We start from the raw sequence: 121,395 nt of genomic DNA, 5'->3' as shown, positions 1-121,395 counted from the left end.
CACATTTACAATGTGCTTGGGGTAGGATCCACACATGGGGCCAAATAGGAGGGCATACTCTAGAACCCAGGTCTGGAACTTTGAACAAGCCAAGAGCAATCCAATAACTTCAAAGAGTGTCTGGGTCACCCCAGAACCCCAAACACAGAGGGGAGGATAATGATATCTAAGAACAGACCTAATGCAGTACATAAGAAACCTAAGTCAGGAGACATAATCTAGACATAATCTAGAACTCAGAACCTACCAGGGATGAAGGTATAAAGGTATATTTTATCTTTACAGAATAAAGCAGAGATCGCATGCTTGGTTTTTTCATGCATCTAGATAATGTTAGAACTCAGAGGGCAGAATATATGCTCTAGAATTCAGAACATGCCCTGGAGGCAAAGGAAAACCTAGAAAATAGCAAGGAGTTTGCCTGGAACTTAGAATCGCCTGGGGGAAGATGCAGAAAGATGCATTCTGGCAATTGAGAATTTCCTGGCATAAGGACTGAGCTGGCAAAGGGGGTGGGGATGGGGGTGGTGTGTTCTAGAAATGAGGACATTTCTAGGCTGAAGACTCCAGAAGAGGAGAGAGCCTAGAGCATGTTTAGAATGCTGAAGTGGCAGATGGAGGAAGCCCCCAATCCACCAGGGGACAAGTTCTAAGCCAAGGTCACACCAGGGAAAAGATGGACAGAGAAGGTGGGAATGGATGAGCCGAGAACATAGAACCTGAGGAAGGAAGATGCAATGTACAACACTTCAGTGGGAATCCTCGAGATTTAAGACTGTAGAATTGGATGGAATCTAAAATAGGGAAGTGCAGGGACTTCCCTGGCAGTCCAGTGGTTAAGACTCGGCGCTTCCACTGCAGGGGATGTGGGTTCGATCCCTGATCACGGAACTAAGATCCTGCATGCCACACAGTGCAGCCAAAATAAATAAATAAAAATTTAAAATATAATAAAATAAAATAGGAAGCGCATTCTAGAATGGATAGCACAGTTTGGAGAAAGGCTAGAGCACATAAAGGAAACACACATATTCTAGCACTTAGAATGCCCCTGGGAACGGAATGGAATCTAGAACAATGCCAAGGATGTGGCTAGAACCTAGAACACACCCAAAATGAAATTTTAGAAGAAAATAAGCAAGGACTGGCTTCTTAAAAATTGGAACATGTAGGGAATTCTCTGGTGGTCCAGGGATTAGGACTCCGTGCTTTCACTGCTGAGGGCCCGGGTTCAACCCCAGGTCGGGGATCCAGCAAGCAGCATGGTGCAGCAAAAAAAAAAAAAAAAAAAAAAAGGAACTTGTCAAAGGGGAGGAGGGTAAGATCAGAATTTGGCTTGGGAGCATTAGCTAGATATTTGAATTTACCTGGGGAAAGTCGTGCCTTGAATTTAGCATCTAGCCTAGACTTTAGAACAGTACCTTGGGTGAAAAAGGAACAAAGATGTTGACTGGGAGTGTTCTAGGATTTAGGAAGAATCTAGAACACGAAGCATTGCCAGGGCTTATGTTTAGGTGGAAATGTGGAAGACAATTCTAGATCACAGAATGAACCTATGCCATAGAACACATCTGGAGGAAGGCATGTATGTTTGGCTCACCAGTCTGACAGTGTACTCGAAGGATGTGACATCACGATATGAAAAAATCGTGATGGAGTGCTGGAAACATCTCAAGAAGCTGGGTCTCAGGGGAGAACGTTGGAAACCCCAGGGAGCCCAGAAACTGAGATGATATGGAGATGAAGCAGGGTATTTCAAGGCCACCAGAGATGTCAAATTGATGGGAAATTGTGAGGCTGTAGGGACTTGGGTTCAAAAGAGTAACAGCTGAGTGGCTAGATACTTGGGGTGGTGGGTGGCAGAGTTGGGGAACTGGACTCCTGAATCGTTGTGGAGGCCAAAGCCAGGAGATGGAAGTTTGGAGCCTGAGTCCTTGTTGGATGGAGGGTAGGGGTAGATGGCTTTCGTGGGCAGAATAGAAGGTGGGGTCTGAACTCCTGGGTCCCTGAGGGGAGGCAGGATCAGGGACAAGGCATCTAGGTCTCCAGGGGGCAGCGTGGGTAGAAGCCAGAGAATTGCATTAAGAATTGCATTCTGAGTCCCTAAAAGGGAGAGAGTCATGGCGCCTGAATCCCTAAGGGGGCAGATGCTGGGGTGCCAGGTGGATGGGTATATTTTTCTGAGGGGCACAGGGGCTGTTGAACTGCCTCTGAAGGGAGCAAAAGCTGGAAAACTGGATTCCTAGATCCTGAGGGGGTGAGGGCTACCAGCTGGGGCCTTTAGCCAGAGGAAGTGAGGACTGACAGGGCTCCCAGAGCCCGGTGGGATCTGAGTCCTCAGATGCCAAGATCCCTAAGGTGCACCAGGCAGGAACATTCAGAAGCCCTGACTCCTCAAGTAGAAGCTGGGGTCTCCGAAACCTGGGTTGTTGAGGGTGGAGCTGAGAGCCTGACCAGCGGAACCCTGAGGCCCGGGCGCCCAGGTCGGGGAGGGCCTGGGTATCCCCAGGTCAAAGGCGCGGCGGGGGAGATCCCCGCGCCGCCGGCGCCGCCTCCCCGGCGGCAGCAGCAGGAGATGGGGGACGCGAGGCTGCCGAGAACGGTGACCATGGACAGCTCCAGAACGGGCCTGTGTCCAGGGCGGCCGCCGAGCCGGCTGGGACTGAGGGACTCGGCCGGCTGTTCAAGCCGGAGGACCAGAGATGGGCAGACTGGGTGCGCGAATGGGGGACTATGCGGACGCGACGGGGGGGCGGCCGGCCCTAGCTGGGGGAGTCTGACACAGCCGCGGCCGGTGTCTGGAGCTCCCAGGACTGGGCCGAGGAGGAGGATCTAGGTCCAGAGGGGCTTCCTGGGGCTGACCTGGGAAATCCAGCCTCCTGGGCCCCGGAGGAGGCGCAGGCGGCAGTACGCCTGGGATTTCAGGGTTCGGTTGGGGACTCAGAGCCGGGAGGGGCACGCCTGAGTCTCTGGGGTCTGGCTGTGAAATCTGGGCTCTGAGGTCCCAGGGGATGAAGAAGGGAATCCAGGATCTCAGGGAGGCGGGGGAAGCTCGGCGACGGGTCCCCGGGATGGGCGCTGCCAGGCGGGCCGGGCTGGGCTCTTACCTACCTGGTCCGCGGCGGCTGCGGGCGGAGCTGGGCTGCAGGAGGGACGTGGGGTGGGGTGGGGGGACCGGGCGGGGCCCCTGGCGGCGGCCGGGGCCCGGATCTGTGGCTCCGGAGCCCTGTCTCCGCCGCTCGCGCGGGCTCCGCGTCTCTTGCTCCGGCTTGGTCGCTGGGGACCCCCCCCCCCTTGACGGTCTCACAGCCCTCTACCCCCTAAAATAGCCCCCTGCCCCTTTCACCGTTCAGCCTCCCCCCGCGAGGCCGCAGCCGTCAGATCCAGGGGTGCTCACCAGCGCCCCCCAAATCCCACCTTCCCCCGCCAAAAAATTCCTCCTCCCTCCTCCCCCCACCCCCCGCAAACCAGCTCCGGGGCGGTCGTGGCCCCTTTAACAGAAGACTGACAGACGGGGCCGCATGGCCAATGGGAGGCGGTGTCTGCGCCGGCCGGCGGCTAAGCCCCGCCTCCGCACTGCCTGGGAGGGGTCTCGCGGGCGGAGAGCGGGAGGCGGGGCTCAAGGTGGGACTGCCAATAGGCAAGCGGCGTGCGGCGGCTGGGGTGGGAGGCGGAGCCCGGCAGGGGGATGATGTCACCTGGAGCGAGTGGCGCGCGGCGTGGAACGCGAGTCGCGACCCCGGATTCCGGCGGTGGCGCGCGCCGGCCCTCGCGCCGCACGGGACAGGAGGGTGGGAGTAAAGGATGGATTTTAAGGCGGGGGCAGTTCCCGGAGACACGCGCTCGGGTTGGAAGGTGGGGTGAATGCCGGGTCGGCTAGCGCACCTTATTCTGCACCCCTTGCGCCCGCCTCGGGAACTGCACGTGGCACCTCCACCCCCGCCTCCCACTCAGACGATTACGCGGCCGGGAGGGCTCCCCCGGCGGGCTAGGCTAATGGTTCGCTCCGCCCCGCCCACACAGAGGCTGCCCACTGACTTTTGCGCGTTTCAGGCCTCCTCTGTGAGACCAGATACAGAGGAAGGGGGCTTGGCCTCCGCCCTCAGGATCTCTGAAGGGTAGGGGGAGTTGTCTTCAGTTATGACCCAGCGCTCAGACCCAGACCGGGTCCCAGCCTCCAACCTGGACTTGCCGCTAGGAAGCCGGCCAGCCTCTGCCTTCGAACCTGGGGAAAAGCCTCAAGCTCCGCTCTCAGACTCTGAAAAGGGTCTGGTCGTGACCTCAGCTTCTCTCCTTCCCCCACATCTCCAGACATTCTAACCCCCGGATGCAGAACAGACACAGACACTCAATGAGGGTCAAAGATCTTTAAATAAGGAGCTGGTGACAATAAATACTGTACAGGGGAGGGGGTGAGGGTCCAGATCTGTGGTTTCAGCCTCGAGACTCCAAGGACCTAAAAGGAGGGTGGAGAGAGGGGAGCCAAGCTCAGGGGAGGGGACCGGGGGAGGCATGGGAGAGAGCCAGGACTGGGGTTCCAGAGCCAAGAGCCCAGGGAAGTGGGCTGAGGGTTCCAGAGGGAGTAGGTTCCCGATCTTGGGATGGGAGTGAGCTAGGAGTCCCTAAGGTATTTAGTCAGAACGGCTTGGAGTGAGAGCCTGGGTCAAGGGTCAGAATCCCAGGGAAAGGAGCCAGGGCTGGAGGTGGCAATCAGGGCCTCAGAAATCATTGGCCTGGTTTGGGAGTCTGGGGACACCGGAGGCAGTGGAGGCCCCAGGGGTGTGGTGGCAAGGGGCTCACGAGTAGCTCTGATGTTGCTGGCGCCGCCGGGCAGAGCGCATCTTCTCAAAGCGGGCCTCCATCTCCTCCAGCACTCGAGGTGTATAGCGCACCACCAGCTTCACCGAGCCCTGGGCAGCCTTCAGCAACTCCACTGCCTTCTCATGCTGCTCACCCTCAACGCTCTGCAGGGGCGGTGCAGACAGCTGGGCCTGGGGCCCACCACCCTCACCCCGCCCCCACCCTGGTACCAACCCCAAGATGCCAAGGCCTCATGTCCTCACGAGAGAGTCACTCTTGGCTCAGAGTCCTCCCCCCAAACCTTCCAAGTTCCCCATGTCAGGGACAAGCCCCATATGCCCTCAGTCAGTCACCGAGCTAGACCTCCAGACTCGTCTTTATCCCCTCCCTCCCGGCAGCCCGATGATCCCCAGCCCCATCCCTCCTGCCCTGACTCCCTCTTCTTTGTCCCCACCACCAGGCCCCAGCTCAGACCTTATCCTCTCCCCACTGGACCTCACCCTAGCCTCCTCCTTGGCCTTCTGGCCTCCAGTCTCTTCCCTCAGTCTATCCCCCACAGAGTCCCAAAGGGGTCTTTCTATGCCTCCAGGCTGAGCCTATCCTTCCCCTACTCACAGCCCTCCCATGGATCCCCAGGAGGCTTGAGACAAAGTCCCAGCTTCTCAGGATGGCACTTAGTCCCTGCATGACTGACCCCAACCACCTACCTAGTCGTGCCTCCATCTACTCTAAGCCCAGTGATTTTAATCACCGGCACGCCCCAGTCCTTCATCAGAACCAAGCCCTTTCTCTTCACCTCGTAGGAGTGCAGAGTCACAGCCCCTACCCACAACACCCTCCGCCAGTAACACTCTTCTCCACCAGCTCCTACTCATCCTTCAAAACCCAACTCAAATATTCCTTCATCTGCAAAAACTCCCCTCATCTACACTGGTCTGGTGCCACATCTGGGCTCTCACAGTGCTTTGTGCTTCTTCATTATCTCCTTGGTTTAGGACTGTTTCAGTCAGGGTCTATCTCCCTCACCAGAGAGGGACTCCTCGAATGTAGAAGCAGTGGCCAATTACTCTCAGGGTCTGCAGCAAAGCCCAGCACAGGGCCAGACACAGAGGCAGTGCTCAGTGTGTGTTGACTGAATGTGAAAAACAGCGACTGTGCTACCTTGGGCAGGCTGTGACCCCAGCCAGCCCTGCCTCAGCTCCCCACTCACCACACCATTCACTGACAGCAGCTGGTCCCCACGCTTGAGGCCTCCGTGGCGGTCAGCCACGCCTCCAGGGATGACACGGGAGATGTAGATGGGCGAATTCTGCTCCTTGCCCCCCATGATGTTGAAGCCCAGGCCCTCATCCGTCTTGGGCAGTTCCACTACCCTGGGATGTGCGTGGCCCTCACTGGCTGTGAAGGCGGCCACCGTGGCCTGGGAGAGAGAAAGCCTCAGGAGGTGAGGGCCCCTCCACGATGTGTATGCGGACTAGGGTGGAGGATCTGCGCCAGGGAGAGGGATTTAGGCCAGAGAGCTTCCCTCAAGCACGGGGCGTCTGCCACACAACTCAACACAAGATCACTCCGTAGTGACAGTACATCCCTTTTAGTCACTTTGGACACTTCAGACTGTCAAAGAGAAAGTCTCCATTTGGTGTGCATGCGTCTTGAATACTCAACACTTGTCAATACCGCTTTTTAACAGAGAGAAACAAGGCCTGGACAGAGCTAAGAGCCTCCAGCATGCAGCAAGAAATAGCATCTAACTGTAGTTTAATAAGATTACAGTGTTTAACGCTAGTTCACTGTTTTCATTGGTTATCTTCTAGTCAGGCATTCGGTACTAGTTTCCATTTGTAGTTGCTAAAAATGTCTTTTTTGCTAAAGATGTCTTTATACGACACAAACTAAAAATGTGAGATTATTTAAAATACATTATAAATAAATCATAGCAAGGGTGGTACACAGATATGGCAAAAATCATGAAGGAGGAAACAGGAATGAATGACTGACATTTAGGTAGATATTGAGCTAGACCATGTGATTCAGTGGATACCATGGGCAATGGGGTGGGGGGGCGCCTACCTTGGCTGTGGCGTGGGCCCGGATCTCAGCACTGCCGGTGATGTCCAGCGTGTCGTAGAGTTGCTCATACACCTGGCGAGGACACAGCAGCATCAGGGAGCCGCCAGACCCCTCCTCCCTTCAACTCAGGAGTCCAGGCCCCCAGACCCTCCCACCCAAGGATCCGCCCCGCCCCCGCAACCCGGAGGCCGCGGAAACTACAGCTCCCAAAGAACCCCTGAGCTGAAGCGCGGGCACCCCAAGGAGGGCCGCCCCGGTAGCTGCTGGGAGGCGTAGTCCCCGGGCTCGGGGCGACCAGGAGGAGGACCACGGCCGCCCGCTTGTGCTCGGCGCCGCGTTGCTCTCACCTCCCGGATGGCAGAGCAGAAGCGGCTCTGCAGGACTCGCTGGAGGGCCTGCAACTTCTGCGGGGGCAGCTCCCCGCTGCGCTGGAGCCGCTCGAGGAGCTCCACCGCCCGGGACACGTCTGCGGGGCGGGGGCGGGGCACACAGACACACAAGAGTCAGAGGCGTGAAGACGCAGAGAAAGACGGAGAGATGCGGCCAGAGACCAAGTAAGGGCGAGCGCAGACCCCGGGAAGGACAGCAGAGTCCCAGTCGGACACCCGCAGAGTCGCCCGTGGCAGAGACTGCGGCCAATCGGGCGCCCTGCGTCCCCAGGATGCCCATACACACCCAGGCAGGGGTGTGCAGCGGGCGCCCCCTCTCTGGCCGGCTCGCCCACGGACCCTCCCACACCCACCGACTGCTCGACTCTCGGCGCCCCGCCCCGCCCACCCCCGCCGGGCCCGCCCACCCGCCCGGGCCTTGCCGGAGGAGGGGCAGGGGACCGGGCTCCGGGACGCAGGCCGGGGCGGGGTGGGCAGGGGCCCCTGGCGCGCTTACCCCGCTCCAGCCCCAGCGGCTCCACCAGCGCAGCCATGTCAGCGCCGCCGCTGCGAGGCACCCGCCTGGCGGTCGCCGGCGAGGAGGGCGGGGCTGCGCGAGGCCACGCCCCGGAGACGAGCGCCCCCTGCGGAGGCGAGGCCCAGTGAGCGCACCGTCCCACCTGCTACCGCTCGGGTCTCGCTGCCCTGCCCTCAGACCCCATCGGTCTGTTGGTTGGGTTTGTGACCCCTCCTACTGCAGCCTCTGTCTGTCTGCACCGCCTGCCATCTCATCTGTCCTGCCCGCCACACCTGTCTCCTGTCCCTTTTTCCCACATTCATTGGACAAACTTATGTTAAACATCTGGGCCCAAGATCATGGACACGATGGTGAGCAGGGCAGATAAGCCCACTGCCCTCCCGGAGCTTAGTCTATGGGTGGGCGGGGGGGCAGGGTAGACAACCAACTATGGCTGTGATCAGAACTGGGAGTGGGGAGGTGATGATCTACGAAGGACACTGACATGGAGCCCTTGGAGGTAAGATCATCAAGAGGTGGGCCGTGGGTCACTTTCCAGGCAGAAGGAGCCCACGTGGCTGGATAACAGCGTAAGGATTGGAGTGGTTTATGATGAAGGTGAAAAGTTGGCAGGATACAGCTGATGCACAGCCTTGTGTGTTGGCATACTCACTGAGGATTTTGGACTCCACGGTAACTCTTAAGAGTAAAATGTGATATTCAAATGTGTATTTTAAGATTACTGTGGACACTGTGTGGAGACTGGATTGGATGCGAGCAAGAGCGGAAGCAGGGGGACAGAGCAGGAGGCTATCCCAGTAATCCCGTGATGGCTGAGACCAGGGCAGAGGCATGGAGGATAAGTGGACAGATTTGGAAATGTTTGGACGTGTCTTAACTGCATATGAGGACTGGGAGGTGGAGGAGAAGGGGATATTAAGGTGCTTGTGAGGCCTTTTGCTATGATGGTCTATGCTGGTGGAGGGATAGTGGATATTTTGACTTTGAAGAGCCTGTGCAGTATCCAAGGCCTGCAAGCAGTTTTGAGAATTCGGGCGAAGGTGGTAAATAAAGCCATAAGCATGGACAAGAAAGCTGGAGGCAAGAGAATATAGAATGAAGAGGACCTAGAACTGAGTCCTCAAAACTCGTAACATTTAAAATTCAGGAAGAAGACAAAGAATGGCCAGAAATGTAGGAGGAAACCCCAGGTGGGAGAAACCATAAGAATTTTTTAAAATATTTTATTTATTTTATTTATTTATTCATTTTTGGCTGCCTCGGGTCTTAGTTGCTGCACGCGGGCTCTTCGTTGCGGTGCGCAGGCTTCTCTCTAGTTGTGGCGTGCGGGTTTTCTCTCTCTATTTGTGGCGTGGGGGCTCCAGAGTGCGTGGGCTCTGTAGTTTGGGGCGCACAGGCTCTCTAGTTGAGGTGCACGAGCTCAGTAGTTGACGCGTGTGGGCTTAGTTGCCCCGTGGCATGCGGGATCTTAGTTCCCTGACCAGGGATCGAACCCACGTCCCCTGCACTGGAAGGTGGATTCTTTACCACTGGACCACCAGGGAAGTCCTGAGAAGAGAGTGTTTCTGAAAAAAGAAGTAGGCAGTGGTATCAGATGCTCTAAAGAAATGTAGATGTAGACAAGGCTGGAGAAGTCTGGTTGTTGCTTTACCATCAGCTGGATGGGTAAAGTATATCCTCAGTTAACTTCACCATTAGTGGGATGGAGTCCAGAAAAGGGCTTTTGCAAAGTGAGAGGACTAGAGTAGGTTTGTCTGTCCCTCTCCTTCCTAGTATATTTCTCTTATTTTAACAAAAAAAATAACGTAGTTACAGAGTTAAAAACAAAATCAGGGCTCCCCTGGTGGCGCAGTGGTTAAGAATCCGCCTGCCAATGCAGGGGACATGGGTTCGAGCCCTGGTCCGGGAAGATCCCACATGCCGCGGAGCAACTAAGCCCATGCGCCACAACTACTGAGCCTGCGCTCTAGAGCCCACGTGCCACAACTACTGAAGCCTGCGCGCCTAGAGCCCGTGCTCCGCAACAAGAGAAGCCACCGCAATGAGAAGACGGCGCACCGCAAGGAAGAGTAGCCCACGCTCGCCGCAACTAGAGAAAGCCCACATGCAGCAACAAAGACCCAATGCAGCCAAAAATAAATAAATTTATTTAAAAAAAAACACAAAATCAAATAATACAGAAGGACGAATAATGAAAAGCACCAGCCCCTGTCCCTGTCCTAACTCTCCCCACTGCAAGAGGCAACAAGGTGTAGATGTTTCATCAGCTAGTTGCTTCTGCAGCTAAGTAACATACCGTTTCTCAATTTTTCAATTTTAGATGTTAGCAATATATTACACATTGATTTTCTGCTCTTACAACCTTTCCCCTCTCTTCCCATGGTAGCTTTATGGTACCAGTTTTTAGGTCAATCAATAAAGCGCTCACCTTATGTCTAAGTACTTACTGTTTGCTGTAGAGCTCAAATGTTATCCTGTGATTACATTTCCTTTCTTGAACAGCTTCTGTTTTTTTCTGTAATGTCTATCTACTTTTGTTTCCTTCATCACATTCTTTTTTTTTAATTAATTTATTTAATTTATTTATTTTTGGCTGTGTTGAGTCTTGTTGCTGCGCGCAGGCTTTCTCTAGTTGCGGCGAGCGGGAGCTACTCTTCGTTGAGGTGCGCAGGCTTCTCATTGCAGTGGCTTCTCTTGTTGTGGAGCACGGGCTCTAGAGCGCAGGCTCAGTAGTTGTGGCACACGGGCTTAGTTGCTCCGCGGCATGTGGGATCTTCCCGGACCAGGGCTCGAACCCGTGTCCCCTGCATTGGCAGGCAGATTCTTAACCACTGTGCCACCAGGGAAGCGCCTTCGTCACATTCTTAATTTCTTTCAAACTCTCCATCACAAGATACATTACTGAATCTTTTTGTCCTGAAGCTCCTTGGAAACTTCAATCCTCTGACCCCAATCTGGACCAAATGCTCTCTAGAAACTGCCATCCTGGGATTTCCCTCCACTGCTCTGCTGAACTGGAACCTCTCTTTTAAGTCTCTCATTTTGGTAAAGTATATCCTCAGTTAACTTCCTAAAAAGATTGTGGAGGGAATTCCCTGGCCATCCAGTGGTTAGGGCTCCATGCTTCCATTGCAGGTGGCACGGGTTCAATCCCTGGTCAGGGAACTGACATCCCACAAGCCGTGCGGTGCAGGCAAAGAAAAAAACAAGATTGTGAGATTTCTCCTTCAAGAAAGTTCCTCTTTTTTTCCCTTAGCACTTCTAGTATCTAATCAACTACCAAATGCATCTACTAGTTAATTTCAGCTGCTGTTTTCCAGTTCTAAAATTTCCATTCGATTATTTTTTTAAAGATTCCTGTTGAACTTTAAAATTTTTAATTTACAGATCTCTTTTAAAAATTTTTTTGAAAATATTGATTGATTGATTGATTCTGGCTTTGCCAGGTCTTAGTTGCAGCACGTGGGATCTTTGTTGACTTCTTAGTTGTGGCATGCGGACTCTTAGTAGCGGCACGCGGGTTTCAGTTCCCTGACCAGGGATCGAACCTGGGCCCCCTGCACTGGGAGTGTGGAGTCTTACCCAGTGGACCACCAGGGAAGTCCCCTAAAGATCTCTTCAAATTCTCCATCTTTTCCTTTGGGAACATAGTTATTTCAGTCTCTGGTAATTCCAACATTGGAATCAAGTCTAGGTCTGTTTCTTTTTTTTTTTAAATTAATTAATTAATTTATTTATTTTTGGCTGCGTTGGGTCTTCATTGCTGCGCGTGGGCTTTCTCTAGTTGCGGCGAGCCGGGGCTGCTCTTCCTTGTGGTGCGCGGGCTTCTCACTGCGGTGGCTTCTCTTGTTGCCAGAGCTCAGGTTCTAGGCGCACGGGCTTCAGTAGTTGTGGCACATGGGCTCAGTAGTTGTGGCTCGCGGGCTCTAGAGCGCAGGCTCAGTAGTTGTGGCGCACGGGCTTAGTTGCTCCGTGGCATGTGGGATCTTCCCGGACCAGGGCTCGAACCCGTGTCCCCTGCATTGGCAGGTGGCTTCTTAACCACTGCGCCACCAGGGAAGCCCTGGGTCTGTTTCTGTTGTCTACTGTTTTTCTCTTTGAATAGATGCTAATAAGCATTGGTACTAAAAACCATAGAGGCTTTGAACCTCAACCTGTCTCCCCTAGGACCGTGTGGCTGCTCAGCTCTCTCCTCAGTAACTTAGCCTCCATTATTGCTTTCCGATGAGACCCTTGGGGGTCTCGCCACAACGAGCAGCTTAGGAGTTGGCAGATGCCTAGAGGGAAGTTTGCATGTGCATTCTGGGGCTCAATGCCCCACCTGGGAATTTCACCCTCAAGTCCCAAGTGTCTGGTCCAACCTCTGTGAACTCAGCCCAGTCGAAGACTGCCACTTTCTGAGTTTATTCCACCACTGAGAGTTTTCCACCACTTTCTGAGTCTATTCTGCCACACTAAACTGGCAAATGTCCTGAAAGAAAAAGCAAGAGTAAATATGAAGTTCACCTCTGTATGCTTTCCTTTCCCCTCAAGTCTGGCCTACATTTGTTGTTCCCCAAAGCCTTTCACAAGTTACTTGTATGTGTTTTGTCAAGTCTTTATATAACTGGCCTGTGCCAGGCTCGTCCAAAATGGGTTGTTCTGCATAGCCAAGCCCAGAAGTCTGGCTTCAACATCTGGGATATCTATGAAAATACACTAGAAGTATTAAGTTCTTTTATTCCCTAAATTGTTTCCTCTCGGACCAGTTTCTCTACTTATCTTGTGGTCCCTTTTGGCAGAATTTTTTCAAATGTCTGGGATCTTTGGTTATATGCTTATAAAAACTGAGGCAGTTAAGCATGCTAGAGGACTTCCCTGGTGGCACAGTGGTTAAGAATCCACCTGCCAATGTGGGGGACACGGGTTCGAGCCCTAGTCCGGGAGGATCCCACATGCCGCGGAACAACTGGGCCCGTGGGCCACAACTACTGAGCCTGCGCTCTAGAGCCCGCGAGCCATGGTTGCTGAAACCCGCGCAGCTAGAGCCCGTGCTCCGCAGCAAGAGAAGCCACCGCAGTGAGAAGCCTGCGCACCGCAGCGAAGCGTGGCCCCCGCTCTCCGCAACTTGAGAAAGCCCGCGTGCAGCAACGAAGACCCAACGCAGCCAAAAATAAATTTAAAAAAAATTTTTTTAAAGCGTGCTAGAATCTTGCTGTATGTCAGTCAGATCACATGACAGACTGCCTCTGGTTTATCAGACCAAGTTTGCCTTGAGGCTGAGAAACTTATAAAAGACAAAAAAGTAAGTCTTATATTTGCCTAGGCAGCAAATGCCTGGCTCCTAGGCATCCCGACTGCTGAAACAGAGGGCGATTTTTCTGTGTACAAATCCTACTCGAGTCGTCTACCCTTGTTATACCTGGAGTCGTAATCTTGAGCATCTGTAGGGTTCTGCAAGGCTGATGGATGGCTTCCTTCTCAAGTGGTCAGCAGACTGAAGTGTTCTCACCATCGTCCTGTTTCATCTGTAGTCCAGAAGTGTGTTGACATCTCCACTGCTCATGGAATCTCTCGTTTTGTTACTCCTCTACTATCATTACGAAGCATGGAGTAAAAACGCAGACGGTGAACCTGCCATCATGAGCCGTATGCTGTTTTCTGTCCTGACACTGCGAGGACTTTCTGCTCTACCCAAATCTTCTTGCATCTTTTCTTTAAATTGAAGTATAGTTGATTACAATGTTTCAGATGTGCAGCAAAGTGATTCAGTTGTACATGTATATATGTACATATATATATGTATTCTTTTTCAGATTCTTTTCCATTATAGGCTTTTTTCTTTTTTTGGCTGCGTTGGGTCTTCGTTGCTGCGCGTGGGCTTTCTCTAGTTGTGGCGAGCAGGGGCTACTCTTCGTTGTGGTGCGTGGGCTTCTCGTTGCGGTGGCCTCTCTTGCTGCGGAGCACAGGCTCTAGGCACGCGGGCTTCGGTAGTTGTGGCACGCCGGCTCAGTAGTTGTGGCTCGTGGGCTCTAGAGCACAGGCTCAGTAGTTGTGGCGCACAGGCTTAGTTGCTCCGCGGCATGTGGGATCTTCCCGGACCAGGGCTCGAACCCGTGTCCCCTGCATTGGCACGCGGATTCTTAACCACTGCGCCACCGGGGAAGTCCCTCCACTATAGGTTATTACAAGATACTGAGTATAGTTCCCTGAGTTATGCAGTAGGTCCTTGTTGTTTATTTTCTGTATAGGAGTGTGTATCTGTTAATCCCAAATTCCTAATTTATCCCTCCCCCTTTCCCCGTTGATAACTGTAAGTTTGTTCTCTATGTCTGTGAGTCTATTTCTGTTTTGTACATAAGTTCATTTGTATCATTTTTAAAAATCCCACATATAAGCATTATCATAATGCTATCTATCTTCCTCTTTCTGATTTACTTCACTTAGTATGATAATCTCTAGGTCCATCCATGTTGCTGCAAACGACATTATTTCATTCTTTTTTTATGGCTGAGTAATATTCCATGGAATATATAGGCCACATCTTTTTTTTTTTTTTTTGACATGGACCATTTTTAAAGTCTTTACTGGTTTTTTGGCCCCAAGGCTTGTGTGATCTTAGCTCCCCGCCACGCAGCAAGCAGGATCTCCCCAGCCAGGGATCAAACCCATGCTCCCTGCAGTGGAAGCGCAGAGTCCTAACCACTGGACCGCCAAGGAATTCCCTCAGCTATTGTAAATAGTCCTGCTATGAACATTGGGGTACATGTGTCTTTTCAAGTTAGAGTTTTCTCCAGATATATGCCCAGGGATTGCTGGATCATGTGGTGACTCTATTTTTAGTTTTTTAAGGAACCTCCATACTGTTCTCCATAGTGGCTTCACCAATTTACATTCCCACCAACAGTGTGGGAGGGTTCCCCTTGCTCCACACCCTCTCCAGCATTTATTTGTAGACTTTTGGTGATGGCCATTCTGACTGGTGTGAGGTGATCTCTCATTGTGGTTGATTTGCATTTCTCTAAATTAGCAATGTGATGTTGAGCATCTTTACCTGTGCCTGTTGGCCATCTCCGTCTTCTTTGGAGAAATGTCTATTTTGATCTTCTGCCCATTTTTGACTGGGTTGTTTGTATTTGTTATATTGAGCTGTATGAGCTGTTTGTATATTTTGGAAATTAATCCCTTGTCGGTCACATCATTTGCAAATATTTTCTCCCATTCCATAGGTTGTCTTTTCATTTTGTTTCTTTCCTTTGCTGTGTAAAAGCTTTTAATTAGGTTCCAATTGTTTATTTTTGCTTTTGTTTCTATTACTCTAGGAGTCAGAACCAAAAAAATTTCAATGCGATTTATGGCAAAGTCTGTTCTGCCTATGTTTTCCTCTAGGAGTTTTTTAGTATCCGGTCTTACCTTTAGGTCTTTTAAGCCATTGAGTTTATTTCTGTCTATGGTGTTAGAGAATGTTTTGTCTTTTATATGTTGCTCTCATGTCTCATTTCCTCACCCTTCTTCCTGCTCTCCAACTCAGACTAACAGCTTCCCTTTCACACAAAGCTGTAGCTTCCACTGAGTATTCTAATGCCTAAGCCCCATCCCCGCACCAAGATAGGGGTATGAACAGACGCATAAGGGATGTGTGGGAGAGATGTAAAAAAGGAAAGAAAGATACAAAGGGATCAAGGACCCTTAGGGAGGGCTTCCTTATCCCATCTGAAACAGCTCTGGCGTACTGGGGCTAGCCCCAGCCTTAGGTCATAAAGCTGAAGTCAAAACCAACCAAAGTAGGGCTATCAAAAGGCAGAAGGTGACACTCTTCTAGGGAAGGAAGGGCAGTAAAAAAACCAAATGCCCATTATCAACAAGAAATTTATTTTTAAATCCAAGAGACCAGAACAAATAAGGAGACTCCTACCCTTGGCTGGCAAACTTAGGTGGTAACCAAGAAGGTTTGGGGAGAGGATGACAGCAACTGGGAGGGTAGGAACACGTCCAAGCCACCGGTGGGAGGCCCTCTTCACTCCGGCGCAGCCTCCATCAAATACCCGTTCTCTGGAGCCAGGTACCCGTCACCTCCCTCGGACTCCATGTACATGTCTCGGCCGTCGCTGCCCAGGCCCTCCAGCCCATTGTCCTGGCCACCGCCACCCGCCCCACCTCGAGCCTCATCCCTGCCCCGTTCACCACCCCGCTCCCCCCGCTTGTGCTCCCGATCGCGCTCGCGATCGCGGTCCCGGCGCCGCTCCCGCTCGCTCCGGTGGCTCCGACGCCGCTCCCGATCCCGATCCCGGCCCTTCTCCTCCGGGCCGTCGGGGCCGTCAGGACCCAGCTCCCCGGGAGGCCCATCATCAGGGGGCGCGTCGCCGGCCTCGGAGGGCTCTGCCATGTCGCCGCCACCGCCGCCGCCTCGCAGCTCCTCCTTGCGTTCCCGCTCCCGCCGCGCCCGCTCACGGCTCCGGCTGCTTCGCCGCTTCCGATCCCGGTCCTTGTCCTTGCTCCGCTCCCTGGAGCGCCGCCGCTCCTCCTTGTCACGACTCCGCGAGCGCCGCCGCCGGTCCCGAGAGCGGGAGCGTCGTCGTTCTCGCTCCTTGTCTCGCTCGCGGCTCCGCTCCCTGCGCTCCCGCTCGCGGTCCCGGTCCCGGTCCCTGTGGGGAAGCGGGGAGGGGCCGGGCCTGGAGAAGGTGGGCAGAGGTTTGCGGCAGGGCTCCCCCGCTGACCGCCCCCGTCCCAGGACACCGGCTGCCCAATCTCACCTCTCATCATAGCGGGAGGTGTCGTCCCGGCCGGAGTGCCGGATGTTGACGTCAGCGCCCCCTCTCCGGGTTCCGCCTAGGCCACCTCCTGGGGGCGGGGGCAGACCACAGCGGGTCAGTCCGGGCGGGGCCCACAGCAGGGCGAGCGAGGGGCGGCAAAGAGCGCGGCGAAGGCCACCAAGCACCTCTGCCGGCGCCTACGGGGCCGGGTGCTGTGAGGACCTTCTGCCGCACTTCTCTAACATGACACGCACGCTCTGCAGAAATCAGAGGACTTCCGCAGCGCGAGCTGGGAGCACCTGTAATCGACTCCAAAGCCCACCATCTTCACCACTACAGACGCCACACAGCCTCCTGGCCAAATCCTCTCTTCCAGCCATCCTCACCCTCACCCGAAGGCACGGCAATGGCCTAACAGAAAACGTGATCTGCTCCAAAGCCATCAATGGCTCCCCACAGCCTAAAGGCAAGCAACGTCAGGCAGATGGCTGGTTCCTTCCCGTCTCTAGAGCAAGGCGCCCTGGCTCTTCATGTCCTAGGCATTTCCCAATCTCCTCATGGTCTCCATTTCCTTCCTGCCCCAGTTTTTGGGATCATTCACCTCTTTCCCTAGAATCTCATTTCCCTTGTCTAGTTAACTGCTACTTACCCTTCACACATTAACCCAAACAATGCTTCCTCAGTAAGCCTGCCCTGACCTACCAGATGAAGCCGTTCTCCACGACTCACATACATTTCCTTCTCAGAACTTCACGCGAAGTTTCCGATTTTACATGTACTTGTGTGAGTTAACAGCTGCCTCTCCCACCAGCCTGTAACGCACCATCAAAGTCAGGACGATGTCTGGCTCTGCTCGCTGTAACTGTACGTGGTACAGCATCCAGGACATAAAATCGTATGTGCAGCAAGCAGTCAAATGACTGAACAACTATAAGGAGTAGCGGATGGTCTCCTTCTTCAGATGGGGAAACATTCTCAGATAAAGCCACCTGCCCGGGGTGACTCTGCAAGGAAGGGCAGAGCTGAGACCCAGGAAGCTGCCCTCTCACGCACGCTTCTGCCCCACACTGCCTGGAAGGAAGCTTCGGCGAGGTGGGCTGGGGTTCCATATAAGGAATGACTTTCAGCAACGAGGGTGAAAAAGGAAAAGAGGCGGCCTGGACATCAAAGACATTCAAATAGGGACAAGCAACCGACCAGGCTTCTGGAATATCACAGGTATAGGGCAGAAGAGACTAGTGTTTTCAATTTTCAGGTCACAACCCAGCAATGGATCACACATCATTAAATGTGATTGGTTGCAACCAATATATTAAAAATAATAATAATAATAAAGCAACAGAATATAAAATACTAGTACATACTGCCTGTAGAAAAGATAATTACTGTTTCATAAAACTTCTGTTTGGGTTAAATGTATTTTTTTGCATGTAGCAATGCACTGGGTCAAGATGCACCAGGTATCAGCATCAGAAAGTCGGAAACAGCAGACTCTGAAGGACTCGCTCCAACCCAGAGAAACCAGAGTGAGATAAGAACCCGTCTGTTAAGTTCAGAGACTCAGCAGACTGAGTGTGTGGTCTACTCAGCAAAGGCAAGTCAAGCATCACAACAGCGGGCTGGGAGGCAGAAATAAGAGCAGAGGGTACTGGACCCACCTGGGGTGTCTGCACAGGGAAGATCATTTTCTCTGACAACTGTGTCACTCACCCTCATAGGAGTTGGTCCTCAATAGCCATGTTTGGATGGCAGGACCTCAGCCCCAGGTCCACGTCCAATGCTGAGCCACTTAGATACACCCGCCCCGTAACGTAGAGAGACTCATCCAGGACTGGGCTGTGGAATGCCACACTGGGCCAGTGCGGAGAGACACAGTAGAGACCAGTCCACACGAACAGCAAACAAGGCAGAAGCAAGCTGCAGAAATGCCAAAGGTGGCTCTTGACCGTTCAGGTTTGGCTACCAGGTCCTCTTGAGGCCCACAGGCATCGCCTGTCTCTGGGCTCCAAGACACTGGGATTCTGTATCAACAAGGCCCCTTTATGCTTTAAGAAGCTCAAATGTATTTCTGGTGCTTGCTACCAAACTGACCTTGACTGAGATGGCTACTTACAAATTAGAGACAGAGAGTGGGGGTGCTGAATGCAGGAGTCTCTGAGGGCAGAGGCTATCTATGTATGTCTTGCTCTTGACTAGAAGCCTGGTACACAGCTGGTGATCAAACTGGCGTTTGCTGAATCAATGAATGAATGAACAAATGAGCAGGAGCAAAGTGTAAGTGAATGAGAGAGTGACTTTCACAAGCCCAACCGTAGGCCACTTGCCAAGCTGGCTAACTGAGATGCTGAGCTCACTGAACTCTTGCCGTTATTCCCACTTTCCAGGATGAGGAAAATGAGGCAGGAAGAAGGGAAAATCCACCAGCCAGGAATTACGTAAGCTGGAATCTGACCCCAGACTGGCTTCTCAACGTCAGTACTCTTGCTCCTAACTAGTAACCCAGAGTAAGAAACTAGACCAGGAGAAAGATGGTGACGAGAAAGGCTGAGCTAGACAGGGAGAGAGCATGTGAGCAGCTAGGAGAGGAAGAGAAGACAGAAAGCAGCAGAGGGTACAGAAAAGAGAGGTGAGAAAGCAGCCGGCAGGACCCCGAGCCCAGCCTGAGCAGGATGTGCTCACCTAGCCGCCGGGGCCTCCAGCCCTTCACGGTGCGGCCCCTCTCCACGTCCACGAGGACTCTCCTGCCATCAATCTTCTTGCCGTCTGCGTGCTTGTAAGCGGCTGCAACAGATGTGGGGAGGGGGAGGGGGAGGGGGGAGGAGTCCCCAGAGGGTCCTCTAGTCAGGCTAAGGCCCAGCTCTGTGGCATCCCCACCCCCCGGCCGTGTCCCCATCCACACACTTACACACGCGCACACACAGACACACACGCCCACCAGCCAGCCAGGCAACTGACAGCCAGACCAACCCTCTCCCAAACCAGGAGGGGCCTGCTCCGTCTCAGCACCTGCTTCCTTACCAACCCCCAATCACTATTGGGGGGCGAGACCACTCCCAGGCACCATCCTGACCCTAACCACCCCCCTGGGCTCCCAGGCCACTCCTACTCCCACTCGACAGAGCAGCCCCCTCCCGCCAAGGTGGCCAAAGTCGCTGCAAAGAAACTGGAGGTTAACTCAAGGCTGGACTCTGCTGTGGGGGAGGGTTCCTCCACAACCCCAGGCATGCACCCTAAAACATCATGCTGGGGGAGGAGGCCCGGCCGGGCCGCTCTGCACCCCAGTTCACACCGGTTTCCTTTTTCTGTGGTTTTTTTTGGGGGGAGGGTGAGCGTGGGGGGAACAGACATCAGAACAGAAAATGAACCAGAAGGGGGTGGGAGAAATCTTTAGGAGATGGCAGGGAGCAGAAGGGCGGGTTATGGTGCTCCCGGGGGCCTGGAGGGGCCCCCTACAGCAGGCGGGGGAGAGGGCAAGTGGAGGGAGGCACGGGAGATGTGCGGTGCTACTGAACATTCCTGCCTTACCTGAGATGACTGCCACCCAACCCCGGCCCCTGTCCCATCTCACTCCACACCCCCAGCTCAACGCATGCCGGGAGGCCAAGCCCAGCCTGAGCCTCTCGGGAAGGGTGAGGAGTAGAGGGGGAGATGCGGGGAGAGGCACGTCCTGCTCTCGGGCAGGGCACAGCAAAGGACAGGCCTGATCCCCGGCCTGTCTCACGTGGGGCTGTCGGGAAGGCCAAAAAAGTCCCTATTTCCCACCCCCAGCCCTGGCCTAGGGGGTTGTCCTCAACCAGCCACAATACCCGGCCCCGCCCCAGCCCTCTTCCCCCCAAATAACAACCAGAGGAAGAGAAAAAGGTGCCATTTACCGATGCCGGCCTTGCGGGTGTCCAAACCGAGCGGGATGGGGGGGGCTCGGCAACTCCTGGGGGCCTGGCGAGGAGGCGGGCTTCCCGGGGGGGGGACACGGGACCGCTTACCTGGAGCCCCCAAGCTTACCTGAGCACGCGCACAGACCCCACACCCACCATCACGGGGTCAGCTAAAGCTACAGGGAAGGGATTCTAGGGAGCCATGGAAGGGGAGAGGAACCACATCTCCTGCACCACCTGGAGACAGGCAGAGGAAGTGGTGGACCCCAAAGAAACCTTACGGAGGCCTTGAAAGAGGGGGAGACAAGGGTTAACACCAAGTCTGGGAGCTGGAAAGCCGTGGGACTATCTAGTTTGATTTTAAAAAGAAGGCTAGGGAGGCCTTAGCAAACCTGTCCACCTTCACCTTTCCCCAATAAAGTCCATGCTGAACTAGGCACACGCCCACCCCCTCTCAGCACGTGGAATGACTTCTCCACCTCGAACTCCACACTCCCTCCCACCACCTGCTTCAGCCCAAAGGCTGGCACCCAAGGGGACAGCCTTGGGGGTCCAGGAGATGGAGTGCTGCCCATGATCTGAGGCGGAGGGGCCGCTTGGCCCCTGAACCCAGAGGAGGGTGGTAGGGAAAGGAAGTTAAGGACTGGGAACACCGTCAAGCAAAGGAACCCTGCTCTGGTTGTGTCCCAAACCCCAGAAGAGGCCCAACCCGGGAGTAACAGCAGAGAAAACATGTGACGTGTGTATTTCTAGGCTTCACTCTCTCTCCCTCTCTTAGGTCTCTAGACAGTGGAAGGGTCTTCAGGAAAATCGACACCACCTTCTGCTGTTTGCGGCCTGTCACTCGAACCCTCCCGCACCCCAGTCCCCAATCCCATGCACTCTGGAGAGCAGCTGGGCCGCTGGGCTCCACGGCCTCTCGGGAGGCCTCAACCATGATAAGGCAGACAGGAAGGGGGCAGAGCACCCCAAATCTAGCAAGCAAAACGATTCTCCAGGGCCACCACAGTGACAGCCCCGCGAAGGTGCAGGGGCAGGGAGCGGAGGGCTGAAGGGTTCCATATGGAGCCCTGGTCCCCGTGCATCCCGTCTTCAGTATTCCCGCCACCTTGCCACTGACGTCATGAGGCCAGGTAAGTCAGGGGGCTGGGTCGAGCCCAGCTGGAGAGGCCGGCTGCCTTTCCCGTCGGGGTTCATCTTTCCCCTCCTGGGATCAGCAGGATTACTGGAGAGCAGATGGATGGGGGGCAGATGGGACCAAGGGCACCCAAACGAGGAAAGGGCTCTGGGTGCGGGGAGGCTGAGGGGGCGGCTGGGGATGGGAGGAGGGGTGCCTCGCTGCTCCTGAGCTGCCTGGCTAAGCTGGGCTGGTGTGCGGTGCTGAATGATCTTACCCATGATACAAACCCTTATACCAACCATACACTGAGGTGTTGTAAGGGGAGCGTAAGCATCAGCTGCAAGCCAGCTGCGTGGTGGCTGCAGTGACAATAAGAACAGTCAATTAATACGGCGGCCCCTGGACACGCCGCAGCCCTGCCCGCCCCCACCCACCCATCCCTGCCCACGTGGATGCCGCCGCGGCCTCAAAGGGGGCTCTGGAGACGTGGGGGCAGGCGCTGAACACGCCAACCAGCCCACTGCCCGCTGAGGAGCAGGGCGGGGGCCGGGGTGGGGAGGCGGAGGGTCAGGTGGCCCAGCCCCAGTTCAGCTGGGGGAAGAGAGGGCAGGTTCAAAGGCCAGTCCTCATTCTAACCTGGCCGCCCCCAACTCCGGGGGGAGGGGGGGACGGGGAGAGGCTCCCCGAAACTCCGACCCCTCCCCCCACCTCCCGCTAGCCCCAGCCGCTGCCCGGCTCCCTCCTTGCCCCTGAGGTTCAACGTGTGACACTTACCTCCCCGGGTTCACACACACACACACGTTGTGGGGGATTTTGGTTTTTGTTTTTAAAAAAAACACGTATATAAAAAAAAAAAGATAAATCAGAAACAGAGGGAGGAGGAGAGAGACATTGCTAATGTCAGGTTTGGCAGGGAGGGGGGTGGGGACAGACGACGGGAAGGGGCTGGGGCAGCAGAGAAGAGAGAGGGTCAGAGGGCAGGGTGCAGGCGGGAGGTACTCACAATGCATGTCTCGCTCGTGTTCATACTCGATGAAGGCATAGCCCCGGGGCTTTCCTGACCGCTTACTGTAGACCATGTGTATCTGGGGGGCAGAGGTCAGCTCTGACACAGGGAAATCCCACCCTGTCAATCACACAGCCCGTATGCCAGGCCCTGGGCTGGGTGATGCCAGCGACAGACACCTCAGACCCTCTCTCCGTCCCTTCAAGGACCCAGAGTGACTGCTGCTCTAATGGCCCTGGGCTTTGCAGTTTATGTGCACGATGACCTCAAGCCCTTGCTACAGCCCAGAGCATTTAAGTGACTTTTAAATTAAATGAAGAAATGTCAGTTAAACATGAAGCCTTGCTCTAAAACTAGAATCAACATACATTTTCTATAAAGGTATAGAGAAGACAGCAGATATTTCCAGCTCTGAGGGCCATACAGTCTCTTTCGCAACTGCCCCGACCGACTCTGCCTTACGGCAATAGCAGCCGCAAACAACAGTAAACAAATGGGCCTGGCTGGATACCAACAAAACTTTATTTACAAAAACCAACTTTGTAGTTTGCCGACCTGTGCTCTAAATCAGCAGCAAGTAGTCACTACCTCTTTGCTGTCCTTCTGCTGTCCCAAGTCTACCGCATGGAAGTGCAGTCAGGATAGCAACCCAGGCCATGGACTCCGAAGCCAGAAACGAGGCAATGCATCCTCAGGGCTGGGAGCCAGCCTCCTCCCTCCCTCCACACACGTCCAACTCAAACTCCCCGTGCCCCAGTCCACTCACTCTTTTGATGGGTCCGTACACCTCAAACTCTCTCCGGAGCTTGGATTCTGTCGTGTCATAGTTCTACAAGGAGACAGAAATGAAGTTAAGTGGGAGAAGCCCTCAGAACATTCCCGGGACCTAGTCTACTGCCCACACCCAAGCTCTCAGCAGTCGAGGGTTCCAAGACTCCTCTGGGGCTCCAGGGATTGGGAGCTGGGGACTCACCACTCTAGCCACAAAGAGAGTCTTGAAGGCATCACCCTGAGCATTGGGATCATTGTGAGGGTCCCCTGTGCAGGAAAAAAAGAATTTCTAAGTAGAAGGTGCCAACAGTATCGTAGAGCGAGACAGAAACAGACCGACGGGCAGAGACCCAGAACTTTTGGTCACCTGGCCACCTTGGGCATGCCCCTCCGAGCCCTGGTTTCCCCGAAGCACAGCAGCCTTCATCTAAGTGGCTGATTTAGGCTGACGAAGGGAGGGCGTAAGACTGACTTCAAGCTGACAGGACGGGGGCCAGCCGAACTGCCATTTCAGACGTATGTGTATCCTGAGGCCCAGGTCCCTCGCAGGTGTAACTAAGTGCAAAGGGGCATCTCTGGAGAAGCAGCCTGATCCCTCCAGGCGCTGAGCTTCCTCTCTCACCTGCACGGCCACAGTGCCACCCACAGGCAGGGCCTGCAACTGCAGCCCCAGGGGAAACCTGAGATCAGGCAACCCTAAGACTGGGAGTGGAAGCCTAGCAGAGGCCAAGCCCTGCTTTCTGCCCTATGCCCTGTGGCCTCAGGGAGGAACCCACGGCTGGCGCTGGAGCCCACAAGAGGCGGGTCAGATTCTTACTCCCAGCCTTACTACCCCCAGACCACTGAGGAATAATCATCTCCGCAGACAGAAACCAGACTCTTATTACAAAACCAACTCCATAGGTGATTCTGATGGGTCAGGCCTGGGAAGAAAGAAGTCTCTTTGACCAAGTATGGTGGCCCCAGCACACACAATGGCTCTTGACTCCTGCCAGGGCCCCAAAGGCACCCTGCCCATTGCCAGTGGAGGCGGTTCTTCTACAATACAGTGCTACTTTCTGAAGAACTTGCCATATTCTATGAGAATGTGAGAAAAAGAATAACATTAATAATTTATTGAACACATAATTAGGCTCAGACACTGCTGGAGACTGAGACTTATTTACCATCATTTTGCAAATGGAAACACAACCAACCCCTGAGGCATGGAAGAGGAGAAGTGTCAGGCAGCAGAGAGGCCAAGCTCAGCTTTACATCCCAGCTTGACCTCACAGCCCAGGCCCCAGGCTGAACCCCCGCGTGTTAGCTTCTCAGAGAAGCCAGAGAATTAAAGGTCACAAATCTGTTTCCCATGAAAGAGGATGGCTGCAGACATAAACTAAGTTCAGGACGACTTTAGAGAATTTCTTGGAAAACAGAAGACTGAACCCAAATTTAAGGGAATGACTACCTGGAAACTGATGGTAGCCTTTGAAAACAACTCCATCTTTGTGCCTGCCCCTCACTTCCTCACCAAACCTCATCCCTTTGGGTTGTGATTTTCTGTGCCCAAATGTCTCAATCTGCATCCATTCACCCAACAGATATTAAGCACTTTGTGCCTGAAACTCCCATAGGTGCTGGGGATTCAACAAAGACAAAAAAGATGCCTGCCTTCTTGGAGCTCATCTGTTACTGGAGGGAGGCTGAAGGTAAACAAGGTAAATAAGGCAACCATCTAGTTCTATCCGGTAATAGCAGAGAGATGGGGAGACGAATTTTAATGGGAAGGTCAGGAAAGGCCTCACTGAGATAACATTTGACCTGAAGTTGTATTTAACAGGAAATAAACCTCACACCACCGGGCAGCAGGTGGTCTAACAGGTACAGCAGGAGCAGTAGAGTGGGACCCCGATCACTGCCTGGCGGAGTGGACGGAGGCCAGACAGCAGAGCGCTGAGCTTCCTGGTGGGCAGCCCGGAGGTGCCCGGCAGACAAAAGGGGAAACCACCCCAGGCACACCACACGAGTCTCTATAGTTTTTGCTTAACCAAGAGGCTCAGGAGTGTGACCACAGGTAAAAGCTCGTGCAGCTGAGCCAACAGGACGCACGTATCTGAGCTACAAGAGGGTGACAATGAACTGAAGTTGAAGAGGAGCTCACCAGTCACCATGCACACACCCTCACTCCACTCCGCTCCGCTGGCAACTCTGCCCTTGGGAAATCCTTGGTTAAAGGGATTATGTAGGTAGCAGCCCAGAGCAGGGGCTCAAAGGACTGGACTGGGGAGCTGAGAAAATTCACTAGGCTTTTAGATGGCGAAGAAAGTATCTCAGAACTCTTGCTCTTGCTAAACATACCCAGCCTCCACAAACCTCCATCTTCTGTCTTAAAAGCGGGAGCAATAACCCCTGCTGCACTTGGAAGCTGTAAGTCAAAATCATGACGTATTCAATACATCAAGTGTTCAGCAAGGAGCAAGGTCCCCTTGAATGGTAGCTGTTAACTGTGACAAGGCACAGCAAGTTTCTGTACTTGGGGATGGAGGCTCTCAGGGGCAGAGAAACCCTACTATACTTGACCCATCCTTTTCTTTTCCTTTTCTTTCACAGGGAAGTTCAAACACTTAAGGAAACAGAGAACAGTGTAACGAACCCCTCCGAACCAGCTTCAACTATCACCACATGGCTACACTTGTTACATCTCTAACCCCACCAGGATTTTAAGTCAAACCCCAGATATACCACTGTAGTTGCTAATAAAGACTAAAAAAAAAAAAAAAAAAAAAAAGTAACAACAGTACTGCTATTACGACTTAAAAAGTTAACATTAATTCCTTAACTTCACTAAGACCCAGTGTTCAAATGTCCTTGACTGTTTCAAAACTAGATTTTTACAGCTGGCTCATTTAAATCAGGATCCAAACAAGCTCCACACTTACCGTTTGGCTGAGGTGCCTTTTGACTGTTTAATCCATTTGGTTCACTCCCGGCCCCCTGCCACCCTTTTAACATTTGTTAAAGAAACTGGATCACATGTTTGTCCTATACAATTTCCCACATTCTAAATTTGATTGACTGCATCCTCAGTATTGTTTAACATGCCAGGATCCCATTTTTAAAATGTGGAAAACAATTTCCAACAGGAGAAGTGACTTATCCAAGGCCACACAGCTGTAAGTGGCAGAGGTGGGGTTAAAACTCAGGTGGGTCAGAGATGAATGGATAAAGAAGATGTGGCACATATATACAATGGAATATCACTCAGCCATAAAAAGGAACAAAATTGAGTTATTTGTAACGAGGTGGATGGACCTAGAGCCTGTCATACAAAGTGAAGTAAGTCAGAAAGAGAAAAACAAACAGCGTATGCTAACGCACATATATGGAATCTAAAAAAAACCGGTACTGATGAACCTAGTGGCAGGGCAGGAATAAAGATGCAGACGTAGAGAACGGACTTGAGGACACGGGCCGGGGGGGCGGGGAAGGGGCAGCTGGAACAAAGTGAGAGAGTAGCACTGACATATATACACTACCAAATGTAAAATGGATGGCTAGTGGGAAGCAGCCGCATAGCACAGGGAGATCAGCTCGATGCTCTGTGACCACCTAGAAGGGTGGGACAGGGAGGATGGGAGGGAGGCTCAAGAGGGAGAGGATATGGGGATATATGTATACTTATAATTGATTCACCTTGTTCTACAACAGAAACTAACGCAACATTGTAAAGCAATTATACTCCGATAAGATTAAAACAAACAACTCATGTGGGACAGACTACAAGGTCTGTGCCCCAGCAGCAGAGCTGAAAGGTTTCCCAAGTTACCTGCTGCCAACAGTTCTGTGAGCCAGGTCCTACAGGAGCTGGGGCCACAATGGTGAGCAAATTCCATCCAAACCCTGCCTTCCTGGAGCAACTATGAACCAATGTAAGATAGATATTCACCAATGAATCCTTCCTGCAGACTGAAGTGACCAACCTGCAGCAGGACTCAGGGCTTTCAATGTACATGGGGACTCGGGACCAGAGCAAGCAAGTCACGAAAGGCTTCCTTGAGGAGAGACGCTGAGAGATACGAAGGGCAGCTCCATATAAACCAAATGTCATGTGAGACCAAGGGAACAGCCCAGGCAAAGACCCAGTGACTGGAGACCATCTGGGAAGGAAGAGGCATGAGAAGAGGCCAGTGTTGGCTGGAGCAGGAGGGGAGGGGAGCATGGGCAGAATGCATCCTCAGTGGGCAGGGAAGGGACTCTGGTCTTTTTGCTGAAAGCAAAAGGAGGCTGTGTGGGAATTCCCTGGCGGTCCAGTGGTTAGGACTCTGCGCTTTCACTGCCGAGGGCCCCGGTTCAATCCCTGGTTAGGGAACTAGGATTCTGCAGGCCGTGTGGCGCGCCCTCCCCCGCCAAAAGGGTGTTAGCAGAGAAAGGTACAATCAGAGTTGTATTTTAAAAAGCCCCACAGAGGGAACTTCCCTGGCAGTCCAGTGGTTAAGACTTTGCACTTCCAATGCAGAGGGTGAGAGTTCAATCCCTGGTCAGGGAACTAAGATCCCACAGGCTGTGCAGCACAGATTAAAAAAAAAAAAAAAAAAAAAAGCCCTCCAGAACCTGGCGGGGACAGAGATGCAAACCCCGTTAGACATTAGACTGCGTGTCCAGGCTAGAGGGGCCCTGGGTGGTGGACACAGAGAGAAGGCTCAGATTTGTGACAGGGATACGTTTTGGTGACAAGCTGGGGAAATAGCAAGAAAAAGCTGTTAAAAGCAAACTGGGTGGCCATGACTGAGGTCATGATTGGCAAAGCTGGATGACCATGTTCCAGCAAAGGAAACATCCAAAGACCAGGTTGCTGGGGAGAGGAAATCCTGATTGTGGTTTGGACACTGAGTTTGAGATGCCTTTGAGGCATCCAAGAAAAGACAGGAAGGCAGTGAGAGTCAGGGCTCAGACAGCTCTCATTTAGATGCCCAGCTTGCAGTTGTGAGGCATTTGCATAAGCTCCCTGAGGAATGGGCCACTCCAGGGAATAGGTTCTGAGTGAAGTGATTCACCATAGACGCACAAGTATAGGAGGAAAACCCAAGCCCTAACTAAAAAGGCCTCGCCCTAACAAGAAAGGGCCATTGGAGGTTGATATGCGACCCTCTTGTGAAGTCTGGTCAATGGCTACAAGGTCCCTATCCCAAACTCTAATTCCTCCTGTACCTGGAAGAGATGAAACATCCGCAGTCCAAGGATCAGGGAGCTAAGGTGGAGCCAGAACTGCCTCACTAGCCGGGACCTCACTGCCTCGCCCTGTGAGACCTGGCTGGGCTGTGGGAGCCCCTCCAAGTCCAGGCCCCTACAGGAGGCAGCCCAAGGTACCGGGCTCCTTTCCTGCTCACCCTTACTCCACACTCCCCTGCTTAAATGCCTAAACCAAATACAGTGCGTGGCAAATGGTGGGGTTAAAAGAGTGAACTGACAACCTGTTTTCCCAAATTAAAGTCTTGGGGTGGACTGGCGGAGAGAAACACAGGAGTGCTTGAACGAGAGATGAAACGAGGAAGGAGAGACTTACACATTTTTAGCTCTGTCTCGACTTCCTGCTGTCGCCGCTCAATCTTTTCCCGTCTCTGTCAGGAGAAAGGTAGACAACTGAATACAGACAGAAGTGCCCTGATGTCAGGGAACATCCTGAAGAAAGAGGCAAAAAAGGATGTGGGGCCAGAAGGCAGACACTACATACCTTCCTCTCCATGCGCTCCTCCCGAGTTTCTGCTCGAGTTGGAGGAGGGGCATCTCGAGGGTCCTGGGAACAATAAGACGTGACAGGGTGGGAGGGACAGGGGACAACAGCATGAGACACCCAGCCAGGAAATAATAAATATCTTGGCCACGCTCCCCTGCGTGTTTACACACACGCACGCACAAACAAACATGGACAGTTCCCAGGCGCAGATCAAAGCACGGTCCATGGACCAATGCTATCTGTGAACTGTTACTGGTCTGCGACAAGAGAAGTAGAGAAGCCAGAAATTGGTATTCAGAAACTTCTACAGCAATCTGACAGAGGAGTTTTATGCCCGTTGAACTTAATAAAAAAATTTTGCGTTTTTACTTTGTAGTCTTTCTCTAAAAATACTAGAAAAATGAAAGAAACTCTCTTGTATTTATCAAGAACATCAACCTGCAACATATTTGTCCTCTGTCATAAACAGGAATCGGGACCAGGCCTGAAGCAAAAGGAGCTGACAGTGCAGTGCTCAGAGGTAAACAACTGGACACCTTCTGAGGGCCAGAGCAGTTCCTGAAGGCCTCAGCAAGCTCTCATCAAATAGTAACTGGCACATAACCCATGTCTGCCACTGGCCTGTGGCGATTAAATTAGTGTAACTGGCGAACAACATTTTCCAAGTACCAGTTCAATGAGGGTGGCAAATCCCACTAAAGAGCCAATCTTCTGTCATCTCGCTACTAACTTCTGCTCTGCAACTTCCTCCATCTCCCCTTTCCCACTCGATGCCAGAACTTTCTTCTTCTGACTTCTGGCAGCATTTCTCAGACGTTCTCTGATACACCTTAAGAGGTGGAAGTTGTTATCTCAATTTCACAAATGAAAAAACTAAGGCCCAAGAGCCCAAGACATTTATTCAAGTTTATCCTGAAAATCTCAAGCCCACGGTCTTAAGCAGCCCATCACCTGGTGCTAACCCTTTACAAATATCACCCTGTTAGTGACAAAAATGGTAAATATAATAATAAATATTGACACTTGCTGACTGCTTAGTATCAAACCCCGTGACATAAAACTTCCAGTTATTTCTCCATCAATATTACAGCAAAGATACTAATATCCCCTTGCTGTAGATGAAGCGATCAAAGCACTACGAGGATGCACCACTTGCCCAAGGTCACACAGCTGATAAATGGTGTGCCAAGGTCTACCTAACTCGAGAGCTTGAATCCTCAACTGGTAGTTACGGAACTTCCACAAAAACCAACAAGGGATGCATTATCAACCCCAAGCAAGACTGGGAAACTGAGCATAAAAGTCACCTGCCTAAATCGCCCAGCTGGAAAATTGGCCAGGGACTGGACTCCCCAGTCCAGCCCCACGGCCTCCAGAACCCAACCCGGTCCAAGTCTGCTCAGTGAACTCACCTCAAACTCTCGGATGTATGGCGCAATGCCACAGTAAGGTTGATTGTGGTGTTTTTCATGTGGCAGTTTCTCCAGGGGTGGCAGGTACGGGATGGGGTCACGGGGAGCAAAGAGAGCCAGAAGGTTGGGTGGCAGGAACTGGGTCATCTTGCCAAATCTAAGAGCAGAAGCAGGACCACATTATATGAGGGTGGGCTGGGAGAGATGAGGCCCCTATAACCCCTTGACTTCCAAGGAAAAAGAGAAATAGAAGCAAAATCTCAGTATCAGAACAAGTTCTGTAGGGGCACAGAGTGCTAAGCCACAGGGGAAAGGAATAAATCTGAATGAGAAAGCAGGTTTTGGAGGGAAGGCTGTGCGAAGGTGGGGCGAAGCCGGTAAGGGAAACAAAGACTGAAAAAGGGTTTCTGAGTAGTGAAGTCTCAAAGTCCTGAGCGAGGAACTGCGGGGCTGAGGGTCCCTGGGGGCTTGTGGGGGCATCAAGGATCCTGAGAAAGGAGGTCCAAGGCAGTGGCGGCTGGTGGTCCCATTCCTTGGATAACAGGTTATGGGGCGAGGGTCGCAGAAAGTCTCCGATCAAGGAAGGGGATCAAAAGTAGCAAACCTCAAGCCTGGGAGTTGTGGGTAACAGATCTGGGCCCCACAGGCGAAACGAATTATGGGTAAGGGTCGGTGGAGGCGAGAAAAAAAGGCAACACACCGCAAAGGCCTGTGGGTAAGTGGCCGCTGAGGAGGAGGGGGACTATGGGAAGAGGGCCTAAGTGACCAGAGAACTCTGGATAAGGGGTGCAAAAAGGTGCTGTGGCAGTGGCGCGGGAAGGGGACCCAACCGCGGGGAAGGGACTGGGGCACACCGCAGGGGCTTGTGGGTAGCGGCCCCACACCCGGTAAGGCCACTAAGTCGCACTCACCCGCCGCGCGGCGCCCTCCTCGGCCTAGCGACGGTCCGGGGGCTCGCGGCGGCTGCGGCGGCCCCTCAGCAGCAGATAATCCTGCTCTGGCTTCGACTCTGGCGGCGTCCGCGTCCCTCAGTCTCTGTCGCTCGCCTACCGCGCGTACCAGGCCGCTGCTCACGAGCCCGCGCGGCTTCGGCTCGCGACAGGGCAAGGGGTGGAACCAGCATCAAATCCCTCCGCCGTTTGCACTGCGCACGCGCTGCGCGAGTCCATCACAACTCACACACGGGGAGCCTGGGGCCGCCGTGGGCACTGCGCACGCGCAAGACCACTACCCCGCCTTCCGGCACCTTAAACGCCTTTGCCGCGGCATGCTGGTGGTCACAGTGCGCACGCGCGCTTCGCCCCAAGCCGTCTTCTTCCCCCTCGCGCTCTGGGATCCAACCGCCTCTGTCCGCGAGACTCCTCTCTATGCTCCACCCCTTTCCCTAACACACTTCCCGGATCTTGCGCGCATGCGTGTATCGTCATGTAGGGCGCTTTACCCTTCCGCCGTTTGGCAAAGAATCCCTCTGTGAACGGTGTGATTGCCTAACCTATTAAATCAGTAAACTATTCATCGAGCGCTCAATGTGTCCTCGGCCTTGTTTGGACTCTGGGATATAGCACGTGACTAAAGCAAAGTCTTTTCCTTTTTGGACCTTGCATTGTACTGAGGGAGACAATAAAGGCGTTTTAAAAAATAAATTTAATTTCATATAGTGGCCAGCACAATAAAGAAAAATAGGGGAGAGTAGGGTGTTGGCAGTGAAAGAGGAGCTATGTTAAAAGGATAATGGAAGGCTCTTCTGAAGAGGTGACATTTGAACAAAGGCCCGATGGAAAGGAGATCGGGGCGGGATTAACAGCAAGTGCAAAGGCCCTGACTTAGGAATGATGGCAGGAATCCCAGGTGGTTGGCCAAGAGAGCAGAGAACTGGTGGCCGTGTTATTTAGGGCCCTGTAGACCTGTAAGAAGTAAATATTTTAAGTTTTTTTGATAGATGCAATTGGCTGTTTAATAATACAGAAATTATTACAACATTTAAATGACTAATATGTTAAAAATATTTTGACATATTTGCTTTATGTATGTATATGGGAACTCTGAACTATTTTTTTTTTGGAGCTTTTCCATAATTCTAAAATTATTTCAAAATAAAAAGTCTAAAGAAAATAAAGCTAAACCTGCCTTAATAATGTTTTTTTTTTTTTCTGTACCACTGGAAAGTAAATTGCTGTGGCACTGCACCTCTAATTACTTCACCATGCATCTCCTAAGAAAAAGGCATTCTTCTACATAACCACAGAACTAGTTTCACCTCTTAGAAAGTTTATCCAGTCCCTATTCAGATTTTCCCAATTGACCCACTAGTATTTTGTTTTAATCTGAACCAGGAGCCAATCAAGTTTCATGCATTGTATTTGGTTGTCATGTCTCTTTATTCTCTTTTAATATAGAATACAGACACACACACACATGCACACCCACACACACTTTTTTTCCCATATTTTGTTGGTTTTTCCCCAGAGTTCAGACCAGTTTCCAGTAGAATGTCCCACATTCTGGATTTGTCTGATTGTTTCCTCATGGTGTTTAGTGTGTTCCACAACCTCTGTTTTGCCTATAAAATGGAAATTGAGTCTGAGGTTTGAATAGACTAATGTTGAGCATTTTTGGCAAGAATGTTTCCCTGGTGATACTGCGGACTTCATATTGCATCACCTCTGGAGGTGCAATAATGTCAGAGAGCCCCACTATTATGATGCTGAGTTTGACCACCTGATCAAGGGGCTAACTGATAGGTCTCTCCTTGTAAAAGTACATTTTCTCCTTGGTAATCTAAGCAGAGAGACTTTGCCACTGTTCCCCAACCACCTCATCTCTCACCTCATGGTTGTAGCAGCCATTGCTGATCTTTGACTGAATAAAGTGTTACATGGGGGAGAGGGCAGATTTTTTTTGAAAAGAAATAGGAAGTCACTAAAGGGTTTTGATCAGGAGATGGATAGAACATAATTTGCATTCTTAAAAGATCACGTCAATGGTTGGGGACAGAAAAATTGAAGGGAAGAGGCTGAAGGGGAACAGGCAGATGTTTAGGAGGCTACAATTCCCAGGGAAGAGATGATGGCTTGGACTAAGATGGTAGTGTTACCAAACTCAGGTTCAGCTACTTGCTGCTGGAAAGTCAATACTCCAGGGACAAGTGTTGGTAGGAAAGGAAAGGTTGCTTTATTCAGGAGGCCAACAACCTGAGGAGAAGGTGGACTCCTGTCCCAAAGAACCAACTCACCACTGCCTATCAGGGCACAAGAGATTTTATTTTATTCTATTTTATTTTATTTTATTATTTTATTTTATTTTATTTATTTTAGCTGCACCGCATGGCATGCAGGATCTTAGTTTCCCGACCAAGGATCGAACCCATGCCCCCTGCAGTGGAAGAGCAGAGCCTTAACCACTGGACCACAAGGGTAGTCCCACAAGAGCTTTTTTTTTTTTAAATTAATTTATTTATTTTTGGCTGCGTTGGGTCTTCATTGCTGTGTACGGGCTTTCTTTAATTGTGGAGAGTGGGGGCTACTCTTCATTGCGGTGCGCAGGCTTCTCATTGCGGTGTCTTCTCTTGTTGCGGAGCACGGGCTCTAGGCGCGCAAGCTCAGCAGTTGTGGCGCATGGGCTTAGTTGCTCCGCGGCATGTGGGATCTTCCTGGACCAGAGCTCGAACCCGTGTCCCCTGCATTGGCAGGCAGATTCTTAACCACTGCGCCACCAGGGAAGCCCCACAAGAGCTTTTAAAGGGGAGTTTCAGGGATGTATAGGCGGAGGGAGGGGGTTACATGCAGAACACCACAGTCAGCTTTGACAATTATCTTGAAATTGGTCATGCAGTGGTCTGACCAGCATCATCTTGATTGTTTTAAGTACAGTTAATCTTCAGTTCCAGAGTCAGTTTGTTCCCATTTCTTTGAGGCCAGTTCTCGGAATTGTGGAGGATGAAGCAGCTTATGTCATGGCTACAGTCTGGTTATCATGTAGTTAACTTCTTCCACCTGGTGGGGGTTTTGGTATCTGCAAAACATCTCAAAGGAGATGACTCAGAATATTATCAAGAGCCCTTGAGGAGGAACTAAAGGTCCTTAACTTTGTTTAATGACTAAACAATTATTATTTTGTCCTGTTTGACTGCTTTTCTTTGCTTCTGCATTTTTTTTCATTTTTCTGATGAAATTTATTCTTTGGCTAAAGTTTTTTACAGACAGGAGGCAGGCGGAGGACATGGAGAGGGGGTCTGTTCTGGGAAGACCCCATAGGGTCCCGCCCCGTTACAGTAACAGTGAGGTGGAAAGGAGTGGTAAGATTCAGGATCTATTGTGAAGGTAGATCTCACTCAGTTACTATAGAAGTGGAATTAGAGTGTATGGGAAAGAGGGACGTTAAAAATAATTCCTAGAGGAAATTAAGGAGACAGCTAAATGCAATGTGGGATCCTGGATTAGATTCTAAACCGGAAAAAGAACATTAGTGGAAAATTGTTGAGATTCAAATGAGGTCTGTACCATTGTTAATGGTATTATACCCTTGTTAATTTCCTGACAAATAATTGTACTATGGTTATGTAAGTTGGCATTGGTGAAAACTGGGTGAAGGATATATGGGAACTCTGTACTATTCTTTGCACCTTTTCTGTAAGTCTGAAATGATTTTAAAATTACAAGTTTAAAGAAAAAATTTTAATGAAGCTAATCTTCCCTTAATAATAATAAGGGGTTAGATTTTCATACTAAGCGAAGTAAGCCAGACAGAGAAAGACAAATATCATATGATATCACTTATATGTGGAATCTAAAAAAAATGATACAAATGAACCTATTTACAAAACAGGAATAGACCCACAGGTATAGAAAACAAATGTACAGTTACCGAAGGGGAAAGGGGGGAGGGTTAAATTAGGAGTTGGGATTAACATATACACATTACTATATATAATAGATAACCAGCAAGGACCGACTGTATAGCATAGGGAGGTATACTCAATATTTTGTAATAACCTGTAAGGAAAAAGAATCTGAAAAAGAATCTCTCTGTATATGTATACATGTATAACTGAATCACCTTGCTGTACACTGAAACTAACACAAGATTGTAAGTCAACTATACCTAAATAAAAAATAATAATAATCCTCACTCCTAGATTTGTAGACTAAGCAACTGGGTAATTGGTGGTGCCTCTGATTTACAGAGGGAAGATGTGGGGAAGAGTGGGATTGTTGAGGAGGACTTCTGGGTTTGGACACGTCAAAGATGTCTGTTTGACACTCAAGTGGAGCTATGGAGTTGAAAGTTGGAAGATATGGCAATCATGGAAGAGTTTGGGCCTGGAAACCTAGATTTGGGAGTCATTGGAATAGACATAGTATTTGAAGCCATGTGACTGAATGAACTCAGTTAGGAGAGGAGAGAAGATGGAGAAGGGAAGACATCTGAGGACCAAGTCCCAAGGCCCTCCATCAGAATTCAGATAAAGCAAGAAGACCCAGCAAAGGAGACTGAGTAGGAATGATCACAAATGTAGGAGAAAAAACCAGGAGAGTTGGGTGTCCAGGAAGCCAAGAAGGAAAGTGCTTCAAGAAGGAGGCAGTGTTGGGCTTCCCTGGTGGTGCAGTGGTTAAGGATCCCCCTGCCAATGCAGGGGACACGGGTTCAATCCTTGGTCCTGGAAGATCCCACATGCCGCGGAGCAACTAAGCCCGTGAGCCACAGATACTGAGCCTGTGCTCTAGGGCCCGTAAGCCACAACTACTGAGCCCGCGTGCTGCAACTACTGAAGCACACGCGCCTAGAGCCAGTGCTCCGCAACAAGAGAAGCCACAACAATAAGAAACCCACGCACTGCAACGAAGATCCAACGCAGCCAAAAAAAATCATTAAATAAAAAAAAAAAAAAGTAAAAGAAAGAAGGAGGCAGTGTCAAGATATGGAAGCAATCTACGTGTCCATCAACAGATGAATGGATAAAGAAGACGTGGTGTATATATACAACAGAATACTACTCAGCCATAAAAAGGAATGAAATTTTGCCATTTGCTGCAACCTGGATGGACTTGGAGGGCATTATGCTAAGTGAAATAAGTCAGACAAAGACAAATATTGTATGATATCACTTATATGTGGAGTCTGAAAAATACAACAAACTAGCGAACATAATAAAAAAGAAGCAGATTCACAGATATAGAGAACAAACTAGTGGCTACCAGTGGGGAGAGGGAAGGGGGCAGGGGCATGATAGGGGTAGGGGGAAAAAAGGGTTATTATGGGACTATATGAAATCACTTGTGTGAAACTTTTGAAAATTGTAAAGCACTATAGAATTTAAAGAATCTTTCATTCAATAAAAAAAAGAAAGAAGGAGGAGGATGGACCTAGAGATTATCAATACTAAGTGAAGCAAGTCAGACAGAGAAAGACAAATATCATATGATACCACTCATATGTGGAATCGAATTTTTAAAAAAATTATACAAATGAACTTACTTACAAAACAGAAACAGACTCACAGATTTCGAAAACAAATTTATGGTTACCAAAGGGGAAACACGGAGGGGAGGGATAAATTAGGAGCTTGGGGTTAACATACACACACTACTATATATAAAATAGATAACCAACAAGGACCTACGGTATAGCACAGGGAACTCTACTCAATATTCTGTAATAAACTATATGGGAAAAGAATCTGAAAAAGAATGAATATATGTGTATGTATAACTGAATCACTAAGCTGTATACCTGAAACTAACACATTGTAAATCAACTATACTCCAATAAAAATTTTTTAAAAAAGAACACAGGAAAAAAAAAAGGAGGAAGAAGAGGCAGTGTTCAGAGTGTCTAATGCTGCTGAGAAATGCAGAAACATAAGGACTGAGGTTTGGCTACCATAGATGACCTTGACTAAACAATGGGAGATGAAGAAGAGACCTCAGGTAGGGAAAAATCTTTAGAGAAGTTTTGCTACAAAGGGAGCAAAGAGAGGTGATAATAGCAGGAGAGGGAAGTGGAGTCAAGGAAAGTTGGGTTTTGGGTTTTGGGGTTTTTTTGGCCATGCCACACAGCTTGTGGGATCTTGGTTCCCTGACCAGGGATCGAACCCATGCCCCCTGCATTGGAAGCGCGGAGTCCTAACCACTGGACCTCCAGGGAATTCCTTTTTTTTTTTTTTTTTTCTTTAGGATAGAAAAGATGTTAAGATAGAAGGTCTTATAGCAGAATTGTCTGCTGATGGCAAAAAAAAAAAAAAAAAAAAAAAATTAAGCATATACTTATCGTATAACCCAGCAAGCTCACTCTTAGCTACTTATTCAGGAGACCTGAAAACTTACGTTCACAAAAAAACATGTACATGATTTTTATAGCAGCTTTCTCCATAATTGCCAAAAACTAAATGAAACTCAAACGTCCTTCATATAGGGAATGGATAAATACATGGGCACACATGCCTTGGACCAGTACTGAATGTTAAGTAGGAAAAAGAGTCGACTCTACTTCAATAAACAATAGAACGTAGGGACTTCCCTGGTGGCACAGTGGTTAAGAATCCGCCTGCCAGTGCAGGGGACACGGGTTCAAGCCCTGGTCCGGGAAGATTCCACATGCTGCGGAGCAACTAAGCCCGTGCGCCACAACTACTGAGCCTGCACACCTAGAGCCCGTGCTCTGCAACAAGAGAAGCCACTGCAATGAGAAGCCTGCGCACCACAACGAAGAGTAGACCCCGCTCTCCACAACTAGAGAAAGCCCGCGCGCAGCAACGAAGACCCAACGCAGCCAAAAAATTAATTAATTTTTAAAAAACCCTAAAGGATAGAGCTACTGATACAAACAACAGGAATGAATCTTCCATGCATTATGCTAAGTGTAAGAAGCCATATTGAAAAGGCTACATACCCTATGATTTCATTTACACTTGACCCTTGAACAACACGGGTTTGAACTGCGCAGGTCCACTCATACGTGGATTTTTTTCAGTAGTCAATACTGCAGCACTAAACGATCCGGTTGGTTGAATTCCTGGATGCAGAACCGTGGATATGGAGGAACCACAGTACTCAGATTTTTCAGTTGCATGGACTGTCAACACCCCTATCCGACCTGGAGCATTGCTCAAGGGTCAACTATATTTGACATTCTGGAAAAGGCAAAACTACAAGAGCAGAGGGAGAGAAAACAGAGCAGTTGTTTCCAAGAGCTGGAAGTGGGGGAGGCAGCTGACTACAAAGGGAAGGAGGGAACTTGGGGGGAGGGATGGAAGGTTCTATATCTTCACTATAGTGGCAGTTACATAACTATCCGTTTGCCAAAACTCATAGAAGTGTACACTATAAAGGGTCACTTTTATTGTATGAGAATTAAATCTCAATAAACTCGACCAAACAAAAAAACTGGCTTCCCCAAATTAATTCATTAATGGCAAAGGGAAAAAAATAATAACTTTATAATGGAGAAACCCAGCAGACACTAGCCTAACCAAGTGATCAAAATTAATGTCACCGGTGACAAGATATAGCAACATCATGTGCCCCCAGTATGATGTGATGAGAAGGGAACTTCAACTGTGTGGCATCCTCCCTCCCCGCAAAAAACTATAATCTCAATCTTATCAAGACAAGACACCAGATAAATGCAAATTGAGGGACAGTCTGCAAAGTAACTGACCAGTATTCTTCAAAAGTGTTGAGGTCATTAAAGACAAGGAAAAAGTAAGAAACGTTTGCAGAATTGCAGGAGACTAAGGGGACATGACAGCTAAATGCAACGTGGTACCCTGGGTTGGATCCTAGGAGAGAGAGAGGAAATTAGTGGGGAAATGGAGACAATTGGAACGTCATTCAGTCAACAGCATTGTACCAGTGTCAATTTCTCCGTTTTAACAAATGAACCTTGGCAATGTAAGACGCTAACATTAGGGGAAACTGGGTGAAAGATATCACGAATTCTCTGTGCTATCTTTGCCACACTTTTGTAAGTCTGAAAATATTTCAAAATTAAAAGTAAAGCAAACAAAAAAGATCGTATTATAACACAGGAATGACAACATGATACCGAGGAATAGGAGAAACTGACATTGAAATTGACATAACACGTCGGTGTTAGTTTCCTGTTGGCTGCTGTAAAAAATTACGACAGACTTAGTGGCTTAAAACAATACACATTTATTACCCTACAGTTCTGGAGGTTGGAATTCTAATATGGGTCCACAGGGCTGTGTTCCTTCTGGAGGCTCTAGGACAGAAGTCATTTCCTTGTTTGCTTTCTCCAGCTTCTACAGGCCACCTATATTCCCTGGCTCGTGGCCCTTCCCTCCATCTTCACAGTCAGCAAAGTAGCATCTCTCTCCTCTCTGACCTCTACTTTTTTTTTTTTCATTTTTCATTTTTCATTTTTTCTTCTTTTGTTTTTTCATTTTTAATTATTATTATTTTTTTGTCTTTTATCTTCTTTTCCCCGTGGCACCATGCACAGCATGCAGGATCTTAGTTCCCTGACCAGGGATCAGACTCGTGCCCCCTGCAGTGGTAGCGTGGAGTCTTAACCACCTGGCCACCAGGGAAGTCCCCATTTTTAAGTATTTTCTATTTTATTTTAATGTCTTACCTGTACGTCCAGCCTCACATCATCTAGGAATCTGACCTTCCTACCTCCTTCTTGTAAAGACCCTTGTGATTACCTTGGTGCCACCGAGGTCATCTGGGATAATCTCCCCAACTCAAGAGCCTTAATTTAATCACACCCACAAAGCTCCTTTTGCCATATAATATTGGGTTGGCCAAAAGGTTCACTCGTTTTTTTCCCGTAAGATGGCTCTAGTAGCACTTAGTTGTCTTTAACTTCATTTGAAACAATTTTGTTAGATTGCGTGTGACAGCTGTCATGTCAGCGTGCATTTAAAAAAAGACGTATCAAAACTGGTGAATTTTTGTATAGCCATTTTAATATTGAAGATGGAAGAAAAAAAGCAGCATTTTCGACATTTTATGCTTTATTATTTCAAGAAAGGTAAAAACGCAACTGAAAGGCAAAAAAGGGTTTGTGCAGCGTATGGAGAAGGTGCTGTGACTGACGGAACATGTCAGAAGTGGTTTGTGAAGTTTCGTCCAGGAGATTTCTCGCTGGACGGTGCTCCACGGTCCGTTAGACCAGAAGTAGTTGATAGCAATCAAATCGAGAAATTAATTGAGAACCATCAACATTATACCACGCAGGGCTTCCCTGGTGGCACAGTGGTTAAGAATCCACCTGCCAATGCAGGGGACACGGGTTTGAGCCCTGGTCCGGGAAGATCCCACATGCTGCGGAGCAACTAAGCCCGTGTGCCACAACTACTGAGCCTACACTCTAGAGCCCGCAAGCCACAAGTACTGAGCCCACATGCCACAACTACTGAAGCCCGTTTGCCTAGAGCCCCCCTGCTCTGCAACAAGAGAAGCCACCGCCGTGAAAAGCCCACGCACCGCAACGAAGAGTAGCTCCCACTCCCCACAACTAGAGAAAGCCCGTGCTCAGCAACGAAGACCCGACGGAGCCAACACAAACAAACAAATAAATAAATACAATTTAAAAAATAAAACAAAACAAAACATTACACCACGCGGGAGATAGCTGACACTCAAAATATCCAAATCAAGCGTTGAAAATCATTTGCACCAGCTTGGTTATGTTCATCCCTTTGATGTTTGGGTTCCACATAAGTTAAGCGAAAAAAACTTTCTTGACTGTATTTCTGCATGTGATTCTCTACTTAAACGTAACGGAAACGTTCCGTTTCTAAAACAAATTGTGACGGGCAATGAAAAGTGGATACTGTACAATCATGGGGAACGGAAGAGATCATGGAGCAAGTGAAATGAACCACCGCCAACCACACCAGGGGCTGGTTTTCATCCAAAGAAGGTGATGTTGTGTATATGGCGGGATTGGAAGGGAGTCCTCTATTATGACCTCCTTCTGGAAAACCAAATGATTAATTCCAACAAGTACTGCTCCCAATCAGACCAAATGAAAGCAGCAGCACTAGATGAAAAGTGTCCAGAATTAGTCAACAGAAAACGCATAATCGTCCATCAGGATAACGCAAGACTGAATGTTTCTTTGATGACCAGGCAAAAACTGTTACAGCTCGGCTGGGAAGTTCTGATTCATCCACCATATTCATATTCACCAGTCATTGCACCTTCGGATTTCCATTTATTTCGGTCTTTACAAAATTCTCTTAATGGAAAAAATTTCAGTTCCCTGGAAGACTGTAAAAGGCACCTGGAACAGTTCTTTGCTCAAAAAGGTTAAAAATTTTGGGAATATGGAATTATGAAGTTGCCTGAAAAATGGCAGAAGGGCGTGGAACAAAAAGGTGAATACGTTGTTCAATAAAGTTCTTGGCGAAAATGAAAAATGTGTCTTTAAAAACCAAAGGCACTTTTTGGCTAACCCAACATATTCAAAGGTTCTGGGAATTAGGACATGGACATCTTCCGGGGTGGGGGGGGGGGACATCATTCTGCCTCACATATTAATGATACAAGAGAATTAGGAGTGATGACAGGAGCTGAGTCCGCAGGTGGGACAGAGAGATGGGACCCAGGACACAAGGCAAGATGTTGGTCTTGGATCAGGAGGGACAGATGAAAAGCAGACCATCTGGGCAGCTGATAGAATGGGCTGTGGGAAGATGAAGTGTCTGGTAGCCTCTATGCTTTCAGAAGAATGAGGAGAGAGGGAATCAGCTGACTGAAGGAGGAGAATGAAGATTGCTCCAGGAGGCGATTCCTCCTGGTGAGGAGGACCAGGGTGAGCTGGGGATTTGAGGAGAATGAAGATGGGGCATTGCCATCTTGTGTGTGTGGCGGGTGCTGAGTGTACGTTGATGAAGGACACAGAGCAGGGTCACAGGAGGGCTGGGATTTGGGGTCCAGCCCCCCTCAGAGCCCCCTGGGAAGGCACAGAGTGGGTGAGAGGATTTACTAGGGTTAGGGTTTCACCCCAACAGTGCCCTGGAGGGGATCATAGGCAAAGAAGGGAAAGACATCCGAAGGAGAGTGACTTTATGGGGGACCGTGGAACGGTGGAAGCAGAGGGAAGAGGGAAGGGAGGACAAGATGGGGGTAGTCAAAGATAATGAGAATCTAATGGGGTCCGTGCATTGTACATGCTGGTGGGCTTGAAAGTTGGCTTTATTTTTATTTATTTATTTTTTTGCTGCACCCCCCGCAGCTTGCAGAATCTCAGTTCCCCGACCAGGGATTGAACCCCAGGCCATGGCAGTGAAAGCCAAGAATCCTAACCACTAAAGCCACCAGGGAACTCCCTTGAAAGTTTTTTTTTTATTTGGTTGGTGGGAAAAGGGAGCGCATGGACAGAGAATGGGGTGATAAAAATAGAGTTTGCCTACTGTGTAGCACAGGGAACTATATTCAGGATCCTGCGCTGAACCATAACGGAAAAGAAGAGGAAAAAGTATATTTATGTATAACTGAATCACTGTGCCGTGCAGCAGAAATTGACGTTGTAAATCAACTATACTTGAATAAAATAATTTTTTTAAAAGAAGAAGAGGAAATCAACTAAACTCCCATAAAAAACAAAAACAAACAAAAAAGAGGAAGAAAAAAATAGTTTGGGGAGTTCCCTGGCGGTCCAGTGGTTAGGACTTGGCACTTTCGTTGCTGTGGCCCACGTTCAGTCCTTAGTCAGGGAACTAAGATCCCGCAAGCCGCGCCGTGTGGCCACAAAAAAAAAAAAAAAAAAAAGTTTTAAGGGGGTGTAGTTACTGATAATGACAAGGACAAGGGTATGACCGAGAAAGTGGGTGGCACAATCAAGGGGGGGACAGATAGATACAGGTGTAGAGTTTCTTTGGGGGGAAAACAAAAATTGCCTAAAATTGATTGCAGTGATGCATGCAAAACTCTTATGAATATAGGAAGAACCATTGGGTTATATACTTTATTTTTTAAAATTATTTTATTTTATTTTATTTTACATTTATTTATTTTTAAAAATTTTGGGCTGCATTGGGTCTTCATTGCTGCGCGTGGGCTTTCTCTAGTTGTGGCAAGTGGGGGCTGCTCTTCCCTGTGGTGCACGGGCTTCTCATTGTAGTGGCGTCTAAGCGCATGGGCTTCAGTAGTTGCAGCATGCAGGCTCAGTAGTTGTGGCACGCAGGCTCAGTAGTTGTGGCTCGAGGGCTCAGTCGCTCTGAGGCATGTGAGATCTTCCCAGACCAGGGATCGAACCCGTGTCCCCTGCATCGGCAGGTGGATTCTTAACCACTGCGCCACCAGGGAAGTCCCATGTCGTATACTTTAAACGAGTAAATTGTATGGTATGTGAATTGTAGCTCAATAAGACTGTAAAAAAGGAAGGATGGGGGCTGGGGTAGATCAGAGGGCAAGATGGATGGAAATGATGGGTTCAGAGTACCAAGAGGCCACGTGTAGATTATCTAGTATCATGGTGTGTGTTAACGAACCACCCAAAGACTGTATGACTGAAAACAATAAAGATCATTTATCTCACTCACAAGTCTGCAAGCTGGGCAGGGCCTCAGGGAGAAGGCTTATCTCTCCTCCAGGGGATAGCCTGGCTGGGGCAGGAGGACTTCTAAGATGGCTCACTCACGTGGCTGCAGGCTGGTGCTGGGGATCAGCTGTGAGTTTAGTAGCCTAGGGTCCTCTCCACATGGGCCTTGTCATCTAGCCTGCACAAGTGTCCCAAGGAAAAGAGTGGGGTGGAAGGTTGCCTGTTATGATCCAACCTCGGAAATCACACTGCGTCCCTTCCAAGGTGGTCTGTTAGTTGAGAGTCTCACCAAAAGCTGGAGAATGGACTCCACAAGATAGGGTGTGACATGGCTCGGACAAAAAATATGGTCCTTTTTGGAAAAGACAACCGGGTACAGGCCAGGTTTTAGCAGAATCATCTATATGGGGATATTGAAATTATTAAGAATTATGACAGTCGTTTTAGAGTGATGGATATAGAGCCAGGGTTGAAAATCTTCCATGAAAGAGTGGGAGTGGGCAGAAGGGAAAGGGATGAGTTCTTTAGGGAAGGCTGGGAAGAGGTGTCCATGGATAACTTGAGCTTCAAAGGAGCTGAGGGAGGGAGAATTGTCTGGAAGTGGCAAGAAGGAGTGCCCACCTCCAGGCTCAGTGGTAGGAGGGTGTTAAGAGATAGGGCTGCAGGGAGGAGGCGAGATCGGTGCACACAGAGCATTCAGAAACCCACAAAGAGGGATCTCTGTGGGCTCTGAGAATGAGAAAAAAAAGAGAAGAAAGGAGACCAGAAAGAAGGGAAAAGGCCAGAGAGATGGGGAGACAGAGACCCAGACACGGGTAGGGCCAAAGACCATGAAAAAAAGGGACATAGACACAGAGAGAGGGAAACAGAAATCCAGATGGATGGTGACATAGCATCCCAGAAAGAAATTGTAGACAGGAAGAGAAAGCGTGCCAGAATTCCTAGGGGGTTAAAACCTTTAGTGTCTCTCTCTACTCCCCCAGCAGAGGGCGCCCGGGGCCTCATTCCCTGGAGTCCGGGTGTCCAATCCCCACGACTTCCCGCCAAGCACATCGGATGGGGCTATTTTTACCCCGTGTCATAGGACACCGGTGGCTGGAAGGCCATCGTCTGTCTGTCCTTTGGTCCCTTCGAGTGACCCTGCGGCATTTCCCCAGCCCACCCCTGACCTGTTCCTGGCAGGCCTGGCCTCCTTTTGCACTATTCAGGGCTGCAGCTCAGGCCTTGCTGGGTCTAAGAAAGTCTGGCAGAGAATCCAGGTGGAGACCCGGGGGGTGGGGGTAGGGGCAACCCGAGCGAGGGGACCCCGTGTGGGGGACACATGCTCAGGGTTTAGAGCTGCTGGAACATCCCCAGGATGGGGAAACCACCAGGACAATGGCAGAGACAACCTAGGGTGAATGTCAGAGAGAGATTCAGAGATATGACTCGGGAGAGGCTCGGTCCTCCAGAGGCCCTGAGACAGAGACTCGCAGTAATTCAGAGAAACAGGGAAAGAAAGATACCCAAAGGGGAGACCCAGAGAATCCCAGGGACAGAGACACAGCGGGCTGAGAGGTAATGAGAGAGAAGAGACCCAGAGAGACAAGAAGCAGAGAGACCCAGACAGAGGGGAAAGACAGAGACCAAGAGAGACAAGAAATAAACAGAGATAGAGATACAAGAATCAAAAGGAAGACGGAGATTCGGAGAGACCAAGACACAGAGACTGACGGGAATCCCCAGACACAGATGACCCTAGAACGGCAAAGCTCAGAGATAAATGACCCATAGAGATACTCAGAGATACAACCCCGAGACCAGAGATACAGAGACCCAAAGTGAAGACATAGCCAGACACAGAGACATACAAAAGAACGAGAGAGAGAGACAAAGAGATGGAAATTTGTGACTCCAACAGAGCGGCTCAGATACTCATAAAAACATAGACGAGAGACATACACGGAAACCCGGAGAGACGCAGGACAGAGATCTCAGGCGATGGAGAGACAGAGGGAAAGGAACCCGGAAGGCCAGGTGGACCCCGAGAAAGCGCAGCGCCGCGTCGCCTGAGGGTAAAGGGCGGGCGCCCCGGCAGAGGGCGCCCGAACGCCCTCTGCCCCGCCGGGGTCATGGCGACCCCTCCCCCGCGCCCTGGCCGCATGGCCGGGCTATTTTTACGCGTGGACACCGGACACCAGGCTGGGGCGGCTGGGGCGGCTGGGGCGGCTGGGGCGGCTGGGGCGGCGGCGGCCGAGGCGGGGCCGGGCCGGGTCGGGCGTCGGGGGCCACACGTCCGTCCGCGGGTCGCCGGGGCTGCGCGCGCCATGGAACCCGGGTGCCCGCCGCCGTGCGGCTGCTGCGAGCGAGTGGTGCTCAACGTAGCTGGGCTGCGCTTCGAGACCCGGGCGCGCACGCTGGGCCGCTTCCCGGACACGCTGCTCGGGGACCCGGTGCGCCGCAGCCGTTTCTACGACGGCGCGCGCCGCGAGTACTTCTTCGACCGGCACCGGCCCAGCTTCGACGCGGTGCTCTATTACTACCAGTCCGGCGGGCGCCTGCGGCGGCCGGCGCACGTGCCGCTCGACGTCTTCCTGGAGGAGGTGGCCTTCTATGGGCTGGGCGCCGCGGCGCTAGCGCGCCTGCGCGAGGATGAGGGCTGCCCCTTGCCATCGGAGCGCCCCCTGCCCCGCCGCGCCTTCGCGCGCCAGCTCTGGCTGCTCTTCGAGTTCCCCGAGAGCTCGCAGGCCGCGCGCGTGCTCGCCGTTGTCTCAGTGCTCGTTATCCTCGTCTCTATCGTCGTCTTCTGCCTCGAGACGCTGCCCGACTTCCGCGACGACCGCGACAACTCGGGGCTCGCCGCGGTGGCTGCAGCTGGCCCGGTGAGGGGGCGGGGCCTGCGTGTGGAGAGGCGGGGTTTGGGAGGAGCTGGACGAGGTCCACGGGGTCCTGGCCAATCATAAGGTGGGGTAAGGGGCAATGGGAGGTGGGGCCTCTCAGGAAGGTGGGGCCTGGCTGTGGCTGGGCAAGGCATTGGGGGCCTGGTTGGAAGGCCTGACCAATCAAAGGTGGGCAAAGGCCTGTGAGAGGTGGGCAAAGGCCTGTGAGAGGTGGGCAAGCCAGGGACGGCACCAGACCAGGGGACTCTACATTAAATCCTGGGCTGGGGGCGGGAAAGGTATAGCTTAATGGGGCGGGGCCTGAGGATCTGAGTAGGAGGACCTGCCTTATCAGAAGGCGTGCGCTGAGGTAGGTGAGAAACCCGGCTTTTGGAGGGCAGGAGCACAGGAGGACAGGTGTATTAAGAAATCAAAACTGAGGGATAAGGCGAGACTGAAAAATCGGGGGTCTATACGGCTGGCAGTAACCAATGGGAAGGATGGGCTGGAGGTAGTGAGATCTGGGACCTCAAGAAAGCCGCCGAGGGAGCTGCAGATCGAGGGGTGGGGCCTGAGGACTGGGGCAAAAGGAATCCATCATAAAGAAAGTTGAGCTGAGGGCCGTGAGGGGAGGGGCCCGGGTTTTGGCACAAAGATAAGGTCTTTAACCATTATGGTCCAGGCTGGGTTTGGGGAGGGCAGGGCACAAGGGAGTGGGACTAGGATGGGGACCCTCCCCAACTGGAAATTCAACTCCGGGGGCGGGATTTTGGGAGGGAAGAGATTGAGCCCTACTCAAGCCTTATTTCAGGAGGCCCTGCCAATGAAGGATCAGGGACCCTAAAGTCAGCCTTCCCTGCGGGTCCCGAAAAGGAGGGTACTACAGCTAGGTCACCGGGGTTCTGGGGGCAGCAGCTATTGACCAATTTGTAAAGAAGTAGTTGAATATTTAAACAGCAAATATGGCCATTCCAGTGCGTCCCAGCCCTGGCATGGTCCTCCCTGAACCCCTTCCTCTCTGCAGTTTCCGGCTCGGCTGAACGGCTCCAGCCCAGTGCCTGGACTCCCACCTCGCTTGCCCTTCGATGACCCGTTCTTTGTGGTGGAGACGCTGTGCATCTGTTGGTTCTCCTTCGAGCTGCTGGTGCGCCTGGCGTCCTGCCCAAGCAAGACAGCCTTCTTCAAGAACGTGATGAACCTCATCGATTTCGTGGCCATCCTGCCTTACTTTGTGGCACTGGGTACCGAGCTGGCCCGGCAGCGGGGGGTGGGCCAGCCAGCCATGTCACTGGCCATCCTGCGAGTCATCCGACTGGTACGCGTCTTCCGCATCTTCAAGCTGTCCCGGCACTCAAAGGGCCTGCAGATCTTGGGCCAGACCTTAAGAGCCTCCATGCGAGAGCTGGGCCTCCTCATCTTCTTCCTTTTCATTGGTGTGGTCCTCTTCTCCAGCGCAGTCTACTTTGCCGAGGCCGACCGGGCAGAGTCCCATTTCACCAGCATCCCTGAGTCCTTCTGGTGGGCGGTGGTCACTATGACCACAGTTGGCTATGGAGACATGGCGCCCGTCACTGTGGGCGGCAAGATAGTGGGCTCTCTGTGCGCCATTGCTGGCGTGCTGACCATTTCCCTACCTGTGCCAGTCATTGTCTCCAACTTCAGCTACTTTTACCACCGGGAGACAGATGACGAAGAGGCCGGGATGTACAGCCATGTGGACACGCAGCCCTGTTGCCCACTGGAGGGCAAGGTCAATGGGGGGTTTGTGGATCGAGAGGTTCCTGAGCTCCCACCTACACTCCTCTGGCCTCCGCCTGGGAAACACATGGTCACCGAAGTGTGAGGGACAGTTGAGGTCTGCAGAACCTCACATTTCCTTGGAGGGAGGGAGGGAGGGAAGGGAGGAAGGAAAGTTGGGGGGAGGGTGTCGGGTTTAGGAAGAACTAAGTTAAGTGGTAATGGGTTGGGGAACACTAAGTCTTATTGGGTCTTGAGTTGTGGATTTGTAGCCCCTGTGGGTACCTCCTTAGGTGACAGTGAATGGCAATGGGTTATGCTGATTTGAGGGGGAGGCTCCATCGGTTTGTATTGCATTGGGTTGTGCAAAGCTTGGGGTAGTATTGAGATAGGTTTTGTCACATAATTTTGTGAGTTTCTTAGTTCCATGTTGGATCGGGTTGGGTTACGAGTGTAGGTGAGTCTTGTCCAACTGCATTATGCAGGATTCTGTGGTTTTATGAGTCCCCTAGGGCCACGTTGGATCAAGTAAGGTGGTCACCCATGGCACTGTTGGGACTGATTGTGTGTTCATGCATGGTGCTGGAGAGTTGGGTTGAGACACTGGAAACTGCGTGGCTTTGTGATTCTTCTAGGGCCATGTTATTTTAAGTTCTGTGAACTTGTGAGTCATGTAGAAATACGAAGAGTCATGTGATAGAATGTGAGCTTTCTAGGTTATATGAGGTTAAGTTGGGTTGGAATGTATGAGCATAGGAGTCTTTCAGGGTTCTGTTGTGTTGAATTGTGTAGAGTTATGTGGCTAGAAGTTTGTCGGGGCTACAATGAGTTGAGTCGTAATGAGTTGTATAATCATGTGAACCTCGTAGGACCAGTTCAGTTGGGTCATACAACTGTTTGGTTTGGGTTACATCAAGTTGCGTCCCTGAGTCCTGTAGGAACGTTGGGTTGAGTTGGACTGTATGTATGAGCACCACAGGGCCATGCTGGTTTGTTTTGCATTTAATGGTAGCGCCAGGACCCAAGGATAACAGCACTGGGAAGGAATCATGTGTCAAGGAGTGAATGTGCTATGTGGACTCTAGGAGACCAACTGAACTGGCTTGCCCCGTGTCATCCCTATAAGGGGCAGGGCTAGGTTCTGTATCTGTAGATTCAGTTGGTCACACAGAAGGCTTCTGGGTGAACTTGGAAGATGTAGATGCCCCTTACATTTACCCCACACCTGCTTTGTTTTGCCATTCAAACCCCTCCTCTATCTGTCTTCCCTTGGAGTTTTCCTTCCAGACATGGAGATCAGCGCCACAAGGGAAGGGGAAAGGGGGAGAAACTGTACTCTGTTCAGACATGATGGGGGGATAGAAACCCAAGGGAGGGGGACAGAGAGCTGGGGAGGGATAGAGACCCAGAGAAAGAAAGAGAAAGAAACCCCAAGAGGGGGAAAAAGACCCAAAGAGAGGGGGAGACAGAGACCCAGAGGGGGCAGGTATCAGGCACCCAGAGAGAGAGGGACAGAGACCCAGAGTTGGAAAGAGACCAGAGCACCCCAGAGAAAGAGAACCAAAAAAGAAAAAGGCAGAAAAAGTCAGTGCCCCTGAACCTGAGAGAGATGCACAGTGTATGCCATGGAATCACAAAGGGATCCCAAATCAAGACGCACCACCCTAACCTCCCGCAGCTCAAGAAGTGTGTCAGACAAACTGCAGGGCCCACTCTATCTTCCTGGGGAGAAAGCAGTGTCTCAGAGCATGGGCATGACTTCCCAAGGTCGCGTGGCTTGTCCCCGGGGAGGGATGGGGGGGCTGGACTTGTGGCCTGCTGCTTGACCCTACATGTCCCCATCAGCCTGCTGGTCTGCACAGGACTTCCCGAGTCTAACAGCCTCATTTCTCACAAATGAGGAAACTAAGGCTCTGAGGGGAGGGGGTTACCCAAGGTCAGAGGTCTTTCAGTACTAAAAGGGCATTTGGAGGAGGAAGAAGAGGAGGATGGTTACGTCACTCACATATATAGGGCTGCCTATGTGCCACGTAACTTTCAAAGTACTTGTATTAATTTATTAAAATCCATCCAGTGGTTTACAGAGAGTTGTTGTTGTTATTTTTAGCTAGGAAACCACCCCCCTTTCTTTTTTGGTCAAATGAAATCTTACTTAGGAGCACCAGTGTGATGCATCGGAGGGTGTGAACTGGTTTGAGGAGTCTCTCTTGACAACTCAGAATGTGGCTAACAAATTCCGTTTGGAAACCCCTGATTTAATCCAACCACCTTTTTACACAGAGAGATAGAAGAAGGTACAGACTGTGAGAAGTGTTTGATAAAGGTTGAAAAAAATGTAACCTTTAAATAATATAACACTTCTCTCCGAAATGGAGAGAAAGGCACATTTGGAAAAGAAATGGAGACAGACCCCCTCACAGTGACAGACACAGGGCAGAGTCTGGGAGGCAGGCACAGAGCCCAGCACAGGGACCCAAAGAGGAAGAGACACGTGCAGAGAGGACAGAGATACCCAAGGGGAAGAGGGAGAGCAGGAGAGAAGAGGGCAGCGGTCTGGGAGGGGGTAAGAGACAGGAGGGCGGACAAAGACCCATAGAAGGAGGAAGAGACCAGAGAGGAGGGGCCAGAGATCCAGGGAAGAGAGAGGGACAGGGACCCAGACAGAGAGGAGAGGGATACAGAGAGAGGGGGACAGAGACCCAAGGAGAGAGGGGGAGACGGAAACTGCTTCCCATTAGTCTTTGAAAACTCACCCCTACTACCCCATCAGAGACTGAAAGTTGCATAAAGTTCCTCTGGTAGGGGGTGGGGCATGTTCGGTGCTTAGGGGTATGGGAAGCATGGCGAGGTCAGGGAAGTGACCTGAGTGGACACTCAAAGACTGGGAAGCGCCCCTCCTCCACCCCAATAAACAACCGCAGCAGCCTTCTATGTGGCCTTGGCTCGGATGGGGAGAGGTGAGGGGAACACCCTAATCCGGGGACACCCTTCCCGCCACCTTGCCATGCTATATTTAGGCTGAGGGAGGGGTACGGGATGACCACTCCCCCCCCTCCACGAAGGCGGGTGTCGGCTTTCCTCCTGAAAATAGCTCCAGGGGAAGGATGAAGCGTTAAGTCTGTCCCGGGACTCCAACTCCTGTCCGATCTCCGTCTGTCTTAAGGTCTCTCTTTCTCTGGGTCTCTGTCCCCCTTGTGGGGTTCTGTCCCCTTTTCTCAGCATGTCTGTCCCCTCTCTCTGCATCTGTGTCTTCTCTCTCTCTCTCTGGGTTTCTGTCTCCCTCTTTCTCTGGAAGTCTGTCCCTTTTTCCTCTCCATTTTTGTGCCTTTCCCCCACCTCCCTTCAACTGTCACTATTCACTTTCTTTCTCTAAGCAGGTCATTCTGTTGCCAAATCATATCTTTGTCTATCTCCGGGTCCTAGAATACCTTGAGTTGCTCTTATCTGAACTCAAGACAAGACCCTCTCCCCAGTCCCCACCCAGGAAATTCCAGCAGAGAGGACTTATGTGGGAGAGACCCCCTCACGCAGCGTCTCCCCGGGGCCTCGGGCCTTATCACTCCCCGAGCCCAGCTGGTTAATGTCTGGCCTGGAGCTCCCGGGAGAGTTGGGGATGAGAGCGGAGGGTGGGAATCTGCCCGGGGATTGACACTTCACTGGCAAAAGAACGCAAAGGAATCTCAGGCCCAGACTCCTGGGTCTGAGGGAGGAGGGGGCTGGAGCTGAGGAAGAAAAGGGCTGGGGGTCCAGACTCCTGAGTCTGAAGGAGCCGGGAGCTGCGCGGGCCCAGACTCCGGAGTCTGCGGGAGGAGGGGTCTGGGGGACCTGGACTCCTGGATCCGGGGGAGGAGGGGGCTGGGGACCCGGACTCCGGGGTCTGAGGGAGGGAGTGGGGTGCTGGCGCCTGGCCTCCTGGGACTGAGGCGGGCGGAGGGCTGAGCTAGCCAGGCCAGGCTTCCGAGGTCTCGGCACGCGTGTGGAAGGCGGGATCCCCCGGCCCCTCCTCCGCCGTCGGGCGCCGCCCCGCCCCCGCCCCCGACCCGGGCCCTCGGGAGCCTGTGCCACGAGGAGCCGGCGGGCGAGCGGGCGTCCCTGCAGCCAACGAGCAGGAGGAGGAGCCGCCGCCGCGCCAGGGGCAGCCGGGGGAGCCGAGGAGTGCGCCCCAGGTGAGAGCCTCCGCGCCTCCTCCCCCGGGATTCCGGCGTCCGGGTCGCCCTGCCCCCGGGTGGGGGGGGCGGGGGCGGGGCCGGCGGGGGCGGGGCTTGGCGGAGGAAACTGAGGCAGGAGGGCAGTGTCCCAGAGGGAGTCCGGACCCCCTGGCTAAACCTTCTGGGGGAGGGGGGGCCGGGGAGTCCGTATATCTGAGTACCTGGGAAGGAGCTTGAACTCCAGAACTCCAGGGTCTGAAGGAGGAGGGCACTGGGGGTCCGGACTCCTGGGTTTGAAGGAAGAGGGATTTGGGGGCCTGGACTCCCGCATCTGAGGGAAGGAGCTGGGGACCTGAGTTCCTGAAAGAGGAGGCAGCTGGGGCCGGGGCTTTTGGGTCTGAGTGAGGAGGGGGCGAGAGCCTGTTCTCCTAAGGGAGGGGGCAGCTAGGGCCCAGGACTCCAGATCTGAGGCAGGAGGCAGCTGGGAACCTACACTCCGGGTTCTGGTTGGGTCAGCATGTGCCCCTCTTCACAATTCCCCCTTCCCATTTCCCCATCTCCCAGCCAGGGCAGGCGGCCACGCCAGGTATGTGCAGTAGAAGTCTTGGACGGGCCCTGGCCTGTCCTGTGAGGAGAGAACATTCCAGGAAGCAGCCTCGGGGACCCGGGGCTTCTTAAGTGTGGGCCCTCAGGGACCCGGGTGTCCAGGCCAGCCCCGCCCCTGCCCTGTCTGAGAGATGAATGGGCTGAGGAGGATGTAATCTTTTCCAGCCTCCATCCTCAGCGTCTCCCCTCCCCTCTCCTCCCCCCATCTGCTTTCCATCCAGGAGCCATCACCTGGGCAGGGCAGGGGCCTCTAGCAGGGGGATGCAGCCTTGGCTCTTGGTCCCCTACACTTTGAGAGGAACACTGAGAAGGGGAGTGTTCAGGCCCCCTCCTCCACCTGCCTCTATAACCTACCTGTTCCCTTCCTCCGCTAGGTGGTTGCCTCCTCCCTCTCCTGAGATGTCAGGAAGGAGGGGGCCACCTGCGTCCCCCACAGGGGCCCCCCGGAGCCTGGGGGCCCCCAACCCTGGAGCTCGGAGGCGGAGGAGGTGCTGACAGGTCTGGTAACCACCCACTTCTTCTCAGTCCTCTCCAGGCCATCCTTTCCCAGAATCCACAGGCTTCCAGAATGTTCTAGAGAAACTGCAATATCCACACCCCTGCCAGTGTCTCCCAGCCCTGGGCCAGTTTCATGGACAGGGAAACTGAAGCCCCACTTGAGAGGAAGTGTCTTGCCTTCACAGTGGCAGTTTTAAGCTGAACTTGGGTCTCCCTAGGATTCCAGAACATGACCTTTCTCAGAATTTTGGAAACTCAAACCTCCTCCAGGCTGCAGGGCTTAGGGTTCCTTGGGGTTGTAGAGACAGGATGGCAGAGTGGTGTTGCTGGGACAGGGTTCAAGTTCCACTTCCGGCATTTGCTGGCTGTGTGACGTGGTGCAAGTCACTAACCTCTCTGAGCCTGTATTTCCCCATTTGCCTGTATTTCCCCATTTGTTGGCTATTAATAGTAATAATAGTAGACTAAGTATGATTAATCTAGAAGTTGGGCATTATCGAAGTCCTAGAATATAGGGTCCCCCGAAGTTCTAGAACAAGTGCCAGAACCGCCTCCCTGTGGTTCTGGCACACAGGTCCCCCTGGAGTTCCCATCGGCCCCCACCACTAAGTTATTATCCTTCTCTCTAATTCCAGCTTCCCTCTCTCTGTCCTCAGGTGCTCAGCGAGATGCTCCCCCACCCCTCAGGCTCCCTCCCCATCCTCCTACTTTTCCTCCTACCCAGTGTCCCAATGGAGCCCCACGCCTCACCCTCACCCCTGCCCCCATTTCCAGTCCCCGAGTGGGACCTCTTGTCCCCCCGAGTAGCCCTGTCCAGGGGTACCCCCGCTGGGCCCCCTCTGCTCTTCCTGCTGGAGGCTGGAGCCTTTGGGGAGCCAGCTGGCAGCCTGGCCAACCGCAGTCGGCGGGGGGTGAGTGAGACAGCACCAGCGAGTCGCCGCGGAGAGCTGGCTGTGTGTGACGCAGTCAGCAGCTGGGTGACAGACCGCCGGACTGCTGTGGACCTGCGTGGGCGCGAGGTGGAGGTGCTTGGCGAGGTGCCTGCGGCTGGCGGCAGTCCCCTTCGCCAGTACTTCTTTGAAACCCGCTGCAAGGCTGACAGCGCTGGGGAAGGTGGCCCCGGTGGGGGTGGAGGAGGCTGCCGGGGTGTGGACCGGAGGCACTGGGTGTCTGAGTGTAAGGCCAAGCAGTCCTACGTGCGGGCATTGACTACCGATGCCCAGGGCCGTGTGGGCTGGCGATGGATACGAATTGACACTGCCTGTGTCTGCACGCTCCTCAGCCGGACTGGCCGGGCCTGAGGCCCATGCCCAGGAACTGGGCAGGTAGAGGAAGAAGAGAGCTGGATGCTGAAAGACCTCAGGGGTGGCCTGGCTGCTCTAGGCCTCAGTTTGGGAACTCGTCAAATGGTCACAAAAATCACAGCTCTCTGATTTTGAGAGCTCAATCTGGGCAAGAAAGACAGATGGTGAAACCAAATGGGGTTTTGAAGGATGAATAGGAGTTCTCTTGGATGAACTTGAGGGTAATAATGATGATGATGATAGCCAATATTTTCTGAGTGCCTACTGTTTATGAGCTCTAATACACAACTTGTCAGATCAGCTCTGGTGGATTTGACCATTGGAGGCCCTCAGCTTCTAAGCTGCTGACCATGCGATCTCAGAGGACATCACCTTGCCCACCCTGGAGAGAGTGACAAGGAGGGGATATGTCAAGAAGTGTGTGTGGGAGCATAAAAACTGGAACATGCAGGCAACTAGTTGGGAGCTGGGGTTCGAATGAGAAATCTTACTTAGTCAGATAGGGCAAGTGTTGACTTAGATATTCTGTTTTGAGGTAGTGAGCTACCTATCACAGCAGGAGCACAAGCAAGGTTGAATGACAGGATGTCAGGATGCTTAAGAGTTCGGCCTTGGTGGGGAGTTGGAATCAGGTTTCTACCCCTCTTCCCTGTCCCAACCTTTACCCTATACTAGTGAAGAAATAGACCTTACCATTGTCCAGCTTGAGTAGAGCATGAGGTTTTGACCAACTGGCTTGCCCCCTGGCTGGGATCAGGGGTGATTTGGACCCTGATCAGCCTAGAGTGAGCCAGGAAAATCCAACAGGAGAAGTGGCCCCAGAAGCCTGAATGAAGCGGTCAGTGGGACCCTGGGCCAGGTTGCAGAAGGCAGCCTCAGTTTTCCCTGTCTGAAGAATGGGTTGGTGGGATGAGATAATGGGGACTGAGGAGGCAGAGGCTTCGACCAAAAGGGCTTTAAAGTGAGGAAGTGACAAGAGAAGTCAGGGGTAGACCCCACACCCTCAGGACACCCCTTCATATATTACCATTCCATAGCCGCATGCAGACACAGACCACACTTTTGCCCTTGTTTCTACATCTCTGTGTTCCGGGTCTGTGGTTCCCGCTCTCTCTTCTGCCGCCTCCTTTGCTGTCTCTCTGTCTAAATTCCTGTCCCATCATCTCTGGGTCATTAGCTCTCTTTCTGTCCCTGTTTCTCACTCACTGTCTCACCCATTCCTGTGTGTGTTTCTTTCTCATTCAGCAAAGCTCTTTCCACACCCACCTCTTTATTGCCAAGTATTTCCCCGTGGGTCCCTCCCTTTTCACCCACCCCCATACCCAGGTGGAAGTTTTCAACCAAATCAAAGGCAGGCAGGACAGAAGAAGCCGAAGCTGATGCTGAGTCCTTCAGCACACACGGGGAGGGAGGGAGAGAGAGCCCTGGGGAAGTCTGGAAATCGTTACCCAGTCCCTCACCCCTGCCCTCTGCTGCCGAGGTGGGCTGTCCTGGCAGAGGGAGGAGGTGGCCAAGAGGGCCGGGACCCTATAGGAAAGGGGGATGTTTGTCATGGATGCCCTGATGCGCTGGGTAGCTCTGCCCTCCTCTCCCTCTGTTCCTCTATTTTTGGGTCTCTGACCACCCCCCGCCCCAGGTCTCTGTCCCCCTCTCTCTGCTGCCCCCTCTCTGGGTCTCTGGATCTCAAACTCTCTGAACTCTGGACTTCCATTGCTCTCCCCCTCTCTTTCTGCCCTCCTCTCCCTCTGGGTCTCCGTCCCCACCCCCGCATTTCTCTGAGTTTTTGTGCCCCTCTTGGGGTCTCTGTACTCCTCTCTCAAAATCCTCCTCCCTCCTGCCTGGGTGTCTTTCTCACTCCATCCATCTGCACGCCTGTAGGCCCTCCATTGGCTGGGTTTAGGGTGGGCGGGTTCTGTCACCCGGGGCAACAGCAACAACAAGCCGGCTCCTGCTAGGCTACGGGGCGGGGGTGGGACCATGGCGGGTCGGACCCTAGCTCGGCGCTCCGGTACCCCACGGTCCCCCATCTCTGGGACAGAGGTGCCTGGATCCCAGCCCAGCTGGCATCTCACCAGCAGTGGCGTCGCCCACCACTGTATCCCGCCCGTGCCCTTTCCCCCGCCCACTGTGCAGGTGAGAGGACCCTAGGCTCTTAGCCAAGAGGAGACTGGGGGCCCAGACTGAAGGAGGGGCTTGGGGATCCAGACACCTGCTGAGAGAAAAGGGGGTTCCGGGCTTAGAGTCCTGTCTGACAGAAGGAGGAGGGTTCCAGGGACTGGGTCTGAGAGAGGAGGGGTCAGGGAACCCGGATGCCTGGAACTGGCGGGAGGAAAGGGCTGGGGACTGACTGGGAAAGATCAGGGCTTGCGGACAAGACTCCTGAGTCTTTTTAGCTGACGTCCTGCACCTTCTCCTCAGTCCACGGTCGCGGAGGCCCTGCCCCCGGCCGCAAAGCAGGATTTGCGTATTTGGGCTTTCGACGAGGTCACCAGCAGATGGGAGACAACCTCGGGCTCGGCGCACGTGCCCAAGACCCACGGCGGGCCCTACGCGCAGCCCAAGGCCCCAGAACCTGCGGATCGCTCGCGGACTGTGGGGATCAAGGATGTAGCGGAAAAAGTAAGGTTCTGGGATGCCCAGGTCCGCGGGAGACAAGGCTGGGGACAGCACTGGAGTCCCGTGCGCCCTCATGTTGGGTCCCCGCGTCGTCTTCTTGCAGCTCAGACACCGCGGCTGGCGCCTCCCTCTGATCACAAAGCACCAGTGCAGTGAGACGAGGGCGCAGTACACCGGCTGGCCCAGCCTGGACCGGGGCGCCACCTCCTTCATCGGGCCCCAGCCCCTGGAGCTTGCGGACCACAACCGAGGGGGCCCTTCCCAGGTAGCAGAGAAGACCGCAGTGGCAGGATCTGGCAGAGCTTTGAGACCCTGGGGCGGGGTCTGAGGGAATTTTGAGTCTGGGGTCTAAAGAGTGGGACAGAATCTGGAGGTTACATTGAGTGGGGAAGGGGCTTAGGCCTTTTGAGGCGGAGCCAGGAGGAGGAGGGGACTGGAAGCCCGAAATCCCAGCTCTGAGGCTGGGGGCACAGCTGGTAAATCCTGGGGCGGGCCTAGGAGGCGGTTCTGAGGCTGCGGGCGGAGCTAGGTAGCCTAATGTACGTGTGGGCGGAGCTTGAATATTCCGAGGCCGGTCTGGAGCGGAAGGCGGGGCTGGCTTCCCCTGTTAGGGAGGTGTAAGGAGTAATAGTCGCCCGAGGCACAGCTGAATTCCAGGGGCGGGACCGAGAAGGTTTGAATCTAGGGGAGGAGCAAGGAAGGTTTTTTAGTGACTGGGTGCTTGGCTTTGTGTCCGATGACGGGCAGAAAGTATTTGGACTTTGCAGGTGAGGCTAGTAAGGGTTCTGATTTGGGGAGCGAAGGTGAAGTGCACTGGCGTGCAACTGGCCAGGAAGGATTCTGATTCTGGGGGCGGGTGTCGGCCTGTTTCAGAGGCGCTGTTGAGGCCGAAGGAAGAGGAACTCCGTCTGGGGCACAGGGCATGAAAAGGGGTATGAAACCTTTCTTGCTCATCCCTCCTCCCGCGATCCTCCTCAGGCTCTAATCCCCTGGACGAAGAACCCCGAGTTGGCCGGCCGGCCTTTCACTGTTTCTGACCAGGGCATCCTGGACCGCCATCAGCTCTACCTGACCACTTCGGCCCGGGACTTCCAGGCCTATTCGAAGTGAGCCTGGGTCCTCCCTTGGCACCGCCCCCCCTGCACAGCCCCCGCATAGGCTGGTGGGACGCCGAGCCCCCCGGTGTTTGGCTCCCCGTCTCTGACTCAGTAGTCTCGGCCTTCAGCTCCTGCACGTGCAATAATCAGAAGTTCAGACCCAGCCCCTACCTTTTTTAGCGCCCTGGTATACTTAGTGTCAACTCTCAGGAACAAGAAGCCTGAAAACGGCCCAAGAAGGAGTTCTGGATCTGGGGACGTGGCCCTGAGGGTCTAGGGCGGGCCTCCTTTGGTATTTGAGTCCCCCAGATAACTCTTATCCGAGGATGCGAAAGTCCCAGATTCCAGGCCCTTAAATACCTCGAGGACCCCGGAATGCAGGCTAGGACTCCCCAGTCCCATGCTTCCTAAAGGGTCCCTGACTCCTACAAATGTGTCCTCGAGGATCTATCTAGCCGTGCCCTCCCCATCGTGCCTCCACCCCAACCCCCGACAGGAAGGAGTTGTCAGGCTACCCTCGCAAGGACTCGGTGACCTCCTGGAGCTTCGGGGAGACGCCCCAGGCCTGGGGCCACGGCCCGAAGCAGCCGCCCGGTCCGTGCTCCTCTCGGCCACTCCGGCCGCCGAAAATCCGCGTGCCGCGCGCCCGTCCGGTGATGCCAGTCGTGCCGCACCGCGGGGCGCTGTCTCTGGCTCAAGAATCCTACGGCCCCCCGCTGCACCCACTCCGCCGGCTCGACCGTTTCTGCCCGCTGGAGCTGCCCTGGGGCGGCCCCCACTGGAAACCCGAGTCAGGCATCTACAGCGTGCCACAAGCCTACAGCACCGAGAACTCCAACTACGGCAGCTTAAAGCCGGCGCTGGTCTGAGCCAGACGGGCCAGCCCTGCCCTGGACACGCCCCCCAAGCGGGGGCGGTGCCGAGACTGGAAGACTGGGACTAGGGGTACACTGGGTGGGGCTAAGACGGGAACCTCGCCCCCCACCTGGGGGCGGGGCATAGCGTGGACCGTGGGCGGGGCGAATCTAACACTTCCATTCGATCGCGGGGGCGGGACTGAGCCTGGAAAATGTACCTTGAGGCTGTGGGCTAGAGGGTGGGACACACCCTCTGCGGCGGAAAGGGCAGAGCTTATCTCAGTGGACGACAGAGTTAAATAGCCTAAACCACGCTCTTTGCTGGGTTCGGTTCCGGCATCCTGGTTTCTGGGGACCTGAGTGTGGGGCAGGTGGGATTCCCGCTGAATCCCTGGTGGAGGGGCGGAGCGTCTGGGTGGACCCCCCCCACCTCTGGTGACAGAATCCAACATCGAAGCCACATCCCTCCTAAGAAGTCGGACTCAGTCTACGGCAGGTGGAGCAGGGTTGAGGCTTCAGCCTATCACCACTGGAGGGTTGTCAGACGGGCGGCGCTCCAGCCTCCGGCGGGCCCCCCTCAGGATGGGTAGAGGGGGGCCCACAAGGCAAGGGGCACAACTGCGGCCTCCTATACCCTATTTCTTGTGCTCCCACCACGGCCTCCCTAGCACCTGGGGACTGAGTCTGTGAAGTCCGCTTCACCTTGGGCGTCTTCTGCTTCTTGGCGCGGAAGCCACTCAGGGAGTGGGGGGAGGGGGGCGCCACTGGGCCATTCCTGCATCTCCCCGACCTTGTCTGCCTCTCGCCCCCGGGGAGATTAGTGTCCTGGTTACCCCACCATGCTGCCGCCCCCAGTGGCCTTGCCGCCCCCACAGCCCGCAGCTATAAGACCAGGTAAACGCAGCAGGGGAGACACCGAGGATGGAGATGCTCCAGGTAAGACCGCAGGGCCCGGGGGCCCCAGGCGACTACATCCAGGCCACGGCTGGAAGGAAGAGGGAGAGTCCTGTGACCTGGCAAAGGAGGCCTCTTTCTAGAAGGGTGTGGAGAGCCAGCAAGCTTCCTGGCAGGAGGAGGGAAGCAGCTGGTGCAGGGCCTGAGGGTGGGTATCTGGGGTCCCTGGGTATGGGGATGGGAGATTCTTGAATGGAAGACGTCAGGGTCCCCGAACGTGTGTATGCAGGGCTGGGGGGTGGGTGCTAAGGACTCGGGGCGGAGGGCTCAGGCTGGCCCTGAGGCACTGGCCTTGTCCCAGGGGCTGCTGCTGTTGCTGCTGCTGAGCGTGGCCGGGGTGTGGGCACCCAGGGGGCCACTGCGGCCGCTGTGCCGGCCCATCAACGCCACCCTGGCCGCTGAGAACGAGGCCTGCCCTGTCTGCATCACCTTCACCACCAGTATCTGTGCCGGCTACTGCCCCAGCATGGTGAGCTGCCCAGGGTGGGTGGGTGCTGCCACCTCAGCTCCAGGTGGATTACTCAGGGCCAGGCCCGCAGAAGACAGGAAGTGGCCCCGGGGGTGGAAGGGTGGCCCGCCACCCGGGGCAGGGGCTGGGCATGTGGGAGAGCACAGACAGTCCTCTGGACACCCGAGTCTGGGATCTGTAGGGTGCAGTGGGGGAGCTCGGGGGAGGGCTTGGCCCCAAGTAGACACCCAAGCCCCCCCCACCCAACCCCGCCACCTCCAGGTTCGGGTGATGCCGGCTGCCCTGCCGCCTGTGCCCCAGCCAGTGTGCACCTACCGCGAGCTGCGCTTTGCCTCCATCCGGCTCCCCGGCTGCCCACCTGGTGTGGACCCAATGGTCTCCTTTCCCGTGGCCCTCAGCTGTCACTGCGGGCCCTGCCGCCTCAGCAGCTCTGACTGTGGGGGTCCCAGAGCCCAGCCCTTGGCCTGTGACCGCTCCCCTCGCCCAGGCCTCCTCTTCCTCTAAGGATCCCCACCTCAACCTCTCATGCCCACCTCAACCTCCCATGCCCACCCCAACTCCTGGAGCCAGCAGACGCTCCTCCCTATCCCTCCTAATAAAGACTTCTCAAACTGCACTCTGGGGGTGTCTTTCTGGGGTCTCAGGGTGTGTGTGCCTGTGTACGCGCACACGCACACACAACACACACAACAGGTCCAGTTTCAGAACCATTTTATACAAAGTCACAGTGTCAGGACTCTGGTAGAAAACGGGGAAGTGGGGGTGAAGGTGATATCAGCTCAGGAGGTGTCCATGGTTTCACCTTCTGTCGGGAGAAGGAAGGCCACGTGGTCAGTGTGGCCCCGAGGGCAGGGCCTGAGCTCTCCAGGCCGGGCTCCCTCCTCCCTCCCTGGGGCAGGCGGGGAGGGGGACACTCACTGAGCTCGTTGAAGAGGAAGGCGTCCTGGTACTCCTTCATGTACTGCGTGGAGCGCGACTCATCCAGGAAGAGCGAGTAGACCCGCTTGATGTCATCCACCTGCACCTCGGTGCCCTGACAGGGGACGTGAGACCTCAGTGGGCCCCTCCCAGGAGGCGGGTCAGGGTGAGGACTCTGGGGCCAGGTCGCCTGAATTCAAATCCTGCCGTGGCCACCTCGTGGCTGTGGGCCCCACCTCCCCACCCCTCAGTTTCTTCACCTGTAAAATGGACTTAATGGCATCAACTTGCAGCCAATAGATATTTACTCAGCACCTCCCGTGTGTCAGGCTGGGAGCCACAGCAATTAACCCGAGAGACCAAGGTCCCCTGCCTTTGAAAATTTGGGTTCTGGGACTAAATGCAACTGCCCACGGAAAGCCCTGGGAGTAGCATGTCCTCCACTCGCTCATCTGACCCCTGGGCAGACGCAGCCGCTGACCTTGCGTTTCCGGCACACCAGGCTGGCAGCCGTGATGAGCTGGATGGCGTAGCGCAGCGAGGTCTCCAGCCCAATGCGGGTCAGCACCGTGTAGGCGTCCTCACTCATCTCCACGTCTTCCTCCTCACACCTGCGGGCAGGGGGCGTAGGGGGCATTCAGCCAGGGCCGTGGCGCTGCTGGACCTCCCGGGGTACACGTGGAGTCCACGTCCTCAGAAGCACAGAAGAGCCACCGAGGCACAGGCTGGGCCCAAACCTTGGGCCTCCTGAGCCTCCCCCTTCCAGGGCTCTTTCCCCAAGGTCAGTCACCGGCACAGCCCCTCCCTTCTCCAAAGAGCACCCCCCGATCACAGGCCACTGCTTGGATGCCCAGCCCAGTCCTGCTTCTGGCAGCCCAGTGACCTCCCCCTCAGACCTCAGTGTTGCCACGTGTCAAACAGGGTGGACACCAGCCCTGCCTCTCAGGCCTGCAGCCTGGACCTGTCCCGGAAGGCCAGGGGGGGCCCCCCACCCGCACCGGATGCGGAGGATCTGCTTTGTGTCTTTCTCGCTGTAGGGAGAGGTCGAGACGATAAGCAGGCGGTCCAGCAGGTCAATGGGGATGCCGTGGGGGCTCTGGTAGCTGGTGCCCCGGATCCTGGGGAGGAGGGGGAAGGGAGGCTGTCAGGGTGATGCTCTTAGAACCTGGCTCTCCACTCCCTCTACTCAGAACACCCCACCCCTACCAACCCCCTCGGCCGCAGCCCGCTCGCTGGCTCACTGGACCAAATAACCGGCAGCCTTCAGCTCTGGGCTGGTGTCACTGCCCGAAGGCGCAGCAACGCCCTGACTGCATCAGTCCCCCTGGAGCTGAGCTGGTTTTCGCTAGATATCTGTGTCCGGGATTACCGGATCAAGGTCCCACTCCTCTGCTTGACACAGAGCTCCGCAAGGGAAGCAACTGTGCCGGTCCTGTCCCCGCCTGCACCTGGCCCAGCACAAGGCCTGGCACGTGGTGCTAGGAAACAGCAGATTCCCGTTATTCATGGTAGCTGCATTCTACAAAGTGGAGGCGAACATTCAACTAGGAAATACAGGGTTAGGCTCTTGTGAGCCTCTGGTCACAATTTTTGGCAACCAACCAATAGGTAGCCTGGTTTCAGGTTAAAGACACCTTATTCAATATACATTATTGACTTATTCATGCTGAACTCATAGCCAGTAGCACTTGAACTCGTGCCTGAAGGAAGCTCATCTAACACATGTGTTTTCTCCGTACGGCACATCCCTGCCTTCTTGTGCTTAGCGACGCTGGACAGCTGGGGGCCATTTTAAACAGCAAAGTTACCAGGAACAAAAAGCATACAATGTGACAAATGTGGCACTAAATAGATCAGGAAAAGGACACTTATTTACAGCCTGTGAACTGAAACTAGGAGGCACAGCACTGCCTGCTTTGACCCTCGTCTGGACTGTCTGCCGTGGGCGATTCAATTTTTTCCTGCTCTGCACACGTTTGCGAATGACCGCCAAAGTGTGATGGATACCAATTTGGGGGCTACAAATCAACTGTAGTGAGTAAGCAGATCCACAAATACGGAATCTGCAGAGGAGTGGCTGCGTTTGCTGCCCCTCACAGGAGACACCCCTGTTCCCACAGCCTGACCTGCAGCTGCTACAAACATGCTCTCAGCTGCTCTCGTCCAACCCTGTCATCTGGATACCAAATTCTGGCCCTGCCACCTTCTACGTGTGACCTTGGGCAAGTTACCAGGCCTTGCTGTCCCCAGCTTTAAAATGGGGCCGAGGGAATTCCCTGGTGGTCCGGGTGGTTAGGACTCTGCGCTTCCATTGCAGGGGGCACGGGTTTGATCCTTGATTGGGGAACTAAGATCCTGCAAGCTGTGATGAATGGCCAAAAAAATAAAAAAATAATAAAGCAGGGCTGAGACAATATTACCTCCCGAGCTTCTTTTGAGGGGGCCAAGCAGTTCATCCTGGAAAAGGGCCAAGCACAGAGCCAAGGACGACCTGCCTGCTGCCCCCGGTAGCCATGCCCCTGTCTTCCCTGCACTGCAGCTGGCACATGGCTGCTGCCCTGGAGGTGCTGGTCGCTGGGCTACCGTGCAGCCAGGTGCTGCCACACACCTGAGCAGCCCTGGGTAATGGGTCCAGGTGGCCGTGCTGGGTGCAGCCTTTGGACCCCAGCCTCTTGCGAGCTCTCTGCCCTCCACTTCCTTCTCCCTTCCTGTGGACTCTTGAAACGTAGATGAGGTGGGGAAGAGCCAGCAGGGAGGACCTGGCACAGCAACACCCTAGGGCAGAGGTTCCCAAGCTTTATGGCGTCTGGTACCCTTCATGTCTCAGGATTTTTTCCATGGTATCCTTAGGTCAAGAGAAATACTAAGCTTCGTTCCCTTTATTTCTATTAAGCAGTTAGGTGTAAGCAACTTAATTGTAGTAGTTTCTGCAGCATCCAAAACATGTCACTGTGCATCCCTTAAAACCTTAAAACATCCCACAGGGGCTTCCCTGGTGGCGCAGTGGTTAAGAATCCGCCTGCCAGTGCAGGGAACTCAGGTTCGAGCCCTGGTCTGGGAAGATCCCACATGCCGCGGAGCAACTAAGCCCATGCACCACAACTACTGAGCCTGCGCTCTAGAGCCTGGCTCCACAACTACTGAGCCCGCACGCCTAGAGCCCATGCTCTGCAACAAGAGAAGCCACCATAATGAAAAGCCTGCGCACCGCAGCGAAGAGTTGCCCCCACTCGCCGCAACTAGAGAAAGCCTGCGCACAGGAACGAAGACCCAGTGCAGCCAAAAAAAAAAAAAAAAAAAAAAACATATCCCACAGCACTCCTGTGTTCTCTGCAGTACCCTGGGGTGCCTTGGCACACAGTTTGGGAACTGGAGCCTTAAGGGACCAAGAAAACAGAAAGAACATGGCACCTGGACTTCCTTGTGGAGCAGAGTTGCCCACCAGCCCTGACCAGCCACCTACTTTCGAGGGGAAAGTACACTGTCTTGTCTGGGCCACAAAGCTTGGGGATAGCCAAGCCCACCCTTCCCTAACGAGGTGCTCACCAAACGTGCCCTGATTACCCAGTGGCCGTTCCCGCCACCCAGAGGTCCCCATTCTCCCCAGGGGCCTCTGAGGGGCCGGCAGTGGCTCACCGGGTGATGCCGCGGTTGGTGGCCATGATGAGGACAGGCGCCATGTCACTCTCCAGGGCCCGGTTGAGGAAGGAGAAGCTCTCAATGTCCAGCATGTGGACCTCGTCGATAAACAGCACCTGGGGGTCAGGGGGGCGGATGTCAAACCCACCTCCTGCGCCCACTCTTCTCCCCCACTGCAACGTCCCCTGCCCTGGCCCTGTCCTGATACTCACGCCGGGGATGATCTCCGCCTTGCCCTCCTCCCGCCACTCGGCCACCTTGGCATTGATCTGCTCTCGGACTTCTGACTTGATCTCCCCTGTGTCACCTGCAGGAGGCGGGGTGTCAGAGACAAGACAGGGATCCAGGGCCGGAGGGTGGACCAAGATGCAGAAGGATGGGACGCCGGGGACAGAGGGCAGAGAGACCAAGCCTGGAGTGGCAGCACGACGGGAGGGCCAGGGAGTCGGAGATGTCCCAGAGGAGATGTCCCAGAGAGGCAACACAGGGGGAGAGAAGAACCACACTCACAGATGGAGAAGAACAGGAGTCGGCGAACAGGGATGGAGGAAGAGGGGAAAAGCCATGGTCACGGGGGGGCCGTACTGGTGGATGGGAGAGGGAGAGGGGAGCTGCCAGGCCCCCCGGGGCGGGGGGAGACGACGGCTGGGCCTCACCTGAGAAGAGGGCCAGGAAGCCCTGGGTGCGGGAGTTGATGACGTCAATCTCGTGCAGGGACACCGTGTGCACCACCTCCTTGCGTTTCTGGAGCTCCCCGTCTGGGCACTGCACGAACTTGGTCTATGGGGCCGGGGTGGGATTCAGTGTGGGTAAGGGCAGAAAAGAGCATGAAGTGGGGGGGCCCAAGGGGCCGTCTGGGGGAGACTGGGGCTCCCTGGAATGGAACGAAGAATCCAGATGGGGGTTACCCAGAAACCCCAGGCCCAAGAGGTAGTCAAGACCAGGGCAGTCAACAGCACTAAAGGATATGGGGGTTCCTGGAGGACCCCGGAAACCATGAGCCAAGTGCCAAGCTGAGGGGTCCCAGCTGTCCTAGAGGGTACAGGGAAGAACCAGGAGTACCAGGGACATGGGGTTGGGGTGACAGGAGGATCCAGACCCTGTGGGCCCTGGGGTGATGGAGGAGAGAGAAACATCCTGGTGCCTGATGGAGGCGACCTGGAGCCCTGGCCCACCTGGGAGCCCATGGCGTCATAGTCTCGAGCGCGTGTGAACGAGCGTCCCAGCTTGGAGATCTTGCCCGTGGCCTTGTCGATGGTGATCACATCCCTGCAGGGGATGGAGGGCGGGGGTGAGGAAAGGAAGGGCCAGAGCTCCCCTACCCTGACCACCTGGTGCGGCCCCCACTGCTCACCCAGCCTGGACCTTGTCCTTGGTCAGGGACTCGATCATCTTAGTGCCCAGGTCGTATATGGTTTCCATCTCTGTGGTCTTGAGGGTCAGCTTGCCCACCTTGGAGCCCTGAGGGGTGACATGCCAGGCAAGGGGCTCAGAGACGGGCCCGATGTCTCCCTAACACAGCTTCAGAACAAGCATGACATGGGGCAGCTTTGGGGGCTTGACGAAGATACCCACTGTCACAACTGCGGTGACAGCTTCCTGGGTGCATGTGTGTCAAAGCCTAACATCCTGTAATCCTTCAAGGGCGTGGCTTATTGGCTGTCAACTGCACATTAATAAAGCTATTATTAAAAATCCAGTAAAGAAACAAACAAAAACCTAAAAGACAAAATCTATAAAAACAACAGGGACCCGAGGTCTCACAGAATGGCCAGAGGGGTCCCACTGTAACACTCCTTTTTTATACCCAAATGAAAGGCAGTTTTTGTCGATCACAAACCCAGAAGAACTCAGCTAAACACAACTAAGGAAACAAAAAATGCCACGCCCCTCCCCACGAGATAAGCTAAGAAAACAAAATGCCACGCCCCTCCTCACAAGATGAACAGTCGCCAAGTCCGGGCTTTTCCCAGCACATTGGAGTCTCTCCTGTGTCCTGGAATTGTTTCCACAGTGAGGTGCTCCCTTTGTGGGGACAGGTGGCAGCATAAAAGAACTGGGATTGGGGAGGGAGTTAAAGGGAGTTTTGCTTGTTCATTTTTTTTTTTTTTAAATTTATTTATTTATGGCTGTGTTGGGTCTTCGTTTCTGTGTGAGGGCTTTCTCTAGTTGTGGCAAGTGGGGGCCACTCTTCATCGCGGTGCGCGGGCCTCTCACTATCGCGGCCTCTCTTGTTGCGGAGCACAGGCTCCAGACGCGCAGGCTCAGTAATTGTGGCTCACGGGCCCAGTTGCTCCGTGGCATGTGGGATCTTCCCAGACCAGGGCTCGAACCCGTGGTCCCCTGCATTGGCAGGCAGATTCTCAACCACTGCGCCACCAGGGAAGCCCTGCTTGTTCATTTTTAAAGGGAGGATGTATCCACAGATTTCTTCTGTAATCAAAATCTAACTTAAAGAACTATCTGGGGAATAGCTTTCCCTATATTTAAAGATTCTCCTACCATGTTTTTAAAATTCAAAATGTAATTGCAATAGATGAGACTAATTTAGGAGGCTGTTTACAGGTGTTAAAAGTGCAGGTGGACCCCCACCCTCCAGCCCTGGGCGTAGCCTAGACTCGGGAGCAGACTCACCGTCCCTGTTGCTGGCCGATCAATCTGGATCTCCACCACCTCCCCTTCGATGATCTCGGTCTCCTCCCTGGGCAGAGAACAGATCTAAGGAGAGAGCCCGAGGCCTGGGCCCTCAGGAGTTGCCAACTCCCGTGAGCCCTTGGGTGCAGGATGAGCTGGCCAGGGCCAGGGGGGGATGTCCCAAGGCCGCTGGGAGCTGGCACCACCCCCTGCTTACTTGATGCGCACACCGATGGAGCGCCGGAAGGCCTGTGTCAGCGCCTCCGTTTTGCTCATCTCCAGGGAGAAGATCTCACTACCGGCGATGGCTGTGAACGGGGTGTCAGGGCCCAGGGCCTGTGCCATGCCTGGGAAGGAGGGGAGGCAGCCTGGGTAGGTGGGGGTGGACCTGGCACCAGGTCCCCAACACCCGCTCTGTGGCAAACCAGCTCTTCTCCCTCCTCAGGCAGGAGAGCAGGAGAGGGGCAGGGTGCTGAGCGGCAGACAGGGCGACGCAGAGAAGGCAGGGGACGGAGGGCCGCGTGGGCAGGCCCTGGATCAGAACCCTGCGCTGCCCAGAGGGCGAACCTTACGACTCTATAACTTGCCAAGCCTGCCTCCCAACCTCTAAGAGCTGTTTAGCCTCAGGGCTTGGGGGTGATGAGCAGGGGTAGAGGCAAGGGGCTGATATTGAAGGTAAGAGAGTCAGACTGCGTAGGTTCGAATCCCGGCTTCGGTGCTTAGCACCGGGTGACCTTGAGAAGTCTGCTCCCCAAGCCGGTTTGCCCCTCTGTGTAATGGGACCGATAACATGACAAGCACTGGCATGGGATGGCACCCTGCACAGGAGCGATTACGAGGGCGGGCAGGCATACACTGGTGCTCAACCATGACTCCGCCACATGGTCTGGAACCAGCACAGGGACGGGTCTCCTCTATGGTCTGGGGCCTGAAGCTGGCTGGTAGACAGCGGGGCCATTCCTGCCATCACTCCAAGCGCTGAGCCCCTCTGCCAGCTCCCCTTCCTGAGGGCCCTGCCCAGCTCTGAGCCAAGTCTCCAGGACAGGAAGTCACCGAACCCTCCTGACCAGTGTGAGCTGGGAACTCTCCTTGGTCCCCTTTACAGATGTGTGTCACACTCTGTGCCTGGGTGTCCTGCTCCCTACTGTCTGTCCAGGAGACTCCCAGACATCCTACAAGTCTTAGTTCAGGCACTGACTCACCTGGGAAGTCTCTCCTGACAACCACCACCCCGTTTTCTCTCCCCACCACCCCTCATCGGAGGTAGAAGCCTCCTCTGTTCATCACCCTGGACGGGACCGTGTCCACGAACACTTCCTCCAGGCCGGAAGCTTCTTAAAGTCAGGACTTTGGTCTTAATCATCTTAGTGTCCGCAGTGTCTGGTCCAGGGCCTGGCACACCAGGGTACCCGAATGAGTGCTACTTTATCTTAACTGCAGACCTAGCTGTTACCTTGATTCTCACTGCCTGGCCCCACAGTCAAGGCACAAAGGTGGGAATGAGTGGGAAGAGAGGAGAGTCCAGGAAAGCTTCAATGAGGAAAAGATGCCTGGGTAGGGTTTTGAAGGATGAATAGGAGCTCAACAAGGATGAGGGACAGTTGTGAGTAAAAAGATCTTAAATCACTAATGCATTGCAAAAGAGACTGATGGCTGTCTATGCAATGCCCATCTTTCCCATCTTCCTTCGTTCCAGACCCCCCATTTTCTTAGGGTAGCAGTGATCCCAATTAAAATACTAAAATAAGTTTTAATGTCTCATTCTTGTGCAGCAGAGTGTAGCCATTAAGCTCTAGTCAATAAAATATAAGCAAGAGTGTGTGGGAGTCCCAAGACAGCTGCTTAAAGGGAGCTACCTCTAGGAGGTACACCCTCATTGCAATTCCTCTATCTCCTTCTTCCCATATGGAGTATGGGTGGGATGGCTGGAGCGTAGGCCATCTTCTTGCAACATGAGGTGACCCTGACATGGAAGCAAGTGATGTGGAGGCAGGAAGGTAGGAGCCTTCACTGTTCAACAAGGCTGAATTGGCCTACATTCAGGTTCTTCTATGGGAGAGAATAAATCCATAGTGTTTAAGCCACTGCCATTTTGGGCTGTCTGTTAAACATGGCTGAACCTGACCCTGACTTACACGGGAGGGATCATCTGGCAAGGCCAGAAGAGATCCTGCCCGGAGAGGTGTCTTACCCATGGCGATGGCCGTCTTCCCAGTACCCGGCTGGCCGGCGATGAGGACTGCCCGGCCGGCGATCTTCCCTTCCCGGATCATCTCCAGCACCACGCCAGCTGCCCTCCGGGCCGCCAGCTGGCCCACCATGCCCTGGGAAGCCTGGGGGTGGGAGGTGACAGAGCACACACGGTGACTTCCTACTGGGCTGCTACTGCATTTCTACCACCTCCAGGCTGATGAGATCAAACGGGACATTGTTGGCTGGGACTTCAGAAAAAAAGCCAAAAAAGCCTTTACCACCCCCATTTTTTAAAGAACGATAAAACTGCACATGCGGCTGAATTTTATAAATACAGCGCAGACAAAGGTCTGGAAGATCATAACGCAGCCCCCATACTCCCCACAGCCCTGGGTCCCCTCTGCCCCAGGCCCCCATGGAGCAGCCTTCCCACCCCGGCCCCCTGGGCTCTACCTGCCGTGGCTCCAAGGCATCGTCTAGCCCCAGCCCCCGGATATGGGAGTGAGCGCCTGTGTGCGGGGAAAGAACCAGAAGACCCGGTTACCAGCCAGCTCGTGTCGATGTGTGGCCTGAGGGGCTTCCCCGCTGAGCCCTGGTTTCCTCCTCGGTCACAGGGGCACCTCGATTCCCCACCTCACTGGGAGGATGGCCGGACATGGTAAATGCTCAGTAAATAAGAGCGGCTCTTAGGCTACATGGTGGCCTGAGTGACCTCCCAGGTTCTAATCTCATTCCATGTAACTCTGAGAACAAGAGTCTCAGCTGTTATCACCCTGGATCATGGCCAGGGCTCAATAATCGCCCCCAGGCCCTCACTGACATGGAGGCGGGGAGGAGTTCAGAGAGGTTAGGTCCCTTGCCCAAGACCACACGGCCAGTGAGAGGTGAAGACGCAGGATTCCAATGCTTTACACTAGACCAGGGCTGGGCAAACTACAGCCTGTGGGTGGGCACTTGTTTTTGTAAATAAAGTTTTATTGGCACACAGCCACGTCCATTCGATCACATACCATCTGGGGGTGCTCTCGCACTGCTGCAGCAGAATTGATTACTTTCCACAGAGAAGATTTACTATCTGGCACTTTAAGGAAAGATGTGTCAACCCCTGTGCTGGACTGTAGGCACGCCGAGGGCAGGGATTGGGTGCAGCTAGAGTCTCCTGGGTCCTCAGCTCCCAGCAGGGCTGGCCCTTGATAGCTAAGTGCTTTACCTTCTTGTATCTTATGTCAACCGAGGAGGTGAACTACTCTCCCACCGTTTTGCAGGTAAGGAAACTGAGGCACAGAGAGCAACTAGCCCCTCACTACGCGGCTCAGAAGTGGCACCCAGCAGCGTGCTTCCAGAACCCAGGTTCATAGGCAGGAGCCCTTTACTGCCTCTTCTGGAAGCTCTGAATGAATGAATGTGAACAAATAAGTGTAGTCTCCTCCTTGCAAGTAAGGCTCTTTGCAAAGGCTGCACCCTGCTGTTGCCACTACACCCCAACTTGCTGGTCCCAGGTGAGCTGGGACCAGGGGCTTGACTGCTCTGAGTCTTGGTCACCTCAGCTAAAAATGAGATGACAGTCACAAGAGGCGCCTTGTGGGGCTACTGTAAGGATTCAAGGGATGCAAAGTCATATTCAATGGTTATCTGTGGAGCGTCTGGTCTGCCAGGGCCTGTGCTCGGCACACTGCTAGGACGGAGACAGACCAGGTCCCCGCCCTCACAGAGACGATGCGAGTGCTGGGGGTTTGGGACAGTCAGTGCAGGGCCAACTCCAGTCAGCACTCAGCAAATATCCACTTTCACGATTTCCAAGCAGGATGCTGGGGCATCCGGGAGCCCCGCCAGGGAAGCCAAGCCAGCAGCAGTAGCGCCTGGGGTTGAGGCCTGGCATGGTCCACCCCACCCCGGCCCCCAGCCATCTGACCTGCTCTGGAACTCAGGATCCTCCCTCCTTAGATAGGGGGGACGGGGGATGGTGGGATGGTGTGCAGGCTGACTCCCTCTCGGGGGTCCTGGGTAAGCTGGCTCTGTCAGGGGTACAGGGGGCAGGCAGGGGCTAGGTCCTATTCCTGATCCACGCTCACTCACCGATACGCTCAATCCTCGTCACGTCGCGGATCTCTGGGACCTTGGTTGTGGCTGTCTGGGGTTGGAGGAAGACGCATCAGTAAGAGCCTTTGCGGTCCCAGCTTTCAACAAGCCCTCCTCTATCCCTCCTGCCCGCCTCCCACAAGACAGTCCTTTCCACTCTTCCCCACAGGCGGGCTGGCGTCCCAAACACCAGATCCTCCTCAGTTGTCACCCACTAGGGCTGGTGGGTTGACCCCGTTACGCTGTCAGTCCCAGGAAGCCAAGGACTGTGTCTGTCTCGTTCACAGCCCCGTCCCCAGGGCTGGGCCCATGTTTGATGCCCAGGAATTATTTGCTGAAGGAAGAAGTCCTCCCCGTCCCCCAGAGCTGCGAGGACAGATGCAGAGTGGGCATTAACTTGGATGTGTTCTGGTCCCCGCTGATCTCCCAGCCCCCCTTGCGCCTCGCTGCCCCAACTCTCTGTCTCTAGGCCTTTGCATGTGCAGGTCCCTGGTCTGGCCTGCTCTCCCCACCCCCCTCACTGAATCAGATCAAGCGTCACTCATTAAGGGAGGCCCTCTTAATGCAGCAGCCCCTGCCCGGCTAGTTTTAGGGTCTCTGGATGTCCAGACAGAAGGAATGGCCTCTTTTGGGAGTCTGATCTCACACTCACAAGGTAGACTGTTGGATCAATGTTCTTGGCCCCAATGGATGTGAGTCCCATGAAGGGCACAGCCCACATCTCACTGGTCTCCCTTGGGGCTCAATGTTTGGAGTTTGAATGAATGACGCCCTGAAGTGCTGAGCTCACTCAACAGGCAGGTACTGAGGTCTCCTGTGTCCCCAGCTTTCCAAAGAGCAAAGTCAGACATTATCCCTTCTCACGTGGGGGAGAGAGATGAGTAAACACCGCCTGGGACAATTCAAGAACCGAATGGAGATCCACTCAGATATTCATGGCAGTGTTATGTATAACCAAGAGGTGGAAAAAACCCAAAACATCCATCAACGGATAGATAAACAAAATATGGGGTAGCCATAAAACGGAATATTATTCAGCCATAAAAAGGGATGAAGGGACTTCCCCGGTGGCGCAGTGGTTAAGAATCCGCCTGCCAATGCAGGAGACATGGGTTCGAGCCCTGGTCCGGGAAGATCCCACATGTCGCGGAGCAACTAAGCCTGTGCGCCACAACTACTGAGCCTGCGCTCTAGAGCCCACGAGCCCAACTACCGAGCCCGCATGCCACAACTACTGAAGCCCGTGCGCCTAGAGTCCGTGCTCCGCAACAAGAGAGGCCACCGCAACGAGAAGCCCGCGCACCACAAGGAAGAGTAGCCCCTGCTCACCGCAACTAAAGAAAGCCCACGCACAGCAATGAAGACCCAACGCAGCATACAATTCTTAAAAAAAAAAAAAGACCCAACGCAGCCAAAAATAAATAAATAAATTTATATAGAAAAGTAAATAATATTTTTTTTAAAAAGGGATGAAGTTCTGATCCACGCTACAACATGGATGAACCTTGAAAACATTATGCTGAGTGAAAGAAGCCAGACACAAAAGGTCACATGTCGTATGATTCCGTTTATATGAAATGTCCAGAATAGATAAATCTAGAGACACAAAGTAGATTAGAGGTTGCCTGGGGTGAATAAAGAAAGGGAGGCCTAAGAAGGCAGCACGCTGACCCAGCTCCTTGACCACCTGCCCCCAACCCTCCTCCTCCTCACAGGTCTCCTAACCAGAATGAGAGGAGATGCAGGCATCCAACCCAAGGAAAACCCTCCTCTCTCTGGAACCAAGAGTTCAGACTTCCTGACCACCACGTAGTCACAAGCCTCCTCCCTTGCAGTTTGTGACCTCTCCCACTTACTCTTCCTCACAGGAGGTTGCTCACTGCCCCCAAACCGCTATCAGAAGATTGAGAACATACTCTCACCCACCCCTATACAGCCTATCAGACTCTATTCGAGACAAAAGATAGACATTGGTCCAGGAATCCCAACCCTCAGCAATCCCAACATACAGACCTGCCTCCTACAAAACCTTTCCTTTCACCATAAGCCTCTCCTACCCCCCGCTGCCTGCTGATCCCATGGAAACAAAACTCAGCTCCTACCATCCCCTCATACTCCCAATACTTCATCCACACCCATGCAAACTGGGTCTCAGGAGTGTGGCCACTGCCCTTTCCTCTTCCGCTTCCCCATCCACCCCCTTTGCCATGACAACAGAAACAGACTCACATGTCGCCCCTCAGGCACCAGTTAACTCTCATCCCGACCCTAGCCCCATCTTGACTGAGGTCACCATGGGAACCGAGGCATCTGGAAGCCACGTCCAACCCCCAAGCCAAGGCTACATCCCTTCTTCATTCAGATGTTTCTCAGAAAAGTACTTGGTGCCTGGCCCAGTGCAAGTGATAACTTATTGAGCATCCACGCTGGGCATGCCCTGATGAAATGCTGGGAATATGAAAATGACTAAAACAACCCCATGACAAGTTCCTAAGCCTCTGTGCCACCGGCCCTTTCCGCTCTCTACTGACACCCTCTGAGTTCTCAACACTCTCTCTTTTGGCTCAAGACTCAATAAGCAACTCCACGATCTGAAGCGCAGAGGGCAGGTCCCCGCCTGTGTTTCTTCCTTGTACTCAGGTACTATTCACACCATCAACAACCCAAGACTGCTGGATGGCTTGGAGCCCAAGACACTACAACCCTCATCAGACTTTAAGGCAAAGGACTGGAGAATTGGCCACTAGTTGCGCCCAGAGGATTGGAAGTTGGAGTTCCTATAAGATGATGGAGTCAGATTTGACCACTGAGGCCGTAAATATTCACTTGAACCCAGGATGCCGGTATCCTAGTCCCTTCTTTTTTCCTCCCTCAGATCCAGAAGCCCGGGCCCCCAGCTCCCTCCTTCCTCAGAACCAGGAGTCCAGGCCCCCAGCCTCCTCTGCGCTAAGATCCAAGAGTCCCCGTCCAGCCCCCTCCTCCTTGAGACTCCTCAGCCCTCAACACGCCGACACTCACCACGGTTGCCATGATGCTCACCAACCGCCAATATCCTAGCGGAAACGGAAACGCGCTAGGAACGAGGCTTTCTGGCCCCTCTAGACTGCCAGGTCCTCCAAAAATCTCGGTGGTTCTCCTGGTGGGGCGCGGCGTCACTTTTCAGGCCCCGCCCATCCAGGCTGCTCTGGAAGATGAGTTCCCAAAACTCCTGAGTCGATTCCCCACGCCTCGTGGCTCCTCCTCCTTTTACCCAGGCCTCCTTACTAAGGCCGATTGCAAAATTCTTAACACTTCTTCGGGCAACCACACGTCCCCCACGCTTCCTTTCCTCCTTAACCACCGTCTTTCCTCCCCCGCCAATTTTGGGGCCCCTAGCTTCGGATTGACAGAGCTGAAAGCCAATCAGCTAGCGCAGCGACAAGCCCCGCCCACTGGAGCTCGCACCAGCAGCCAAGGCGGTGGCGGGGCTGAGCGAACCCTGCACTGTCCACCAATGAGAGACGCGGGAGCCCCGCCCCCGGGCGCAGACCAATGGCGCTGGCCGGGGGGCGGGCACCGCCTCCTGGTGGCCGCAAGGTTTCACTGCAGGAACCGCCACTGGGCTCAGTGACGCTGCGGCCGCCTCCGGCCCCGGTCCGAGCGCTCTAGGCGGGAGTGCGGTCGTGCAATAGGAAGCCGAGGGTGGTGCAAGCTTCCCGTCGGGCACCAGCTACCCGGCCCAGCGCCCTGCCCAGTGCATTCCTCAGACACCTCTGGGGCCCCCACCTGTGGCCCCCGGAGCCCTCTAACCGCGTCGGCCATGCCTCTAAACCGCACTTTGTCCGTGTCCTCACTGCCAGGACTGGAGGATTGGGAGGATGAATTCGACCTGGAGAACACAGTGCTCTTTGAGGTGGCCTGGGAGGTGGCCAACAAGGGTGAGCACGCCGGGCGGAGGGACCCGGACGAGAAGGGCAGTCGGGGGTGGGGGCCCGGAACTGTAGAGTAACAGAGGAACGAGGCTGCATGGCATGACTCTTGGGTCCTGGGCAAGGAGCCTGTGACTCCTGTGTCCTTGGGGAGGGACTGGAGTTTGTCTCCTGGGCCCTGGAGGGAGGGGATGAGTCGCCTAAGATGAAAGGAGGTTGGAAACCCAGGTCCTGGGTCCTAGGGGTGAGGGGGCTAAAATGAAAAAAGACCAGAGACCTGGGTCCTCAATAGGGAAGGAGTTGGGGGGAGGAGTTTTGCACTTCAGAACTGTGGCCCTAGGGGGAAGGGTCTTGGGATGTAACTCCGGATTTGGGAGAGAGCCCACTTGGAGATACGATGCATGAATCGTGGTGGGAGAATTTGGGGGAACTGGTCATTTGAGAGTAAAGTTGTGAAGAGGCTGGAGACCCTAATTCTTAGATTCTAGGGTGAGAGAGAGTTAGGGCCTGGATGCCTGGGTTCTGAGGGCCTGAGCTCTGGGTTCGTAGGAGTAGAGGAGCCTGTAGCCTCAGACACATGCGCACAGGAATGGGGAAAGGCTGGGAAGTCCTAAGCTGGTCAGGGCCTGGGCCCTGGGATGGGAGTGGCTGGGGGCCTGGATTTCTGGGTTCCGGGCTCCAAAGGGCCTGAGGTTCTGGGTTTGGAGAAGGCTGGGGCTGGAATCCCAAGAGCTAGACAGTCTAGCTCCACAGAAGAAAGGGAGCTGGGATTTTGCTTTGCTGAGTCTTGGGAGAGAAAGGGGAGGTCTGTGAACATGGAGACATGGATCTCCAGGGCCCAGGCTTCAGGAGGTAAGGAGGCTGGAGGCCCAGACTTCTGGGTCTGGAATGGAGTCATGGGAGGAGCAGGGCCCTGCATGCCTGTGTCCCCATGTGGGGAGAGGGAACTGAGGGACAGGTCGACAGAGTCCCTGGGGGGTGAGGAATTACAGCTCTGGCTTCTTTTGGGCAACTCCGAGACCCTAAATGAGGCCATGAAGAGGGATTCTCCCTTACTGTGTCCTGGAGCCTGACTGGGAATTTAAATCCAGCTCCTGTAAGCTGGGAACTCAAGAAGCTAGGCCCTAATAACCCTTGTCAGCTTCTGTCCTCCTCAGCCCCAGCCCCTAATTCCCTCACACCTAGAAAGAAGCCTAGGCCCCCAGCCCCTTCTCTCAGACTCAGCACCTCCTCCCTTCAAGTCCCGACCCCAGCCCCCTTCTCCCATAGTCCCAAGAGTACCGTCCATCACCGCCCTCTCCCCTCCTTCCTCTGACTCTGAAGTGTGGGCTCCCAGGCCCCTTTTCCCTCCGAGCCAGAGGTCTGGGGCTCCCGCAGCCGCCCCCCACCCCGACCCTGCCCCAGGCCCCAGATCTGTGGACCTCTGCTGGGGCCTGCCCTCACGCACTTGGGCCCACAGTGGGTGGCATCTACACGGTGCTGCAGACGAAGGCGAAGGTGACAGGGGATGAGTGGGGCGACAACTACTACCTGGTGGGACCGTACACGGAGCAGGGCGTGAGGACCCAGGTGGAACTGCTCGAGCCCCCGACCCCAGCCCTGAAGAGGACGCTGGACTCCATGAACAGCAAGGGCTGCAAGGTGGGACATGGCCCGGCCGAGGGCAGGGTGGGGGCAGCAGAAAGAGAAGGAGCAGGGGATGGACAGCCCCAGGGAGAGAGGGAGGCATGGACAGAAACTCAGGATGGCCCAGCACTTTCCCGGGCAGACATCTGACAGACACTCAGACAGATGCAGGACCCCGTGAAGTGAGTGGGTGAACCCCCAGCTCTAAGACAGCAGGTATGAGACAGACTGAAAGATGGTCCCAAGAGGCTGAGATCCTCAGATCCAGAGAGAGGAAAAGAGCTAGATGGACAGCCAGACAAAACCCAGGGGAGGTGGGCTTGGGGGTGAGGCAGGAGGCCAGAGCAGGAGTTCTGGAGCCTGAAGTTCAAATTCGCCTTCTCTGCTTCCTGCCTTGTGACCTTGGCGAATGAACATGCTAATAGCATCCGCCTTATAGGCTTCCGGGGAGGATGAAATAGTTCATAAAAAGTCTTCAGCCCAGGTCCTGGCATGCAGTTAGTACTGTCTGTGAGCTGTTATCGTCGTGGTTATTATTATCATCATCATTATTACTGAAAGCAGCCACACGTGCAGAGTGAGGTGGCCAGGCAGGCAAAGGAGAAAGCCAGATGGAGAAAGGCTGAGTGTTCCAAAAAGTGATGGTGGCCCCAGTGGTTAGAGCAGTAGGGAGACAGACAGAGTCCAGATACAGAAAAGAGGTAGCCTGATGTTTTAGAGAGAAGGATCTCGAAGGAGAGAAGACGATGGAGTATTGAGGAAGAGAGGAGAGGTAGGCAGGCAAACCCAGGGGACAGAGTTTTGGATGCGCAGCCAGGAATTAAAAGGAGGAGGGGGATAATAAAAAAAAAGGAGGGGAGAGTCCCAGGCACCCAATGAGGATTGAAGGATGAGGACAGAGAGGTGGCTGTCCCCCAGGGAGAGGGCCATAAGGCAGCAGGGCTGAGGTACAGACATCGGGGTCTGGGAGGGAGAGGTACAATGCTGCCTTCATTCATTCACAGCCTCTGATTTGGGGTGGGGTCTGGAGTCCAGTTAGACGGGACTGTGTCCCTAAGGAACCCTAGGGCAGCCCAGTCCCTCCCCCATGGCAGCTGCTGTCCATGTGCTGGGGGCCTAAGAATAGCACCCCCAGCAAAAGGGCAGACAACAGCTGGGAGGGGGAGGAGCATAGGGGGTCAGGCTCCCAAAGCCGGGAAAAGCCAGGTTGGGGAGGAGTAGGACGGCTTGTCGGCTGCATAGAGCTGTGGCAGCAGACCCAGAATCTGGGCCACGGTCTCAGGAGGAAAGCAACAGATCAATGAAACGTGGCAGGGCCAGAAATGCGACCGCGAGGCTTAGAAACACGGCAGTGGGTAGAAAAATGTAGCCCCTGTGCATGGAAAGTGGGTGGGCAGTGTTAGAAATGAGGCTGCGAAGTACAAGATGGGCCTATGGGCAGAGGAAAGAGGAAGCAGGTGACAAATACATGGCGAAAGGATCAGAAACAAGGGAGCGAGTGAAAGAAGAAGGAGCCAGTACAAGGAATGAGCGGCAGAAAGGAAAGATAATGGGAGAAAGCAGCATTATGGTTGGTGAGAGAAATGTGGCAGCGAACACAGAAGCAAGGCAGCGGGCTGGAGAAATGATTAGCAGGGTGGAAAAATAAGGCAGTGGGGGCACAGAGACAGGACGTGTGCAATGTGGGTTTATAAGTAGAGAAGAGAGGCAACTGTTAGAGAAACTAAGCAAGGGATAGGGAGATGCTGCAGCCGAGATGGGAAAAAATTGTGGTGGGAATAACTAATGGCAAATAGAGAAATAAGGCAGCAGGTGAGAAATTAGCAGCAGATACAGAAACAGAAGGTAGAAGCACCGAGGCCATGAGCCCAGACGTCTCCCTGGGGATGGGAGAAACGCAGTTGCTGTGCCCAGAGACAGGTGGCCAAAACCCTAAGCCTTCCTGTGTCCCCCTGCAGGTGTATTTCGGGCGCTGGCTGATCGAGGGGGGCCCCCTGGTGGTGCTCCTCGACGTGGGGGCCTCAGCCTGGGCCCTGGAGCGCTGGAAGGGGGAGCTATGGGACACGTGCAACATCGGGGTGCCCTGGTACGACCGGGAAGGCAACGACGCCGTCCTTTTTGGCTTCCTCACTACCTGGTTCCTGGGTGAGGTAGGCCCCACTGCCAATCCCCGTGTCACTCCTTTCGACCCCAGGCCCCAAATTACAACGGCCATCCGAGGCCAGAGGGTGGCTAGTGTCTCCCAGAGCATTCTGGGAGTTGTAGTCCTATAAACCGAGGATTAACTCTGATCTCTGGCAATATGGACATCCAGGGGCCAAGATTCTTCTTTCCTCAGAGACCCAGTCTCCCAACCCCAGCTTCATTTACTCCAGTCTTCCAAATATAGGAATTCTAAGCCATTAGCTCTTGGGGAGGCTGGCTTGACGGGAGGGCTCACCCCCAGGGAGTTCTGGGAGTTGTAGTTCTCTAATATGGGCGGGACTTGGCTCTCAGGTGGGTCCCCGGATGTTTGGGACTCCCCAGCCTATCTGAGAACCCGAACCCCAATTCGGGCCCTTTCTTAAGTTTTAAAAGGCTCAAGAAACTTTGTTTCCCATACCCTGGGACAGTTTATGAATTGGCTGCTCCTAGGGCATTCTGGGAGTTGTAGTCCTTCAACCAGTATCCGGTACAGGTCTACTCTTTTATTATTATTATTATTATTATTATTTATTTATTTATTTTTGGCTGTGTTGGGTCTTCGTTTCTGTGCGAGGGCTTTCTCTAGTTGCGGCGAGCAGGGGCCACTCTTCATTGCGGTGCGCGGGCCTCTCACTGTCGCGGCCTCTCTTGTTGCGGAGCACAGGCTCCAGACGCGCAGGCTCAGTAATTGTGGCTCGCGGGCCCAGTTGCTCCGCGGCATGTGGGATCTTGCCAGACCAGGGCTCGAACCCGTGTCCCCTGCATTGGCAGGCAGATTCTCAACCACTGCGCCACCAGGGAAGCCCCCCAGGTCTACTCTTGATTGACATAAAAGGTGTCCAGGAATTGTGTTCAGGACTTGGGAACACTAAAACTTTGGTCTTTCCAATTCAGCCCTTCTGGGACTTAGAAGGTTGGTCAAAAAAACACAGCTCCCATCAGCCTCTGGGAATGAGGTCAGCTAGTCTGGCTGCCTTAAGGATTTAGAGCTCCTTGTCCCATGGGTATTGCAATGGGTCACCACCCACTCTGTGCAGTTGTGGGGATAGATTGACTTCTCCCCTGCTTCCTCATCCACGTTGGGGATTGCTGGTTGTCTTCACAATACACATGGAGACACAGTGGCCCTATCCCTATTGCCCCACAGTTCCTGGCCCAGAGCGAGGAGAAACCACATGTGGTTGCACACTTCCATGAGTGGTTGGCGGGCATCGGGCTCTGCCTGTGCCGTGCCCGGCGGCTGCCCGTGGCTACCATCTTCACGACCCACGCCACGCTGCTGGGGCGATACCTGTGTGCCGGTGCCGTGGACTTCTACAACAACCTGGAGAATGTGAGCTGGGAGCGTGGCAGATGGGGGTTGCCAGCATTTCAGGACAGCCCGAGGCTGTCTGCGAAGCCCAAGGGGATCAAGTTCTCTCTTCCCCCAGGACCCAGGAATCCAAGTCCCCAACCCCTCTACCCTCAGGCCCAGGAGTCCAGCTTCAAGGCCCAGTCTCCCCTAAGACCCTGGAGTCTGGACCGCCTGTCTTCTCCCCAGTTCTTCTAAGCTGATTGCCCTCCCTCCCTACCCAGTTCAACGTGGACAAGGAAGCAGGTGAGAGGCAAATCTATCACCGCTACTGCATGGAGCGGGCGGCAGCCCACTGCGCTCATGTCTTCACTACTGTGTCCCAGATTACCGCCATTGAGGCTCAGCACCTACTCAAAAGGAAACCAGGTAGGAAATAGGCCTGGGTCCGTAGACATAAACGGGGTAGTCTATGCCAAGGCTTGTTCCAATGTTTTTGCTGTAAAGAGCAGAGAACTACAACTCCTAGAATGCCCTAGGTTGGTGACCTGAATATGAGGCTGCCTGGCTGCATGCCCTAGAGGCTAATGGGAAGTGTAGTTTCTTTAATTTCAGAAATGGTAAAATTCTTTTACTGGCTAATGTAGATATTGGTCTTCTGAAAGAGGAAGGAGGTTCCTTGGATTTTGTTTTTGAGAAAAGCAGTGTTGGAACCAGTTATTCTTCCCAAACTATAGCATCCATTCTCAATGGGTATAAGGTGAGAACTATAACTCCCAGAAGACCTTTGGCTGTCCAACTCCTTATATTCCTGGAATTTTGCCCCAGGAGCTGATGGAGGTTATAGTTTTTCACTGATATGCTTTAATTTCTATGAGAATAGGAAATGGTTGGGGCCCTAAAAGAGGCTTGAAAATAGAGAAGCAGGATGGGGACATTGACTCATTCCCCCAGCTCAGGGTGGCATAGGGGAAACAAAAGAGCTACAACTCCCAGAAGCCCCGATGTTGCTCTGTTCCCTGTCTGGTTAGCCATTCACAGGGGCTGATGGGAGTTGTAGTCAGGCTTGTGAATATAAGCATGCAATATTGGGCAAGAAAGTATCTGAGTGGCAGGGCAGCTGGGTCACCACAGGAGCTCACTGGGGAGCTATCGAAACAAAGACATTGTGAAAGGAAAGGGGTCTTTCCTTCATTTATTCATTCAGCCACATTGATCTGAACGAAGAAATGAAGAAATGAAATGTGGGACCTTCTCCCCCAATCCCAGATATCGTGACCCCCAATGGACTGAATGTGAAGAAATTCTCTGCCATGCATGAGTTCCAGAACCTCCATGCTCAGAGCAAGGCTCGAATCCAGGAGTTTGTGCGGGGCCATTTTTATGGGTATGTAGGCCAGATACCTAGTTCTTGAGAGAGATGGTGGTTGGGAACCCAGACTCCTGGGGCCAACAGAGGGGACAGCTGAGGGCTCAGCCTCTTGAGTTCTTGAGCACCAGAACAATGGCTGAGTATTTAAGGAAATCCCCATCTAAGGAGAAAAGAACAATTCCCAGGAGTTCCCATGATGCCTCTGTCCTAAGATGTTCTTTGCCCCTGTGGCTTCTGGGGTTTGTAGTTTCAAGGCTGGGGCTAGCGGGTGAGGGTCTTGGCTTCACCCTGTCTTGTGGCTTCTTTAGGCACCTGGACTTCAACTTGGACAAGACCTTGTACTTCTTTATCGCTGGCCGCTACGAATTCTCCAACAAGGGGGCTGATGTCTTCCTGGAGGCCTTGGCCCGGCTCAACTATCTGCTCAGAGTAAGGCCTGGGCTGCAAGGGGACAAGGAGGATGAGAAAATCAGTACATGACTGGGGAGAACGGAGACCTGGGGAGGTGGGGGCAGGGAAACCTATGTGTAAAACAGGAGTGTAGGGACCCAGAAAGAAGATCAGAGTCCCTGTGGGAATGGTAGCTCTGTCCTGTAATTCTCCTTGACAGTAAGGGGCATGGCAGGGTCCTCGTGGTCTTGGGGGGTGGAAAAGGGTGGGTGTTCTCAGCCTTCTCCCATGTGATCCTCACACACTCACACGCACGCACACACACACACACCCTCCCTTTCCTCTGCCCCAGGTGAATGGCAGCGAGCAGACAGTGGTTGCCTTCTTCATCATGCCAGCTCGGACCAACAATTTCAACGTGGAAACCCTTAAGGGCCAAGCCGTGCGCAAGCAGCTTTGGTCAGCAGCCCTCGGCCCGGCATCCCTGCCACTCCCACTCCCAGCTGTGTGCTTTGGGTCCCCTGTTTCTCCTGGAGTCTCAGTTTTGTCATCTGTGACATGATCAACCCATCCCCCACCTGATTCCCAGCAAAGTTACTTGCTCCAGATGCCTGCAACTCGGGGGCAGTACGAAGTCGCAGTCGCAGGCAGGACAAGTGTGACAGCATGACCAGGGCTCTGGTATCAAGCTGGCGAGATCCCGCTCGTGCCCCTGTCCTGCTCTGGCTTTGCGACTTTAGGCAAACCACTCCCCGTTTTCAAGTCTCAGTTTCCTCATCTGTGAAAAACACTCATTAGCCATCAGCTATTTCTTGAGCTCCTACTGTGTGCAAGGTGCTGTTCTAGGCACTGGGAACACAGCTGTGAGGCAGAAAGATAAAATCCCTGCCCTCATTGTGTTCACATTCTAGAAAGTTCTATAGAAAGTGCTCTGGCAAAAAAAAGCAGGACTGGAATATAAGACAGGGTCGTCAGGACAGGCCACACTGAGTAAGTGCCAGCAAGTAGAGAGACCAAGAGAGGAAACGAGGGAGGAAGCCCTGTGTGTATCTGGGGAACAGCATTTCAGGCAGAGGGAATGGCAAGTGCAAAGGCCCTGAGGTATGTTTGAGAAACAGCAAGGAAGCCAGCGGGGCTGAAGCAGAGTACCCTAGGGAGATGGGGTAGAAAATGAGGCCAGAGCTACGAGAGGACCATGAACAGAGGAATGTTAATGAAGTTGTAGGGTGGCACTCTTTGCTAGCTTTACTTGTGTCCATACATTTTCCTCTCTCAGAATGTAATTTTCCCTTTTTATAAAATGGGGCTCAGCATCACGACTACCAGGACTAGCCCAAGTCCTAATAATAGCTGACATTTTTGGAAGGCTCACTGTGCGATGGGCACTGTGCACTTTTTGTCATGACCTCATCGAATTCTCACTGCAAACCTTTGAGGGTGCTTCTATTTTTATCCCCATCTGACAGATGAGGCATTGAAGTCAGAGAGGGAAGGCCACCTGTCCTTGGCCGCAGAGCTGATGCAAAGCACAAGGGATCCGAGCCTTCCAGGGCCTATTCCCCGAGTCCCCATCTTCCAGCCAGAAATTCCCAGAGCTTCTCTGCTCAGACCTCAACTTCCCAGCTGCCCCAGAAGCCTAACAATAAATGGCAGCTGGTCTATAAGTGATGTTGTCGCTCTGCTCCTTCCAGGGATACGGCCAACACAGTGAAGGAGAAGTTTGGGAGGAAGCTTTATGAATCCTTGCTGGTGTGAGTGTCCCGCCCTCAGCCCTGCATCCTCCTGGGCTCTAAACCCTCTCATCACCCATTCCCAGATGCATCCCCCTGCTCGCCTTACAGGGGGAGCCTCCCAGACATGAACAAGATGCTGGACAAGGAGGACTTCACTATGATGAAAAGAGCCATCTTTGCCACGCAGGTATGGTCTGGACTCCTGAGTCGAAAGATGGCAATTCCCAGCAGCCCTGGAGGCAGCTTGCCGTGTTAGCTCTGACCCCAGAGATGGGTGGGAGTTCTGCTTTGTTGGCAGCCCTTATTCAAGGAATCAATTCTGAAGTCAGAAGGGTGTGTGTGAGCTGACTGGTAGAACTTCAATTCCCAGAAGCCTTTAGGGCAGCCTGCTTTCCCACAGCTTTTTCTGCCACAGAGGCTGCTGGGAGTTGTAGTTTCTTTGAGTCCTTGGGGATCCATGAACAAAAGGTGGAAGGACCTTAAACTAAAGTCAAGATAGCCACAAAAGGAGAACTGCAACTCCCAGCTAACCCTGGGCCTTGCTGCAAGCTACCTCCACCTCTTCCCCCAGAGACTGCTGGGAGTGGTAGTTTTGTTGGGCCTCTAGGGATAGAGCCAGGTCGGCTAAAAAAATTATTTCGGGACTTCCCTGGCAGTCCAGTGGTTAAGACTCTGTGCTTCAAATACAGGGGGTGCAGGTTCGATCCCTGGTTGGGGCCTAAGATCCCACGTGCCGCATGGTGCGATCAAAGAAGAAGAAAAAACAACCATAATAACAACAACAAAAAACAGCAGTTATTCACTGAAGAACATTGAAAACTTTCAGCAGCTACTGTTTCTTATCCCACTGGTTGTGTCTTAGTCTCCAAATACCCCTGGGAGTTGTAGCTTCTTTAGATACCTGGGGTTAATTAGATGGGTGGGAAACCTTAGAGAAAATTGGCAGTCACAAAATGAGAACTACAACTCCCAGCAGCCCCCAGGGCTTTCTGCTACCTTGACTCTTCCCTGGCCCCAGAAACCTCTGGGAATTAGAGTTCTTTTATTCTCTGGAGTCAAGGGCTTTTGGTACCTGTGGTCAGGGTTGGTGATTTCCCCCAGTCCTGGGGAATGGAAACCAAGACAGCCAAGTTGCACAAACAAGGTGTGAATTGTTTTTGTCCAAACTATAATTTCCAGTAGTTCCTAAGGCAGTCGGCCTCACTGAGGATGTTTCTGCCATGGGGCTGCTGGGAGTTGTAGTTTCCTGGGCTCCTGGAGTCAGTAAACTGAAGATGAGTAGATCTTTTAATGAGAGGAATGATGGGACAGCTGCAAAGAACTATATATCCCAGCAGCCCCTGGGACTGCTATCACACTAGCTCTGTCTTCCTCCACTGGCTCTTGGGAATTGTGGTTTCTTTGGGCCTCTTTTGAGGGTGGAGGTGGAGAGAATACAGGATGGAGAGTAAAAGGAACTTGGAGAGAAAGAGATCCAGGATTTTCATAAGAAAACTATAACTTCCGGCAAGCAGCCCCTGAAAGGCACAGCCCCCATCAACTGCTGGGAGTTACGGTCCCTTTGGGTTTCTTTGATGAGAGCCCAGAGTACAGAACAAGATAGCTACAGCTCCCTCTAGTCTGTGAGGGATGTTAACACTGGCTCTGCCTCTAAGACAGCTGGGATTGTAGTTTCTTTTCGGCTTATGGTGCTTAAAGGGAAAAGAAAACCTTTACAGATAGAGCCAAGTAGGAAATCTACAACTCCTGGTAATCTCTTGGGTTTGTTGCTCCACAACCTGATGGGAATTGTCTCCTTAGATCCCCAGGATGAGCATGGCTCATGGGGAAGTAGGGAGTCCTCTGTCCCTTCCCTGACCCCCCTCCCACCCCACTTGTGGCCCCTACAGCGGCAGTCTTTCCCTCCTGTGTGCACCCACAATATGCTGGACGACTCCTCAGATCCTATTTTGACCACCATCCGCCGAATTGGCCTCTTCAATAGTAGTGCCGACAGGGTCAAGGTGAGGGCACTGGCCAGGGTGGGTTGGGCATGGTTGGGGGTGGTGGTTCTGGGGAGGGCTGTGATATGGGGGGTGGAGCCTGAGCCTCACATTCCCCATCTCCCCTGGTATATCAAAGGATTGCAATGTTTAGAAAGAACCTTTACTTCTGAGGCAGACAGACTTGGATTCCAATCTTTGTCCTGACACTGTCTTGTGTGGCTTTAGACAACTTTTTCATCCTCTCTGGGATCCCCAGGGAGTAGCTAAATAAGGTGCTCGGGCTGAGCGCTTGTTTTCCACTGCCAGGTTATTTTTCACCCGGAGTTCCTCTCCTCCACGAGCCCCCTGCTCCCTGTGGACTACGAGGAGTTTGTCCGTGGCTGCCACCTTGGGGTCTTCCCCTCCTACTATGAGCCTTGGGGCTACACACCAGGTGAGTTCAGCGTCTGGAGTGATCCCAGGACAAGGGACTGGCCCTCCCTGAGCTCCAAACTCCTCCTTTGCAAAACAGGAACAATGGAGACAGTCTGTTCCTGTGTTTTTGTGACACAGTAGCTCATGTGAGTAACTAGAGGGCTGATGTCAGAGTTCACACGTGATTTCTCCCAATTTGCTACTGTTTCGTTCCCCAAAACAACAACAGCTAAATGCACGGTTCACTAACGATCAAGCTACTTTCATATGTTTTTAAGGCAAAATAAATACCACATTTGCTGTAATATTTCTTAAATGATGAGTAATTTGACAAGTCTTTTAAACTGTGCTTGTGTGATGATTAGGAAATTTGCCAGTTTCATCCCCGGTTAAAATGGTGCATAGGTTTTGTGTGACCAGCTCCAACCCTATTTTTCCCATAAGCCTTGTTATATGTAGTGCCTACTTTTGCAGCTTACAGACGTTTTTAGAAACACTTATATAAAAATTATAATAAACTCCTTGAAGCATTTCTCAGCGTTATTTAAGGGAGTAAACGAGGTGTAGTAGGTGCTCTGTACACAGTGATAGTAATAATGAGAGACCTTGTCTTACCTCTTGTCAAAACAGACTATAAAGCTATGACAACCAAAACAGTGCAGTCTGGCACAAAAAGGTGTCTTATAGGTCATGAGGATAAATTAAAATGGTGGACATTGGCCCAGAGTACCGTGCTCAATAAATCAGCATCCTTATTACCCAATTATGGACTCTTCCTTACCCTGAGGCCTTGGGGCAAATGAATTCCCTTTTCTGGGCCTAGTAGCTTCCCCTCTAAGGAATAGGGACTATCATACTTTAATGCACAGCCTAATTTGTCTGGTTCCTGACTTGCGCAGCACAGCGCCCGGCTCTTATTAAAGGCGCCAATAGAGGGCGCCATTGGGGCTTTCACTGGGATTTAAGGCAATAAAGAGGGGCAAGCTAAGCCGACCTTTCTCACGCCTTCCCGCAGCTGAGTGCACGGTTATGGGTATCCCCAGTGTCTCCACCAACCTTTCTGGTTTCGGCTGCTTCATGGAGGAACACATCGCAGACCCCTCAGCTTACGGTCAGCGCCCGGAATGAGAGCCGGGACTCTTGGATCCTGGGAAGGAGGGGCGTGGTCTCTTGGGTCACTAAGAGAGGAGGGGGTGGACTCCTGAGTCCCGGTGGGAGGAGGCGTCCTGGTGTCCGCAGAGTCCCAGAGACAATGAAGGTTTCCCCAATCTGTTTTCTGAGACCTCGTCCTGGCCCCGACAGGCATCTACATTCTGGACCGGCGTTTCCGAGGCCTGGATGATTCTTGCTCGCAGCTCACCTCCTTCCTCTACAGTTTCTGCCAGCAGAGCCGGCGGCAGCGCATTATCCAGCGGAACCGCACGGAGCGCCTCTCCGACCTTCTGGACTGGAAATACCTAGGCCGGGTATAACTCCCCTCCCTGTCCTCTGCTGGTGAATCAGTCACTTACGGCTCTGGGTCTCTGATTCCCCGTGCCTCGAAAGCTGGTGCAAAGGGCATGGTCTCTTCCTATTTGTAACGCTTGCTGTCCCTTTAAGAAAAGAATCAACATTCAGACTGGAAGACCACCGAGGTGGGAAGTTCTCTATTTGCATAAGGGTGCGGCCAAAGAGGTACCTGACTGGAGAATTCCGCCCCTGTTAAGGGGGTGTGGCTCAGAGACTGTCCATTCACAGCTCTGCTTATCTACATAAGGGGTGGAGCCTGAAAGATGGATGATTGGCAGAGGGGCCAACTGGAAACCACCGCAGGGTGTGCTCATCTGCATAAAAGGTGTAACCAGGGTTCACCCCACCTCCAAACCTGCTGGGGGCGGGGTCAGACTCCTGACCACTGATGCCCACTCTTCTTTCCCCCCAACAAGTACTACATGTGCGCACGCCACATGGCGCTGGCCAAGGCCTTTCCAGAACATTTCACCTACGAGCCCCACGAGGCTGAAGCGGTAAGTGGACCCGGGGTCTCTCTAGGGGACCAGGAGCTAGAAGGGTGGGGTGAAGTGGGGTGTCCCTCCTCGAGTTGCAAGACCTCAAGGACCCTGGACGCCCAGGCAGGCTGTAGAGGCCTCTGCTCACTATGCGGTTTGTGCCCACACCTCCGTACGCAGACCCAGGGCTACCGCTACCCGCGGCCAGCCTCAGTGCCACCATCGCCCTCACTGTCGAGACACTCCAGCCCGCACCAGAGCGAGGATGAGGAGGAGCCCCGGGACGGACCACCCGATGAAGATGGCGAGCGCTACGACGAGGACGAGGAGGCTGCCAAGGACCGGCGCAATATCCGCGCCCCGGAGTGGCCGCGCCGCGCCTCCTGCACGTCTTCAACCGGCGGGAGCAAGCGCGGCTCGGTGGACACAGCGCCCTCCAGCTCAGTCAGCACCCCCAGCGAGCCCCTCAGCCCCGCCAGCTCCCTGGGCGAGGAGCGCAACTAAGTCCCCTGCCCCGCACTCCCCTGCCAACCCTGCCTCCCTTATCTGGAGGGTGGATGCAGAATGGCGCTGTCCCTAAACTCCACTCCAGATCCCAACCCTCTGTGGGGTCCACAGCCCTACCCCCTCCGCCATACACTCCAGCCCCTCTAGCTCCTCTGTCGGAATCCCAAACACTCCAGAATCCACAACGTGCCTTTCTTGGGTTCCAGAATGCATAATCTGTGCCCTGGAGTCCCCCAGGCCATCCCAGAGGCCAGGAATCTGCCATTATCCTGCCATGGTGCCAGAGGTTTTCAGAAACCTGCTCTGTTGCCTTCTGTGCTGGGACTCCTTGAGCCCCTTGCGGCTTGCTAATTTTACAGCATACAGAGCCTGCCATGCTCAGGCCTGGCCCGGGGCCACCAAGCACTGGAAACCACGTGGAGTCCCTGCTAATGAGACAATCAAGTCCAGAGCTGGGGCACTTTCAGGGACTTAATGCAGGTTAACTCCAGAACTCGGGCTCCAGGCCAGTGCACTCGTGTTTACTCTGATTTAGCCCTCCCTGGGGTGTCCGGCTCTGCCTGGAGGATCCCTCCACCCCTGCTCCCTTCTTCCTCTGCACTTTGGCCAAGCAAGTGGGGGCAGAACCACTTGGCTTCTCATTCCTACTGGAGAACAAGCTGTCTTGGTCTAGATGCCTTTCTGGCCTTTTCTGGACCAGACCCTACTCCTCCTTCCCCATATCTCTAAACTCCTGTGCCCTACAGGGAATCCCTCTGCTGAGGACAACTGGCTGTCTTCCCCAGTACCTGCACACATAACCCCCAACCGCTTAGACCCACCATGAAACCACTGGGTTCTAGGTCCCAGCTGCCAAATCTAGAACCTCGCCACTTTGCTGCATCCTGGTCCCTTCCCTCTGGTCTAGAACTCAGCCCACTGGATTCTAGAACCTCCATATTTACCTCGAGCCTCTTCCATCCCTAAGCTGTGCCCTGCCCCCGGCTTTGGTGAAAGGGAGGTGCCCCTCACGTGTGCTGTGCTGTGTCTGCTGCCCTTGGTTTGCAACTGGGAGGGGGGAGGGCAGAAGGGGTGTGATTGAAGTGTGTCCAGAGATGAAAAAATACATCTATATTTAAGAATCTCAGGTCTAGTCTGACCGGAGGGCTTGGTGGGCCTCAATCCTGGCCCCGCCCTCCTCTTCCCTCCCTCTTCTTCACCTCTGATTCCTCCCCTTGCCCACTGCTGAGTCCCGGTTCTCTTGTCTCATTCTACTGTCTCAGAGACTTGGGTTGCCACTGGATTCCAGTGTTATTTCAAAGGAAGGCAACTCTCTTGTTTTTGACTCGACTTGCAAGTGGCAAAGTTGGCTCAGGCTCTTAGATTCCTCAGTAGCACTAACCATATGCAAGGGCTCAATAGCCACTGTGGCCACATGTGGCCCATGGCTACCCTATTGGACAGCGCAGATACAGAACATTTCCATCACTGCAAAAAGTTCTATTGGACAGCACTGGCTTAGAGCATGTGTCTAGGACTCTGGCCTCTGGACTTTGGCCCTACTGTCCCCTGGATGACTCTACTTTTGGAAAAAAATCTTTTTCTCCTTTCAGTTCTAATCATCCCTAGGCTACACGTGCATCTCTGAATCAATCGCTTTTCAGGGGAGTAGAAAGCTCTGATTGTTTGAATTTGTATGTGTGATCATCTTTCTGTCAGCCACAGTGTTTGTGACACCCAAGAGTCCCCTCCCCCACCAGAATTACCAGCGGGAGGGGCATGGCGCTGAGCAGACAAAAGAACAGCTGTCTAGCAGCCATTTCCTCTTAGATTCATCTACCAAATATAGGATGGGGTAGGGGGTCAGAGTTGACATCGTTTTATTGCTTGGACCCAGCAGCTGCTTGTCATCTTCAAGCTTCTTCAGTTCCCATTTGGATAATTTCACATCCCATTTCTGTCTGTGCTGAGCCCTGAACCCCTAGCTCAGCACCTGTTTCACACCATGTGCCCTCAGCTGCTCAGACCCACTAGCCAGGTTCTACCTATTATGTGCCTTGAATTCCACACCTGTAACAAGCAGCCTTTGGAGGTCAGACCTGGGTGTGCCTCCCGGTTACCATGGGTAATTTACACAGTTTGTCTCGACTTACCCATATAAAGGAGCTCACATTTCTACTTAGCCTCCCAGAATTGAGGCAGAGTACTTTCAGAGCTTGGCAAGTGCCTAGCAACATAACTCATGTGAACCGGTTTCTAATTACTGAGCTCCTTAACAGCTGTCTGCTTCCACCTAGCAACGCCAGGTTTTACTAGACTCTCCCTGGAGTCTGGACTCTACCATCTTAGGAGGGGCAGTTAACAGCCTGGCAAAGCAGAAAACCCACTACTGCAACACACCACAGGTGTTACTATGTCTTAGAAGTAAAGAGCGCCAAACTCCTCTCTCCCTGCCAGCCCAGTGCAGCCAGAAGCCTTGTGAAAATAGATCCCACCTTTTTTTCCCAGGATACACACACAAAACCACTAGCCGCTGCAAAAAGCTTTATTGTTTCCATTTGGTCCAAGGCTTGGGAGAGGGCTCCAGGGTGGTTAAAAAGCTGCCTAGTGGCTGCAGAGAGGGGCTTCAGGTAGAAGCCCTAACACCAGAGGGGCTCCTCAAAGGCCACTGGGCTCCGGAGGCTCCTAGTCGTGCTTGAGGGTGAGCCTTTCGAAGAGATACTCGCCCAGCCCAGCCTGGGGGCCAGCCAGCCTGCGGAGGTTGGTCAGGTGGTCACCCATCTTCTTGATGAGTTTCACCTCCTCATCTAGGAAGTGGCTCTCCAGGAAGTCGCAGAGCTGAGTGATAAAAGAGGAGAAAATGTTGCCACGTACAGATCTAACAATGTGACAGATGGGGGAAGGAGGCTCAGAAGGAAATCTGCCCAATCAGATGAGGCCAATGCTTAGTATGTAAGCATCATTCCAGGGAAGGTCTTATAGACATGACTGGAGATACTTACGTGGGGGTCTGCGCGGGCACAACCCAGGGCATGCAGATCCAGAAGGGCCTGGTTCAGGTTCTTCTCCATGTTAATGGCGGCTTCCATAGCGTCCTGAGTTTTACCCCACTCATCTTGAGATGGCTTCTATACCGAAAACAGAAACGGCTCAGTACTAGCCACATACTGTGGAAAGGACTAAAAACTAATTTTCCAGTAGTTGCTAGAGTAGAGGGCTTAACCGGGAAAAAACGTCTAAGAGTTTGTATCTATCATTCCCCAGTATCCTATAACTACACGTCCCAGGATACTACACGCTGCGCTCTGGACCGCCACGTCTTGGGAGAACTGAGTGCGCCTCGATCTCCAGCTGTAATAACCCACAAAAGACTGAACTCAATCTCCAAGAAGCCAACGCGGTGCCTAAACCGCTACAGTCAAGGGGCCTCTAGTGCAGGGACTGTTGGGAGATGTAGTCCGCTGCCCACACACTATTTACCTGCACGTCCTGGAAGAGGGCGCGGCCGCCGCGTTGGTTTTGCATTTTCAAGAGACGCTCGGCGCTCTCGTGCTTCTCTTCGGCCAATTCGCGGAAAAAGTGGCCCACGCCCTCCAGAGCCACATCGTCGCGGTCGAAATAGAAGCCCTGCGGGAAGAGATGGCGGGAACAATGGTTAGCAGGAGGCGAGGCCAGGCATGCAGACTCCGCCTTCTGACTATCCAACAGGACAAAGAAGGCCAGCGCGTGCGCAGAGGGCCGGAGGTGCGCAGCTGAGGGGAACTTGGGCTAGGGGCGTCCTGGGTACCCTCACCAGAGAGAGGTAGGTGTAGGAGGCCCGCAGATGCATGTTGACCAGGCGGTTGACGGCGGCCTCCACCTCGGTGGAATAATTCTGACGAATCTGGGAGCTCATGGTTGATCGGTAATAAGGAGTTCGGCTCAAAAAATGGTGTTGGCTGGTCCCGGTGACCGAGGACAGCTGAGTGCCTCACTCCGAAGGTTGGAGGGTGGATAGATGAGTGGCTGACTCCGAAGGCTGGTGGGTGGTCGGAGGCTGGAGGAAAGGGCGACCCTGGGTCTGTTCCGTCCAAACACTGTTGAAGCAAGAGACAGATCCGGGGAACCGCCGAGTGCAATGGAGACGTCTGTGGCCAAGGCGGCTTCTTTTATAGCGCGCGGGCCCTCGGAAGTGGGACGGTCGGGGAGAGCAATCGGCCAATCTGCGGTGGTGGGAGGCGGGGCCTGGAGCCCAGGCGTGACCAATCAGGAGCATACAGGACTCCTAGACACCGCCCCCCCCGCCCCCCCCGGAGGTGGGGAAGTCACGCGCCTGTAGGCGAGGGCTGTTGTGAAATGGGGAATTGGGGGGTGGGGGTTTTCGGGGGATGCAACGGCTCTGGGGCTAATTCTGGGAAGTCAAGGGATTCTGGGGAGGGGGGAGGGAGACTCTCTGGTAGGTGAAAGATTAATAATGAGGACACTGGGAACACTGGAAAATAACGATCCCTGGGTCCTGGGGGTGTCTCAGGAAAGTAGATCGGATTCTGGTGCTGTGTCCCGGCACGGACTTTACTGGAACCCTGGGGGGGTTCCTCAGAGGTGCGGAAACCTCCAGATGACTGTGGTTTACGCTGGGAGATAAGGGGGTACCCGGATCATTGAGAAGTTTGGAAGGCTGTGAGATGATATTTCTGGAACCTTGGGTCTCTCTCTGGGAGGACCTGGAGCCTTGGGGTTCAAAGGTGGGGGCAGTTTCTGTAGCTTTAGAGTTCACAATGGAAGTCCGTATTTTTCTGGAAACTTCCCCGGCGGGGTGGGGCGGTCTTTAGGCCCTTGAAGTGATCTGTGAGATTAAAAGGACAGTTGTAGAGCCCTGGTGTTCAGCCCCGGAGTGGGGGAGAGGGATGTTTCCAGAAGCCTAGTAGGGGCTTTTTAAAGAGGTCAGGGGTCTTGGAGAGCCTTTTGGAGCCCTCGAAAGATTGTCTGGGCCCCTTGGAATACCTGGGGGCTATTTTAGGGGCTCACTTTTTCTGGAAGCTGAGATGGGGAGGGGTGAAGTGACACTGGAATTTTGGGGGTCCCTCTGAGGCTGCACTTCCTGGAGATGACTTTGAAGGCAGCCAGAGACTGGGAATTCTTTTTGACTCCGAAGCAGCCTCGCTGAAATTGTCCCTGTCTTGCCTGACACATGCTCCTTCAAGATCACAGAGAAGTACTGGGTCCTGGTGAAACAAGGAGGGTCTGGGGACCTATGAATGGGATGTCTGTCTTTAACCAATGGACATTTTTAAAGTGTGCCTGGTCCAGGCTGGTGCCTGGGTGGCACAGCTGGCTGAAGGAGCCCTCCAGGAGCTCCCCATTGTTGTTGTTTGGGGGGAAGGAGAAACAGAGACAGGACTTTGACCCTATTTCAGTGCCCTAATGGAGGCAGCTGGCCGGCTGGGGCAGGAAAGCTGAAGCCGCTGGGGCGTTGGGGGCAAAGGTCAGGGCTCACCTTGCAGAGAAGCCTCTCCAAGCAGCCCGGGCAGGGTACTCCCTGATCAAGGGGACGCCAGTCAGGCTGGTATCTGGGGTCCTCAAGGGGTGTCTGGGCCAGTGGCCAGGAGAGCAGCCGTGCTGAGTCATGCTGAACTCAGCTCTGGAAGGGGCTCCCTCCGAGGGGCGGGGTGGAGCCCGCTGACTGACCTCATCTACTTTGGGTGGACTGCAGTCTGGCTGGGACCCAGGGAACTAGGCCTGGCTGGGCCCCAAGTCTGGCCCCCTCCCCCAAGGTGCCACCTTGAGTGCTTTGTCTCAAGGCACTGTCTTTTTAGTTCCCTTGATGGTTTCCCTGGGCTCCCGCCTGTGGCCATATTGTCCCCTCTCTCTGGGTGGTGACTCAGTCTCCCCTCACTTCTGCCTTATCTGACATCTCTCCCCTGACTTGCCATCTCTGGGGCAAGCCTCTGGGGGAGGGGCAGTTGCCCCAGGCACACAGTCACAATGGGGTCTGAGTTACTCATTCACCAAATTTCATACCTCAGCCCAAAGACCTTTAGCCTGGGAAAGGAGAGGTGACCTGGAAAGTGCTCACAGGTGGAGGGAGAGGAAGGGGTGAGATAAAGATGATCTGAAGAAGGTGGGGGTATCAGGGGGGATGGGAGAAGACAAGTGGCCCAGGGAAACAGGGACAGAGAGACAGGGGGACAGAAAGACCCAGAGAGGGACAAAGACAGAGACAGGAACAGAGACAGAGAAGGGGACAGAAGGACCCAGAGAGAGGGGGACGGAGAGCCAGAGGGGTGGGACTTCCCTGGTGGTGCAGTGGTTAAGAATCCGCGTGCCAGTGCAGGGGACACGGGTTCGAGCCCTGGTCCGGGAATATCCCACACGCTGCAGAGCAACTAAGCCCGCGAACCACAACTACTGAGCCCGCCTGCTCTTGGGCCTGCGTGCCTCAACTACTGAAGCCCGCGCGCCTAGAGCCCATGCTCCGCAACAAGAGAAGCCACCGCAAGAGAAGCCCAGGCACCGCAATGAAGAGTAGCCCGCGCTCACCACAACTAGAGAGAAAAAAACCTGCGCATAGCAACGAAGACCCAACGCGGCCAAAGAAAGAGAGCCAGAGAGGTGACAACCGACTGTGACTCTCCGAGTGACCTTATTCTCTGTAATTCCCTTTTCTGATTCTCCTTCTGTGGCTCAATCTACTCTGCCTCTTTGTGAGCACAGCATCTTCCCAGGGGCCCGCTCCTCTACTGGAGGGCCCTTCCCATTTACAGGGCCAGACCCTAGACTCCTCCTCCTCCTCCAGCCCCTCCCTCTACAACCTGTCAGTCTCCAGCCTGTGTGTCTCCTCTGCAGCCACACAGCTCAAGCTCAGGCCTCCTCTGGAGTCTCCCTTCGACCCTCTCTCCAGCCTCCTCAGCCTTCCAGCCTCTCAGCCTTCCAACCTCCAGAGCCCTCCCCTGCTCTCCTAGTCCTCCCGAGGTCTGCCCCCCTCCAGCTTCTTCCCCATTTCTCCACCTCAGTAAATGTGCAACTTCCTGTGGTCCCATATGGTGGAAGCTTCCAGGTCCTAGTTCCCAGGGTCCAGGAGGCTGCTTTGCACCCTGCTACCCTGATATCCACCCCCCACCTCCACCCCAGCCCCAGGCTCCTCTGCCGGGCTTGGGCCTGGCACAGTGCTGCCTCTAACACAATACCCTAGGCTGTGACACGACTCATGTGATCTCAAGTCACCTCTGTTCCCCTCAGGGCTGTGGGCTCCTTAAGGGCAGGGCCAAGACTTAACTCACCACCTACCCATAGAGGGCACCAGGCAACCTCAGAAAAAGATGTGTCAGCACATGAAGCCTGGTCTCCTGCGAAAGCCAGGAAGTGGGCCCAGTGACTCAGACTCTGAAAGTGTGGCCCGAAAGAGGTTTATTGCCCCCCGAGACCACTCCTCCCCACCCCACCCCAATAATTACAAAAGTAAGAAAAATGCCCATGGCCCCCAGTCCCCACCCCTCCCGAAAAATGCCATAATTTATGCAGAAAAGACACAGTCCAAGGCCGCTGGTGGCCTCAGCCCATCTTCTTCCAGATGGTAAGCGAGGCAGTGAGCACGCCGGCCACGAAGATGGTCACTGTCTGCCACGTGGGTGTCCCAAAGTAGGAGAGGAGGCCGTCCTGGGGATAGGGACATGAGGCACTTCAGCAGCTCAGCCAAGGGGCAGGCCCTGGGCCAGCACATGAGGGGTCACAGAGAGGTCAGAGGGCATGAGTGGGGGCAAGGGCCCTAAGATTAATGGTACTAAAGAGTTGGGGGCCAAAGAGCTATCATAGAACTTGAGGGATTCCGAAGGAAGTAGAGGCACCAGGGAGGGCAGAAGGCACTAGTCAGGTCAGAGGTCACCAGGAGGTCAAGGGTCATGGAGAGGTCAGTCGGTGCCATATGAATCAGGGGGTTGATCAGACATGTAAGAAAACGCATTACAGAGTACATCTGATGATCCGAAAATGGGGAGGGGGGGCACCACTGTGGTGGGCTCAGGAAGGCCCAGGGGTCCCAGAGGAGTGGGGGATTGGGTGGGGTTAGGGGCCTCACCCAACCACCCTGGTCCTGGATCCAGCCCAGCAGCCGCTCTCGAAGGAAGTCCAGTGTCCAGCCCATGATGGTCCTGATCAGCTGGGGCACCTTGGTGCACAGGGCCTGCGGGGAGTGGGCTGGGCCTTAGGGACTGAGCCTTGTCCCCACTGCCTGGGGCCGTGGCCCCCAGCCTCCTTTCTCAACTCTCTGCCTCCCCTCCTGCCCTTCTGCAATCTCTTTTCCACTCACAGTCAGAATGAGCTTCATAAATTGTGAAGTGGATCTGGTCACTGTCAACTTGCCCTGCTCACAAACCATCTATGGCTCCCCAGTACTTCTGGGATAAAAAATCAAAAGCATATCTTGGCCCACAAAGCTCTGTATGAAGCCTCTGACCTGATCACATTCCAATTTTCCTCTCCTTTTCTGTGCCTCATTGTCCTTCTTCCATTTTTTTTTTTTTTTTTTAATTTTAAACTTTAATTTTTATTTTTTCTTTGGCCACTCCACACAGCTTGTGGGATCTTAGTTCCCCGACCCGGGATCGAACCCGTGCCCCCTGCAGTGGAAGCACGGAGTCCTAACCACTGGACCGCCAGGGAATTCCCACCCTTCTTCCATATCTTCATTCCCACCAAATTCTTAACCTGCTTCAGGACCTTTGCACATGCTGACTCTGCTGCCTCAATGGGCCTCAACTAAGGGAAGTTTCACTCATCCCTCAAAGCTCAGGTCTAATGTCACTTCCCCAGAGAGGGCTTTCTGACCTTCAGACCAGGTAAGGCCTGACGCCTGCTCTTCAACTCCCTAAGCTTCCCTACTCAGCCTTTATCTTGCTGCTTCTCACCTGCTGTCCCCAGCTCCACACGCAGCCCTACCATCACCCTGACTGCTGTCCCCCTCACCTCTAACATTCAGGCCCCATCAGCTCAATCTTGCAAACACATCAAGAAATCTACTTCTCCACCTCCAATGCTGCCCCCTGACTCCAGGTCAGTCTTCCGTTAGCCAGAACTATTACAGGTACCCCTTCGTCAGCTTCCCAGTTTTTGCCCTTGTGCCCCATAATCCATTTTTCTACCCACAAGGGACAAAATAATTTGCTGGGCTTCCCCTCCCCCAGTATTTTATAATGAGAATCTTCAAAGAGAAAAGTTAAAAAAATTTCAAAGTGTACAGGCATATACACACAACCTAGATTCTACAATTAACATTTTGCTCTCCTTGCTTGAAAAGTCTTTTCTATTTATAAATCAGGTCACCTCACTCTCTTGTTTAAAACCAGCCAATCACTCCTGTCGCACTCAGAGAAAGCTAGTCTTTATAGTGGCCCACAAGACCCTCGCAATCTGCCCTCATCTCTCACCTTCTCCCCCTCCTCACTCTGTTGTAACCACATGGGCCTCCTCATTGCCCACAACACACCAGGCTTGGTCCTACCTCAGGGCCTTTGCATGTCTGCCCCTCTACGGGATGCCTTTTCCCCCATCTTTATACAATATATCACTGCATCTTTCTTGTCATTCCAACTTTGGCTTTCATGTCACCTCCTCTTAGAAGTCTTTCCTGACCACTTTGCCCAATCACGTCACCCTAGTTTACTTCGCTCAGCACTCATCATATGACGTGGGCTCCCTGAGAGCAGGGACCTAGCCTGTTCTGTACTGTGTCCTGGGTGCCGAGTACAGGTCACACACACCATAGGCCCCATAAATGTTTGTTGAATGAATAAATGAATGAAAAAGCAGACAAGCGGTCCATAGCTGTCTCTCTCCATTCCCTCTGTGGTTACTGGGCTGCCACAGGGGTTGACCTCACAACTCCCAGGTCCTCATAGGGGAGCCTGCCTGGGCTCACAGCCCTGCAGCCGCCCACCTTGAGCACCAGTTTGCTGGCAAAGTAGAAAAGGGCGACAACCCGGCCCCAGTTGAAGTTGCCGTCAGAAAACATTTCAGCCGCCACTCGGAAAAAGACCTCTCGGGGGGAGTCTGTGTCCACGGCCGCGATCATCCTGCAGGAGAGAGGAGAGCCAGTGCTGGGGAGGGAGGATCAGGCGGAGTGTGGAAACTCTGGTGTCCACCCCATACCAAAGATAAGGAAACTGAGGCCTGAGCCAGGAAGCCATCATGGGGGAGAGCCACAAGGTGGACATTGAGGAAATTGGGGAAAATGACTCCCTGAAGGAGAGTTTCAAGATCCTAGGGCAGGGGAGGGCTGGGAGTCCAGAGTGCTGAGTTGAGTGGTGGGGCCCTGGACCCCTGGGTCTGACGGAAAAGGGGGCTGTGGGCCTGGACTCCAGGCTCCCAGGGGAAGTGGAGGTTGGGAGCTGGGACTCCTGGGCTCTGAGGGAGAAGGGGCTCACTGGCTGGGCTCCTGGGTCCCCGGGACCACACCTCTGCAGCTCCATGTTACTGTCCAGTTCATCTCCAATGCGCTTGAGACACTCGCTCAGCTTCTTGGTGGATGCATCCTGGGGCGCCTGCTCCAGGCCCAGCTCGGGTGTCTCTCCCCCCATTCGCCCTGCTCGATCCTGGATGAAACTAGAGTGGGAATGGAGTTGCAGGGAATGCAGAATCAGAATGGGGCCTCACTCCTCAAATCTGCTCCGCAATAATCAGACCTCAAACTCACCCCTGAAGCAAAAGGGCCCCTGTCTTCATGATCTGCTCAGAGCTGGTGGGCCCTAGAGGAGAAAGGAGGGAAGATGTGCCTGGACTCTTGGGTCCTAGGGGGATCCAGGGAACTGGAGTGGCTCATGATCCCTGAGGGAGGACAACGCTAGGGGACCCTGCATTTCTGGGTCCCTGGTAGATAAAGTGACTGGGGGCCCAGGCAGCTGAGTCCCTGATGGAGAAAGAGGCAGGAATCCTGGGCCTGTATCCTTCATTCTTCCGGGGGAGGAGGCTGAGGGAACACTTCATGCAACCAGACCCCTGGCCTGAGGGGACCGAGGGGAGACCCGCCCCTCCCACCAGGAAGTGCTGCCGGCAACAAGCCCGGGCCTGCCCCGGGGGCTTGGATTGTGGGGTTCCCCAGCTTCTCGGGGGTCCGAGAGCGCCAGACAGGAAGGGATCCGGACGCAGAGGCCAGAGAGCCCGGGACCCCGGGAGTGGGTGGAAGCTGGCAGCGCCGGATCCCGGAGTTTCTGCCCCGGAGTGCTTGGCGATCGGACGGCCCCATACCGGCAGGAGGGATCCTGGGGTCGGCCGGCGAGGGGCTCGCCCTCCTCCCGCCCGTCCGCCTCCCGCCTCACCCCCGCCTCTGGGTTGCTCCCCGGACCCGTCCATCACCGCCGCTCCCGCCGCCGCCTCTCGCCGGGTCCGCCCGGGCGGCCGCAGCACGCCCCTGGTCACGTGAGCGCCCCGCTGAGCGTGCGTCCTCTCACGTGAGCGCCCCGCAAAATGGCCGCCGCGAGCCGCTGCCCCGCAGGGCTACCCGGACACAGGACCGCACCTGCCTCACCTGCTCCGGGAAGGCTCGGCCCCTATCACGTGACTGCCCAATCAGCACTTCCCCTTAGGAACTGGTCGTGGCGCCGTTCCACCAGGCACGCATTCAATCGCAGCTATAACTTTTATTCATTCATTCATTCCTGCAGTATTTTCAAAAGTTTCGGGTGGGACTTGAGCCCTTGCCAGGACAGAAGGAACATCAGAGGCCAAAGATAGCATTCTTTGAGGCAGGAAGTTCCAGATGACTAAAGTCTATGAATGTTTATATGTGTTTCTGTGAAAATAAAAGGAATCTGAAGTTCAAAAAGTGATAGATTGGTGATAGATTGGCAGGGTGAGGACAGAGAGGCTCCTGGGGTGTCCGAAATGTGCTATATATTTATCTGGGTGGTGATTACTTGGGCATACAAATATTTAAAAATTCACTGAGTTGTACACATAAGACGTGCAGTTTACTGTATGGCAATGATTATATCTACCTTTCAAAAGAAAATAGTAAGAAGGAAAAAGAACTGAGATTAGAAAAATAGGCTGGGCTCAGATGATGAATGGCTTGGGCATATAAGAGAAGGGAATCTATGTCCTAAGGGTGGCTGCGAGCCACGGCAATTGAAGATTATAGGTGTCTTAATCCATCAGCCTGACAACACCAGGAATATAGTCTGACAAATTAAAGTTTATTGACCCATTGAGATGATGGAGACCACACAACAGAGAAATCATGTAGCATCTTGACAAAGGAAAAGGTAGAGTTATTATAGGATTTGGAGGAAGAGTGGAGTTTAGGTGATGACTGTATGTTAGGCTCAAAGCCAAGCAGTGTGTGGACTGCAAAAGGAACCAGGGTCCTGTATCCTTGCAAACTACAAGATGAATGTAGATGTGTGGTGTTGGGTCCAGAAACCCTTTACTCTGCACCTGGGTTGGAAATCGAGGCTGCTACTATGTTTCAAATGATTTCGCTCCTACAGGCAAGAGTGGGATGTTTCATTTTTACTGATAGAATTTCCAACACTGTGAGTAAGAAAGCATGTCCTTGGGAAATAGTGTTTCGTATTAACTTTGAAGCTGGCTTTATTTGTGTCTGTTATTCCAGCCCAGTGAATTAGCCCTCCCTCCATCCCAGTTACAGAGAAGGAAGAAAGGGCTTTTAATGCAGCCACAGACCTCTAAACAGTACAGCTGTTGAGTAGAGGGGAAAAAACTTTTGAGATAGTTCTGAAGTCAATATTGTTTACAATAATAAAGATACTATATCAGAACTATGAAGCCCACCTCCAAGATGGGCCCCAATGATTCTCACCTCCAGGTATTCAGGCCCCTGTGTAGTCTCCTCCCACATGAATAGGGCTGACAGTGTGACTAATAGGGTATTGTGGAAATGGCAGAGTGTAATTTCCAAGGTTAGGTCATAAAAGTCACTGCAGCTTCTGCCTGACTCTCTCTAGGATCACTCACTTTAGAGGAAGCAGCTGCCACGTTGTGAGGACACTCAAGCAATCATCCACTGGAGAAACACATGTGTCGAGGAACCAAGTCCTCCAGCCCCAGTCAAGCCTTAAGGTGACAGCTGTCCCCACCAACATCCTGACTGCAACCTCGTGAGAGATCCTAAGCCAGACCCCACAGCTCAGCCACTCATTGATTTCCAACCCTCAGAAACTGTGTGAGACAATAAACGTTTATTGTTGCTTTAAACTGCTAAGTTTGGGGGCAATTTGTTACACAGCAATAGATAACTAATACATCTAGGATAACTATGGCCTATTTATAGATGCAGAAACCAGAGCCCAGAGAAGGAGATGGATTTGCCAGAATTGTACGGTTCTTGTGGGTGCTGTCAGGTCTCCAGCTTGACCTGTGTCACTTGGACAGGGCTTTCTTACTCAGCCCCACTCATAGGCCCCAGCCTCCTGTCCCTCCCCTCCAGCCCATCTTCCACATGAACCTAGATGGGTTTTTCTATATTCAGAGCTGGCCCTGGTCCTCACCTGCTCACAGCCCTCCCATGGCTCACTGGTAATAGTAAATCTCTCTTACACATTATTATAAGACAATTAATCTAGTACAATCTGTTATTTATTGTATATCCGAAGGGATAAGAGAGAAAATGATGTTTTAAGACTTTTTTGGGGGGGGCATGCCACATGACTTGTGGGATCTTAGTTCCGAGACCAGGGATGGAACCCATGCCCCCTGCAGTGGAAGCACAGTCTTAACACCTGGACCACCAGGGAAGTATCTTAAGACTCTTCTAACAAAGGAAAATACAGTTTATAAGTGTTTTAAAGTTACCGATGTATATTACAAGATGGACGTAATTGGTGGGATCTGGGGGTGGCTTACTTGGGTCCTCTGCTTTGCATTCTCTCACAAGGCTATAAAAAAGGTGTCAGCTGAGGTTCTGGTCTCATCCAATGACTCATCTGGGGAAGGATCCATTTCCAAGCACCCATAAATGGTTGTTGGGAAGATCCGGTCACATGAGAGACACTGGACTGAGGGCCAGCATCTTGGTTCCTTGTTGGCTGGAACTCCTTTCTTTGCCATGGGACCTCTTCATAGTGCAGCTCACAACATGGCAGCAAGCTTAATCAAAGTGAGCAGGCAAGACTGAAGTCATAGTCTATTATAACCTAGTCTCGGAAGGGACATCCCATCACCTTTGCCATGAGCGGCAGGTCACTAGGTCCAGCACAGTCACAAGAGAGGGGATTATATGAGGACATGAATACCAGGAGGTGGAGGTCATTGAGAGCCATTTTAGAAACTGATTACCCCAGAGAAAACTCTAATTCGAAAAGACACATGCACCCCTATGCTCATAGCACCACTATTTACAATAGCTAAGACATGGAAGCAACCTAAATGTCCATCGATAGATGAATGGATAAAGAAGATGTGGTCTATATACACAATGGAATATTAGTCATAAAAAAGGATAAAATAATGCCATTTGCAGCAACATGGATGGACCTAGAGATTATCATATTAAGTGAAGTAAGTCAGTGAAAGACAAATATCATATGATATCATTTATATGTGGAACATTAAAAAATGATACAAATGAACTTATTTACAAAACAGAAATACACTCACAGACACAGAAAACAAACTTATGGTTACCAAAGGGGATAGTGCAGGGGTGGGGGGAGGAGAGAATTTAGGAGTTTGGGGTTAACAGATATATGCTACTACATATAAAATAGATAAACAACAGGAACCTACCGTAAAGCACAGGGAACTGTATTCAATATCTTGTAATAACCTATAATGGAAAAGAAGATGAAAAAGAATATATATATTCAATATATATATATAACTGAATTACTTTGATGTACACTTGAAAGTAACATGACATTGTAAATTAACTATACTTCAATGAAAGAAAGAAAGAAAGAAAGAAAGAAAGAAAGAAAGAAAGAGAGAGAAAGAAAGAAAGAAAGAAACAAAAGAAACTGACTACCACTCCAGGAAAGGAAGAACCCTTTGCACATAGAGGAAGGACAGCAAAGGAGAGGGCTAACATGTTGTAGATGCTAAGTTATTCAGGGGAAGAGGACCCTGGTGGCTGATCTAATGAAGGTTCTGGGGTGGAGAAGAGTGAGTAGGATTTGGGGGTTCCACTTCTGCTTAGACATATTAAAAATGAAGCCATCTCTCCCACTATAAAAGTTATACCAGATGTTCTGGTTCACTACTGCTGTGTAACAAATCAGCCCAGAGCTTAGTGGCTTAAAACAACAATTATTTTATTATCTTTGATAGGCCTGTGGGTAGTGAGATTGGGAATGGCTCTCTGGGCAGTTCCAGCTTGGGGTCACTCAGTGTCTGCAGTCAGAAAGTGGCTGGAATTGGAAGAGCAGGGAGACTGAAGGGTGTCGGGACCTGGTGGAGCATATATTTTCATGGAGCCTCAAGCCTTTCCATGTGGTTTCTTTGTGTGGGATAGCTTGAGCTTCCTTATAGCTTGGTGGCTTCAGGGCAGCTGAACTACTTGCCTGATGGCTGAAGGTTTCAAGAGTATTTCAGCTAACAAAGAATTTGCATTGCCTTCCCTGATTTGACCTCAAAAGTCATGCAGCATCACTTCTGCCATGTTGCAACAGCTACATATTAGTCATGAGCCCACTCCACTTCAGGGGGAGGGGAACTCGACTCTACTTCTTAATGGGGGAAGTGAGTGGGGACAGGAGATATCTTTGGAAAATATAAGGTAACACACCAATTCAGCTGCTTTAGCAAAGACCATTATAACAATGACTTAAACAACACAGAGGTTTATTTCCCACTCATGTAACAGTCCAAGAATATGCAACCTTAAGTGATAATAACAGTGAGTAAAGTTCCACAGTGTCAGGAACTATGATGGTTAATTTTATATGTCAACTTTACTGGGCCAGCTTGACAGGGTACCCAGATGTTTGGTCTAACATTATTCTGAGTGTTTCTCTCAGGGTGTTTTTGCATGAGATCGATATTACATCAGGAGACTTAGTAAAGAAGATTGCATAAAAGGCCTGAATAGAACAAAAGGCTGACTCTCCTCTGAATAAGAAAGAATTCTTTCTGCCTTGCTACCTTTGAACTAGGACATGAGGGTCTTCCCTCGTGGCGCAATGGTTAAGGCTCGCGCTCCCAATGCAGGGGGCCCAGTTCGATCCCTGGTCAGGAAAATACATTCTGCATGCTGCAACTAAAGATCCCTCACGCCACAATGAAGATCCTGCATGCTGCAACTAAGACCCGGTACAGCCAAATAAATAAATAAATAAATAAACAAACAAATAAATAAATAAATTTTTTTTTTTAAAAAAGGAACTAGGACATCAGCTTTCTTCCCGCCTTCAGGCTCAAACTGAAACATTGGCTCTTCCTGGGTCTCAAGACGAAACTGCACAGTTCAGATGGGACTTGAACCCAAGGGGTGGGACTTAAACCCAGTGTCTTTTTTTTTTTTTTTTTTTTGACGGCGCCATATGGCATGTGGGATCTTAGTTCCCTGACCAGGGATCAAACCCGCGCCCCCTTCAGTGGAAGCCCGGAGTCTCAACCACTGGACTGCCAGGGAATTGCCCCCGCCAGTGTCTTTTTTTTTTTTTAATATAAATTTATTTATTTTAATTTTATTTTTGGCTGCATTGGGTCTTCGCTGCTGCGCGCGGGCTTTCTCTGGTTGTGGTGAACGGGGGCTACTCTTCATTGTGGTGTGCGGGCTTCTCATTGCGGTGGCTTCTCTTGTTGCGGAGCACGGGCTCTAGGTGCACGGGCTTCAGTAGTTGTGGCATGCAGGCTCAGCAGTTGTGGCTCACAGACTTAGTTGCTCCGCGGCACGTGGGATCTTCCTGGACCAGGGCTCAATCCCGTGTCCCCTGCAGTGGCAGGCGGATTCTTAACCACTGCGCCACCAGGGAAGTATTCCCCCCACACACTGTCTTTTAAATGAGATCACACACCAGGTCTCAGATCTTAATGAAGCTCAGGTTCTTTATGTCTCATCGCAGAAAGAATTCAGTGGGAGACAAATTGATAGGTAAGAAGTGGGTTTATTTAGAGAGAAACACAGTCCACAGAGTGTGGACAATCTCAGAAGGCGAGAGGCCCCGAAATATGGGGTGATTGGTTTTTATGGGTTGGGTAATTTTATAGGCTAACGAGTGGGAGGATTATTCCAACTATCTTGGAGAAGGGGTGGAGATTTCCAGGAATTGGGCCATTGCCCACTTTTTGGCCTTTTATGGTCAGCCTCGGAACGGTCATGGCATCTGTGGGTGTGTCCTTTAGCATATGCTAATGTATTACAATGAGCATAGAATGAGGCTCAAGGTCTACTGGAAGTCAAATCTTCTGCCATCTTGGACCTAGTTGGTTCTAACCAGTTTATGTCCTATCCTCAAGGGCTATATCATTCTTTTAGACGTTGTGCCCTGCCCCCTTCCCTCCTGTTTCAGAGCTGCCAGCCTTCAGACAACAACTACACCATCAGCTGTCCTGGTACACATGCCTTCAAACTTGTACTGGAACTAAACATTGGCTCTCCTGGGTCTCCAGTTTGCCAACTCATCCCGAAGATCTTGGGGCATGCCTACTTCCATAATCATGTCTTTCTTCTAGCCTTCTAGCTTGCTGCCCTACCATTCACAACACAGCACTTCCATCTCATAGTGTAAGATGGACACACCAATGCCCAACACATCCCTGCACCAGGAAGGGAGAGACTGAAAGGGATGTCATCCTCCTTGCCTTTTAAGGCCATATCTCAGATGCTGCAGACATCCCACTGGCCAGAAACCATTTACATGGCAAGAAACTGGTTGCAAGGGTGCCTGGGAAATGTAGTCTTTAGCTGTGCAGCCATATGTCCAGTGAAACTTCCCTATCAGAGGCGAATAATTATTAAGGGGACATCTAGGCATATCTGCCACACGATCAAATGATTGAAACCAAGCAAGCAGAGGGCTGAATGGTTTCACATTGTGGTGATAGCTGAATGATGTGTAATGGGACTTGGAATAGGCAAACAATAGAAAACTCATTTAACTGATTTCTAATCTCTCAATGTTCTGAAATTTCTACCAAATTGCTTATGTGCTCAGAGTGAGAGTTATTAGTGTCATAAACCCAATGTATCCATTATCCATCTCCATCTTCTGGAATGTGGTAGAATTGAACTTCCCGGACTCTCTGTGGTTCGTTCAAGTCACATGACTAGTTTTGGCCAATAAATTCTAAGAGATTATGTATGTCATTTGTGTGTCAGAACATTTAAGTATTGGTACAAGAGCTTCCAGGGTGTTCTTCCTTGGCCACACTTGACCGGCAGGACTCCAGATGGTAGTGGCTCTGTCAGCCTGGGTCCCAGACATATACAGCCCAGAACCCTCAGTCAATATATAACACAAGTGAGAAAAAAACCTTGTTATGCTAAGCTGAGGTTTGGAGTTGTTTGTTACTACAGCATAACCTAACCTATTCTCACTACTATAGAAAAATATGAAAGTTAGATCTTTCCTAGAGCACACAGTTAACCCTAATTGGTTGGCCAAGCACCCACTCCAACTGCTTGTAATTTGGGTGGGAATGATCTCCGACCCTTTCCACACAGAGGGGCATATGACCCTGGCTTTGCCAATAAGGCCACTGAAATACTTGTGAACGTTCCTGTTGAAATGACTCTCTATACCTTAATGGAGGCCTGGAGCTTCTGGAGGCCTGACCTCAAAGTGAAGGGCCAATCAGCTAACATCTATAGAGAACCTGCTGTGTGCTAGGGCCTGTTATATACCATTCCATTTACTCCTCACCAGAGGGTGGATAGCGTGGTATCTCCCCTTTGCTGATGAGGAGACAAAGGCAGAGAGAGGCTAAGGGAGGGTGCAGTTAGGGACACCTCCTACCCATATACCATGCCCTGCCCAAGATCACACAGGCTGAGGCAGGCAAACTGTGGATTTGCTCACACGTCTGCTCCAGGAGCTTGTGGGAAATGTGATCCTGACCGCCTGCCCCCGCACATCCTTCCACCCAATTTATGCTCTAGTGACCCCTTGGATGGTGGGCTCTCTCCAGCTCCCATCAAACCACCACTGCCAAGATCTCTGTGGAAAGCACGTTTTTATTTTATTTTATTATTTTATTTTATTATTATTTTTTGGCCATGCTGCGCAGCTTGTGGGATCTTAGTTCCCCAACCAGGGATTGAACCCGTGCCCTCGGCAGTGAAAGCGCAGAGCCCTAACCACTGGACCGCCAGGGAATTCCCAGCATGTCTTGATTTGTTCAGGACATAACATCAGTGTTTGTCTTGGGGGAAGGTGATTCCAGTGGCCTTCCTCACCTCCTCAAGCATGTCAGCCAGGAGCTCACTTTCTGCCAGAGGAATCACAAGACTTTCCTTCAGGCCTGGGGGAAAGTGCAGTTAGGGACCCCTCCTACTCACGTCCCGAAGACCAAAAGAACTACAATTCCGAGAATCCCATGGGGCACAGTAATACATGGTTCAGGCATATGGATGCCGCAGGGGTTCCTGGGAGATGTAGTTCTAAACAGTTGCTTGAGCGGCTGAGGGGTGGGGAAGATATCCATCTCCCCTACCGGGCTTGTCTCCCACCCTGCCACCCTCCCACCCCGTCCTCCACATCCTTACCCTTCTGCAGGCATTCCTGGACGTGCTTGGCCTCATAACTCATGCCCATTCCATTTGTAAAATTGAACTCCTTGCCTGGGGCTGGGGGCAATGGGAACTCCATACGCTCCCCCTTCACCACCAGCTCTGCTGGACACCAGCAGGGGTCGAGGATCTGAGGGGAGATAAGAGGTGGTCCTACTGCCCTCAGCAACAGGGCTGCAGGGGCTCCTCTTGGGGCTGCTCAGGAGCCTCCCTCTCATCAGCTAAGGGCTGATCACCCTCCATCCTCGGGGAGGTTTGGGTCCCCAACCCCAACCCCTGCCCTGGTCGCTGGGGGATTATTCCTTAGCATCAAGGTTGCCACACTACAAGCCTGTCTTGTCTGTCCATTTCCCCAGGAACAAACCCCTCTTTAACCCTATGCTCAGGCCTCGTGAAGATAGCCTACCTTTGAAATCTGTAGATAGCCTATCTTTGCAACAGAATCCCCGTTGCAAGGAGGAGCCTTAGACAACCCATCACCTTCTTATCCACTAGGAGACTTGTTTTTGTTTTAGCCCTGGGGAAGCCTAAATTATTCCCATACCCAAGTCAAAGTCAAAATGGAAATATAGAGATACAACTGGGGCAAATTCTGCAGTTCAAGTTTGGGGCAAGGTCCAAATTCTTCTGCTGAGAATAGAATTTCTTTCTAGCAACATGGCTCCAGGAAGTCCCATGAAGCCACTCTTTGATAATGCCCATATCCTGTCCTGAAAGCAATTCCAAAGATTAGAGCTGTTCTCAGAGGATGGTTGATAAGAACTGGTTTCTCCTAAGAAAGGAATAAGGACTTTTGACAGACCAATGGGTTCACCCTCAGGAAGGAGCCTGGAGGTCCAAACCCCATCCCATGGCCTGGTGGTTGAGGATGGATTCCTTAGCAGTGGTGTGGAAAGAGGCTGGTTCAGTCCCTATCCAGCTCCAACAGGCATGACTGGCCTACTCCTCTTGCTAAGGGCCATGGTTCCCAGTACTTGGGCCCATCCCAGCTCGGCCAATCATGTCTCACCTGGGCCATGCCCTTGGTACCGCTCACAGAGACCATACTGGAGAGCTGGGCAGTGATGCTGCAGGTGAAGCTGCCGTAGACCCCTCCTGGGTACTGGAGTAGCACAGTGACAGTGTCGTCCACACCTGGGGGAAGGCACCGGATGGGGGCAAGCCTGGCGTCAAATCCTGCCTGTGGAACCTTGGGCAAGAGACCTCATCTCTAATATGGCAATGAAAGAGAGTGAAGCCAGAAGCGGTGATGTGTCCTGCCACATGGATGAACACTGAAAACACTTAGGTTAAATGAAAGAAGCCAGACACAAAAGTCACATACTGCAGGATTCCATTTGTGTGAAATGTCTAATATTTGGCAAATCCATAGAGCCAGAAAGTAGATTTGTGGTTGGTTAGGGCCCAGGGGGATGGGAGAATTGGATGTGGGGTTTTTTGGGTTTTTTTTGAGTAATGAAAATATTCTAAAATTGATTATGGTGGGGGGAGGGATAAACTGGGAGATTGGGATTGACATATACACACTACTATATATAAAACAGGTAACTAATAAGAACCTACTGTATAGCACAGGGAACTCAATACTCTGTAGTGACCTATATGGGAAAAGAATCTAAAAAAGAATGGATATTTGTATATGTATAACTGAATCACTTTGCTGTACTCCTGAAACTAACACAACATTGTAAATCAACCATACTTCAATAAAAATTAATTAAGAAAAATAAAATTGATTATGGTGACAAATGCACAACTGTGACTGTACTAAGGCCACAGAATTATACCCTTAAAATGAATAAATTGTATGGTATGTGAATTATATCACAGTAAAGCTGTTATCAAAAATAAATAAATAAACAAAAATATGCTAAAAGAAAAAAAAGAGAGACTTCACCTCTCTGAGCCTCATTTGTGAGAATCAGTTTCCTCATCTCTAAAATGGGGATAATAATAGAACCTGCCTCATAGGTCCGTTACAAGTATTATATTAAATGATATAATATGCACAAAGTACTTAGAAGGGTATTTAAATTACAATAAGTGATATGTAAGCATTAGTTAACACAGCAGGAAAAGTACTAGCCTGGTTCTGGAACACATCAGGCAGGCCATAGATGGAGGAACCTAGTGACTCAGCTCTCTTTGATTTCAGATAAGCCCAAGTTCTTATCCTGGATCTGCTGTATAAGCCTGGATAAGTCACTTTCCCTCTCTGCACCTCAGTTTCCTCGTCTGTAAAATGGGGACAACCTAAATATATTAGGGAGATCATATCTATAATAACCCTAATGCAGAGGTAGCACATGACAGATGGGATCTGTTATAGCTACTATTTAGTCTAGAAATTGGCCAATTTGTTTTGAATTTTATTTAATTTATTTTTTTATACAGCAGGTTCTTACTAGTTATCCATTTTATACATATTAGTGTATACATGTCAATCCCAATCTCCCAATTCATCACACCACCAACCCCACCCCCCCACCACTTTCCCCCCTTGGTGTCCATACGTTTGTTCTCTACATCTGTGTCTCAACTTCTGCCCTGCAAACCGGTTCATCTGTACCATTTTTCTAGGCTCCACATACACGTGTTAATATACGATATTTGTTTTTCTCTTTCTGACTTACTTCATTCTGTATTGACTGTCTCTAGATCCATCCACGTCTCTACAAATGACCCAATTTCGTTCCTTTTTATGGCTGAGTAATATTCCATTGTATATATGTACCACAACTTCTTTATCCATTCGTCTGTTGATGGGCATTTAGGTTGCTTCCATGACCTGGCTATTGTAAATAGTGCTTCAATGAACATTGGGGTGCATGTGTCTTTTTGAATTATGGTTTTCTCTGGGTATATGCTCAGTAGTGGGATTGCTGGGTCATATGGTAATTCTATTTTTAGTTTTTTAAGGAACCTCCATACTGTCCTCCATAGTGGCTGTATCAACTTACATTCCCACCAACAGTGCAAGAGGGTTCCCTTTTCTCCACACCCTCTCCAGCATTTGTTGTTTGTAGATTTTCTGATGATGCCCATTCTAACTGGTGTGAGGTGATACCTCATTGTAGTTTTGATTTGCATTTCTCTAATAATCAGTGATGTTGAGCAGCTTTTCATGTGCTTCTTGGCCATCTGTATGTTTTCTTTGGAGAAATGTCTATTTAGGTCTTCTGCCCATTTCTTGATTGGGTTGTTTGTTTTTTTAATATTGAGCTGCATGAGCTGTTTATATATTTTGGAGATTAATCCTTTGTCCGTTGATTCGTTTGCAAATATTTTCTCCTGTTCTGAGGGTTGTCTTTTCGTCTTGTTTGTAGTTTCCTTTGCTTTGCAAAAGTTTTTAAGTTTCATTAGGTCCCATTTGTTTATTTTTGTTTTTATTTCCATTACTCTAGGAGGTGGATCAAAAAAGATCTTGCTGTGATTTATGTCAAAGAGTGTTCTTCCTATGTTTTCCTCTAAGAGTTTTATAGTGTCCAGTCTTACATTTAGGTCTCTAATCCATTTTGAGTTTATATATATATATATATATATATATATATTTTTTTTTTTTTTTAAATAAATTTATTCATTTTATTTATTTTTGGTTGCGTTGGGTCTTTGTTGCTGTGTGCCGGCTTTCTCTAGTTGTGGCGAGCGGGGGCTACTCTCCTTTGCATGGGTTTCTCATTGCCGTGGCTTCTCTTGTTGCGGAGCACAGGCTCTAGGCATGCAGGCTTCAGTAGTTGTGGCACGCGGGCTCAGTAGTTGTGGCACACGGGCTTAGTTGCTCCACGGCATGTGGGATCTTCCCGGACCAGGGCTCGAACCCGTGTCCCCTGCATTTGCAGGCAGATTCTTAACCACTGCACCACCAGGGAAGTCCGTTCCCAGAACTTCTGCTGCCAGTGTCCTTGTCCCCACGGTGAGCCACAGCCACCCCCCACCTCTGCAGGAGACCCTCCAACACTAGCAGGTAGGTCTGGTTCAGTCTCCTATGGGGTCACTGCTCCTTCCCCTGGGTCCCGATGTGCACACTACTTTGTGTGTGCCCTTCAGGAGTGGAGTCTCTGTTTCCCCCAGTCCTGTCGAAGTCCTGCAATCAAATCCCGCTAGGCTTCAAAGTCTGATTCTCTAGGAATTCCTCCTCCCGTTGCCGGACCCCCAGGTTGGGAAGCCTGATGTGGGGCTCAGAACCTTCGCTCCAGTGCGTGGACTTCTGTGGTGTAAGTGTTCTCCAGTTTGTGAGTCACCCACCCAGCAGTTACGGGATATGATTGTATTGTGATTGCGCCCCTCCTACTGTCTCATTGTGGCTTCTCCTTTGTCTTTGGATGTGGGGTATCTTTTTTGGTGAGTTCCAGTGTCTTCCTGTCAATGATTGTTCAGCAGTTAGTAGTGATTCCGGTGCTCTCACAGGAGGGAGAGAGCGCACGTCTTTCTACTCTGCCATCTTGAACCAATCTCCTGAGACAGTTTTTCTGAAGAGTGACCTTGATCCCATGTATTATTTTCCTGGTTATCCATTGCCTTCTGTGGTACTGTTTGCAAAGATGAAAACAGTAATTCCTCTTACTCCTCTATGAGAGCCCCTTTGTGGTAGCTCCTTCCATCAAGAGGTAAAGTCTATTTGCCCACCTCTGAAATCTGAGCTGACTTTGGGCCATGGAACAGTGGCAAATATGGTACAAATAAAGGTTTGAAAAGTGCTTGCACATTGAGGCCTGCCTTCGTTTTGTTACGCCTGGAACTCTGAGCCCACAATGTGAATGAACCTGAGCTAGCCAGCTGGAGAGGCCATGTGGAGGAGAACCAAGACTCCCCACACAATAACCAATACCTGCAAGACATAGTGAGGCCGTCCTAGACCATCCAACTCCAGTGGAACAGCCAGCTGACTGCAGCTACATGACTAAGACCAGCAGAAGAACCACCCAAGCTGAGCCCAGCCCAAATTGCCAACCCACAGAATCACAAACTAATAAATGATTGTTATTTAAGGTCACTAAGTTCTGGGGTAGTTTGTTATGCAGCAAAGTCTGAGACAAATTCAAAAAATAATAATTACTAACTGCTTGCCATTTGCCTCAAGTTACTTCATTAACTCCTTATGATAACTCTATTACTGACATTTTACCAGTAACTAATTAAGACTCAGAGATGTTGTGTCCCTTGGCCAAGAACACACAGCAAAATCCCAGCACAGAGCCTGCCGACACTCTCAACTCTGATCCTCTTTGACTTCATATGGGAAGCTCCTCCAGCTGTCTAACCTGATTCTCATGGGTGAGGAGACATTCCCAGCTCAGCACTCCCAGTAAGACAGGATCACTCCTATTACCATCGTATAGTCCAGGATAGATCGTACCTGTTTCATGGCGCCTTCCCACAGCTTAAATCCTCTCCGGCTTCGGCCCACCGAAGACCATAATGATGAACTGGAGGCAGTAGATGCCAATGTCTAACAAGCCACCTCCAGCCTGGGCCCAGTCTATGGCCTGGTGTACATGGGTGAGATTCTTCCCAAATTCTGCCCGAACCACCCGAAGGTCCCCCAGAGTTCCCTGGGCCAGAACAGACCTCAGAGCCTCTACAGCAGGAAAGAAGCGGGTCCAGATGGCCTGCAGACAACAGAGGGAAGAAAGCAGAACGCAGAAAGGGAAGGAAAGGAGTCAGGACCCAGGAGTTAACCAATCAGTTCTTCTCCTTTCGAGGGCCCAATCTTGAGGGGGTACCCGCTGCTCCCCAGTCTCCAAACAAGACCCCTCCCTCTTCCTTCTGCAGCCCATCAGTCCCCAAGTTATGTCCTGCCCCTGACACCCTCTGCCCTCTTCTCTCCTCTCCACTCCCATAGCCCCAACGCCGGCCTTTCCTTTCTCATCTGGACCATTACACCGGTCTCCCAATGCTATGGGCTGAATTGTGTCCCCACCAAATTCATGTTGAGGCCCGAACCCCCCAGTACCTCCCAATGTGAGTGTATTTGGAATTTTTTTTTTTTTTTTTTTTTGGCCGCACTGCATGGCATGTGGGATCTTAGTTCCCCGACAAGGGTTCGAACCCATGCCCCCTGCAGTGGAAGCGAGGAGTCTTAACCCCTGGACTGCCTGGGAAGTCCCCGGAGATGGGGTTTTTGAAGAGGTAATTAAGTTAAAATGAGGTCATTAAGGCGGGCCCTCATCCAATTAGACTGGTGTCCTTATAAGAAGAGGAAATTAGGACACAAATATGCACAGAGGGAAGACCATGTGAAGACACAGGGAGGAGACCACCGTCTACAAGCCAAGGAGAGAGGCCTCAGGAGGAACCAACCCTGCTGACACCTTGATCTCAGACATCTAGCCTCCAGAGTGTGAGAAAATATTTTATTTGTTTTTTAAAATTTTATTTTATTTTTAAATTGAAAAGTTTTTTTAATTTAATTAAAAAATTAAAAAAAATTTTTTTTGGCTGTGCCACGAGGCTTATTGGATCTCAGTTCCCCTACCAGGGATTGAACCTGGGCCACAGCAGTGAAAGCCCGGAATCCTAACCACTAAGCCACCAGAGGACTCCCCAGAAGAGTGAGAAAATAAATCTCTGTGGTTTAAGCCACCCAGTCTGTGATGGCACTTTGTTACGGCAGCCCTAGCAAACTAACACTCCCAGTCTCTCCCCTCCAGTCCAACCCCTACATAGCCCAGAGGGATCTTTCCTTCTCCTAGAGCTGACCCTGTCTCACCTCTGACCAGTCCCTTTCCATCGTTCTCCATTGCCTAGTGTCAGGTCCCATTTATTGGGTATATATTATGAGCAAGACAATAGGTACATGCTTTGCATAATGACTCCTCCCAACATCCCTGCCACATAGCTATCATTAGGTCCATTTTATAGATGAGAAAACTGAGGCTCAGTTGAATCAAATTACTTGCCCAAGGTCACAGAGCTAGGAACTGGGGAACTGGATTCTAGAGTCCTCTGACTCTAAAGCCAGAAATTTTGACCTGTCCAAGATAAATTTCATACTAAATACATGAAATCTGTCCATTCTTGTTTTCTTTAAGTCTTAACTCTGCTTTCCCTCTCTGACCTATTTACCTATGCAATTTACTTTTCCTTTAAGGCACAGGTCAGTCCCTACCCTCAGGAAACCTCCTTGACCATCACCCAGGCTGGGCCAAGGCCTCTGTGCTCTGTCAACTGCTCAGTCCTATGTCCATGAAAGTCCATGCAAGTGGGCATTGGGATTGCCCATTTCCATGACCATAAGAGCTTGAGCTCCTTGAAAACTAAGCCTGTGTCTTACACATTATGAGTTCCCAGTTCCTAGGATTGGATCTGGCACACATTAGGTGCCAATAAAAATGAGGAAGCAATAAACTCACAGAATTTTGAAACTGACATCTTGACTACTTCTTGGGCACGTGGAACTTTGCAGACTGGGAGTCTCAGCAATACTGGTCATATGACAGCTAGATAGGACATGGGGAAGTAAGAGGCAGCCACTGTGACTACCAGCAGAACCTATAGCAAAGTATTTAAGAACCATAAGACTCCTTAACGTGAAAACAACTTGCCGGGGGCGGGGGGGGGTGGGGGTGGGGGTGGCGGGTGTCATATGGTGGCCATCTTAATTGCTGGCACTATCCATTGCTGTTTGGTGGCCATTTTAATTACTGGCAATCTGCAAGATGTCAAGATGTTTTGGCTATAGGTAGCTAAGTCTGATAAGGGCAAAAACAAAGGTAGCTTGACGTTGAGGGTTGGTAGGGGATTCCTTGGTACTTCTGATCTCTGTCTCTGTAAATCCACCCAAACTAAGCCCATTGCCATTTTGTGCCACTTTGTCACTATCGACATCTTTTTCTGAAAGGCTGACAAAGGATCCTCCAGGTGGCCGTGTTTGCTAAGGGCCAAAAGCAATGACTTCCACACATGGGAGATGTTGCTAGTCGATTCCATGACATAGCTCAACTGCATCCTGACAAACGCAAGGACCCCGTTTCATTTTGTGGACATCTTAACTCTTGGCAGCCCACCCTTGTATTCCTCCAAAAATGTCCACCGACAACCACGTTTAGTAATGGCAAGTGGCGCTATGTTGTGTGTTGGAAGGTTCCCTCCACGCTCACCTCCATAAGGAATTAGGCCTCGGGATCTGGCCTCAGGAACCATTTCGTGCACTTCCGCGGCGTTCACGCCCACGGGCTTCTCGCACGGCACAGCCTTGCCCGCTGCTAGGCAAAGCAGCACCGCGGCCTTGTGCTGGGGGTGTTGGGTGCCAATGCAGGCCACCTCTAGGGCGGGAAGAAAGAGGTAAAGAGATCGGTCGCCCCGCGCACTGAGACCTCCGCTACCGCCCACCATTTAGAGGCCCCGCCCCCAGCATCCGGGAACCCAAGTCCCTCCAAGCAGGGACGACGTCCTACCGCAGTGGTGAAACCCTAGCCTTCCATTAGGACGGAGCTAACCATTCTCTACCATCACTCTGTTTCCTTCAGATTATTTCCAGCCTTCTGAAATTATCGTATTCAATCATATGATCCTCACAACACCACCAAGAAGTAGAGATGATTATTTTGCCCGTTTCACAAATGAGGAAACTGAGAAGGGCAAGCGGAAGAGGGAAAAGCCAGTTCAGGCAGCCTGACTCCAGAGCTGGGCTGTTGTCCAACTACAGTGTCCTGCCTCTCCATCCAGGCTACTCTGGAACGCAGAAGCCCGGGCCGCAGGTCATATTTAAAGCCTGAAAGGCCTCCCTCAGAAATTCAACCCTGCCTTTACCGCGGAGGTGTGGCCCCTAATCGCAATTTCACGCTGGACGAAGAAACCGGTTCCTATCGCTCTGCCTACCAGCCCGAAGTCCTTCCAGGAGCCCAGAGGGATTGGCTCATCCCGCAGAGCCTTGCATCTCCTACGGAGCAGCCTGAAGGCAGCGCCCCCGGTGGCCCCCCGCGGCCCTCCCCACTCACCCACGTTCGGGTCCTTGGCCAGCTCCTCATAGGATCCGTAGGCCTTGGGGATGTCGTGTTTCCTCGCAAACTCCTTCGCCCGGCTCAGGTCACGGGCCGCTACCGCCACCACCTGGAGGGGCGCCTGCGTCATACTTGAGGGGCTGGGGCAGGTGTGGAAGACAGGTGGATGGGAGGGAGGTGATGGAGAAGGCCTCGGGTTAGGGAGAAATTACATCCACGAAGACGGGGCACGGGGAATGTGGTCCTGGGGGATGAGGTGACCGGGGGCTGGACACTTGGGTCTTGGGAAAGACAGATCTGGGGCAAGCGATTATTAAACCCCTTAATATCTAAATTTCTTCTTTTCACAGCAAATCAGATCAAGACCCTCCCAAACCTCACGGAATTCGTGTGGTTAAAAGACAGAATGGGATAAAGGAGTGAGTACGGAATTTGAGGTTGTTTCACTGCCTTGGGGACTAAGAAGTCCAGAACCCTAGTTCCCTCCTCCCTCAGACCCTGGAATACCCCCCGACCCCCCGCCCGCGCTTTCCCTGGACTCCGGAGGGAGGGCGGACCTGGTGCCCAGAGCGAGGCAGGGTCCGCAGCAGCGTCGTGAAGTCGCTGGAGATAAGGCCAGCTGACACAATGCCCCAGCGAAGCGCCAGCTCAGCAACCTGGAGTCCCAAAGGCCCCTACCTTCGCGCGGAGAGTTAAAGACTTGATGCCCCGCTCAGCGAGGGCGTGGCCCTTTTCTCCTCCCCCATCGCTCCTAGGCCGCTCCTCATTGGCCACGGGGCCTGTGCGCTCCTCCAGGCCCAATGCAAAGAAGGAGGTTATTTAATTCTAGCGTCCCCACTGGAAGAGCGCACCGTTGGCTCCGCCTAATGGAGGTGAGGACCAGAAACACTTCGGGAGTTGTCGCCGCACGTGACAAAGGGGAGGGGCTTTCTTGTCAACTTCGACCCTTGAAACCTTAGGAATTGTCCAGAGAGAGAGAGAGAGAGAGAGGGAGGATAGTAATAGCAAAGCTAGTATTTTTACTAATTTTTACCAATATTTATTAATATTTATAGAACGCCTGTGGTAGCTCAGACCCCCACCTCCGTGCTTTACTTTCCCCATCCCTAATTTCTCACCACAAACCTGCGAATGAGGTTCTATTTACAGACGTAGAAACAGACCCAGAGAACTATGCTCATTTTTTCGAGGTCTCACAGCTAGGAACGCGAAGACCTTCAGGTTGGCTGCTTCCAGAGAAATCGCCATACTGCTTCTTAAGAGCCCTGGAGCCAGGCTGAAGGGTTGCAAACCTCTCCTTGCCACCTCTTGGCTGTATTGCTTTGCACAAGGGGTTTCCCTCTCTGAGCCTCAATTTTGTATTCCGGGAAATGGTGATCACAATAGCATCTACCACAACCGGGTCCTACTGTATAGCACGGGGAACTATATTCAATATCCTGGGATAAACCATAACGGAAGAGAATACAAAAAAGAACGTATAGGGCTTCCCTGGTGGCACAGTGGTTAAGAATCCGCCTGCCAATGCAAGGGTCACGGGTTTGAGCCCTGGTCTGGGAAGATCCCACATGCCACAGAGCAACTAAGCCCGTGCGCCACAACTACTGAAGCCTGCGCACCACAACTACTGAGCCTGCACGCCACAACTACTGAGCCTGCATGCCACAACTACTGAAGCCTGCGCGCCTGGAGCCCGTGCTCCGCAACAAGAGAAGCCACGACAATGAGAAGCCCGCGCACAGCAACGAAGACCCAAGACAGCCAAAAAAAGAACCAAAAAACAACGTATATATGTGTATAACTGAGTCACTTTGCTGTGTGGCAGAAATTAACACAACATTGTAAATCAACTATACTTCAATTAAAAAAAACAAAACACCAGCATCTACCTATACAGAGTTAAAAGGATTAACTGAGCTCTGGGGTCTATTGTGTAAAACATAGCAAATGATTATTGTCTAAGTTAATTGGCAAGAGCCAGCCAACTTCACCCACAGCAACTTAGTCAATTTCCCTTGTAGACATTTAATTAAGATCTGAGTTTCACACAGGGAATCACACAAACTGCTGAGTAAAAATATTAATGGATTGCACCAAGGACACAATATCACTACCGTGAAGAAAAGGAAAAAAGACATTTTAAAAAATGGGTGCTCCTGGGTATTTATCCTAGAGAGGTAAAAGCTTAACATTCACACAAAACCTGTACACAGATGTTCATAGCAGCTTTATCTGTAACAGTTCAAAGCTGAAACAGCCCAAATGTCCTTTAACTGGCCAGATAAGCAAACTAGTATATAGATACAATGAGATGGAATGAACAATTATAGGAGCAACAACTTGGATGGATCTCAAGGGCGTTTTCCTGAGTGAGAAAAGTCCATCTCCAAAGGTTGCATACTGTACGATTCCATTTATGTAAGATTCTCGAAGTGACAACATTATAGTGATGGAGAACCGACCAATGAGAACAGCCAGGGATTAGGGTTTGGGGGATGGTGCAATTAAGGGGTAACACGAGAGAGTTTCTTTGTGGGGATGGAACAGTTCTGTATCCTGATTGTGACGATGGATATGAGAATCTTCGCATTTGATAAAATTTCATAGAACTCTACACATACAAAAATTTTCAAGTGCATGTAAATCCGTGTAAAAATTTCAAGTGCTGAAATCTGAATCAGGTCTGTACCTGATTGAATAATGTAACAATATCAGTATCAATAATATAGCAGTATCAGCTCCTGGATTCGAGGATGTATAATGGTTACCTATGATATCATCATGGTGTGTAGGGGGAAGCTGGGTGTAGGGTACAAAGGAACTCTCTGTACTATTTGCAACTTCTTAAAAGACTTTAAAATAAAAAGTCATAATTGAAATTTGTTGGCA

The 121,395-nt window shown here is 52.3% G+C and overlaps 11 protein-coding genes across 15 annotated transcripts; 5 read left to right on the top strand and 6 right to left on the bottom strand.

Moving 5' to 3' along the window:
* Positions 1-4,352: 4,352 nt before the first annotated feature.
* LIN7B (lin-7 homolog B, crumbs cell polarity complex component) lies at positions 4,353-7,960 on the bottom strand. Its single transcript, XM_068528161.1, is given in 6 exon segments — positions 4,353-4,456; positions 4,801-4,964; positions 6,011-6,220; positions 6,871-6,942; positions 7,218-7,336; positions 7,756-7,960. Coding segments are annotated over 6 exon segments (792 nt in total). The 3' UTR covers positions 4,353-4,434.
* Positions 7,961-15,610: 7,650 nt separating this feature from the next.
* Positions 15,611-31,455, bottom strand: SNRNP70 (small nuclear ribonucleoprotein U1 subunit 70). 2 transcript variants are annotated; one of them, XM_068527084.1, is made up of 10 exons: positions 31,320-31,455; positions 30,409-30,565; positions 28,994-29,056; positions 28,826-28,880; positions 23,483-23,547; positions 23,276-23,338; positions 22,507-22,588; positions 19,188-19,289; positions 16,509-16,596; positions 15,611-16,427 (listed from the first exon to the last, which is right to left on the bottom strand). In XM_068527084.1, the coding sequence occupies exons 2-10, from the start codon at positions 30,553-30,555 to the stop codon at positions 15,773-15,775; spliced, it is 1,320 nt and encodes a 439-aa protein (XP_068383185.1). In that variant the 5' UTR covers positions 30,556-30,565; positions 31,320-31,455; the 3' UTR covers positions 15,611-15,772. The 2 variants fall into 2 exon arrangements, with proteins under 2 accessions (XP_068383185.1, XP_068383186.1); XM_068527085.1 differs by having other exon boundaries at positions 15,611-16,400.
* A 14,738-nt stretch (positions 31,456-46,193) lies between these two features.
* Positions 46,194-48,624, top strand: KCNA7 (potassium voltage-gated channel subfamily A member 7). The gene is made up of 2 exons (XM_068528064.1): positions 46,194-46,784; positions 47,806-48,624. The coding sequence occupies exons 1-2, from the start codon at positions 46,230-46,232 to the stop codon at positions 48,622-48,624; spliced, it is 1,374 nt and encodes a 457-aa protein (XP_068384165.1). The 5' UTR covers positions 46,194-46,229.
* Positions 48,625-54,438: 5,814 nt separating this feature from the next.
* Positions 54,439-55,071, top strand: NTF4 (neurotrophin 4). The gene has a single exon (XM_068527082.1). The coding sequence runs from the start codon at positions 54,439-54,441 to the stop codon at positions 55,069-55,071; it is 633 nt and encodes a 210-aa protein (XP_068383183.1).
* Positions 55,072-57,051: 1,980 nt separating this feature from the next.
* Positions 57,052-59,656, top strand: SAXO3 (stabilizer of axonemal microtubules 3). The gene is made up of 5 exons (XM_068527157.1): positions 57,052-57,207; positions 57,493-57,693; positions 57,794-57,955; positions 58,669-58,796; positions 59,284-59,656. Exons 1-5 carry the CDS (start codon positions 57,052-57,054, stop codon positions 59,654-59,656), a joined length of 1,020 nt encoding a protein of 339 aa, XP_068383258.1.
* A 909-nt stretch (positions 59,657-60,565) lies between these two features.
* LHB (luteinizing hormone subunit beta) lies at positions 60,566-61,571 on the top strand. The gene is made up of 3 exons (XM_068528448.1): positions 60,566-60,580; positions 60,900-61,067; positions 61,329-61,571. Exons 1-3 carry the CDS (start codon positions 60,566-60,568, stop codon positions 61,569-61,571), a joined length of 426 nt encoding a protein of 141 aa, XP_068384549.1.
* A 190-nt stretch (positions 61,572-61,761) lies between these two features.
* Positions 61,762-75,869, bottom strand: RUVBL2 (RuvB like AAA ATPase 2). Its single transcript, XM_068528738.1, has 15 exons — positions 75,549-75,869; positions 72,528-72,582; positions 70,905-70,960; positions 70,450-70,591; positions 68,476-68,605; positions 68,259-68,325; positions 66,979-67,085; positions 66,800-66,893; positions 66,281-66,404; positions 65,837-65,931; positions 65,622-65,740; positions 62,984-63,103; positions 62,467-62,596; positions 61,986-62,100; positions 61,762-61,872 (listed from the first exon to the last, which is right to left on the bottom strand). Exons 1-15 carry the CDS (start codon positions 75,558-75,560, stop codon positions 61,847-61,849), a joined length of 1,392 nt encoding a protein of 463 aa, XP_068384839.1. The 5' UTR covers positions 75,561-75,869; the 3' UTR covers positions 61,762-61,846.
* A 267-nt stretch (positions 75,870-76,136) lies between these two features.
* GYS1 (glycogen synthase 1) lies at positions 76,137-91,049 on the top strand. Of its 2 annotated transcripts, XM_068527716.1 has the most exons (16): positions 76,137-76,447; positions 77,898-78,079; positions 80,023-80,214; positions 81,396-81,581; positions 81,824-81,968; positions 82,809-82,926; positions 83,220-83,340; positions 83,654-83,760; positions 84,993-85,052; positions 85,143-85,221; positions 86,924-87,037; positions 87,326-87,452; positions 88,449-88,544; positions 88,736-88,899; positions 89,359-89,439; positions 89,602-91,049. In XM_068527716.1, the coding sequence occupies exons 1-16, from the start codon at positions 76,330-76,332 to the stop codon at positions 89,923-89,925; spliced, it is 2,214 nt and encodes a 737-aa protein (XP_068383817.1). In that variant the 5' UTR covers positions 76,137-76,329; the 3' UTR covers positions 89,926-91,049. The 2 variants fall into 2 exon arrangements, with proteins under 2 accessions (XP_068383817.1, XP_068383818.1); XM_068527717.1 differs by lacking the exon at positions 77,898-78,079.
* A 1,385-nt stretch (positions 91,050-92,434) lies between these two features.
* Positions 92,435-94,044, bottom strand: FTL (ferritin light chain). The gene is made up of 4 exons (XM_068528739.1): positions 93,701-94,044; positions 93,388-93,534; positions 92,910-93,035; positions 92,435-92,745 (listed from the first exon to the last, which is right to left on the bottom strand). The coding sequence occupies exons 1-4, from the start codon at positions 93,800-93,802 to the stop codon at positions 92,593-92,595; spliced, it is 528 nt and encodes a 175-aa protein (XP_068384840.1). The 5' UTR covers positions 93,803-94,044; the 3' UTR covers positions 92,435-92,592.
* A 3,334-nt stretch (positions 94,045-97,378) lies between these two features.
* BAX (BCL2 associated X, apoptosis regulator) lies at positions 97,379-101,302 on the bottom strand. Of its 3 annotated transcripts, none has more exons than XM_068528980.1 (6): positions 101,196-101,302; positions 100,574-100,625; positions 100,336-100,482; positions 99,818-99,953; positions 97,956-98,065; positions 97,379-97,592 (listed from the first exon to the last, which is right to left on the bottom strand). In XM_068528980.1, exons 1-6 carry the CDS (start codon positions 101,227-101,229, stop codon positions 97,400-97,402), a joined length of 672 nt encoding a protein of 223 aa, XP_068385081.1. In that variant the 5' UTR covers positions 101,230-101,302; the 3' UTR covers positions 97,379-97,399. The 3 variants fall into 3 exon arrangements, with proteins under 3 accessions (XP_068385081.1, XP_068385079.1, XP_068385080.1); XM_068528978.1 differs by having other exon boundaries at positions 97,379-97,542; positions 97,961-98,065; positions 101,196-101,301; XM_068528979.1 differs by lacking the exon at positions 101,196-101,302 and adding an exon at positions 101,125-101,147 and having other exon boundaries at positions 97,379-97,542; positions 97,961-98,065.
* A 7,803-nt stretch (positions 101,303-109,105) lies between these two features.
* Positions 109,106-119,754, bottom strand: DHDH (dihydrodiol dehydrogenase). Its single transcript, XM_068527156.1, is given in 9 exon segments — positions 109,106-109,296; positions 109,541-109,694; positions 110,574-110,698; positions 114,921-115,173; positions 117,664-117,675; positions 117,677-117,828; positions 118,504-118,615; positions 119,064-119,162; positions 119,704-119,754. Coding segments are annotated over 9 exon segments (1,068 nt in total). The 3' UTR covers positions 109,106-109,186.
* Between the last annotated feature and the right edge of the window lie 1,641 nt (positions 119,755-121,395).

This window comes from Eschrichtius robustus, chromosome 19 (assembly GCF_028021215.1).
Source record: "Eschrichtius robustus isolate mEscRob2 chromosome 19, mEscRob2.pri, whole genome shotgun sequence".
In the NCBI taxonomy this organism is placed as follows: domain Eukaryota; kingdom Metazoa; phylum Chordata; class Mammalia; order Artiodactyla; family Eschrichtiidae; genus Eschrichtius; species Eschrichtius robustus.
The sequence above is the reverse complement of the archived record's forward strand: the minus strand, read 5'-3'. Positions and strand labels throughout refer to the sequence as shown.

Excerpts from the sequence above, each read along its gene's own strand:
- BAX (XM_068528980.1), bottom strand. The coding sequence starts at position 101,229 with ATGGACGGGTCCGGGGAGCAACCCAGAGGCGGGG. Across the intron at positions 100,483-100,573 it reads GGGGCCCTTTTGCTTCAGGG|TTTCATCCAGGATCGAGCAG; the intron begins GTGAGTTTGAGG and ends TTCCCACTCTAG. Across the intron at positions 98,066-99,817 it reads CCAGCAAACTGGTGCTCAAG|GCCCTGTGCACCAAGGTGCC; the intron begins GTGGGCGGCTGC and ends CACTCCCCGCAG.
- LHB (XM_068528448.1), top strand. Across the intron at positions 61,068-61,328 it reads CCGGCTACTGCCCCAGCATG|GTTCGGGTGATGCCGGCTGC; the intron begins GTGAGCTGCCCA and ends CGCCACCTCCAG.
- GYS1 (XM_068527716.1), top strand. The coding sequence starts at position 76,330 with ATGCCTCTAAACCGCACTTTGTCCGTGTCCTCACTGCCAGGACTGGAG. Across the intron at positions 83,341-83,653 it reads GGCTCAACTATCTGCTCAGA|GTGAATGGCAGCGAGCAGAC; the intron begins GTAAGGCCTGGG and ends CCTCTGCCCCAG. Across the intron at positions 83,761-84,992 it reads GCCGTGCGCAAGCAGCTTTG|GGATACGGCCAACACAGTGA; the intron begins GTCAGCAGCCCT and ends TGCTCCTTCCAG.
- SAXO3 (XM_068527157.1), top strand. The coding sequence starts at position 57,052 with ATGGCGGGTCGGACCCTAGCTCGGCGCTCCGGTACCCCACGGTCCCCC. Across the intron at positions 57,208-57,492 it reads TTCCCCCGCCCACTGTGCAG|TCCACGGTCGCGGAGGCCCT; the intron begins GTGAGAGGACCC and ends CCTTCTCCTCAG. Across the intron at positions 57,956-58,668 it reads ACCGAGGGGGCCCTTCCCAG|GCTCTAATCCCCTGGACGAA; the intron begins GTAGCAGAGAAG and ends GATCCTCCTCAG.
- RUVBL2 (XM_068528738.1), bottom strand. Across the intron at positions 68,606-70,449 it reads GAAGACGGCCATCGCCATGG|GCATGGCACAGGCCCTGGGC; the intron begins GTAAGACACCTC and ends CCTCCTTCCCAG. Across the intron at positions 63,104-65,621 it reads ACCAACCGCGGCATCACCCG|GATCCGGGGCACCAGCTACC; the intron begins GTGAGCCACTGC and ends CCTCCTCCCCAG.
- SNRNP70 (XM_068527084.1), bottom strand. The coding sequence starts at position 30,555 with ATGACCCAGTTCCTGCCACCCAACCTTCTGGCTCTCTTTGCTCCCCGT. Across the intron at positions 23,548-28,825 it reads CGAGACAGAGCTAAAAATGT|GGGACCCTCACAATGATCCC; the intron begins GTAAGTCTCTCC and ends TTTCCTGCACAG. Across the intron at positions 16,597-19,187 it reads CTGGAGGCCCCGGCGGCTAG|GAGGTGGCCTAGGCGGAACC; the intron begins GTGAGCACATCC and ends CCCCGCCCCCAG.
- NTF4 (XM_068527082.1), top strand. The coding sequence starts at position 54,439 with ATGCTCCCCCACCCCTCAGGCTCCCTCCCCATCCTCCTACTTTTCCTC.
- KCNA7 (XM_068528064.1), top strand. The coding sequence starts at position 46,230 with ATGGAACCCGGGTGCCCGCCGCCGTGCGGCTGCTGCGAGCGAGTGGTG. Across the intron at positions 46,785-47,805 it reads CGGTGGCTGCAGCTGGCCCG|TTTCCGGCTCGGCTGAACGG; the intron begins GTGAGGGGGCGG and ends TCCTCTCTGCAG.
- FTL (XM_068528739.1), bottom strand. The coding sequence starts at position 93,802 with ATGAGCTCCCAGATTCGTCAGAATTATTCCACCGAGGTGGAGGCCGCC. Across the intron at positions 93,535-93,700 it reads CCTACACCTACCTCTCTCTG|GGCTTCTATTTCGACCGCGA; the intron begins GTGAGGGTACCC and ends CTCTTCCCGCAG. Across the intron at positions 92,746-92,909 it reads GTGCCCGCGCAGACCCCCAC|CTCTGCGACTTCCTGGAGAG; the intron begins GTAAGTATCTCC and ends TTTATCACTCAG.